The sequence below is a fragment of the Neoarius graeffei genome, chromosome 8, assembly GCF_027579695.1.
Source record: "Neoarius graeffei isolate fNeoGra1 chromosome 8, fNeoGra1.pri, whole genome shotgun sequence".
In the NCBI taxonomy this organism is placed as follows: domain Eukaryota; kingdom Metazoa; phylum Chordata; class Actinopteri; order Siluriformes; family Ariidae; genus Neoarius; species Neoarius graeffei.
The window spans coordinates 4,626,639-4,770,817 of record NC_083576.1 but is presented as its reverse complement, the minus strand read 5'-3'; the positions used below and the strand labels follow the sequence as shown (position 1 = coordinate 4,770,817).

The following is a 144,179-nucleotide window of genomic DNA, read 5'->3' as shown; positions in this document are numbered from 1 at the left end:
AAGCAACTCCGTCGCATTCTGAATAATAAAATAATTGATGCTCACAAAGCAGGAGAAGGCGACAAGAATGTAGCAAAGTGTTTTGAGGTAGCTGTTTCCTCAGATTGTAATGTTATTAAGAAATGGCAGTTAACAGAAACAGTGGAGATCAAGGTGAGGTCTGGAAGATGAAGAAAACTTTCTGAAAGAACTGCTTGTTGGATTGCTAGAAAGACAAATAAAACCCCTGTTTGACTGCAAAAGACCTTCAGAAAGATTGAGCAGACCCTGGAGTGGTGGTGCACTGTTCTACTATGCAGCGACACCTGAATAAATATGACCTTCATGGGAGAGTCATCAGAAGAAAACCATTCCTGCATCCGAGCCACAAAATTCAGCATCTGAAGTTTGCAAATGAACATCTAAATAAGCCTGATGCATTTTGGAAACAAGTCCTGTGGACTGATGAAATCAAAATAGAACTTTTTGGCCACAATGTGTAACGGCATGTTTGGAGAAAAAAGGGTGCCAAACTCCAGGAAAATAACACCTCTCCAACGCTGAAGCATGGGTGTGGATCGATCATGCTTTGGGGTTGTGTTGCAGCCAGTGGCACAGGGCACATTTCATTGGTCGAGGGAAACATGGATTCAAATAAATACCAGCAAATTCTGGAAGCAGACAGAGGGAACCTGCCCAAAGGGATCAATAAAGTTCTATCTAATCTAATCTAATCTAATCTAATCTAATCACACCATCTGTAAAAAAGTTGAAGTTAAAAAGAGGACGGGTCCTACAATAAGACGATGATCCAAAACACACCTCAAAATCTACAATGGAATACCTCAAGAGGCCCAAGCTGAAGGTTTTGCCCGGGCCCTCACAGTCCCCTGACCTAAACATCATCGAAAATCTGTGGATAGATCTCAAAAGAGCAGTGTGTGCAAGACAGCCCAAGAAACTTGTAGAACTGGAAGCCTTTTGCAAGGACGAATGTGTGAAAATCCCCCAGGTAAGAACTGAAAGATTATTAGCTGGCTATAAAAAGTGTTTACAAGCTGTGATACTTGCCGAAGGGGGTGTTACTAGGTACTAACCATGCAGGGTGCCCAAACTTTTGCTTCGGGCCCTTTTCCTTTTTTGTCATTTTGAAAATGCAAAAGATGAAAATAAAAAATTGTTTTTGCTTAAAATATAAAGGGAATGAGTCGTCTTTAACTTTACGCCTTTTGGAGATCATTTCATCTTCAACTTGCTTAACTGTTCACAGTAACAGCAATTTTGACCAGGGGTGCCCAAACTTTTGCATACCAATTATTCTACAAAATCAAGTCGTACATGAGCTGATAGCTGACGAATCACATAGCACCAAGTTGTCTATAATCCATGTACGATGAGATTGAGTGGGATAACGGTTTTATTCTCTCCACATTCACTGGATTTTAAGAAACAGAGCATTTTTATTTTTAGCAAATTCAATAAAAATAAAAACTTTATACAAAACGTCCGACAAAATCATTTCCGCTTAGAATGTAAACAAACCGGCGAAATGACAGGAGCAATTTGTGAAAAATGTGAAAACAATAATTCTTGAAAAATAAAAAATATATAAATTCTTACCATCAAATACTTTTATTCTATATTTTGTTGCTTTTTTTGTATTTTTTGAGAGTTTCTTCTTTTTTAGGGTTTTTTGGTGGTTGGGCAACCACCTTAAAGATGCATTACTGCCACCGACTGGGCTGGAGAGTGGACCAGGCGATATTGGGGGTGACAAACCAAAAACAATGTTCTTTCAGTTATTTCTGTTTCTTTTAAATACTTTATAACAAGTTTTTAAATTTTGTCATCGAGCGGAGTTTTTATTTCGTCCTCAGTTGGTTCAGCAAGATGCTCTGCCATTTTGTTTTTCTCTGCTCACAGTATATGAGCTGATATCCTTGTTGTAGAGTAGCAAATCATATATGCAGTATACAATACTGCTATGTAAAAGTCTTAGGCACATGTAAAGAAATGTTGTCAACCAATAATGGCTTAAAAATAATGAAATTAAATGTTTCAATGTTAAAAATAAATTATAAACAGGAATCAGTAAGGCATAATAAATGAAGCAAATCATTATTTGGTGTGAGACAACCCTTTGCTTTAAAAAAAAAATAGTAAAAACTGCACACCCCACCGATTTAAACAGATATAGACCAGTGGCGCTGACCTCTCACCTGATGAATGTTCTGGAAACACTTGTTCTGGCATATCTCCGCACACTGGTGGGGCCAGCGATGGATCCCCTGCAGTTTGCCTGCCAGCCAGGCATCGGGGTGGAAGACGCAGTCATCTACCTGCTTCACAGATCTCTCTCTCATCTTGAAAAGACAGGAAGCACTGTTATAATCATGTTCTTTGATCTATCTAGTGCCTTCAACAGCATCCAGCTGACTCTTCTGAGGAGTAAGATGGAGAGTGCAGGGGTGGACCATAATCTGACCTCATGGCTATGGACTATCTCACAAACAGACCACAATATGTGAGACTAAAGGACTGTGTGTCAGACACCATTCTCTGCAGTACAGGGGCTCCACAGGAGACAGTCCTGGCCCCATTTCTGTTCACACTTTATACTGCGGACTTTCAATATGATACAGCTACCTGTTATCTACAGAAGTTCTCTGATGACTCTGCCATTGTGGGCTATATCTCAGATGGCGATGATGGCAAGTACAGAGAACTGACAAGGAACTTTGTGGACCGGTGCCAACGGAACTCCCTACAGATCAATACAAGTAAAACCAAGGAACTGGTGGTGGATTTCCGCAGGACGAGGTTCTCTTCACCTACCCCAGTGAACATTCAGGGAAAGGATATTGAGATGGTTAGGAGCTACAAGTACCTGGGTGTTCATCTGAACAATAAACTGGACTGGACTGATCACACACACACCCTGTACAAGAAAGGCCAGAGCAGACTCCACCTGCTGAGAAGGCTCAGGGCCTTTGGAGTTCAGCGTCCACTTCTGAACTCTTTTTATGACCCTGTGGTGACATCAGCCATATTCCATGGAGTTGTCTGTTGGGGAAGCAGTATCACAACAGCAGAGAGGAAAAAACTTAACAAACTGTTGAGGAAAGCAGGATCTGTCCTGGGCTGTGCACTGGACTCAATGGACATAGTGGTGGAGAGGAGGATGTTGGCCAAGTTGTCATCCTTCATGGAGAACACCTCCCATCCACTGCAGGAGACAATAGCAGCACTGGGCAGCTCCTTCAGTGACCGGCTCCTCCATCTGCGGTGTGTTAAGGAGAAATGCAACAGCTCCTTCCTCCCTACTGCTGTGAGACTGTACAACCGGCACCTCACCAAGCACAGCACCAGACGCTCCTCACAATAATCAACAATACTGTCCAGATCACTTCTACATCCATAGAAACCCCTCTGAATGTATACTGTGTTCACTGACTATCAGCATCAGTACTTTACAGCGAACTGCTATCCATACACTGTTAAAATGGCTCTTGTGCAATATACCGACTTACTTGTGCAATACTACCTGTGTAATACACTTATCACTCACTCACTCACTATCCGTTTTGAGTCAGTTGACACGTCAGATGTGTGTATGACTAGCAGTCTTTAGCAGAGCTCTCCATTCAGCACGGTCTTGAGTTGTCTTCTCTGTGATATTCCATAGCTTCAAGTCAGCACGGACAGATTCTTTCCAGCTTTTTCGAGGTCGGCCACGGTTGTTCTCTCCTTCAACTTCCAAGGTAGTACATCTGTTGATCCAAGAATTACTGCACTGGATGTGTCCAAACCAACGGAGACGATTGCATCTGAGGACAGTGTCAAGACGACGGAGGTTCAGCATCCGCAGAAGAGAAGGCGTGCTAATTCGTGTTCCTCTTTTGACATTGCACATCCATAAAAGCATGGCTCTTTCATTACGCTCAAGCTGTTTTTGGTCATCTCTTTGGAGTGCCCAACATTCAGAACTGTATAACATGGTGCTCCGCACACAACTGCTGTATAGTTGACCACGGGTATGAAGTGAGACAGCTTTGCAGGTTAACAATGGCAGCAGCTCTCTAAACTTTCCCCAAGCAGAACGAGTTCTGATAATCGTTGCCAGTTCACAACCACTTCCTGGGCAGATACCATCACCAAGGTATATAAAGCTATCGACAAACCCTAGTTTGCTACCTGCCAACATTACCTCACTGCATGGTCTTGCATCAATCGGCCGAGCTCCTCCGAGACAACGCTGACACTTGTAATCTGGGTTTTCAACTAGCCTCCCCTGCACACCAGAACATCTTTTGTGTACCCACTTATGGTATGTTAGTTGTATATCTGCAAACGTTAATTTATGCAAATTTGTTTAAATTTGTAGTTTGTTTCTTTTTATATATACCCTTGTATAATTAGGACTTTTGCACTACTCCTTCACTGCCTTATCTTTTTCTCCTTCTATATTTTGCTGCTGTAACAATGTAAATTTCCTCTTGTGGGATAATAAAAGGCTATCTTATCTTATCTTATCTTATCTTATCTTATCTTATCTTTTATGTGGAAATGATCTGTAAGTTTTCCTGAGCATCTTCCAGAACCGGGGCAGCATGGTGGTGTAGTGGTTAGCACTGTCGCCTCACAGCAAGAAGGTCCGGGTTCGAGCCCCGTGGCCGGCGAGGGCCTTTCTGTGCGGAGTTTGCATGTTCTCCCCGTGTCCGCATGGGTTTCCTCCGCGTGCTCCGGTTTCCCCCACAGTCCAAAGACATGCAGGTTAGGTTAACTGATGACTCTAAATTGAGCGTAGGTGTGAATGTGAGTGTGAATGGTTGTCTGTGTCTATGTGTCAGCCCTGTGATGACCTGGCGACTTGTCCAGGGTGTACCCCGCCTTTCGCCCGTAGTCAGCTGGGATAGGATCCAGCTTGCCTGCGACCCTGTAGAACAGGATAAAGCGGCTACAGATAATGAGATGAGGTGAGATGAGATCTTCCAGAACCAGCCACAGTTCTTCTGGACACTTTGACTGTCACACTCACTTCTTCATTTCACACCAAAACTTTTGCAGTAGCCTTCATTTTGTTTTCTTTTTTGATTTGAAAAGTGGTCTCTTATGGAATATGCTGCTCAGACATACAAACATTATTTTTTTCCAGTAACATTTAATTTTGTGCTGGAAAACGAGCGTTTGGAACTCTAAAATGTTTTGTAATGTTTTAACCTGATAATGTAGAAGTCATAAAATAGAAATCTATAAAAAAGTTTGGATAAAAAAAATAAGGGGCCTAAGACTCTTGTACAGTACTGTATATAATCAGGCTCTTCCAAATAATCAGCGAAAAGGAAAGCACATGGAGCACATTTGAAAAATAAGAACATAATAGTTGTTCTATGTGATACTGTGATGTTTTAGTGGGTTTAAAGGTGCAGTATGTAATGTTTGGAGCCCTCTCATGCCAGCTATGAGAATTGCCATTACAACTTTCTCTTCACCTCTGCACCAGCGTATCATTAAAGGTGTGATTGGTAAGATTTGTCTAAATTTGACAAGATTAAGTCTTTCACAGTTAAATATCTCATCTTATCTCATTATCTGTAGCCGCTTTATCCTGTTCTACAGGGTCGCAGGCAAGCTGGAGCCTATCCCAGCTGACTACGGGCGAAAGGCGGGGTACACCCTGGACAAGTCGCCAGGTCATCACAGGGCTGACACATAGACACAGACAACCATTCACACTCACATTCACACCTACGCTCAATTTAGAGTCACCAGTTAACCTAACCTGCATGTCTTTGGACTGTGGGGGAAACCGGAGCACCCGGAGGAAACCCACGCGGACACGGGGAGAACATGCAAACTCCACACAGAAAGGCCCTCGCCGGCCACGGGGCTCAAACCCGGACCTTCTTGCTGTGAGGCGACAGCGCTAACCACTACACCACTGTGCCACCCACAGTTAAATATATGAAGCTGAATAAGATTTGAATTTTTTTTAATTGTTGTTGTTGTTGTTTTACTCCTTGAGCCTGCATCCCAGTTGTGCACAAAGCATATAGATAAAGCTCCACCCCTAGAACCTACAGTGCTTTAACTCGAGTTAGCATGATAGCTATAATTAGCATTAGCAAGGACTGTCATGGCATGACTTTGAAACACACACTGATATTCAACAAAGATGCAAAATTCAACTTGTACTGATTCATGAGGACGATAATGACAATTAAACCACTATTTAATCATGTTCCAGATATTTTATGTTATTCTATCCACATTCACTGGATATGAGCAATCACGTGTTCTGATTGGCTACTCTACTACTAGGCTATCAGCTCATATACCGTGAGTAGAGAAAAACAAAATGGCAGAGCGCATCAAGTCAGTTATTTCAAAGTGATATATCTAAAAGAATATAGTCAGGCCAATCCCCCCGTATCTCCTGTTCCACACTCCAGCCCAGTTGATGGCGGTAATGCACCTTTAAGTTGATTTGACAACCACCAAAAAACCCGAAAGAAGAAGCAGAAGAAAATGGCGGAGCGTGTTGCTAAACCAACCGAGGACAAAATAAAAACTCTACTCGGAAACAAAACCGCAAAAAAAATGGAATAAAGTATTTGATGGTAAGAATGTGTATATATATTTTTTTATTTTTTAAGAATTATTATTATCGCATTTTTCACAAATTACTCCTGTCGTTTCGATGGTTTGTTACATTCTGAACAGAAATGAGTTTGTTGGACGTTTTGTATAAAGTTTTTATTGATCAAATTTGCTAAATAAATAAAAATAAAAATGCTCTGTTTCTCAAAATCCAGTGAATCTGGATAGAATAAAACAGTTATTCCACTCAATCTCGTTGTACACGGCTTACAGACAACTCGGTGCTACGTGACTCGTCAGCTATCAGCTCATGTACGACTCGATTTCATGGAATAACTGTTAAATATTACATCTGTTAGCAAGAAATAAAAAATTAATCATAATATTGTATCTTTAAAGTAGTCTGCGGTATTGACACAAAAATGATGATGATTGGGTGACTGCACAGTCATGTGACTTCCTGTCCTGTCACAGAAATTCACGTTTTGGGGAGGGGGGGTTCTGTTTTGGACATTCAAGTGTGCACTCACTGTCCTTTTTTCTTTGCCCTAAGGTCTTATGAGTCGAGTTATAACTCTATAAACACACAAAATTCAACTCCTAATGATTTATGAGTGTTCAAGAGTGCCGTTGCAGTCCTTTTCTCTTAGTAATTAAAATAAATGATGTATTATGTAAAGCCAGCCAGATAAAAAAATACAAAGCTTTATACAGATTGGGTTTCTAGAACTCATCTCATCTCATTATCTCTAGCTGCTTTATCCTGTTCTACAGGGTCGCAGGCGAGCTGGAGCCTATCCCAGCTGACTACGGGCGAAAGGCGGGGTTCACCCTGGACAAGTCGCCAGGTCATCACAGGGCTGACACATAGACACAGACAACCATTCACACTCACATTCACATCTACGCTCAATTTAGAGTCACCAGTTAACCTAACCTGCATGTCTTTGGACTGTGGGGGAAACCGGAGCACCCGGAGGAAACCCACGCGGACACGGGGAGAACATGCAAACTCCACACAGAAAGGCCCTCGCCGGCCACGGGGCTCGAACCCGGATCTTCTTGCTGTGAGGCGACAGCGCTAACCACTACACCACTACGCCACCCGGTTTCTAGAGCTGTCTCAGAGAAACGTCACTCATTCTGCATCCAGCTTCGTCCCCTTCATGAGTAATAAAGTACTCCATCTTGGAAAAATACTGCCAGAGTTTATTCTCGTTTACTGCAGTTTTATGTAGTGTGCTGTATAGTATTGATATGAGAATACTGATTGGGTGATAACAGTCATGTGACTGCCTATCTTGTCACTCAGATTCACACTTGGATTTTTCTTTTTTTTTTTTTTTACTTCATTGCATCAGTAAGTGTTCACGCCATCTTAACCTGGAATTACAAATGGACTTAACTGGGATCTCACTTCTGAATCTGGACAAAATGGCCCATAAAATTCAAGTGGGATGAAAAATCAGTGACGGTAATGACACAAATAAGGATGATAGATATTGTGATTGCATACATTGCTGAAGAAGTTAGTTCTGGTGCAATTTGGTCACCATCAGAAGTGGCATAATTAGTTGGATGGAGTTCATCTGTGTGCAATTAGAGAGTTGCCAGTTCAGTATAAATTCACCTGTTAATAAACAAACTCAGAATTTCTTTGAGAGCATACCTAAATTAGAAGAGCACTTGGTAGACTTCATAGTCCTGCCAAGCCACATATCATCAACATCTAAATCTAATCACTTGAAGCTGAGATGATACTAAAGCTGTCCACCAAATTTCATCCAAATCCATTCACTACTTTTTGAGTTACACTGGAGGTAAAAACATGACCTCTTCCAACAAAGATGGTGGAGATAACTAACAGCACCATGTACACCAAGGAGCTATCACAACTAGGTTATATATAGCAAAGAAATGCTGGAGATCAAAGATGCCTTCAAAAATAATGAAATTAAGTTCTACATTTTAAAAATTACTTTAAACAGTTATGAATGAATCAAAGTCAATATTTGGTGTGAGACAATCCTTTGCTTTAAAAAAATAAAATAAAAATAATAGTCGTCTCCAGTCCAGTGAGTGCAGTTTTATGCGGAAATGATCTGTAGGTTTTCCTGAGCATCTTACAGAACCAGCCATAGTTCTTCTGGACACTTTGACAGTCACACTCACTTCTTCATTTTACACCAAAACCCAGCAGCCTTCATTATGGGTTTTTGTTTGTTTGGTCTGAAAAGTGGTCTTTTATGAAATGTGCTGCTTTTCTTTCTTTACTTTTAATATAAATATAATAAAATAAAAATGTATAACAAAGTCTAAAACCAAGACTAAACATTTTGCACAGAAAAGGAGAAAAAAATGCAAGACAGCCATGACATGGCCAAGAGGACACCATCCACCAAAAGTCAGTGACCGGGTAAAAGGGTAAAAAAAAAAGAGGGGATGAGTATGAGACATACTTCTTCCAGGCTGAGAAAAAAAATGAAAACTTTGAAGAAAACACTAGTGCATCTCAAAAAATTAGAATACCATGAAAAAGTTCCTTTTTTTTCATAATTTAATTCAAAAAGGTAAACTTTCATATATTCTATATTAATTACATGTAACGTGAACTATTTAAAGCCTTTTTTTGTTTTAATTTTGATGATTATGGCTTATAGCTCATGAAAATCAGAAATCCAGTATCTCAAATTATTAGAATATTCCCTAAGATCAATCAAAAAAAGGATTTACAATACAGAAATCTCCAACTTCTGAAAAGTATATTCATTTATACACTCAATACTTGGTTGGGGCTCCTTTACCATGAATTACTGTATCAGTGCGGTGTGGCATGGAGGTGATCAGTCTGTGGCACTGCTGAGGTGTTATTGAAGCCCAGGTTGCTTTGATAGCGGCCTTCAGCGTATCTGTATTTTTGGGTTGGATGTTTCTCATCTTCCTCTTGACAATACCCCATAGATTCTCTATGGGGTTCAGGTCAGGCAAGTTGGCTGGCCAATCAAACACAGTAATATCATGGTCAGCAAACCATTTGGTAGTAGTTTTGGCACTGTGGGTAGGTGCTAAGTCCTGCTGGAAAAGGAAATCAGCATCTCCAAAAAGCTCGTCAGCAGATGGAAGCATGATGTGCTCTAAAGTCTCCTGGTAGATGGCTGTGTTGACTTTGGACTTGATAAAATACAGTGGACCAACACCAGCAGATGACATGGCACCCCAAATCATCACAGACTGTGGAAACTTCACACTGGGCTTCAAACACCTTGGATTCTGTGCCTCTCCACTCTTCCTCCAGACTCTAGAACCGTGATTTCCAAATCAAATGCAAAATGTACTTTCATCTGAAAAGAGGACTTTGGACCACTGAGCAACAGTCCATTTCTTTCTCTCCTTAGCCCAGATAAGACACTTCTGACATTGTCTCTGGCTCAGGAGTAGCTTGATATTAGGAATGTGAAAGTTGTATCCCCTTTCCTGAAGATTTCTGTTCGTGATGGGTCTTGATACACTGACACCAGCCTCAGTCCACTCTTTGTGAAGCTCTCCCAAGTTCTTGAATCAACTTTTCTTGACAATCCTCTCAAGACTGCAGCCATCCCTGTTGCTTGTGCACCTTTTCCAGCCACCCTTTTCAGCAATGACCTTTTGTGGCTTACCCTCCTTGTGGAGGGCATCAGTGATCATCTTCTGGACAACAGTCAAGTCAGCAGTCTTCCCCATGATTGTGGTTGTGTGTACTGAACTAGACCGAGAGATACACTGTGTTCATATTGTTTTACTCAAACTTGAAATGAAATATTCTGATATTTTGAGATGGGTTTTTTATGTTTTTGTACTGTATGCCATACTGATTAAAATTAAAATAGAAAAATGCTTGAAACATTTTAGTTTATGTGTAATGAGTCTATAATATATAACATTTTCACTTTCTTAAATAACTGATGGGAAATATTGAACTTTTTCACAATATTCTAATTTTTTGAGATGCACTAGTATATATCCACACACTTTAGGAGCAGTGCATTTCCAGACAATGCCTGATGGCCACCACCAGAGGGCGTGTTGTGTTTAGGTCTTATAACCATTTCCTGAATCTGTCACTAAGATGAAAAGCCTCTAAAACATAATACAATAGAATAATAAAGCCACCAAGGCCAGTGTACTTTTTCTTGACATTTTAGTTGATAACATTTTGTGTGGTTAATAAATGTTATGCTCTTAATAATAAGAATGAGTCAATATTCTGGAGATCTGACTTCCTGTGGAATTTCACTCGAACACGTCAAAGCATGAAGAACATGGAGGGAATTGTTCCCTAACCAGTCTCTCTTTTCTCTCTCAAAGTTAACAAGACATAAAGAAAAAAAAACACTCCTGCAGCTTGTCATGTCACCAAGAAACCACAAAGATGTTGAAAAAGTTACAGCTTTACTTCTGATTGTTACAACGCGCTGACACTGGAGACTCCTTCCATCAATGTGAAATAATGTTAAACATCGACATATCAATAATCGCACACATTTTTAATGTTTATGTCTCGTGTCTCCTGGACCTGTAAATAATGCTGTGACTTTACTGGAGGAATGATTGCTGCTGTTGTGAGAGAAAGTGAATCAACAGCTTCTGACCAATCAGATTTGAGGATTCGCCAGAGTTGTGGCATATGATCGTGTGATTTGAATCATCCTAATGTGATTCAGCTGATTCCTTAAATAATTCCTCAAATCGAAGAAGAAAAATAATTTGTAAAATAAAGAATTGTGAGCTTTATATTAGAAAAATGTACTTTAAATTTAGGGGCGGCACGGTGGTGTAGTGGTTAGCGCTGTCGCCTCACAGCAAGAAGGTCCTGGGTTCGAGCCCCGTGGCCGGCGAGGGCCTTTCTGTGCGGAGTTTGCATGTTCTCCCCGTGTCCGCATGGGTTTCCTCCGGGTGCTCCGGTTTCCCCCACAGTCCAAAGACATGCAGGTTAGGTTAACTGGTGACTCTAAATTGAGCGTAGGTGTGAATGTGAGTGTGAATGGTTGTCTGTGTCTATGTGTCAGCCCTGTGATGACCTGGCGACTTGTCCAGGGTGTACCCCGCCTTTCACCCGTAGTCAGCTGGGATAGGCTCCAGCCTGCCTGCGACCCTGTAGAACAGGATAAAGCGGCTACAGATAATGAGATGAGATGAGAGACTTTAAATTTATAAGACCTTGTTCGAAATATACCAGAGTATCAACCACAAACATGGCAAATCAACTGAATCAACTGAAATGAATCCCAAATTCAGAAATGTATGAATAAAACCTTTTTTAAAAAAATGGGGAAAGCAGCATATTTTTCCAATTAATCGCCAGTACAATGTGAAGCTTTGTGAAGATCTGCTTCCTAAAAATCATACCATGACATCAGTAACGCATTGATTGTGTGTGTGTGTGTGTGTGTGTGTGTGTGTGTGTGTGTGTGTGTGTGTGCTGTTTGTTTAGGGAAAGCAAAGAAAAGCTTATGCTGTCCTGATGTGCATGAGAGCTTTCAGAATAACATTTTAGCATTTCTCAGGATGAAAATATCTCACCCGCCCCTTCACGTTCACATCTTGGCACACACAGATATCAGGAGAGCTATCTCCACGTCTTTTATTTTTTGGATGTTTAGAAATGTTCCATAAATGTTTGCCCGGTTGTTGTCTTCTCCCACAATGTTTAAGGATCGGCCTGAGAGGATGTCATACATTCCATGAAACACGGAACACGCAGAGATCATAAAGATAAAATAAGCCACTGAAATACTCCTGGGTCCTCATCAGAGATGGCTCTCAGCATGATTTATAAACTGTGGAAGCATTGGCTGCATTGCCCTGTCTATGCATTTGGGAAATATTGGATATGGGGGGGTAAAAAACAGTGTTTTGGAGCTGTGAGAGAACATGACTCATTTTATAATCTGCTCTTGAGCAATGTTAACAAACTCATCTGTCACCGTTCAAGCCTCGGTGTGTGTCGTGGTTCCCATAGCGATTAGCACCATGTGCCTTTGTTTTGATTTTGGTCCTATCACTGCCTTTATCGTGTTGAGAATTTTTCCCTTGTTAGCCTATTAGTCACCTGTTTTTAGTTTCTCCTTATTGGCCCCTGTGTTTATTCCCACAATGTTTGCTTTGTGTTTTCATCAATTTTTCTTTCGTGCATTACGAAGACTCATTTTCCAAGTACACATTCTCCATTCATTGTTTACAGTGCTAGCCTAGATTTGGGACAATAACAAGAATAATTCAGGGCTTTTCTGGGATTTGAACCCAGGACCTCTCCCACTGGGATGGCATGTTTTAGATACTGTAAGTCCTAAGAAACGTTCAGTTTGTGCACTTTAAGACAAGAAAATAAGAAGCCTTTATTTGTCACACCCATCTGAACCCATCTGAAGCAGTGAACACACACATGCACACACAAGTGAGCAATGAGCACACGCACATACCCAGAGCAGTGGGCAGCCATGCTAACAGCGCCCGGGGGGCAGTTGAGGGTTCGGTGCCTTACTTGAAAGCACTTCAGCCCAACCTTCAACCCAAAGTGCTCTCTTATGGAATATTCTACTCAGATGCAAACATCTTTTTCCTGGAACATTTAAGTTTGTGCTGGAAAACAAACATTCGGAAGTCTAAAAAACAGGGTGCCAAAGAGTTTTGTACAGTACTGTATATCAAATTAAAAATCAGGCTCTTAGAAGTAATCAGCGAAAAAGGAAAGCACATGGAGCACACTTGGAAATTAAGAACAAACAAACTGATATTGTGATGTTTTTGTGTGTTTAAAGGTGCAGTGTGTAGTGTTTGGAGCCCTCTAGTGCCAGCCATGAGAACTGCCATTTCAACTTGCGCTTCACCTCTCCACCAGTGTATCATTAAAACCTTTCAGTTTCATAAAATCGGTGAAGTTTAGTTCCGTCTGAAATGTAGTGATTGTGATATCTGTTTATTTCTGTAATATCTCACAAAATATCAGGCCATTCTGTGGCTGGGAAGTTATTTAATTTGAGGGGATTAAAGCAAATAATGTGCATGAAATCGCTCGCTTGGCGCAGTCAAGCAGACAGAGGAAGTCCGTGTGTGCATGCGCAGGTTTACCTTCTTCTTCTTCTTTTGGGTTTTACGGCAGCTGGCATCCACAGTGTTCCATTACTGCCATCTACAGGTTTCCCTTTGAGCGTGCACTGACAGTTCCATCATTCTGTCGCTAAACGAACAGCTGATCACACCGAGGTGCTCGCTGAGCGCCCATATTTATTAGTTTGGTCCTGCGTTTCCTTTCCTTCGTATATAACATAACGTCTTTTCTTCTCGCTTTCTTTCCGTTACTGTCGTCGCTCTTTCACGTTTCATTCGCACACTCACGTCCTCCATTTTTCTCTCCTGTTTCAAATTTGTATCCCACAATGCCTTGCGTGAACAGGGAAAGCCCACCACGTGATGCATGACATAGCATCTTGTATTGGGACATGGTGAAGCAGGAAAAAATAGCAGAGAATTTCAGGCCACATGGAAATAAATTCATTAATTGTTCTATTTTTTAAAAAAGAATAAAATTGGAAGTCTGTGATTCAAATTCAGTAGTTTTCGGGCCACTAAACAAAAATAATTAGGTGTTGGGAAAGTTATTTTTTTTATGACATAAAATTGAAAAATCTGAAAGGCGGTCTACCTTTTAAAAGGTGTGATTCATAAAAATAAAGTCTAAATTTGACAAAATTAGGTCTCTAACAGTTAATATATAAAGCTGAGACAGGGAGAACACACAAACTCCACACAGAAAGGCCCCCGCCAGCCACTGGGCTCAAACCCAGAACCTTCTTGCTGTGAGGCAACAGTGCTAACCACTACACCACCTTAGGGCTTTCTTTCTCTGGTATAAATGATCAGTTATACAGTATTTGTTTTTAACTACACGTACGTAAAATGGCTGCCACACCCATCCTGCTGTCATTCGGTGTGTCTCTTGTGTACGTCCTCAAAACTCGTAAATACTGCACCATGTGTCAGTCTGTCTTAAAAAGTCTGTCTTGAGTACTAGTCTTCTGCTTTTTTCCTTCTTGACTCGTAAATACTGTTAAATATATGTTCAGAGTTTTCAATTTGAGACGCAGCTCATGACAACAGCGGCGGAAAGTTTTAAAGAGAAACAGAGCTGAGCGTATTCAACTCTTGAAGCTGTTAAATATTGCAGTTCTACTTGGAAACTGGGCAGACAGGGATTTGACTCTGATGTGCCAAACGTTTCATGGTTGTGTGGGCATTTTAATCCTCCAAATGCCCGTAAGATACACAGGCGAGTCAGTGAACAATGTGGCCCAGTCATTCTGCTGCCTAAGAAAGCTGCAAGATGGAGATCACATTGGGAAAACAGCACTGTAACTTCACCTGCTCCAAAAGCCACCAAAACGCAAAGAGTTCCCCCAGGCCTGAGTGAGTTTCCAGGACTTCTCTCTCTCTCTCTCTCTTTCTTAAGGGACGTTCACACAGCAACTTTTACTCCGGTGTAGCACCGGGGCTGCCCCGGTAGAGCGTTCACACGGTACAAGGTTATACCGGTGTCGCCCCTGAAAGCTGCTTAAACCGGTGCAAATCTAACCCTGATCAGGAGGTGGTTTAAGAAATTTACTCCGGAGTAAATGCTAGTTTGCGGGGCAGCACCGATATAAAATGGGACGTCTGAATGCTACAGGGGTAGACTCACTATGCATGAGGAGAGTTGATTACATACGGGCATTGCATAATTTGCATCCTGATATTTTGCGCTCCAAAATGGCGAATATCAACAACAACAGAACTGCGTGTCTTCCAGTGTTGCCAGATTGGGCGGTTTTAAGTGCATTTTGGCGGATTTGAACATATTTTGGGCTGGAAAACGTCAGCAGTATCTGGCAACACTGGTGTCTTCATCCACGTTGTTTTCCCGGCGCTTGGTGATGCCATGACAACCGGGAAAAGGAAGTACATTTTCACGCATGCGCATATTTCATTTCCGCATTATTACTATCGTATAGCACGGTCGCAAAAACTGCCATGTGAATGCAAGCACGGGCGCAGATAGAGGGGGGGACGGGGGGGATTCGTCCCACCCAGATTTAAATTCACCTCGTTCGGTCCCCCCCACTTATAGGGAGGAAAAAATGTCTATGCTGTCTTTCTTTGCATAAGGCAAACCTCACGGAAAAATCAAAAGACTAATTACCATTCAGTTTATCGAGGTGCACAGCAGTACATACATAGCTGCAACTGCGCAGATTGCACAGGTTGCGAGCTCGAGCTTGGTTGCTATGGTTACCCACAAGTTTGACAGGCATATCGGGGACAGCTCCTAGTTCAGGACCCCAACACGGCATGATGAAGGGTGCCAAAAGGCAGAAAACGATTGCATCGTTTTTTCAAAAAAAAAAACAACGACTGTAAGTAAACTGTGCCTTACTTTATCATATCACCTTGCAATTTTTTGATAGTCTGTTCAAAGTAATGTCGTAGTGAAAGTAAAATCGTACGGAGTAGAGAAGCCTTTCTGGTAGCCTCCTTCTTTCGGTGGTAGCCTGTAGATACAGTGCTCAGAAGGCAGTTTAAATGTTTAATCTGGCGTTCCCTGCCATAATTTCAGCGAGCATATTGTTTCATAAGGAAACTTTGCGAAGCGTTGTTGACTGACTGCCGCTCACGCAACACACAGGCATAGTTAGAAAGTCAGGATGCACTGGTTTACACTTTACACACACACACGTAGCCCAGCCTCTCGCTATGTTTAACAGTTGGAACTTAGCGGTTTTAAAACTAGTTTTGCAATTTCTGTGCATGATGATAATGTGCAAACTTTGGATTTCCATAGGCTATGTTAAAATGTTATGTCACACTTTTATTTACCACCATAAGCTGTAAAATGAATAGAAAATATAGTCAAGACATTTTTCTGGCCATTTTGAGCATTTAATCGACCCCACAAATGTGATGCTCCAGAAACTCAATCTGCTCAAAGGAAGGTCAGTTTTATAGCTTCTCTAAAGAGCTCAACTGTTTTCAGCTGTGCTAACATGATTGTACAAGGGTTTTCTAATCATCCATTAGCCTTCTGAGGCAATGAGCAAACACATTGTACCATTAGAACACTGGAGTGAGAGTTGCTGGAAATGGGCCTCTATACACCTATGGAGATATTGCACCAAAAACCACACATTTGCAGCTAGAATAGTCATTTAGCACATTAGCAATGTATAGAGTGGATTTCTGATTAGTTTAAAGTGATCTTCATTGAAAAGAACAGTGCTTTTCTTTCAAAAATAAGGGCATTTCAAAGTGACCCCAAACTTTTGAATGGTAGTGTGTGTATATATATATATATATATATATATATATATATATATATATATATATATATATATATATATACACACACAAAATGGAATCATTTGCTGACAGCTCAGTCCCCCCCAGTTCAAAATTCCTATCTGCGCCCCTGAATGCAAGTGCGGCTGCACCGGTGCTAACATGCTTCTCTCTAGTAAGCAGGTTTGTGATGTATGAACGCGCCACAAAATTTACACCGGTGTAAGATATATCGCAACAAAATACATCGGTGCAGCATCGATGCAAATATGTGCCGTGTGAACACCCCTATAGTCAGCCTTCTACTTGTTTGACATTCCACCGTCGTGCTCTCTGGATATTCCAGCACCCTGAATAGTCCCCTGTCAACCTGATCCTTTAATGTGAGCTGTACTTTATTTATTTATCTGTCTGAACTCAAGTGTGACAAGAGAGAGCGACAAAGATTCATGCAATCCCAACTGACACGAAGAGTTCAAAAGTTGGCCGAGAACATCATCATCTAAGGTCTGTTGATAAAGAGAAACCCTGACATCAAACACCTGAGCAGCAAGATGATGAAAGCTGATTAATTCGACCATTATAATGACAGCTACAACTCCATGATTGTAGTTTTCAATAAGTTCATGCTCCATCACGATATCATCATGATGCATGATGCAAACATTTGGGTTTGTAAAAAAAAAGTAAAGAAAATAAACAAGCTTTAAGACACCAGCATTGATTAAGAGTTGTCCAAATGTTACACTGAACGTGACTTTGGAAAGTCCGTTATTTCAGTGTTATGTATCTGACAAGATCAATATTACTCTGAAAACCAAGCAGTCAGAGATACAGTTTGCCCAAGGCTTTAAACTCGCCATCAATCACATAAAGGGAACAAAGCCTCCTCTGGAAATGTGGACACTTCCTTCAAGCCCTACGTTCCTGAAATATTGGACCAAATGTTGGATAAACAGTGTGTACGGAATGTGTTATCCATTAGAAACCTCATCATGTGTTTTGTATTTCTGTCACTAAAAGGACAGAAATACAAATAAATAGAAATAGATCCAGGGTACAGACAGGGTGACCGCTCCAGAGTTCCGGGTTCAATCCGTATGTTCTCAGATGTTCTTCCCAAAAACATGCAGTGGGCTGGTGACACTTAATTACCCCGAGGTAAACATACCAGGCAAATCTGTTAATCTTATTCATGATTATTTATGGTCAGATGTGGTATAAACACAGTGCTGATTTTTTAAACTCCATATTTGACTGAAATTTAACAGTGCAATGTTTTAATTTAAATTAAAGGATAGCACAGGTCTGCACACAATTACTCCTTACTGCAGAAACAAAAGTCCAGGTGTGAAGTCATACATGATCCAGCTCCTTCTACCTGGGTGGAGTCGAACCAAAGGTCCAAGTGTGGAGTTGGACCTGATGCAGCTCCTTCTACCTGAGCAGAGTGGGTGGAGTTGGACCTGACACTGATACAGCTTCTCCTCCCTGGCCAGGGTTAAACCAGAAGTCCAGGGGGTGGAGTCAGACCTGATATAGCTCCTCCTACCTGGCTGGGGTCAAATCACAAGTCCGGGGGTGAAGACGGATGTGATACAGCTGCTCTGACCTGAGTGGGGTAAAATCCAGGGGGTGGAATTGGAACTGATACAGCTCCTCCTACCTGGCCGGGGTCAAATCACAAGTCAAGGGGGTGGAATCGGAACTAATACAGCTCCTCCTACCTGGCCAGGGTTAAACCAGAAGTCCAGAGGGTGGAGTCAGGCTGATACAGCTCCTCCTACCTGGCCAGTGTCAAATCACAAGTCCAGGGCATGGAGTCAGAACTGATACAGATGATCCGATCTGAGTAGTATCAAACCACAAGCTTAGGGGGTGGTGTTGGACCTGATACAGCTCCTCCTACCTGGGTTGGGATCAAACAACAAGTCCAGGGGGTGGAGTCAGACCAGATACAGCTCCTCCTACAAGGGTGGGGTCAAACCACAATTTCAGGAGGTGGAGTCAGACCTGATACTGCTGCTCTTATCTGGTTGGGGTCAAACAACAAGTCCAGGGGTGGAATTGGACCTGATACAGCTCCTCCTACCTGGCCAGGGTCAAACCACAAATTCAGGAGGTGGAGATGAAACTGATCCAGCTCATACTACTCGCATCACGTTAAAAAATAAATCCAGGTGGTGGAGTTTGACCCAATCCAGCTCCACTTATCAGGGTGGAGTCAGAAGTAAACCAGCTCCTCCTCCTTGCTCATAGTGGAGTCAACTCATTGTGGTTCAGGCTGAATCAGTGTGTTTGTTGTCTTGGGGATTAGGGGTAAGGGTTTTAGGGATTAGGGGTAAGGGATTAGGGGAGGAGTCTAGCTCCACCCCCTGGACTTTTGGTTCTGTAGTGAAGTCTATCTCAGCCTGTATTCATCCAGCTTCTCAGAATTATTCTTAATAACTGAGCTACAGTAGCATACATGTCAACCTATATGGAGTGTCCAGAGATTATACAGATTTTAGCTCATTTCAAGGGCGTACGGGTGTATAAACAAAGTCTTACGGATTTTCAGTATTTTCTGACCTAAATTTATTTTGTGTATCTTACTTGAACATCGTCAGCTGATCGTCGCAAAAACATACAAAAGCTCGATTTATAGACAAAGAACAGCGTGTATGCAGGGGCAGATAACCCAGACTATGTGAAACCGGATGTTTATTCCTCAAGCCTCGTGCAGTATCGCGACTGCGAGACTTCGCTCGTTCCGGTCATGCGCACGATCTGCATTTAAATGTGCCAAACGGTCATTGTTCGAACGATTTTCTCATTGTGCAGAGCGACATTGTTTACACCTGAGAGATTTTGAATAGCGTCTGCTGAGTGAAAGAATGGGAACACCTTGCCAACAAGTTCACTCCCTTGGTGAACCAGGAGGAACTCAAAGAGGAGTTTGAGGAATACCAGCTCCTGGAGGATACAGATATAAAGCTCCTGGATGCAGATGAGAAGCCCATCAGGACTGATGTGGTGTGGAGCTCCATCTTGAAGATGGTTACACCCATGGGTCAGGAGAGATTTCCAAACCTGAGAAAAACTATGGAGGCATTGCTGTGTCTACCTCGCAGCAATGCTGACTGTGAGAGGGTATTCTCACAGGTCAGGAAAATCCACACTGACTGCAGAAAAAACCTGGGCACAGACACCCTTACTGCACTACTGCAATGCAAACTGAACAGACTTCTGTTGTGACGTCACCCCCACAGAAAGGCAGTTACAGCGGGCAAAGAAGACTGCCAGTGATTATAATCAAGATCATATGTACGGTAAACATGACTGACTGGGGACAAAAATGGTCTCTGTGAAAAGTATCCCATTGAAATGGGAGCAGCCTACACTTTGACTGACAGTGCACAGACAGTGGAGTTTGAGTGTTTTCCCTGAGTCTGTAAAAAGTATTTTCCTTTGGAGTGGGAGCAGCCTACCCTATGAACAATAGGATAGCAGTAAACATAGACATATAAACATAGACGCCGCCTTCTGCGTAGAATCATACCGGTACGTCATCCTCGCCGCCATATTGGATGTGGCAAAGTGGAGATTCTTCAACCGTCTCTGGTATAGACCCTTCCCACGTGACGTCACGACAAATGCGGCTGCCATTTTGGACATGAACTACCAGTAGTCTACCACAGCCAACAACGAGGAACGACGGCGAAGCATCGAAAGAAATATAGCCATCAAAGAAAGTTTTTACTTTCAGCAAGACTTCCATCATGCCATTATATTGTTGTGCACCTGGATGTAGTAACCATCAACACACAAGGCAAGATTTATCATTTTATCGGATCCCAACAGATGCTGACCGACGGAGAAGATGGATAGCAGCCATTAACAGGAAAGATTGGCAGCCCTCGGCATACCAACGCTTGTGTAGTGACCACTTTGTTGGATAAGACGAATAAAATTAGCCAGAAAAGGCATTACATTGCTGTTAACATTTTGTGGCGGCGAGTGTGTAACCAAATAGGTTAAAATAACCCATTGTAACCTCTTTGTTCTTCTGTAGTAGCTATTAGCTAACGACATTAGCTAACGTTGTGTTCCTTTGCTGTTGGTAGACTGTAGGACAGATCAGAGGTAATGTCCTACAAATAAGTGTTCAAAACAAGAGGAACATGTATTTGTCTCTTAAATCCAGGCCGTTCCCTGTAATCTGTAACAACGGTTGGAGAAAGTAATGGCAAATAGTGAGTGCACAAACCATAGAAGGTAAACTGTACACAGCGCCAGGGCAGTGTGATGGTATGTCTACTTTTAGATTGTGTTAGCTTATCAATGAACACACTCGTCACTCAACGAGTTTCACATCTTTACGACGGATACTTAAATGTGTGTTAGGTATTATTGTTGCAGTCTAAGCAGTCATTGTAGCAGCTAGATGAGCGAGAACTCAATTTTTGCAAATACCTCTCCCTCTGCTCGCCCTGTAAATGCCCTACGTCGCTGGAAAGTGAAGGTGTTTTCTGCATCTCGCTCCTTTTTCTTTTATGTTTTTCGTTTGTCGTCTTCCTCGCATTCAAACCGATTCAAACCGAAGTCCACTTCATGTCCAAAATGGCGGTCGCATTTACGAAGGTCACGTGAGTGGGAAGGGTCAATAGCGTCTAGACAGTAGCCGAGAATAAAGATGCCTCATTCATGTGCTGCGTTTAACTGTACCAACAGGTTTACCGTCCAAACGAGATCACATGGGATTACCTTTCACAGCTGAGACTGGAAAAATACTTTTCATTGTATTTGGTCATTATAACGTAATTTTACGAACAGATTTTCCTGACTTTGTGGCTAATATGAAGTCTCGCGCATAATAGCTGCTCGGTGAAACCTGTCTCCAAACAACGAAGTATTTCCTTCGTAACTACGCTGATTGTTGTTAGTTGCTTAGCTAACTTTTCACATACTATGTAGGTTTCCCAAAAATAAAGAGATGAAAAAGCAGTGGGAGACAGCTGTGCGACGGGAAGGGTTTTCTGCTACTCCGTCATCCATGCTGTGCAGTGAACACTTCAGAACGGAGGATTTGGACAGAACAGGTCAGACAGTCAGGATCAGAGAGGGAGCTGTTCCTTCAGTTTCCCAGCTCATCTCCACCGGGGGGGTGTAGAGTTATAAGCAGTGAGAATTAGAGAATACAGTGCCACATTATGATGAACGTTTTTGAACGTATGATGAATGTGTTTAACCTTTCTGAATGTGAAGGAATCAGTGATGTATTTTGTTTTGGTATGGCGTTAGAACCTGGCCGAACTCAGTTTGGCGCTCATTCAGCTCACTTTATTCAACGAGAGTAGGTCTGTGTGGTGACTCAATAAATAAAACAGTAAATTTTTATTTTCGTTCACTATTTCCAGTTTTTCCACTATTTCCCTCATTTATCATATTCAGTCTTGTAGGTTGGTTATTGTGGCCTCAGGCTTTGGTAGCTTGCTACGGTATGCTGACTGATTAGCTTACCTGAGCTATCTATCGCATATCTGTCGCTAGTTTGCAGTGTACAGGGTATTTCGCACACTATTTACAGTGGTGCTTGAAAGTTTGTGAACCCTTTAGAATTTCCTATATTTCTGCATAATATGACCTAAAACATCATCATATTTTCACACAAGTCCTTAAAGTAGATAAAGAGAAGCCAGTTAAACAAATGAGACAAAAATATTATACTTGGTCATTTATTTATTGAGGAAAATGATCCAATATTACATATCTGTGAGTGGCAAAAGTATGTGAACCTCTAGGATTAGCAGTTAATTTGAAGGTGAAATTAGAGTCAGGTGTTTTCATTCAATGGGATGACAATCAGGTGTGAGTGGGCACCCTGTTTTATTTAAAGAACAGGGATCTATCAAAGTCTGATCTTCACAACACATGTTTGTGGAAGTGTATCATGGCACAAACAAAGGAGATTTCTGAGGACGTCAGAAAAAGCGTTGTTGATGCTCATCAGGCTGGAAAAGGTTACAAAACCATCTCTAAAGAGTTTGGACTCCACCAATCCACAGTCAGACAGATTGTGTACAAATGGAGGAAATTCAAGACCATTGTTACCCTCCCCAGGAGTGGTCGACCAACAAAGATCACTCCATGAGCAAGGTGTGTAATAGTTGGCGAGGTAACAAGGGACCCCAAGGTAACTTCTAAGCAACTGAAGACCTCTCTCACATTAACATTAGCCAATGTTCATGAGTCCACCATCAGGAGAACACTGAACAACAATGGTGTGCCTGGCAGGGTTGCAAGGAGAAAGCCACTGCTCTCCAAAAAGAACATTGCTGCTCATCTGCAGTTTGCTAAAGATCACGTGGACAAGCCAGAAGGCTATTGGAAAAAGGTTTTGTGGACGATGAGACCAAAATAGAATTTTTTGGTTTCAATGAGAAGCGTTATGTTTGGAGAAAGGAAAGCACTGCATTCCAACATAAGAACCTTATCTCTTCTGTGAAACATGGTGGTGGTAGTATCATGGTTTGGGCCTGTTTTGCTGCATCTGGGCCAGGATGGCTTGCCATCATTGTTGGAACAAGGAATTCTGAATTATACCAGTGAATTCTAAAGGAAAATGTCAGGACATCTGTACATGAACTAAATCTCAAGAGAAGGTGAGTCATGCAGCAAGACAGCAACCCTAAGCATACAAGTCGTTCTACCAAAGAATGGTTAAAGAAGAATAAAGTTAATGTTCTGGAATGGCCAAGTCAAAGTCCTGACCTTAATCCAATCAAAATGTTGTGGAAGGACCTGAAGCGAGCAGTTCATGTGAGGAAACCCACCAACATCCCAGAGTTGAAGCTGTTCTGTACGGAGGAACGGGCTAAAATTCCTCCAAGCCGGTGTGCAGGACTGATCAACAGTTACCGCAAACGTTTAGTTGCAGTTATTGCTGCACAAGGGGGTCACACCAGATACTGAAAGCAAAGGTTCACATACTTTTGCCACTCACAGATATGTAATATTGGATCATTTTCCTCAATAAATAAATGACCAAGTATAATATTTTTGTCTCATTTGTTTAACTGGGTTCTCTTTATCTACTTTTAGGACTTGTGTGAAAATCCGATGATGTTTTAGGTCATATTTATGCAGAAATATAGAAAATTCTAAAGGGTTCACAAACTTTCAAGCACCACTGTATAACCATCACATTAAAAGTTATACATGTTGTTTTGATGCCTGTTTGTTTCCCAAATATATACGTGTGTGTCTTAATGGGTGAATAAAAGGCATCGAGTTAAATATTATTGTAGAAAGGGGCTTTATGAAGTTCAGTCCATTTACTTGCATTGGTTTACGGGGAAGATTTGCCACATCCAATATGGCGGACGCTCTGATGTATCCCAGCAACGGGGCCACCAGCTCAATGCGGCGTCTATGTTTATATCTCTATGGCAGTAAATATGTATTGTACAAATGTACATCAAAATAAAAGTTTGGTGCGATTCGAAGGCTATAAGGATTTTATGTTGATTTTATGGATTTCTTCCTCTGATACTACAGGTGGACGCCCAAAGGGGTTGACATGTATGCGGTAGAAGTGTAGTTAAAACTACAATGGCTGACAGATCTGAACAGAACCCAGCAGGTATACAATCAAACTGCTGAGTCTACGTTCAGACTCCAGGTCCTTAATTCCGAATTTACTGCCCAAATGAGGATTTTGTGAGTCACATTTATCTCCAAGCAAGTAAAACTTTATTGTCATACCATATAAAGTAGAAAGGAAAAAGAAACGATTTAATGAAAGTAAAGATAATGAGTTTTAAATTTTAAAAAAACTTTAAAAGTTAATCAGTGGACATATCCAAACAGTTGCTGCTTTTAAATCTTCTCGAGTATTAAATAGTAAAAACTCTCGGCTGTTTTTCATCACCGCAGCTACTTCACACCATGTGATTCATTACCGAGAAACACCAAAGCCAAGATGTTCTCAACTGTCCTCATTATCTACCAGTCTGCTCTGGTTAGCCTTGAGCTTGCTGCTTTTGTTTTTTTTTCCTTATTTTTATCTCCGATGAGATGAGAAAACAGCGGGGATTAAGTTGGGTTTTGTAAGGAGAAGGAGCGTATTACTTCTTTATCCATTACTGTCGATGGTTAACATCTTTCAAATCATCTTACTGTGAAAAGAGCCAGGAAATACTTGTGAATTATGGTCACACCGTGTGGAACTTGGAATTATCTTTGTTCATTTTGGTACATTTCATCTGATGACACCAATTTCTGTCATGTCTCGGACAACTGGATTTGTACAGTTTGTACTAAAAGATGCAGTTCGAGCAGACATACAGTGGAGCACAGATAACCAACAGAGAGAACACAATGGCATTAAATAAACATGTTTTTTATGATAAATTATTTATTCTAGAAACCCAAAATCAGAAAAAGTTGGGACAGTGTGGAAAATGCAAATAAAAAGAAAACAGTGATTTCTAAATGTGCTTTGACTTGCATTTCATTACAGACAGAATAAACCCTTGTTTTACTTGTTAAAGGGGAACTGAAGGCAAATTTTTTATGATCAAAATTCTATTTATCTCATTTTATTAAATATCGGAATGCATGTTTGATCGCTATTTTGTCACTGCTATAGCAAGTTATGAGTGTTTGAAATCTGCTCTGTAATATATCAGTCCATATGTCAAAGCAATGGCTATAAACAAGATTTGTTGAGACCTGTGCGAGACATCGTAGGACGGAAGTAAAACGTACAGCGGAAATCAAAGCGACCGACATCTGCCAACGTTCTCAAAAGACGTGCGCCCTCTTTCGAATGCTGACGTAATCAAGCCAGAAGTTTTGTTTGTTTTGATAGCAATCAGGAAAGTTTGAAAAAAGTAGGCAGTAATCATCATTTAAACTCGTTTTTGTGCAATACTTCATTTGGAAAACAGTTTTCAAAATGGCAGCACTGACGCCTGGCTGACACTTCTTCACGTTTCAAAGTCTCGCACAAGTCTCGTGAAGATCACGCGGATAAGCGACGCCTGCCGTCGACCAAACGAACTAAATTCAACATGGCTAAACACCGAATAGGCCGATAAGTATCATATTTAATTGCAATTAGTTGCCAATACGAGTCACAATATAAGGTTACTAAAACCCAAAACATAATTGAATAACACGTTCATTAAGAAATAAAGCAAGTTTAAAAATGACTTCAGTTCCCCTTTAAAATACATCCATTCCTGCATTTCAGTTCTGCAACACATTCCAAAAAAACTTGTGACGGAGGCAATTTAGGGCAAGTAATGAGGTAAAACAATTAAACAATGACATGATGTCAACAGGTGATTGTAATCATGCTGGGTGCGATTTGCTGGGGGGGATGGTGGGGATCATCCCCCCCTCTGGTTTTTATCTCTGCTGAAAAAAAATCCTCGGGGACAACCCCGTCAATAAAACAAACAAACCAAAAAAAAAGTTGACATGACAGGCATGTTGTGACACAGTTTTCTATGGTCTACATTGCACTCACTTTCAAAATGACCCGAAGTGGCAGCTTTGATGTTCACGAATGTCCCCAGCAAATAGATACATTGTAGATAATAACAATATCTTTGCGTTCTATCGCAGGGATGCAAACAGCGCGCCTTTTGGCGGATGCCGCCTTTTTCACGGCAGATTTTTTTTTTTTTTAGGGGGGACGTTGGAGTGTCTGATTATAATTTCAAAGTAAATTCTGTATTAAAATTACTAAATAAGCAAATCCGTTACAGTCCATGAAACAGGAAGTATAAGGATGAGAAAAAAACAGTTTAAATCGGAAAGCTGCACACAATGTGAACTGCGCCATCAGAGCAAACTGTTCATTTAGTATTCATGTATTTTAGTGATTTTCGAGTCACTGTCCATTTAATCCGGAGGGAGAGAAACATCACAGCAACGCGACAAGCAATGCGAACTTTGTTGTGTGTTAGTGTTCGTGTATTTAGTCAGAGAGATAGGAAGATGAATTTACTATCTCTGGTTTAGTGTTATTCATTTGATATCATCGGATGTTATTGAGCTGTTAGCCTATTGTTACCTTAATTTTGTGACGTTTCATGATTAAAAAAAAAAAACCATCCCCCCTTCTGTTTTTTTGACAAATCGCACCCTGTAATTATGATTTAGTACAAAATCAGTTTCCAGGAAAGGCCGAGTCTTTGAGGAGTAAAGAAGGGCCGAGGATCTCCAGCATGTCAACAAGTGCATGAGAAAATTCTTGAAATTTTTAAAAACAATGTTCCTCAATACGTCATGTAATTCTGTATGGAGTTTGAGTGTTCTCCCTGTATCTACTCCGGTTTCCTCCCACAGTTCAAAGACATGCGATGAGGTTAACTGGTTACTCTAAATTGCCCGTGTGAATGCATGGTTGGGTGGGAAGTGCTCTCTGTCCTCGACGTCCACCCGGGGTAACTCTCTTGAGCTAGCTAACAAATCTGCAGTAAACAATCTGATCTACAAGAAACAGAAGAAGATCTGCAGTGGTTATAAAAATAAATTCACATAGAAAAATACGTATCTGATTTACATGAACATGACGCATTGTTCGGGAATGTACAGTGTCTTGCAAAAGTATTCATCCCCTTGGTGTTTGTCCTGTTTTGTCGCATAACAAGCTGGAATTAAAATGGATTTTTGGAGGGTTAGCACCATCTGATTTACACAACATGCCGACCACTTTAAAGGTGCAAATTGTTGTTTTATTGTGACACAAACAATAAGATGAACAAAACAGAAATCTGGAGTGTGCATACTGTAAGTATTCACCCCCTTTCGTATGAAACCCCTAAATAAGAGCTGGTCCAACCAAATTCACTTCATAAGTCACATAATTAGTTGATTAAGATCCACCTGTGTGCAATTAAAGTGTCACATGATCTGTCACATGATGTCTGTATAAATCAACCTGTTCTGGAAGGACCCTGACTCTGCAGCACTACTAACCAAGCAACATGAAAACCAAGGAGCCTCCAAACAGGTCAGAGACAAAATTGTGGAAAAGTATAGATCAGGGTTGGGTTATAAAAAATATCCCAAACTTTGAATATCACACGGAGCACCATTAAATCCATTATAGCAAAATAGAAAGAATATGGCACCACTCCAAACCTGACCAGAGAAGGCCCCGCCCACCAAAACTCACAGACCGGGCAAGGAGGGCATTAATCAGAGATGCAACAAAGACACCAAAGATAACACTGAAGGAGTTGCAAAGATCCACAGCGGAGCTGGGAGTATCTGTCCATAGGACCACTTTATGCCATACACTCCACAGGGTGGGTGGGGCTTTATGGAAGAGTGGCCAGAAAAAAGCCATTGTTTAAAAAAACACATTTGGAGTTTGCCCAACAGCATGTGGCAGACTCCCCAAACACATGGAAGAAGATTCTCTGGTCAGATGAGAGTAAAATTGATCTCTTTGGCCATCATGGGAAACGCCATGTGTGGCGCAAACCCATCACCCTGAGAACACCATTCCAACAGTGAACCATGGTGGTGGCAGCATTGTGCTGTGGGGATATTTTTCATCTGCAGGGACAGGAAAGCTGGTCAGGACTGAAGGAAAGATGGACGGTGTTCTGTAAAGTTATCCTACCTCTTGGATTTGTCCTACCAAGCCTACTGCGCTTGCGCAGAACACATGACGTCATATCTTGGAATTTGGACCGAGTTTTGTCCTACCGATCAGCTGGGCTGATAGAAAATCGGTATTTCACGCATTTGTAATGCGTAATGTAGGCATATTTGCAATTCAGAAACGTATAAAATACAGTATTTATAAACAAACGAAACGATGCCCCGTCATAACTTTGACTGCACAGAGCCCACAGCGTGACAGAATTAGCAAGTTCTCATACAGACCATTTTATTATTCAAAACAAGTCATTACAAATTATTTGACTCGGCCAAAGACTCGACTAATACGCACAAAACATAAAAATCGGCAAATGCGTGAAATACTCACCGATTTTCTATCAGCCCAGCTGATCGGTAGGACAAAACTCGGTCCAAATTCCAAGATATGACGTCATGTGTTCTGCGCATGCACAGTAGGCTTGGTAGGACAAATCCAAGAGGTAGGATAACTTTACAGAACAACGGCACTAAATACAGGGCGATTCTGGAGGAAAACCTGTTTGAGTCGGCCAGAGGTTTGAGACTGGGTTGAAGATTCACGTTCCAGCAGGACAATGACCCTGAACATACTGCTAAAGCTACACCAGAGTGGTTTAAAGGGAAACATTTAAATGTCTTGGAATGGCTGAGTCAAAGCCCAGACCTCAATCCAATTAAGAATCTGTGGCATAACTTGAAGATCGCTGTACACCAATGCAACCCATCTAACCTGAAGGAGTTGGAGCAGTTTTGCCTTGAGGAATGGGCAACAATCCCAGTGGCTAGATGTGCTAAGCTAATAAAGACACACCCCAAGAGACTTGCAGCTGGAATTGTAGCAAAAGGTGGCTCAACAAAGGATTGACTTTTTTTTTTTTTTGGGGGGGGGGTGAATACCTATGCACACTCCAGATTTCTGGTTTATTTTTTCATCTTATTATGTCACAATAAAACAACAATTTTCACCTTTAAAGTGGTCGGCATGTTGTGTAAATCAAGTGGTGCTAACCCTCTAAAAATCTGGTTTAATTCCAGCTTGTAATGCGACAAAACAGGGCAAACACCAAGGGGGATGAATACTTTTGCAAGATACTGTATACACAAAAAAATAAAAGACAATCACCAGTCACACTCCTGAACTGACCTGCAGGTTCACAGTGGCTCAGATATTCAATCATCCATTGTGTGTTTCTATAGTAACCTATAAATTGTTTACCTGCCCAAAGGTAAGCTGCAGGTGGAAATGATTATGATGTAGCGAATTCCGGGGTAAAGCATATTTTCCCGTATGATTTTTTTTGGACATGGTCTTGGATAAATAAACTCCCACACAGTATTTATTTTCAGTCTCATGAGATCTGACACACAAGAACAGCAGTTCTGCTAAAATCAGGATGAATTTATCGTTGAACTGATGTCAAATTTGCAGGAAGTTTGATCTGCCTGTTGAGACTGAGGTCACGCTGTAACGTTCTGAGATTTATCAGATTTTTGCACTGACTCGTGAAGGGGTTTCAGGGAAGAAGAGAAAGAAATGACGTTCTACAAGGATAGATAGATGGAGAGATAGAGAGACTATTCTGCTCATTCGACTCATGAACTAAAAAGTCTTGTTATTCACACACGCTTGCTTATTTTCTTTTCATTCTTTTAGGTTCCATCAGTTACTCTGACTTGCCCACAGAAATGATTTATTTTATTATTCACACATTTATTATTTCCTGCTGAAGTAAACGTGCGAATGCTGTGACGTGTTTGTTGGAAATCCTAAGTGTTTTTGATTATCCACATTGCCACTACTGCACTGTTTTTCATCTTCCCTGTTTTTATGAAATGTTGTAGACAGCATGTCCAGTCACGTCCCGCACCAGAACTGTAAAAACAATAATATCACCGTGACGATCTCATTATTATTCAGAAACGTTTCATCGAACATCAGTGATGAAAATTCACATTTGTGAAATGGTGGGCTGGAGTGTGATCATGACGTCCAGGCAATGTCTGGAAAACAGATTAGCTTGAGTTTCATCCTGATGCAGTATTCTTGAGAAAATTCAACAAATATTTTATGCCATTGACCCTTGATTGATGTGAACAAAGAAAGATAATGCATGTGACCAGTACGGAGCCTGGAACATGGAAATCACACAAGAAGCATGAACCTGGAAAACAAAACGCACACGTGTGTGGAAACGCAGTCCACCTCCAGTCTATGGTGTAATGTACATCCATCCATCCATCCATTATCTGTAGCCGCTTTATCCTGTTCTACAGGGTCGCAGGCAAGCTGGAGCCTATCCCAGCTGACTACGGGCGAAAGGCGGGGTTCACCCTGGACAAGTCGCCAGGTCATCACAGGGCTGACACATAGACACAGACAACCATTCACACTCACATTCACACCTACGCTCAATTTAGAGTCACCAGTTAACCTAACCTGCATGTCTTTGGACTGTGGGGGAAACCGGAGCACCCGGAGGAAACCCACGCGGACACGGGGAGAACATGCAAACTCCACACAGAAAGGCCTTCGCCGGCCACGGGGCTCGAACCTGGACCTTCTTGCTGTGAGACGACAGCGCTAACCACTACATCACCATGCCGCCCTGCGTTGAGTGGTATATCAGATATATTCCATTCACCGAGCCTGATATTGAACGAGTCGAAGACGGGTAGCTGAATGGAATATATCTGATATACCATGAAAAAAAACAGCCAATATTATTATTATTCTACATACACATTCCGTTTGGGTGTTCAATGCGTCTTTCTTTTTCAAAATTCTCTCAAAATCTTCTGCATTTAATGATGCAAACCTGGCGGCCATGTTTGTTTTACAAATTGTCCCAGTCGCCCTCTAGCGCAGAAGTTTTACGTCTCCGATGTGTGACGTCATGTTATCTTGACAGCCATGCAATATCATAAACCATATTCAACGCTCATTCTCCATTGGGTAGAGAGATGTAATACATGTAGGATAAGCGATATGCTAACAATATTGTACGCTATCAAACCAAATGAATGGAACCTGCTAGAAAGGAATAGAACGCATGTTTTTATTCCATCGATAAAGTGTCCTGTATGGATAATAATTCTTGATATTTCACTCCGGTGATGTCACTCCCAGTGTTTTTTCACTGATTAGATGGCAAACTAGTTTGAAATTTAAATTCTTTTGCTTAACTTGCTTTTTTTTTTTGTGGATGTGTCCATATAATATAAAGAATATTACATGGTGGTGCAAAGTTATGAATATATTCACCACTTGAAGATAAACTCTCTGTAATAAAATAATTTCTGGAGCTTTGTGAATAGAAATGATTCCTAATCCTGACAGGTTGGATGTTACTTACTTACTTACTTACGCCTACCGCCCAATTTTGGGCATAGGCCACGAACAAGTGCTCTCCAGTCATCACGATCCTGGGCGATCTTTTCCAGTTGTCCCCATGTATAGCCAGACCTCTTCACATCTGCATCTAGTTCACGGCGCCAGCTGTTTCTTGGCCTGCCCCTCTTCCTTCTCCCTTGTGGGTTCCAGAAGAGGGCCTGTCTTGCGGTGTTTGATGCAGGTTTGCGAAGGGTATGGCCAACCCACTTCCATCTTCTTTGGAGGATCTCTTCTTCTACAGGCTGTTGTCCTGTTTGGCACCACAGCTGGTGGCCCGTAAATTGAACTTGGGGTGCAACAGAGGTTTAAAAAATAAAAAAAAAAATCACTAACCCCAACTTTAACCGCTGAAGTGCCACTGCCCAAACCATCACTGCTTTTTTGTTTCCTTCATGAGTTAGTGAGTGATTAGATCCGACGAATAAAAGTGCCTTGCAAAAACACAGCTGTACTTTATTGACCAAAAATGCTTTTGTAACCCGCTGTGTTGCATGTTTAAGTGATTAGAGCAATCAGCCTTAAAAGGAATTGTGCACAGTTTTTTCTTCAAATCAGCCAAGATGTATTTGAGGTCTTAAATTTTCTTGCTTTTATTTTTCAGTTGTTGTTCTGGAGATACTGCACGAAGTTCACTAATGAGTATGCTGTATAACATGCAAAGCTCCATGTTGAAGCCGAATCACACCGTTCCTTCAGGATATCAGACGAATGCAGGAGATGTGGTCCAGAATTTGGAAGGAGAATTCTATTTTTGAGCCAAATGGCATGTTTTGAGATATGTGTGATATGTGTCATGTATAAACACTCGCTCCTTTACTAACTTCTCCAGAGTTTTTTTTTTCTCTTGAAGTTAATTAAAAAAAATAGAAAAAAAAACACAGCTTGTCTTGTCATGTTGCCAAGAAGTCTTTCCTATATAAGAAGTTAATAGTTCCAGGTTCACCTCTGACTGTTCCAAAGCACTGGCACTGGAGACTCCTTCCATAAATACAGTGGTGCTTGAAAGTTTGTGAACCCTTTAGAATTTTCTAGATTTCTGCATAAATATGACCTAAAGCATCTTTAGATTTTCACACAAGGCCTAAAAGTAGATCAAGAGAACCCAGTTAAACAAATGAGACAAAAATATTATACTTGGTCATTTATTTATTGAGGAAAATAATCAATATTACATATCTGTGAGTGGCAAAAGTATGTGAACCTTTGCTTTCAGTATCTGGTGTGACCCCCTTGTGCAGAAATAACTGCAACTAAACGTTTGCGGTAACTGTTGATCAGTCCTGCACACCGGCTTGGAGGAATTTTAGCCCGTTCCTCCGTACAGAACAGCTTCAACTCTGGGATGTTGGTGGGTTTCCTCACATGAACTGCTCGCTTCAGGTCCTTCCACAACATTTCCATTGGATTAAGGTCAGGACTTTGACTTGGCCATTCTAAAACATTAACTTTATTCTTCTTTATACATTCTTTGGTAGAACGACTTGTGTGCTTAGGGTCGTTGTCTTACTGCATGACCTACCTTCTCTTGAGATTCAGTTCATGGACAGATGTCCTGACATTTTCCTTTAGAATTTGCTGGTATAATTCAAAATTCATTGTTCCATCAATGGTGGCAAGCCGTCCTGGCCCAGATGCAGCAAAACAGGCCCAAACCATGATACTACTGCCACCATGTTTCACAGATGGGATAAGGTTCTTATGCTGAAATGCAGTGTTTTCCTTTCTCCAAACATAACGCTTCTCATTTAAACCAAAAAAATTCTATTTTGGTCTCATCGTCCACAAAACCTTTTTCCAATAGCCTTCTGGCTTGTCCACATGATCTTTAGCAAACTGCAGATGAGCAGCAATGTTCTTTTTGGAGAGCAGTGGCTTTCTCCTTACAACCCTGCCATGCACACCATTGTTGTTCAGTGTTCTCCTGATGATGGACTCATGAACATTAACATTAGCCAATGTGAGAGAGGCCTTCAGTTGCTTACAATTTACGCTGGGGTCTTTTGTGACCTCGCTGACTATTACACGCCTTGCTCTTGGAGTGATCTTTGTTGGTCGACCACTCCTGGGGAGGGTAACAATGGTCTTGAATTTCCTCCATTTCTACACAATCTGTCTGACTGTGGATTGGTGGAGTCCAAACACTTTAGAGATGGTTTTGTAACCTTTTCCAGCCTGATGAGCATCAACAACGCTTTTTCTGAGGTCCTCAGAAATCTCCTTTGTTCGTGCCATGATTCACTTCCACAAACATGTGTTGTGAAGATCAGACTTTGATAGACCCCTGTTCTTTAAATAAAACAGGGTGCCCACTCACACCTGATTGTCATCCCATTGATTGAAAACACCTGACTCTAATTTCACCTTCAAATGAACTGCTCATCCTAGAGGTTCACATACTTTTGCCACTCACAGATATGTAATATTGATTATTTTCCTTAATGAATAAATGACCAAGTATAATATTTTTGTCTCATTTGTTTAACTGGGTTCTCTTTATCTACTTTTAGGACTTGTGTGAAAATCTGATGATATTTTAGTTCATATTTATGCAGAAATCTAGAAAATTCTAAAGGGTTCACAAACTTTCAAGCACCACTGTATTAAACAAACATCTCCTTATAGGAAACACCACCGTGTCAATAACTATAAATAATTTAATCGAGTGCATTAATATTGTATAAGCCTGTGATTTGTTGCTGCACGACTGTCAAGCTGCAGTTATAGAAAATTCAACACTTTCCGACCAATCAGAATCCAGAATTTACCAACACTGTGGTGTAAAGCGCAATAACAACGTACATCTTGTACATCAGCTCAGATGCACCACTTGTTCATCAGATGAACAGAGAATATACAAATTATTCAGATATTTGGACTCAAATTCCACTCGTACAAAACTATAATGCTGGAATCACATTAGTATAGATGAACATATCATCAGTGACTCTGTAGTAGCAGGACAAGTGGGTTAATTTCAGGTGATCCACACTGAATTATCAACTTTTTGATCGATTTTTTTCTCAAATTATTCCTGAAACTTTTCCTTGTTTACCCAAAATACAAATATTAAATGTACAAAACATGAGAAAATTGTAAGATGTTTCTTAAATAAACAGAAAACAGATATCACCTATTATTCTATCCACATTCACTGGATATGAGCAATCGCACGCTCTGATTGGCTACTCTACTACCAGGCTATCAGCTCATACACCGTGAGTAGAGAAAAACAAAATGGCGGAGCGTGTTGCTGAACCAACCGAGGACGAAATAAAAACTACTCAAAAACAACCACCAAACAATTTTTAAAAAATGGAATAAAAGTATTTGATAGTAAGAACTTTTTTTTTTCGAGAATTATTATTATCATCGCATTTTTCACAAATTGCTCCTGTCATTTTGCCGGTTTGTTTACACTCTAAGCAGAAATGATTTTGTCGGACGTCTTGTGTTAAGTTTTTATTGATCGAGTTTGCAAAAAAATTAAAATAAAAATGCTCTGTTTCTCAAAATTCTCAAAAGCCTGCCTCACCGACCTGTCAACATGGATGAAGGAACACCACCTACAATTGAACCTGTCCAAGACCGAACTCCTTGTGATCCCAGCTAAAGAGTCAATTCGTCACAACATCAACCTCCAGATGGGCTCTACCACTGTGGCCCCAAACAAAGTCGCTAAAAACCTTGGTGTTATGATCGATGACCATCTGTCATTCTCCAACCATATTGCATCAGTCGCCCGGACCTGCCGATTTGTGCTGTACAACATACAGAAAATCAGACCTTACCTGACCCAACATTCAGCGCAACTATTGGTTCAGGCCATGGTCATCTCTCGCCTGGACTACTGCAACTCCCTCCTAGCTGGTCTACCTGCTTGTGCAATAAAACCACTGTAGATGGTTCAGAATGCTGCAGCACGTTTGGTATTCACTCAACCCAAAAGGGCTCATGTTACTCCTCTATTTATCCAGTTGCATTGGCTGCCAGTGGCGGCCCGGATCAAGTACAAGGCCCTGACCCTTGCCTACAAAACCATCTCAGGAACAGCCCCAGCTTATCTGAAGGAAATGCTAAGGCCGTATGTCCCTGCCAGAGAGCTGCGTTCCTCCAACACAAACCGACTAGCAGTTAAACTGTTCTCAGTAATAGTCCCTCAGTGTTGGAACAAACTTCCAGAAGCAACTAGACTAGCATCATCTCTTTTAACCTTCAAGAAGCATGTAAAGACTCTCCTCTTTCATGACTATTTACTGCACTGATGCCTGAGCTGGCCCAGACCCGGGGTAGACTCTTAGGCACGTTGTGCAGTGTGTTTGTGTAAGTGTCTGTCTTTCTGTCTTGTCTTACTTGACCCTGCGCTAAAGTACTTAAAAAAAAAAAAACTACTAACCCCAGTTGGCAATTACACTTATTGTTCTGTATATTCATGTGCACATTGTATCTGCAAGTGTTATATGCTATGTTTATGTCCTCTATTGTAAGTCGCTTTGGATAAAAGCGTCTGCCAAATGTAAATGTAATGTAATGTAAAATCCAGTGAACATGGATAGAATAAAACAGTTATTCCACTCAATCACGGTGCGACACGCCTCACTTACTCGACATTTTTTGTTTTTCGCACCATTCTGTGTTGTGTGTGTGAAAACCCCAGGAGGAGATCAGCAGTTTCTGAAATACTCAAACCAAAAACGCATTGGATCAAACCAACACCCATACCAACACACAGTGAAAGAAAGAAAGAAAGAAAGAAAGAAAGAAAGAAAGAAAGAAAGAAAGAAAGAAAGAAAAGCCAGTATCTCACTGGGCTGCAACAGACTGCGACTAGTTGGAGACACAACAATTGCGATAGAATATGCGAATTAGCAACAATTTTCACTTGGAATCACACTGAATTGATATTCGCATATTTTATCGCAATTGTTGTGTCTCCAACTAGTCGCAGGCTGTCGCAGCCCAGTGAGATACACTCGCACTTCCTGTCTCACGGAAACTGACTTGAGAAGGGTTCGTGACGGCTTTGCGACACCAGCGACGCATTTGCGGCTATTTTGAGAGAAATTTTGTCGCACGAAGTTTTTGAACATGTTCAAAATTTCAGCGACGAAGGAGCGACACTTTGCGACTCATGCGAGGAAATTGAGAAGCCCCGCGAATGTTTCAAGACACTTTTGAAACTCTTTCGCAAATGATGTTCGCAATTTGTCGCAAGCAAGCTGTCGCAGCCCAGTGAGATACTGGCTAAAGTCACACTTCACTGTGAGATCACAGTTTTTCCCATTCTGATGTTTGAACATTGTGAACATTAACTGAAGCGCTTGATTTGGATTGGCTGATTAGAGAACCGCGTCAAAACAGAACAGCAGGTGGATGTATGGCTGGGTGTTCCTATAAAGTGACCGGTGAGTGTGTATTATTATTATTATTATTATTATTAGTAGTAGTAGTAGTAGTAGTAGTCATCATCATCATCATATCTTGTCCTGCCAGTACTGCAGCCAGTTCAGGGCTTCTTGGTTAGCTTCGTATAGGTCTTGATTGGTGACATTTGGACCCAGTTCGCACTCACGGAGAATGTGTCCCATAGTTTGGTTAGGATGACCACATCGACACTCGGCTGAGTTCACCTGTCCCAATTTCAATAGGTTGTCTTTAGTTCTACCTACTCCGCTCCTGGCTCTGTTCAGGGCAACCCATGAGGTACCCTGAGTACCATGAGGTAGGGACTTGCAAGGACTCTGAAGAGCTTCATTTGGTGGTAGAGTGTCGGGAGCTTTCCAACGGTCTAGTCGGTATTTGGCAGAGTCCTTCGGGTTTAGATTCTGTACAGCCATGAAGCTCTTTCTGGACTTGAGTCTTCTCCTTATATCTTGATAATGGTGTAGAGGATGTCTTGCTCTTGTAAAAACTTCTGGGTTCTGGAGTGAGCTTCTCGTCGGATGGAAGGTGGTGCAATACCTGCTAGCCGGTATAGTGCTGATAGGGGTGTACGTTTCAGCACTCCTGTTATGATACGGCAAGAGGTATTAAGCTCAGCATCCACTTTTCCAGCATGGCATGACCTTTCCCAGACCAGTATTCTGCTGTAGAGTAGCATAACACCAGAGCAGTAGGTCGCAAGGTGTTGGCGTCAGCTCCACAGTTAAGAGTTGTTAGGTTGTTAAGAAGATTGTTTCTAGAAGCGATCTTCTCCTTGAGTTTTCTTATATGCTCTCTGTAAGATAGAGTTCTGTCTAAGGTTACTCCAAGGTAAACCGGGAATTTGTCGTTGACCAGTTTCTTGCCATTCCAGGCGATGTTCAGCTGTCGTTGGGCCTGATGGTTGTTCAGATGGAACGTGCAGACTTGAGTCTTGCCAGGGTTTGCATTATTATTAGTAGAAGTAGTAGGCGACTCTTTTTTGTTTTTAGATGGTTGAGGGAGGGCGGCACGGTGGTGTAGTGGTTAGCACTGTCGCCTCACAGCAAGAAGGTCCGGGTTCGAGCCCCGTGGCCGGCGAGGGCCTTTCTGTGCGGAGTTTGCATGTTCTCCCCGTGTCCGTGTGGGTTTCCTCCGGGTGCTCCGGTTTCCCCCACAGTCCAAAGACATGCAGGTTAGGTTAACTGGTGACTCTAAATTGACCGTAGGTGTGAATGTGAGTGTGAATGGTTGTCTGTGTCTATGTGTCAGCCCTGTGATGACCTGGCGACTTGTCCAGGGTGTACCCCGCCTTTCGCCCGTAGTCAGCTGGGATAGGCTCCAGCTCACCTGCGACCCTGTAGAACAGGATAAAGCGGCTAGAGATAATGAGATGAGATGGTTGATGGAACTCGTTCATTTGGAGATAATCCAATATTTCCAACTAGGAAGGTTTGGATGCCTTTCAGTTTTCCTTCCCCGTGAAAATGAAATCAAACTGAGTTCAATCAGAGCAGAAGCGCGGGGTTTCAACTGCAGAAAAGTTGGGAAACGTGTAAATCGTGGGTGGAGAGAGTCGTGTAAAGTGTTCACGTGTACTTCCTCTCCAGCTCGCTCTCCTGCACGCGCCTCGGGTGATGGTGCAGCCGGAAAGCGCCTCACTTCCCCCCGGGATGTCGGTGCAGAGGAAAGAGGAAACGGAGGAGTGACGCGCGCGCATCAGGGATCAGGAGTCGCGAGCACTTTAGCTCAGACGCGCCGAGTCTTTTGGCTGCTCCTCAGCGGGAAGGAGAGATGATCATGCTGTCTTGCCACCATGACTCCCGACAATGACTCGTGCGCGCTCTTTAACGGCACCAGGTGGAACGGGACCGGAGCGCACCACCCGCCCGTGCGCCTGTCTCGCGCGCTGCCGTTGGGACTCGTCCTGGGCGCGTTCATCGTGTTCGCGGCGCTCGGTAACGCGCTGGTCGTGGCGTCGGTGCTGCGCGACAGGCGCCTGCGCGCGCCCACTCACTGGCTGATCCTGAACCTGGCGGCGGCGGATCTGCTGCTGAGCGCCGCCGTGCTGCCGGTGTCGGCGGCGCATGAGATCCTCGGCCGCTGGGCTTTCGGGAGCGTCTTCTGCGACGTGTGGGCCGCGCTGGACGTGCTGTGCTGCACGGCGTCCATCCTGAGCCTGTGCGTCATCTCTGTGGATCGGTACGTCGGTGTGAGCCGCCCGCTGGCCTACTCGAGCATCGTGACGCGCCGCCGCGCTGTGCTGGCCGCGCTGTCGGTGTGGCTCGCCTCCGTGCTCATCTCCGTCGGGCCGCTGCTGGGATGGAAGCAGGCGCGCTCACCGGACGACAGCGCGTGCGACATCACCGAGGAGCCCTACTACGCGCTCTTCTCCTCACTCACGTCCTTCTACATCCCGCTGGCCGTCATCCTCGTCATGTACTGCCGCGTGTACACTGTGGCCAAACGGACGAGTCGCAGTCTGGAGCTGGGCGTCCGGAAGGAGAGAATCAACTCGGCGCAGGTCACGCTGAGGATCCATCAGGGCTCCAGGACGCGCGAGGACCCGGCGCACCATCAGAGGAGCGCGCTCACCCTGCTGAGATTCTCTCGGGAAAAGAAAGCGGCCAAAACGGTCGGAGTTCTGGTCGGAGCCTTCACCGCGTGCTGGCTGCCCTTCTTCATCACCTTACCCATCGGTATGTAGCATCATCATCATCATCATCATCATCACAGGCATAACAAGTTTATTTACAGAGGACAATTCATGCACAAAGTTCTTCTTCTTCATCATCATCATCATCATAGGCATGAAAAGTTTTACAGAACACAGTTCATACGCAAAGTTCTTCATCATCATCATCATCATCAACAACATCATCAAAGGCATGACAAGTTTATTTACAGAGAACAATTCATACACAAAGTTTTTCTTCATCATCATCATCATCATCATAGGCATGAAAAGTTTTACAGAACACAATTAATACACAAAGTTCTTCTTCTTCTTCTTCTTCTTCTTCTTCTTCTTCATCATCATCATAGACATGACAAGTTTATTTACAGAACACAATTCATACACAGAGTTCTTCATCATCATCATCATCATCATCATCATCACAGGCATGACAAGTTTATTTACAGAGAACAATTCATACACAAAGTTCTTCTTCTTCATCATCATCATCATCGTCATCGTCATCATAGGCATGAAAAGTTTTACAGAACACAATTCATACACAAAGTTCTTCTTCTTCTTCTTCTTCTTCATCATCATCATCATCATCATCATAGGCATAAAAAGTTTATTTACAGAACACAATTCATATGCAAAGTTCTTCATCATCATCATCATCATCATCATCATCATCACAGGCATGACAAGTTTATTTACAGAGAACAATTCATACACAAAATTCTTCTTCTTCCTCTTCTTTTCTTCCTCTTCTTCTTCTTCTTCCTCTTCTTCTTCTTCTTCATCATCATCATAGGCATGATAGGTTTATTTACAGAACACAATTCATATGCAAAGTTCTTCTTCTTCTTCTTCATCATCATCATCATAGGCATGATAGGTTTATTTACAGAACACAATTCATACGCAACGTTCTTCATCATCATCATCATCACAGGCATGACAAGCTTATTTACAGAGAACAATTCATACACAAAGTTCATTATCATCATCATCATCATCGTCATCATCATAGGCATGAAAAGTTTTACAGAACACAATTCATACACAAAGTTCTTCTTCTTCTTCTTCTTCTTCATCATCATAGACATGAAAAGTTTTACAGAACACAATTCATAGGCAAAGTTCTTCATCATCATCATCATCATCATCATCATCATCATCACAGGCATGACAAGTTTATTTACAGAGCACAATTCATACACAAAGTTCTTCATCATCATCATCATCATCATCATCGTCGTTGTCGTCATCATAGGCATGAAAAGTTTTGCAGAACACAATTCATACACAAAGTTCTTCTTCTTCATCATCATCATCATCATAGGCATAAAAAGTTTATTTACAGAACACAATTCATATGCAAAGTTCTTCATCATCATCATCACAGGCATGACAAGTTTATTTACAGAGAACAATTCATACACAAAGTTCTTCTTCTTCTTCTTCTTCTTCATCATCATCATCATCATAGGCATGATAGATTTATTTACAGAACACAATTCATACGCAAAGTTCTTCTTCATCATCATCATCATCATCATCATCATCACAGGCATGAAAGTTTATTTACAGAACACAATTCATACGTAAAGTTTTCTTCTTCGTTTTCATCATCATCATAGTAGGCATGACAAGTTTATTTACAGAGAACAATTCAGACACAAAGTTCTTCTACTTCTTCGTTATCTTCATCATCATCGGCATGAAAAGTTTTATTTACAGAACACAGTTCATACACAAAGTTTATCATCATCATCATCATCATCGGCATGACAAGTTTTTTTTACAGAACACAATTCATACACAAAGTCGTCTTCTTCATTTTCATCATCATTGTCATCATCATAGGCATGAAAAGTTTATTTTTAGGGCACAATTCATACAGAATTATTATTATTATTATTATTATTATTATTATTATTATACTATATTCCAGTTCTTCACAGGTTCATTTGCAGGTTCTTGGCTTCCAAAAATGATTCTCCATGGAGCTCTGTTTGATAGGGAAACACTGCTAAGGGTTCTATCGAGAATCTTTAAAGGTTCCCCCAGAATTAGAACCAATGCATCTTAGATTCAATTTTTTTAGCGTATATAAACTCTCCACAAATCCATAGAGTAAGAGTGCGGTGTATTTCAGGAATATTTCTATATGTGGTGTGTGTGTGTGTGTGTGAGCAAAAATCTTCATCAGGGGTTCTGTGTATTGTTCAGGGTTCTTATCGTATCTTCACTTTTCCTGATAAGGCACAGGTTCCCAGCTCTGGCCCTTGTCTGAGATATGTGAGCGTTTTTTTCTGCATCAAAACACCAAGTTCAACCAGGAAGAGAGGTTTATTAGAGTGATTTAAAGGACTCTGCTGTGTTATAGCAGGAAACTGTGGAAGACTGGGGTTCGTTAGGAAAAGGGCTGAGAACCTGGATGATAAGGCAACACCCAGTTGTAGAGGTTAACCTTTAAGAGTTCCCCAAATATATAAACAAACAAAGAAATAAACAAATTAATTATAATTTTCTTAAATTCACCTCTTTGTACACTGAATTCCTGGATTAATTACACTCTTGGCAAGAAGAGATTAAATCTAGAACAATTAAGGGTTCTTCTGTTTGTCCACGTGGGAACAGACGACATTAGGACCCTGAAGAAATCCAGTGACTTGCATATTATTCTTTATAATTGACCTGTTTCCTCAACAACCTCCACTGGAGTTGACTTTTTCAGTCTGCCATAACTTAGCATTATATACAGTCTGGAACTTTGAGTCCATCGTTTCCACCAACACCATCTCCACCATCTCCACTGTTTCTGTGATGGATTTCTCAGTGAACGGTGATGGAAAAGAAAATGAATTCTTGCTTTTTTTGTTTTCATGAGTGAACAGTGAAACCTGACTGTTATCCTTGATGTCTGAGATTGCTTAAACTTTTTACTGCAAGAGCAAGAATAACGTCCATCTGTTATATTTGCGTGAGAAAAGCACTCACTGACAGTCTTAATTAACAAGAACCATAATCACTAAACATACTGCAAATATTTCAGTATAAACTTGTTTAATGTGTTTCAGGAGGGACTTTGCTTGAACTGTCCAAAGATCTTTTGAAGGGTGGGTTTTCCTAAAACTAGGCAGATACCCAGCCACTGGGGTTGCACAAGACAGTGCATACTGAGTGCCGGTCCCAAGCCTGGATAGACTGGGGAGGATTGGGTAAGGAACGGCATCTGGTGTAAAAACCAATGCCAAATCAAATGTGTGGAACAGATCCACTGTGCCGGACCCCGGAAGAAGAAGATACAACAGTTAGTTCCAGCCAACTAATTTGATTGGCCGAGTGGTATTCCATGAATGACAGTGTTTAGTATAACAGCACTGCAGTGTTTCACTGTGTGTATCACTCTGCTTGTCTGTGTTTGCCACATAAAATTTCACTTCCTAGTTTGAAACCGTTACTACAGTAGTGATAGCGATATTATTTCCCAGAGGCACCTTTAATGGGAATGGAGTACTCCATAGAGTCCATACCTCCACTAAGCCACATATTCAGATTTGCATCAAAATCTAATCAATTGTTCCTTGGCTCATGGCTCATCTTTGCTCAAAATTTCATCAAAATCCATTCAGTACTTTTTGAGTTACATTAGGAAAAGATAAAACTAGAAGGGCACTCAGTAGAGAGCATACCTCCACCAAGATGCATATTATCAACATCAAAATCAAGTGACTTGAACCTCCAATAATACTAATGCTGTCCACCCAATTTCATCCAAATCCGTTCACTACTTTTTGTGTTATGTTGGGAAGAGTCAAAAAAAAATTCCTGGATCCACATACAACCCCGATTCCAAAAAAGTTGGGACAAAGTACAAATTGTAAATAAAAACGGAATGCAATGATGTAGAAGTTTCAAAATTCCATATTTTATTCAGAATAGAACATAGATGACATATCAAATGTTTAAACTGAGAAAATGTATCATTTAAAGAGAAAAATTAGGTGATTTTAAATTTCATGACAACAACACATCTCAAAAAAGTTGGGACAAGGCCATGTTTCCCACTGTGAGACATCCCCTTTTCTCTTTACAACAGTCTGTAAACGTCTGGGGACTGAGGAGACAAGTTGCTCAAGTTTAGGGATAGGAATGTTAACCCATTCTTGTCTAATGTAGGATTCTAGTTGCTCAACTGTCTTAGGTCTTTTTTGTCGTATCTTCCGTTTTATGATGCACCAAATGTTTTCTATGGGTGAAAGATCTGGACTGCAGGCTGGCCAGTTCAGTACCCGGACCCTTCTTCTACGCAGCCATGATGCTGTAATTGATGCAGTATGTGGTTTGGCATTGTCATGTTGGAAAATGCAAGGTCTTCCCTGAAAGAGACGTCGTCTGGATGGGAGCATATGTTGCTCTAGAACCTGGATATCCCTTTCAGCATTGATGGTGTCTTTCCAGATGTGTAAGCTGCCCATGCCACACGCACTAATGCAACCCCATACCATCAGAGATGGAGGCTTCTGAACCGAGCGCTGATAACAACTTGGGTCGTCCTTCTCCTCTTTAGTGCGAATGACATGGCGTCCCTGATTTCCATAAAGAACTTCAAATTTTGATTCGTCTGACCACAGAACAGTTTTCCACTTTGCCACAGTCCATTTTAAATGAGCCTTGGCCCAGAGAAGACATCTGCGCTTCTGGATCGTTTTTAGATACGGCTTTTTCTTTGAACTATAGAGTTTTAGCTGGCAACGGCGGATGGCACGGTGAATTGTGTTCACAGATAATGTTCTCTGGAAATATTCCTGAGCCCATTTTGTGATTTCCAATACAGAAGCATGCCTGTATGCGATGCAGTGCCGTCTAAGGGCCCGAAGATCACGGGCACCCAGTATGGTTTTCCGGCCTTGACCCTTACGCACAGAGATTCTTCCAGATTCTCTGAATCTTTTGATGATATTGTGCACTGTAGATGATGATATGTTCAAACTCTTTGCAATTTTACACTGTCGAACTCTTTTCTGATATTGCTCCACTATTTGTCGGCGCAGAATTAGGGGGACTGGTGATCCTCTTCCCATCTTTACTTCTGAGAGCCGCTGCCACTCCAAGATACTTTTTATACCCAGTCATGTTAATGACCTATTGTCAATTGGCCTAATGAGTTGCAATTTTGTCCTCCAGTTGTTCCTTTTTTGTACCTTTAACTTTTCCAGCCTCTTATTGCCCCTGTCCCAACTTTTTTGAGATGTGTTGCTGTCATGAAATTTCAAATGAGCCAATATTTGGCATGAAATTTCAAAATGTCTCACTTTCAACATTTGATATGTTGTCTATGTTCTATTGTGAATACAATATCAGTTTTTTGAGATTTGTAAATTATTGCATTCCGTTTTTATTTACAATTTGTACTTTGTCCCAACTTTTTTGGAATCGGGGTGTTACATATCCAGATTTGCATCAAAATCTAATCACTTGTTCCTTGGCCCATGGTTCACCTTTCCTCCTAATTTCATCAAAATCTGTTTGCTACTTTTTGAGTTATGTTGGGAACAAACAAAACTAGAAGGACACTTGGTCGACTCCATACCTACGCCAAGCCACATTTTATCAACATCAAAATCCTATCACTTGGCCTGAGGATAATACTAAAGCCGTCCACCAAATTTCATCCAAATCCATTAACTACTTTTTGAGTTACATTGGGAACAGTCAAAAAAATTCCTGGATCAAAATCTAATGAATTGTTCCTCAGCCCATGGCCTAGCTTTCCTCCAAATTTCATCAAAATCCATTTGCTCCTTTTTGAGTTACAACAACAGTTAAACAAAAAAACTAAGGTGAAAACATACCCACCTCCAACAAAGCTGGTGGAGGTAATCAATGTGAGTTCGCGAGCCAGCTAGCTGACAGGCTATAAAGTGAGTGTGGCTTCTTTGGGATCCATTTCCAATAGTGGAGCAAAAATAAACGGCACATTCTGCCAAATTGTGCCTGAAATGTCACTTCCTCCATACCGTATTAATTTCTTGTTCATAGAACTGTTGTATAAAAGCAATATCACACTTGAGGGCGTGACATTGTACTGAATATCAGAACAGCTGTGATTAGCTATGGCAGCCTATGACTGAATCATAGTTGTGCAGATATTCAGTACAACAGCACACCCTTGAGTGTCAAAGGTCAAAGTTAAAGTTCCTCCCATGCCAGGACCTGGTCTTCCCAGGCAGTTTCCTGTCCCAGTACTAATCAGGCCCTTAAGGTGCATTGGGCAGCGTCAATCTCTGTTACTATAACCTTCAGCCTCTCGCCTGTTATACAGCTAGGGTTACAGTGTGTGTGGGGGGGGGGTCAGTCCTCTGGTACCCACGAGAGTTTGACTCCCTACTCACATCTGTATTGTAGCATGCCTTGCCGGATGGCAGTAGGTACCATTTTATGATGGTCTTTGGTATGACCTGACTGTGAGTAGAACTCGCGATCTCCCAGTCGAAAGGTGGACATGCTAAGCTCTAGGCCAGCTCACGGTACCTTTGAGTGTGATATTGCTTAAATGGTGGCGTGAGCATCACACTCTCTCTCCAAATTGAGATGCCGTGAACTTCATGATGCATTTTTGGAAACTTGCCCTAGGTTTGAACCCTCATGTTCAGACCATCCTTTCTAAATATTGTGGAAATTCTGTGGATAACCAACATGTGCTTTAACCCTTTTAAGTGACTAGACACACACTGAGCACGATCATGGACTTCATTACACCGTTCGTGGGGTTTCTCTTTTGAACATTTTTTTGTTGTTGTTCCTGGTTTGTGCTCAAACTGGGCCGGAAATCCGGTTCCAGATCACGCAGAGAATAATTGAGTTCCAGATCACGCAGAGACTTACAGACGCTTCATAGCATCGAACTTCTGTTGTGGTCGTGAGGAAGGTCATGGAAGAAGACTGAAAAAGAGCAGGAGAGAGTTTTTATTTTTCCCTCCGCTTCCTTTTCTCCCTGCAGGGCCACTGCTCTGTGTGCTGTGCTGATCCAGCTGTGCTCTGGGGGGAAGCAGTGTGTGAGAATGGAGATGTTTAGGATCGCCTGGTTATTATAAACACATTAACATCAGTCATTCCTCTGCAGGCCAAGGTCACAGCCCTGAGGCCACAGTGCAGCTGGATTGGCTCTTAATTAGACAAGATTTCTCAGAGTAATGAGCAGACCTCTGCACCGGGTCCTGGGATTTCCGTCATATGGAAGTCGTAGCATGATGCTTTATCTTTCTGTAGATTAGGATTGGAATGATGGCGTGATGATCGTCCAATGGATTTGCTCACGAGTTCCCGTTTTCAAACAGGATCACACGAACAGCACAGCAGCGCTTCAGTTTTTCAATTTGGGAAACCAGAACACTGTTTTAAAAGATAACCTCAAATATGTAATGCTTAAACTGGCAGTTCTTTTCTCGATTTATAGTTATGTTGTTAATCATCTATTCATCCATTACCTGTAGCCACTTATCCTGTGCCTATCCCAGCTGACTATGGGCGAGAGGCGGGGTACACCCTGGACAAGTCGCCAGGTCATCACAGGGCTGACACATAGACACAGACAACCATTCACACTCACATTCAATTTAGAGTCACCAGTTAACCTAACCTGCATGTCTTTGGACTGTGGGGGAAACCGGAGCACCCGGAGGAAACCCACGCGGACACGGGGAGAACATGCAAACTCCACACAGAAAGGCTCTCGTCAGCCACTGGGCTCGAACCCACAACCTTCTTGCTGTGAGGCGACAGTGCTAACCACTACACCACCGTGCCGCCCTGTTGTTGATCATCTACTAATTAAATTAGATTCTTTGCTATAGCAGCTAAAACACAAAAACGCAAGTCACCAAGAAACCACAACAGTTAAACTCACTGTTTTCGACTGTTGGAAATAGGGGTAGGAAATGGACTCCTATAGTCAGAGTCCATTTTGGTCCCCAAAGGTACAGTCTAAACTTATATCCCCTATAGGGCTCATTATTTGAACTTAAGATAACTAGATGTATCTTTTAAGGGCCAAAAAGGTACTTATATGTTCCCAAGCAGTATATGAAGGGTAAAAATAAATACCTTAGATGGTGCTGCGCCAGTGACAAGCTATTGTACTGCTAAAGGTACAATAACATACTTTATCATATAACCCCTACGGACCCGCACGCATGCTCTTCATAAAACCACTGGGAAATGTCATGTGAATGGGCAGATACGGATTTTTGAATCCAGTCTGGAAAAAGCCATATGTGGCCCCAGACCCGTTTCCCTTGCTTCCTTCTGCCGTTTTCATCTCATCTCATCTCATTATCTGTAGCCGCTTTATCCTTCTACAGGGTCGCAGGCAAGCTGGAGCCTATCCCAGCTGACTACAGGCGAAAGGCGGGGTACACCCTGGACAAGTCGCCAGGTCATCACAGGGCTGACACATAGACACAGACAACCATTCACACTCACATTCACACCTACGCTCAATTTAGAGTCACCAGTTAACCTAACGTTTTGTTTGTTGGAAATCCTAAGTGTTTTTGACTATCCTCATTGCCACTACTGCACTGTTTTTCATCTTCCCTGTTTTTATGAAATGTTGTAGACAGCATGTCCAGTCACGTCCCGCACCAGAACCGTAACAACAATAATATCACCATGACGATCTCATTATTATTCAGAAACGTTTCATCGAACATCAGTGATGAAAATTCACATTTGTGAAACAGTGGGCTGGAGTGTGATCATGACGTCCAGGCAATGTCTGGAAAACAGATTAGCTTGAGTTTCATCCTGATGCAGTATTCTTGAGAAAATTCAACAAATATTTTATACCATTGACCCTTGATTGATGTGAACAAAGAAAGATAATGCATGTGACCAGTACGGAGCCTGGAACATGGAAATCACACAAGAAGCATGAACCTGGAAAACAAAACGCACACGTGTGTGGAAACGCAGTCCACCTCCAGTCTATGGTGTAATGTACATCCATCCATCCATCCATTATCTGTAGCCGCTTTATCCTGTTCTACAGGGTCGCAGGCAAGCTGGAGCCTATCCCAGCTGACTACGGGCGAAAGGCGGGGTTCACCCTGGACAAGTCGCCAGGTCATCACAGGGCTGACACATAGACACAGACAACCATTCACACTCACATTCACACCTACACTCAATTTAGAGTCACCAGTTAACCTAACCTGCATGTCTTTGGACTGTGGGGGAAACCGGAGCACCCGGAGGAAACCCACGCGGACACGGGGAGAACATGCAAACTCCGCACAGAAAGGCCCTCGCCGGCCACGGGGCTCGAACCCGGACCTTCTTGCTGTGAGGCGACAGCGCTAACACTACACCACCGTGCCGCCTCCGTCTTACTGCTGTTGTAGAAAATTAATAAACATCTCCTGACCAATCAGATAAAATTAACTTTATTAAAAAAGTCCTGAGCGTTTATTATTCTGAGTAAATATTTCAAATATTTTGGAAAAAAATGAATAAAATGATTGACAGTTGAAGTTCGACCAGACCAGAAGCGTCCCTCATGGTCTCTTGGTTCACACCGATCCAAACAAACCAGGTTTAAAAAAAAAACAATCATCGGTTTTATTGCTGAATTTTTCAGAGTGACCCTTAAAGGAAGCAAACAAGTGAACAGGTATGCAGTCTGTACAATAACATCCTGTTTTTCTTCTCAGTTAGCGGCCAGCGCGGCTCGGACCTATTGTCTTTTTGGACAGCGTGGAGAGAGTGTTAGCGGGACACGTTTCATATGCCTGAGATAGTAAGAGCATAAATACTTTAAGAACTCGACCCTGTGTGTTCCTGTCTCTACCTTCTCTTCACACTTGGCATGCTAATTTCTCTTCTCCTCCATCTTACATCTATGTTTTGTCTCAAAATGGTTTTACACACACACACACACACACACACACAACTCCAGACTGTAAAAAAAAAAAAAAAAAATATATATATATATATATATATATATATATATATATATATATATAATGTAAGAAATAAATAAGCACAGAGTGCTGTGTGTATTGCACAACATGAGTCGCCCAACTGTGTGATTGATTGCCTAATTGTGGATTCCATCAAGGCTCAGAAGCATCTGAAGTTCATTATTCTTACACAACACATCTCTAAGCATTGTTACATTCCAAACTACGAGCTGGAAAAATGACAAAATCATTTAAATCCGTAAAAAAAGGATCCTTAATCTATGAATCCAAGTTTGCACTCGGGTTGGGGCGATATGGCAACAAATATCAAATCACGTTAATCAGATTAGAATTACTACGATACACAATATCTATCACGATATACTGTATGTTTGTTGGGAAAAAAAAAACTGCCAGCAAAACTTGTTGCATTTTAAAAATAACATTAAAATTAGTTTGATCATAGTTTTAACATTTTGCACCATTCGCAATACGTTCCAGTCCGTTTGGAACTGTTGTGAACTAGAAGGACTCTCGGAGAGCGCAGACCTCCATCAAGGACAACAGTCGACTCTTCTATGATCTGCAAATCTGCAACCTCAGCGAATTTCTGTGTCTGGATAGAGTTTATTTCCAAAACTATGAGAATCACATGCCTCCATGTGAATCGCAGAGGATTACTCGTCACCGTGAATGTGATTTGTTTATATGGAGTCATCGTATTTCTACATTGGTTATGTTTTGCCACTACAGACCTGCCATCTACTGGATTTTATGATGTATGGCATTGTTGAGCGCAGACGTCCGCCAAGGCTAAATGCTGTATCTTGCAACATTTGTGAAAGTGAAACTAATGGCCCTTTTCCACTACCCTTTTTCAGCTCACTTCAGCCTGACACGGCTCGCGTTTCGACTATCTAAGAGCAGCACGACTCAGCTCGCTTCAGCCTTACTCAGCACCCAAAACTCGCACGGTTTTGGAGTGGGGCTGAAGCGAGCCAAACTGAGCTGAGTGGGGCTAGGGGCGTGAGCAGACACTCCCCTGTGCACTGATTGGTGAGGAGGAGTGTCCTCACATGCCCACACACGCCCCGCGAGCACGCTGGGCTCTGTAAACACCGCAAACCCGGAAGAAGGAGAATTACGAGAATTTCTGAAGCCTTATGTGCTTCGCCTCATCTATACGCTCTTGCCAGTATCTGTTGGCGTTGTCGGTGACAACAAGCCACAGCACCAAGACCAGCAACACTAACGACTCCATGTCCTCCATGTTTATTGTTTACTCTCCGGGTTGTGAGACTACCGCTTAAAAGGTCACTGATGTCACTGTTTGCGCCGCCTAACGACATCACCTGACGTCCATCCACTTTCGCTAACTCCACCCAATGTGTCCACCCATTTCCAGCCAGCACGGTTCAGCGCGGTTGTAGTCGAAATGCAACTCCAACAGCCCCGCTCAGCTCGACTCAGCACCGCACGGCTCAGCCCAACTCAGCCGCGTTGGCAGTGGAAAAGCGGCATAAGACCCCGTCCACACGTAGCCGGGTATCTGCTAAATCGAAGATATTTTTCTACGTTTTGGCCTGTCATCCACATGAAAACACATCAAAAACGAATATTTAAAAAAACTCCGGGCAAAGTGAAGATTTTTGAAAACTCCGTGTATGCCTTTTCGTGTAGACAGAGATAACCGGAGTTTTGCGTTTTAGAACGTCACAATCTGCACCCAAAAAATGACGACAAATCTGCCCTGACGTCATACGTGCGACCTTTGTTTACTGCAGAAGCCAGATTAAGCATGGACAGATAGGGTGTTCACACGGCACATATTTGCATCGATGCTGCACCGATGTATTTTGTTGCGATATATCTTACACCGGTGTAAATTTTGCGCAGCGTTCACACGTCACAACCCTGCTTACTAGAGAGAAGCGTGTTAGCACCGGTGCAGCCCCACTTGCGGTCACACGGCAGTTTCTGCGACCGTGTTATAGTAGCAAAAACTTTATTACTATCATTTCCTTTGATAGTAATAAAGTTTTGATATTTCCTTTTATTACTATCATTTCCTATCATTATTACTATCATTTCCGATAGTAATAATGCGGAAATGAAATATGCGCATGCGTGAAAATGTACTTCTTTTTCCCGGTTGTCATGGCATCACCAAGCGCCGGGAAAACAACGTGGATGAAGACACCAGTGTTGCCAGATATTGCTGACGTTTTCCATCCCAAAATATGTTCAAATCCGCCAAAATGCACTTAAAACTGCCAAATCTGGCAACACTGGAAGACACGCAGTTCTGTTGTTGTTGATATTCGCCATTTTGGAAGCGCAAAATACCAGGATGCAAATTATGCAATGCCCGTATGTAATCAACTCTCCTCACGCGTAGCGAGTCTACACCTGTAGCGTTCAGACGGCCCATTTTATATCGGTGCTGCCCCGCAAACTAGCATTTACTCCGGAGTAAATTTCTTAAACCACCTCCCGAGCAGGGTTAGATTTGCACCGGTTTAAGCAGCTTTCAGGGGCTGCACCGGTATAACCTTGTACCGTGTGAACGCTCTACCGGGGCAGCCCCGGTGCTACACCGGAGTAAAAGTTGCCGTGTGAACACCCCTAAAGAGTAATGGATCGGAGTAGTGCCTTGAAAGCGTTAATTATTGTGCAGGTGCTATTCTGATGTGATTAGGGGGTAGGATTTGGGGAAATACTGCCATCTACAGGTTTGGAATGCTTATGAATGTGATTGAAAACGCAGATGTTCGGTTATGTGTGGAAGGGATTTTTTTCGAAGACGAGGTGGTGTGGATAAAACATTTTTATAAATGGGGGGGGGGGGAATGTTCGGTTTTAAAAATACCCGGCTACGTGTGTACATGGCCTGAATCTGTGGATCCGCCCCGTAACTCGGATACGCTCCAAAATTTAATGGCTTCTTCTGTCGCCCAAAACTTCACCCTTTCACCAAGTTTCGTTGAAATCGAGTGGGTAGGTTTTGCTTCCTGCAATCCTGCTTACACATAGATAAACAAACCAAACCACAAACATAACCTCCTTGGCAGAGGTAACAATTTTCTTTAAAATGGTATTGATATTGCAAAGCCTAGATTACCTCAGAATAATTTATCGCCACACAGTTTATCACAATATATTGATATTCTATAACCATATAGACCCAAAATCCTTGCGTGTGCATCAGGCAGAGCAGCTGTTTAACCACTGAGCTAGCATGTCCGTTTATTCTTTGACCCAGAAGTCAATTTTGGAAGGAAATTGAGGTTCGTGTTTTTTTTTTTTTCCTCCTCGCAAATTTATGACTATAATATTGCCTGAGATTATAGTCATAAATTTGGAGGGGGAAAAAAAAAAAACTAAGAACAAATTGTGTGTTCTTCATTTGAGCCGATATCAATATAAGACAAGAAACTTTCACTTACATTCAAGGTCCAAATTATCCAGAACTCTGCTACAGCCTTGGATGAGGATTTGGTCTTTACACAACAGGAGCAGTGCTGGGATTCGAACTCTTAATCTTTTAACCAAGTAGCAGAGAATCTCAAAGAAACAGCTCATGCAAAAAGAATAAAACAATATCCTGAATTATTATACATACGGGACACTATTTCGATGGAATAAAAACATGTGTTCTATTCCTTTCTAACGGATTCCATTCATTTGGTTTGATAGCATGCAATATTGTTCGCATATCGCTTATCCGATGTGTATTACATCACTCTACCCAATGGAGAATGAGCATTGAATATGGTTTACGATATTGCATGGTTGTCAAGACAACATGACGTCGGATGTTGGAGATGTAAAACTTCCACGCTAGCGAGCAACTGGGAGAATTTGGAAACAAACATGGCCGCCAGGTTTGCTTTGTTAACCCTTTGATGCAAAACATATGCACACCCCTTCTAATGCACAACATGGGTCAAAAATGACCCGCATTCATTTTCCGGGTTATTTCATGCTGACTGAGTTTTTATTTGCTCTATCTTTTGAAATCAATTTATTTTATGATTGAATATTCCAAGTATTCTTTAAATATCTTGTTTTTAATTACCACAAATCACTAATTAAATTTTTTCTTTCCTACTTTGTGAACAAAAATACTTTTTATATTACTACACATGGGTCATCCAAGTGTGATTTAAAATCAAATGTCTTAATACTATAATAATAATTTGTTTCAAGTAATTACTTTGGCAGTGAATGGGGCCAGTTATTTATTTATTAACTATGTCGTTAGCTAAGCCAACTACAATAAAATTAGCTAACTAAAGTAGAATATGTCGACAGCTCGGTAGCTAATAGTAACTTTCTGACAAGTAATCTACTCACTCTCAAGGGAACCTAAACATCATCAATTTTTTTCTAAGGTAATGTTAGAACAATTGAAAAACGTTACTTGCATGTATGAGATGGGCAAAGGGCGCTGTGCTGAGCTGTGAAATGTCCGACACAAGCACAATTCACAGTTCCCACCAAACGCTGGAGTAAATGCATGCGGGTCGGTTCTGACCCATGTGTGTAAACTTGATGTAGAATTACAAAAGCTGTGCTTGTTCATAACTTAAGAAAGGAAAAATAAAAATGATGATTTGTGCTCAACAAAAACAAGATATTTACTGCATATTTGGAAAAGTAAATGACAAAATGAATTTATTTCAAAAGTAGATCATAGAAACACTCAGCCGTACATGAAATAACCTGGAAAATGAATGCAGGTCGTTTTTGACCCATGTTGTGCATTAGAAGGGTAGTGATACAAAAAGGGTTTTTATTCAAAAAGTCAGAAAGGAAAAAATAAAATAAGGATGTATGATGATCAAAAACAAGTTAATTGAGGAATACCGTGAATACTGAATGATGGAATTAATTTATTGCAAAGATATAGAAGATAAAAACTCAGCCGGGTCACTTTTGACCCATGTTTTGCATCAAAGGGTTAAATATGGAAGATTTTGAAAGAGAAAGATGCGTTGAACACCCGAAAGGAATGTGTATGTATAATAATAATAATAATAATAATAATATTGTCTGGCTTTTTTTCGTGGTATATCAGATATATTCCATTCAGCTACTCGTCTTCGATTCATTCAGTATCATGCTCGCTGAATGGAATATAACTGATATACCACAAAAAAAGCCAGCTAATGTTATTTAAATATTGCTAAACCTGGGAGATAAGACTGTATGATATCAGGCTTGTAGTAAAGTAGCATTGTGTTACACGTTACCTTATTTGTTCCTGATTGGGTGTTAATGCTTGTCAATTTTTTGGACCAAACATTGAGATTTAATTCCTTTATCTGATTAGATATTTTGATTCTGATTATTTAAATCACCTCTGTGTCATTCACACTCCCAAATTTCCACATTTTTCTTGAGTACAAGTAGATAGATAGATAGATAGATAGATAGATAGATAGATAGATAGATAGATAGATAGACCGACCGACCGACCGACCGACCGACCGACCTTTATTGTCATTGTAATGCACAGGTTACAGTCAGTGCGTTTACATGCACATAGAGAAAATCGAATTTCTGCCGTAGCTCGACTGAAATCGAAGTTCTAAATGCCATGGAAACACCTTAGCTCGGCTGAAATCGAACCGAACTGGATTTCTCGTAATCGAGCTACGCGACCTAGATTATGCGATTGTAGCCGAGCTACTTGGTGCATGTAAACCCTATTGAGCTACGTAGTCGAGCTACTTACTTCAGCACTGCCCCTTCCAGAAGTGACGAGTGACGATTTCGCGTATAGTTCAAGTACAACGCGATGGTGTACAGAATGTTCAGCAAGTGCTGAGCTGCTTCGTTGTTGTCCATCTTCTCTCTCTCGATGTTGCTGTCCTCGTCGTTGTTCTTCTTGTGAACACGGAACTGATAACTTTGTTTATACTCTTGAATAGCTCTTCTTCATGACGACAACCGGAAGTGTACCAACACGATGGGGTTTGTAGCGCCATCTGTGGCTCGGGTGCACAATGTACCTCACACAATAGCTCGATTTCCTTGTGTGCATGTAGGATTGGATTTCTCTGGCACCCCTGCTGGGACCCTTAGCTCGATTACCAACAGTAGCTCGATTTGGATGTGCATGTAAATGCCCTGAGTGAGTTGGCCTAGTGGTTAGCGTGTCCACCTCTCGACTGGGAGATCACGAGTTCTACTCACAGTCGGGTCAATACCAAAGACCATCAGAAAAATGGTACCTACTACCGTCTGGCAAGGCACGCTGCAATACAGATGTGAGTGGGGAAGTCAAACTCTCATGGTTACCAAAGGACACACCCCTCCACTGTAACCCTAGCTGTATAAGCGAGAGGTCGAGGGCTCTTGAAACGGAGATCGGTGCCGCCCGGTGGTTCTTAAAGTGCATATCACGGGTAAATTCAGGAGCAAGATCAATGTAATTCTCCTATTTTATATTAAACTTTGGTCAAATATCTGTCACATTTTGCATTCTCTGCAATTTTTTACCTTGCGCAATACCAGAAACATTCTGTTGAAATCAAGCCATTTGAGGTGAATTGGTCCACCTCTGAAAAAACTTGGCATTTGGATTTCCTAGCAAATATTGATTTTCGTGACGTCGCGTGCAGGACGCCTCCTTCTGAATCCTACGTCAGCGCTGGTTTGTTTATGAGAAAACGACCTGGTGGTTTTCTGCAAATTTCTTCAACGTTATCGCGTAATTATGAAATGGTTAACAGATGTATCGTAGGAGGGTGTAGCAACACCAATCTTGATGGGATTAGTACTCATCGTTTCCCAAAAGACCGGACAATGAGAGAGAAATGGGAGCGCTTGGTCTACACAGGCTGTGCACTGAAACCGTGCAAAGCTCTCACAGCCTGCTGGCGCTTCCGCAGGTGACGTCACGAATCTGGCTCCAGACTCGCTTGGGATTTTTCCAGACGCGTTTTGTTATTTTATTTTTTTTCTGCCGTAGACAGACGGCCTTGTGCAAAATTACCCTTCTGGATGAGTGTGGCGGCACGGTGGTGTAGTGGTTAGCGCTGTCGCCTCACAGCAAGAAGGTCCTGGGTTCGAGCCCCGGGGCCGGCGAGGGCCTTTCTGTGTGGAGTTTGCATGTTCTCCCCGTGTCCGCGTGGGTTTCCTCCGGGTGCTCCGGTTTCCCCCACAGTCCAAAGACATGCAGGTTAGGTTAACTGGTGACTCTAAATTGAGCGTAGGTGTGAATGTGAGTGTGAATGGTTGTCTGTGTCTATGTGTCAGCCCTGTGATGACCTGGCGACTTGTCCAGGGTGTACCCCGCCTTTCGCCCGTAGTCAGCTGGGATAGGCTCCAGCTTGCCTGCGACCCTGTAGAAGGATAAAGCGGCTAGAGATAATGAGATGAGATGAGATGAGATGAGATGAGATGAGATGAGATGAGATGAGATGAGATGAGATGGATGAGTGTGTAAAGGGACATACTTTCAGATAAAAAAACACAAAATTGGTCCAGAATATGCCCTTTAAAGAGTTGGTTAGTACTGGGACAGGAGACTGCCTGGGAAGACCAGATTCTGGCATGAGAAGGACTTTGACTTTTTGAATGCGCAAGTACAGTACAACTAAATTGGTTGGCTGTCCTTTTCTGGTGCAAATAGCATAAAAGATAAATAGAAGATCAATCCTAAGACACATATATTTAAAAACAGTACACACATATTCAAAAGATATTGCACATTCCAATTCACACATATTCAAAGGACGTGGGTTTTTAATAGCATCTAAATGACCACCTTTAAAGACAAATGCTATAAACCTGACAAAAAAAAAATCAAGCATAAAAAATGCTGACTAAAGAAGAAAAGTGTTTTTTCTTTCCTTTTGCTGTCAAATCTAATGCAATGTAACATAACAGCAAGTAGAAGAGTCGAGTATCTTGCTAAAATATCGCTGCAAGAACGATCCTAGTTGTAATTATCACGTTAATCGTTGATTATTCAGCAGCACATAGAATAGCGCTCGATCCGGCACATTGTATTATGTTACATTTAGGCTACGTTCACACTGCAGGCTGAAGTGACTCAAATCCGATCTTTTCGCCCATATGTGACCTGTATCCGATCTTTTATTGACAATATGAACGACACAGATCCGATTTTTTCAAATCCGACCCAGGCCGTTTGGATATGTGGTCCTAATTCCGATTCCTATCCCCTCTTTTCATATGCGACTTCAGTCTGAACCGCCAGGTCGCATTCATCCGACTTACACGTCATCAACAAGCCACAAACGTCACTATTCTGCGCTGAAGTAGGCGGCGGGTCTCTCAAAAAAAGTTACAACAACATGGCACAAAATCACGGGCGCAGATAGAGGGTGGGACTCGTCCCACCCAGATTTAAATTCACCTCGCTCGGTCCCCCCCACTTATAGGGAGGAAAAAACGTCTATGCTGTCTTTCTTTGCATAAGGCAAACCTCACGGAAAAATCAAAAGACTAATTACCATTCGGTTTATTGAGGTGCACAGCAGTGTATACATAGTTGCAACAACTCACATAAAACAAAACAAAGACTGATATTCGGTTGGTTGAGCTGCGCAGACTGCACAGGTTGCGAGCTCGAGCTTGGTTGCTATGGTAACCCACAACAAGTTTGACAGGCATATCGGGGTTGGTTTGCTGGCAGCTTTGTCCCCCCCAGTTCAAAAAACGTATCTGCGCCCCTGCGCATGACATCAATGCGAGGGACGCTTCGGGCTGTGAAGGTTCTGAATCTTCTCAATGGAAGGACGCAGAGGTTAGGGAGCTGATTTCCATTTGGGGGGATGCAGCTATTCAAGCTAGATTGGATGGGTCATACCGCAACCGGGCGGTTTTACTTCCATAAACACTGGCCGTGCTCACTGCGTGTGACGTCGTCGTATCCTGCAATGCGCATGCGGAACACTTTTAGGTCGCTTTTCGTTCATACTGAGGATCACATACAAGTCGCATATATTTGTTAATGTGAACGACCTCACAAAAAAATCAGATTTCACAAAAAAATCGGAATTGAGCATTAAGCCTTGCAGTGTGAACGTAGCGTTACTTTATTTTTATCATGTTCCAACAGTTATTTGTGGACACGACTTAATGAAGCCATGAGATACTGAACCGAGGTCATGAAGCCGTAACATGCGCAGGATGTTTTGCTTCAAATTGATTTGTCAAGTTAATAAAATAATGCCGGCGTTTGCTTTAATGCATGGCATTGTCCTGTAAAGATTCTATTTTATTAGGTTGGATTTTATTCCCCCAACTATCTTCACTACTTACGGAGCGTTCCAATAAGCATTTCAGCACATGTTGTACGATGTACCATTGTGTATTAAGGTGCATCAGTTGCCCCCTAAAAATGAAAAGTTCCTCCGATCATGATGCATTTTTGTTTTTATGTTCCTTTTGGTAAGAAAACACACTGGGTGAAATATTTTGACAAAATTCAAAAGTTTAATGGTGGCACCAGGAGCTCAAAGTTACGGAAAAAGCTGCTATTTTATGACTTTTATGACAAAATTTCGATCACTTTTCATGAAACATTATGGCACCTTATAGAGTATACCAAATATCTTAGATACACATTTTTAGTCCATATTCTAAATATATTATCAAGCACAGTTTGAGTTTTAGCTGTTCATTGAATCATTCTTCAACTACTTTTAAACAATACAGATGTATTATGAATCACATTAATGCTTCTCAATCCCTTGCAAAGGTTCTTAACATGATCTCTGGCTCACAAGAAATCAACAAGATTGTGATTCAAACCTTACGCGAAAACATCAAATAAGCGTTTTTTGGCAAAAAATGAGCCACCATTAGACTTTTGAATACGGTCAAAAAATTTTACAGGATGTCTTTATTGGTGAAAAGGAACACCTGAACAAAAATGCATCAGATTTTATGAAAGTGAGGGCAACTGATGCACCCTATTGTGTATGCGATAAATAAAATTGAATTTGAATTTGAAAACATGTCTACAGTTTGAAGGATAATCTTACCAAGTGCTCATTTCCTTCACTTCCAGCTTATTCATATTTTTATTCATAAAAAAACCCTTTGCTCCTCAAGATAAGTCTAATCTCCAAGTCTGAAAACCTGCGTCTCCATCTGATGTTCTTCATACAGAAAAAAAAAAAAAAACTTTGTCACTTTAAAGCTTCAAAATGATTCATTAATTAATGGCCAATATTTCTGTATTTCATATTAGTCTTGAATGAAATTTTACGTCAAGCTGTCAGACAGCGGTGCTAGAATTAATCATGCTCCTCGCTTCAGCCGATATCGATATCGCGCAAGAACATTTCACTTACACGCAAGGTCAGAATTATACAGAACTCCGCGACAGCCTTGGATGAGGATTTAGTTCTATCAAGAAGCTTTTTTTGTCCTTAATTACAGTTGTGGAAGATGAGTGATGCTCTATTTCAGTGTTTCTCGCAGCTTGAGATAACAGTCTAAAAAAAAAAGCAGAAATATGTAACACAGTCGAGTGGCTTAGCACTGAGTCACAGTGAAGTTTATTTGACCTCTGAGCTAAATCCCACGCTTTTTCTCAAGCTTGTGAATCTTGAGAGTCCGTGTGCACTTTCTCCTCGTGCATTTTAAAAGCCCTTTTCTGAGAAACTGGGGTTCGCATCCAACATCTGTCCAAATAAGAGACAGGGAGAGACTGAAAAGAAGAGCATGGCACGCTTTCCAAATCCCTCAGGTCTCAGTTTAATTTTCAGTGACCGTAGTGCAGTCGGTCCACCGAAAGGTTTTGAGTTCTAATACATTACTGTTTCTATTGGAACAGCTCATTCACATGGACTTGTACGGCTAAATAATACACGAATTAAACAAAAAGCAAACGTATCATTGTTCTTTGAGAGAACTTTATCAAACGGAGGCATTTAGTTCACTTTTTACTCCGAGAGTCTCCAGTTTTTATGACGACACACGAGGGCCACTGGAGGTTAAAAAAATGGCGGTGAGGGAAGATATTCCAAGAATAATATTCCAAGAAGAAAACTCAAAATTCTGGGATCAAAAAGACACAAATTTACAAGGAAAAAACCCCTCCGATATCCTCTGAGACGACAATCACGTCCTTCCTGTCTGCGGTACATTCTCGGAAAGTTAGTTGAAAATCTCTTCGTGCTTTTATTATTTTATATTACATAGACACGAGTGTTTCACTGGGAAATACAGCACTCGTATTTTTCACACGAGCTCCATCCAGGACATGGAGAACCAAAACCGGGACATAAATCTCTATATGTCAGTCGTGAGGAAATTGATGAGTGAGTTGCTTTGATAAATTTGGGGACTTTTTGTTTGTGAATGTGTCGATATAATAAAAAGAAAATCACACGTTGGATTGAAGATATGAAGTTTATCTTCTCATGTTGAAAAACTCGCATTTTTCATACGAAATACATCACGGATCTGAGTGACATATTTAAATAATATTGTCTGGTGTTGAGTGGTCTATCAGATATATTCCATTCAGCGAGCACGATACTGAACGAGTCGAAGATGAGTAGCTGAATGGAATATATCTGATATACCACGAAAAAAAGCCAGACAATATTATTATTATTATTATAATACATACAAATTCGTTCCTGGTGTTCAACGTGTCTTTTTCTCTTTCAAAATTCTCTCAAAATCTTCCGTATTTAACAAAGCAAACCTGGCGGCCATGTTTGTTTCCAAATTGTCCCAGTCGTTCACTCACCAGCGTGGAAGTTTTACATCTCTGACGTGTGATGTCATGTTGTCTTGACAACCATGCAGTATCGTAAACCATATTCAACACTCATTCTTTATCAGATAGAGTGACGTAATACACATAGGATAAGCGATATGCGAACGATATTGCATGCTATCAAACCAAATAAATGAAACCTGCTAGAAGGGAATAGAACACGTTTTTATTCCATTGAAAAAGTGTCCTGTGTGTCTGATATTTCACTCCGGTGATGTCACTGCCAGTGTTTTCCTGCTGATTAGACACACGTTGTCAAAATGGCGAACTGGTTCTAAATTAAAATTCTTTGGATTAACGAGCTTTGTGTGTGTGTGTCACAGGCGATTGCTCTAAGACAGCGAGGGAGGCTCAGCCTCCTCTAAAAATGACGAACATCGTGTAGGATGAATTGTGCTAGGCTTATGTTATAGCCGACCTTATAGCATTGCTATTTCAGATCCAGAATCATAGAAATATATGTGCTCAACCCAACTACAGTGCGAAATCATTCCGTTATAATTTTCCCCAGTTCGCCTAATGTGTGCGCGAGTTTTTCCCCCTCGTGACAGCGCGATGCAGCCCAGCCTCAGTGCACTTCAATGGCATTTGGGAGCTATGCGCTTTTCAATCTCAAAATGCAAGACGGTTATTGGACAAATATTGCGAAAACGCCCGCCCACGGAGTCTCACGGACTCCCAGCCTCAGTGGACTTCAATGGCATTTGGGAGCTATGCGCTTTTCAATCTCAAAATGCAAGACGGTTATTGGACAAATACTGCGAAAACGCCCGCCTACGGACTCCCAGCCTCACAGTGGGAGGGACATGGCAGTTTCCGTGAGGAGACTGGTGATTGGTGAAAGCGGCCGGATATTTTCTTTGATTGACAGCTCGTTTCAAATATAGACAGGCAGCGGTGAATCTCAGTTCAGTCCCACGCGGATTCGCAAGTGCTGTGGTGTATTATAAGAGATCAGCTTACATTTCGATTTCATTCATTACATATGGTTTCTACCAGCTTTTTTAGTTTGTATATATTTTCATTGTAAATAAAGTGTAAATATAGTGTTGTCAAGTTTGCTATCTTAGTTCCAGAAATTTCGTTTATTTGAGTGACTGAACTTGAACTTGAGGGGGCTAGTCAGCTAGCAAGAAAGCTGCGCACGGATGCCAAGCATTGCTGATTTAATTTTGGCGAAGCCATTTGCCAGTCTTCCTTTCGAGGAAAAAATTAAAATTAAAGAGCAGGGTAGACCAACGCCTCAAACTGACTTGGTGAAAAAGGTAGGGAATAATACTCATTCCTTTCAGCTCTCCTGGTACGAGAAAGTGAATTGGCTAACAGCAAGTGACCCACATCAACAACAGTAAATAGGCTACTTTAGTAATATGTCATGGATGGACCAAAAATATAGAATCTATTTAAAATGTTTATGCTGAGTATATTATATTGGAATATATATTTCTCTGGATATGAATTAAACACAGCTGCAATTTGGAAAACATTTTTAAACAAAAACACAGCCGAGAACATTTCATACTACAGACCTGGATTAAAAGTGAAGGGTTATCAGAATTGTCACTAAAACATTTCTCAGTCAAAATAAGTAAAATATAGGGAAAGTGTCATTGAATGAAATGTGTGGCACCCAGCTCTATGTTTGGCTCCCCAAGGTCAGTGCTTGTGCCTATTCCAGAACACTCTGCTGTTACTGCTGAGGTTCCTGACAAAGAGCTGCTTTCAATAATGATCAGTTTTTAAACAACATGCCACAATTTTAAAATATAAAATGTTAAAATATACCCCTCCCCCCAACACCACCATCATGTATATTGGACAGTAGGCTAATGGGCCAAAAGAACCTGTTATTTCACAGTTTGTGACGCTGCCAACAATCAGCCAGATCAGAGGCAAGAGTATGGGCAAAATTGATGTTTTTTCTTTTTTCTTTTAAAATCTGGAAATATCGTAACCGACCAGCCTCCCCTGTTTGAAAGACTACCAGCCGCCACTGGTGTGCGTGTGTGTGTGTCTCGATATCATATAAAGAACATTACACGGTGGGATGAAGACAGGAAGTTTACCTTTTCATGTTGAAAATATTCACGACTTGAAGATAATCTTCATATCTCTGCGCCACCCTGTAATATCCTCTATATATTACAGTACGTGATCGAGGAGGAAAGACCATATTTCTTATAACTCTCGGCTCAGCCGTGGCGTCAGTGATATGATGCTTGCAAAGTGAAGCAATCTGGTTCCTTGACAAAAAAAACAACACAATTGTTCCTAGTTTTTTTTCCTTCAAATTTATGACTAGAATCTCAGATAATATTATAGTCATAAATTTGTGAGGGGGAAAAAAAAGGAACGAGGAACAATATAATGCTATTAATAACACAAGCCAGTGCCAGTCTCAAACCCGGATAGATTGGGCAGGGTTGTGTCAGAAAGAGAATCTGGTGTAAAACCTGTACCAAATCAAATATGCAGAACAGAGCCGCTGTGGCGACCCTGCAGCTGAAAGAAGAATCATCTCAGACAGTTTCGACTCACTGGTCACTTTATTAAGAATACCCATACACCTGCTGTTTTATCCAGTTCTCTAATCAGCCAGGTGGCACGGTGGTGTAGTGGTTAGTGCTGTCGCCTCACAGCAAGAAGGTCCGGGTTCGAGCCCCGGGGCCGGCGAGGGCCTTTCTGTGTGGAGTTTGCATGTTCTCCCCGTGTCCGCGTGGGTTTCCTCCGGGTGCTCCGGTTTCCCCCACAGTCCAAAGACATGCAGGTTAGGTTAACTGGTGACTCTAAATTGAGCGTAGGTGTGAATGTGAGTGTGAATGGTTGTCTGTGTCTATGTGTCAGCCCTGTGATGACCTGGCGACTTGTCCAGGGTGTACCCCGCCTTTCGCCCGTAGTCAGCTGGGATAGGCTCCAGCCCGCCTGCGACCCTGCACGGATGATGGATAGATGGATGGAATCAGCCGATCCCTCGACAGCAGCACGATGCATCAAATCACGCAGATACAAATCAAGAGCTTCGGTTAATGTTCACAATGTTCAAACATCAGAATGGGAAAAATCGTGATCTCACAGTGAAGTGTGACTTTCTTTCTTTCTTTCTTTCACTGTGGTATGGGTGTTGGTTTGAGCCAGATGAGTATTTTTGGTTTGAGTATTTCAGAACCCGCTGATCTCCTCCTGGGGTTTTCACACACAACAGTCTCTAGAGTTTACACAGAATGGTGCGGAAAACAAAAACCATTGAGTGAGTGACAGTTCTGCGTGTGGAAACAAAAGCCTTGTTGATAAGGGAGGGTCAGAGGGAAATGGACAGATTTGAGGTGGTTCAAGCTTTTTTTTTTTGCCAGGAAGGATATAGTAACTCATATAATCACTCTTTACAACCGTGGTGAGCAGAAAAGCATCTCAGCATGCAACAGAAAACAGAACAACACGTTGGGTTCCGCTCCTGCAGCCAAGAACAGGGATCTTAGAATCAAGAACTTTAAAGTGGCCGGTGAGTGTATGATTTTTGCGTGTAAATTTATGACATTAATCTGCGAGTTTTTTTCTCAGAATATCCCCCCACTCCCCACCCCCGCTCTGTATTTCTTTCTTTTTTTCCTACAGTGGTTCTAATACGCTGTCGTAAGTTTCAGCAGGGTGGCACGGTGGTGTAGTGGTTAGCGCTGTCGCCTCACAGCAAGAAGGTCCGGGTTCGAGCCCCGTGGCCGGCGAGGGCCTTTCTGTACGGAGTTTGCATGTTCTCCCCGTGTCCGCGTGGGTTTCCTCCGGGTGCTCCGGTTTCCCCCACAGTCCAAAGACATGCAGGTTAGGTTAACTGGTGACTCTAAATTGAGCGTAGGTGTGAATGTGAGTGTGAATGGTTGTATGTGTCTATGTGTCAGCCCTGTGATGACCTGGCGACTTGTCCAGGGTGTACCCCGCCTTTCGCCCGTAGTCAGCTGGGATAGGATCCAGCTCGCCTGCGACCCTGTAGAACAGGATAAAGTGGCTAGAGATGATGAGATGAGATGAGAAGTTTCAGCATCTTCAGGACAGAGGAGTTCACACTTTGGAATGACTGTTTTCAGCAGCTGTAACATGACCGAGAACCGGGATTCACTTTTGCAGATTTTCACAACACTAAATGCAACTATAAATGGATCAAAATCACGATGCGTTCATTCAGACATTTTCACTCGTTAGCAGATTGCTGTGGGATTGGAGCAGGAAAACCCTCCAGGATGTGCTGTTTGGGTAAAATGGTAACAGGAATTTGTGGATTATTTTCCTAAAATAGCATGGCATGGAGTGCTGTATTTTTTTAGGATGGTGATGTTTTCCGGAAGGAGATTGTGTGTGTGTGTGTGTGTGTGTGTGTGTGTGTGTGTGTGTGTGTGTGTGTAAACCTTTTCTTGTTTGTTTTAAGCCCCACCCTTTAAAGATTCAATCATCTCAATGCTGCATTGTAAACAAATGAGGTGGCATGACACACGACTCAGTATGTTTACATACAGCTAAGTGCAAAAGTTTGCACACCCTTGCATATGGTGTGTCCTTGAGGCTTTATATCGCAGCCTGTATTTTGTGAGAGAAAAAAAAAAAAGTAAAAAAGTGAGTATTGAAGTACTGAAGCTTTGATTCACATGGAGAGGAAATCGGGGTAATTAAAGAAAGGAGGAGTTTCCTGGCACATAGACCCTAAATCTCTCTCTCTCTTTCAAATAATATACTTCACACGACATAATTAAGTTTTGTAAGACTTTTTAAATAAGAATCTCAGTTCTGTTTAGGTTATACAGATTAGACAATAAATGCAGGTGATGTGGTTTTATATTTTGCAACAATGCATGCCTCTTGTACAGAAAGAGTACGACTATCATAGATTGCGTCCCTTATTTTCCAGCTACTTGAATCTAAGTGTTCTGGACGGTTATTATTTTCACCCTGTATTGGAATCCCTGGGGAGCCAAAGAACGAGGAACGAAAACACAATTTCAGCAAAATCTGGTGGTTGTGACTGCAGCCTGTCCAAGTTTCTCCTAAATTTCATCTTTGAACGATAACGCCATCTCCTGGAAATGACATGAAAGGCATCAATTTAAAAAAAAAAGATCATTTTAATATAAAGAGATAACGTTTTAATTCTCAACACGTACAGTTTCATGAAACAGAACCAATGCGTGCATGACGTTCAAATTTTAACGCTGCCTTGATCATCAGGGAATGGAAAGTATTTTATTTGTATCGGTTTACTGATTTAAAAACAACAACAAAATAATAATTTTAAAGAGTAAATCAGGATTGACCAAACTACAAATTGCCACCAGCTTTAAGTTTCTGGAATTTTATTTGTAAAGTATCTCAAATTTGTCACATTTACATTCAAAATGTTTTCCAGAACTTCCAGATAAATAGTATTTATTCTATCCACATTCACTGGATATAAGCAATCGCACGCTCTGATTGGCTATTCGACTACAAGGATATCAGCTCATATACCCTGAGTTGAGTAAAACAAAATGGTGGCGCGTGTTGCTGAAAGAACTGAGTATGAAATAAAAGTATTTGATAGTAAGAACATATTTTTTTCTTCAAGAATTATTACAGCATTTTTCATAAAGTTTTTATTGATCGAATTTGCAAATAAATAAATAAATAAATAATAACTTGGTGCTACGCGCCTCGTCAGCTATCAGCTCATGTACGACTCGATTTTGTGGAATAACTTAAATATATGAGCTCAGTTTGTGATGTCACTCAAACTTATTATTGGACCAATGACGTCAGAGATTTGATAATTGTTTGTCGTTATTGTTAATTGGTTTTGATTACAGCATTTTGTCACTGGAATGGAAAAGTGTGGAATGGTTGCAAATTATTCTTCACTGGCACCTTGCTTGGAGAAATGATCTTTGATTTGAACTTACCACCTTCTAAATGTTAGTATCGTCTCCCAAACGAATATGTTTCCCTTAGTCCTGATTGGTTGGTGTTCTCTTGACATGTTTCTTCCTCATATAGCATTCAAATGCTTTCATTTGTTTCTCTGGGATTGTCAACCTCAGGGATGCGATGTAGAACCCTGTGGCTGAAGACTTTCCTGACCGTTAGCCATCCAAAGAACCGTTCAGGAACCCTCTTGTGTTCTAAACATAACATTGTGTTCTTCTCTTCCAGTTTCCTTCAACGCTGATCTGCGTCCTCCAGAAATCATCTTCAAGTTCGTCTTCTGGCTCGGTTATTTCAACAGCTGCGTGAACCCCGTCATCTACCCGTCTTACAGCCGCGAGTTCCGCCGGGCGTTCGCTCAAATCCTGCGCTGCCGGAGGCGGCGGTCAGTGTGGAGGACGTTTCCCCCTCACGGTGCCTCCACCTGTCAGGCCAGAAAAGACTCCAGAGACTCCATGGACAACTTCAGTAGCTACGTGTACGACAGCCCGAGGACACTGTCCTTCTCCAGCCTGTGTCCTAGTCCTGGTTTCCACAGCAAGAGTCAGTTTCTGTTCTTGGAGCACGGACATGGTCACCCACGGAGCAGGAACAACTCTGTGTTGGTGGAGGGGATTACAGATCGGCCTCTGGAGCCTGTCAGAGAGGATACGCTGCAGGACAACAGACAAACGAATGGGAGAAATGCAGAAATGTTCTCGGACAGTCAGACAAAAGAGAATTCAAGTGATGAAGGAGATCGTTCTTAAACCTAGTGACTTATAAACTTTCAAATACATGTTTACTTATTAGTTTAAAGAAGCCAAGACTGGATACAATGCCTCATGTCCCCTAAATGTTGTCAATTATCCAAGATTTGTTCGCTGTCTAAGATTTGCTTCTTTACTTTTACAACCGCAATTCCAAAAAAGTTGGGACGCTGTGTAAACTGTAAATAAAAACAGAATGCGATAATTTGCAAATCATGGAAACCCAATAGTTCATTGAAAATTGTACAAAGACAACAAATCAAATGTTGAAACTGAGAAATTGTATTCATCTCATCTCATCTCATTATCTGTAGCTGCTTTATCCTGTTCTACAGGGTCGCAGGCAAGCTGGAGCCTATCCCAGCTGACTACGGGCGAAAGGCGGGGTGCACCCTGGACAAGTCGCCAGGTCATCACAGGGCTGACACATAGACACAGACAACCATTCACACTCACATTCACACCTACGCTCAATTTAGAGTCACCAGTTAACCTAACCTGCATGTCTTTGGACTGTGGGGGAAACCGGAGCACCCGGAGGAAACCCACGCGGACACGGGGAGAACATGCAAACTCCGCACAGAAAGGCCCTCGCCGGCCACGGGGCTCGAACCCGGACCTTCTTGCTGTGAGGCGACAGCGCTAACCACTACACCACCGTGCCGCCCAGAAATTGTATTGTTTTTTGAAAAATATATGCTCATTTTGAATTTGATGTCAGCAACACGTTTCAAAAAAGCTGGGATGGGGTGTGTTTACCACTGTGTTGCATCACCTCTACTTTTAACAACACTCTGTAAACGTTTGGGAACTGAGGAGACCAATTACTGTAGCTTTGAAAGAGAAGTGTTGTCCCATTCTCAGCTGATATACAATTTCAGTTGCTCAACAGTTCGGGGTCTCCTTTGTCATATTTTGCGCTTCATAATGTACCAAATGTTTTAAACGGAAGGCAGGTCTAGACTACAGGCAGACCAGTTTAGCACCCAGACTCTTTTCCTACGAAGCCATGCAGTTTTAACATTGTCAGGAAGCGGTTTGTCTCACTGAAAGAAGGAAGGCCTTCACTGAAAAAGATTTTGTCTGGATGGCAGCATATCGCTCTGAAGCGTGTTTATATCATTCAGCATTAATGATGCCTTCCCAGATGTACAAGCTACCTATGGCATGTGCACTAATGCACCTTCATACCATCACAGATGCTGAATGCTTTTGAATTGTGTGCTGATAGCAAGCCGGATGGTCCCTCTCCTCTTTAGCCTGGAGGACGTGGTGTCCGTGATTTTTAGAAAGAATTTCTAATTTTGATTCGTCAGACCTCGGGACAGTTTTCCACTTCGCCTCAGTCCATCGTAAAAGAGCTCGGGCCCAGAGAAGGTGGCGGGGTTTCTGGATATTGTTTATATCTGGTTATAACTTGCATTTGTGGATGCAGTAATGAAGTGTTTCCACAGACGATGGTTTTCTGAAGTGTTCCTGAGCCCATACAGTGATTTCCACTACAGACACGTGTCTGCTTTTAACGCAGTGTCTCCTGAGGGCCTGAAGATCACAGGCATCCAATGTCAGTTTTTAGTCTTGTCTCTTGCAGACAGAGATTTCTCCAGATTCTCTGAGTCTTTTAATGATATTATGTACCATAGATGATGTGATCCACAAATTCTTTGTAATTTTACATTGAGGAATGTTATTCTTAAATTGTTGCACTGTTTGCCCACGCGGTCTTTCACAGAGCGGTGAACCCCGCCCCATCTTTACTTCTGAGAGACTCCGCCTCTCCGGGATGCTCTTTTTATACCCAATCATGTTACTGACCTGATGCCAATTAACCAAACTTTTTTTTCAGCATTACACAACTTTTTTCAGTCTTTTGTTGCCCCTGTCCCAACTTTTCTGAAACATGTTGTTGACATCAAATTTAAACTGAGCATCTATTTTCCAAAAAACAGTAAAATTTCTCAGTTTCAACATTTGATATGTTGTTTTTGTACCATTTTCAGTGAAATCTCGGGTTTCCATGATTTGCATGTCTTCACATTCTGTTTTTGTTGATGTTTTATACGGTGTCCCAACTTTTTTGGAATTGAGGTTGTAGCACAGGACGCTAATATCCACCAGCTTAACTGTAACTCCTGTACATAGACTTTTTAATACACTCTTAATACTACAAACTTAACGTCCTTGCTGATTCTTTGTGATTACACACACACACACTGGGCCTCATTTATTAACCTGTTAGAAATACTGCAAATAAATGTTTCTGTGGCTAATCTCACCTCAAAATTACTGCCAGATTTACAAACGTTTCTAATTTCCGATCAGCAAGTCCCGAGCATTTACTTTGTTGTGCCACGCCTACAAAACTCCATAAAATATGATGCACTGTTCCTTGAGTAAGTGCGAACAAACGGTTGAGTTCTTTGGTTTAATCTGGTTCATGTACAAGCTTTCGTGAGCATCAAACCCATTTTATACCCAAAGTGTGCAGCATTCCTACGCAGATTACTCGAGCAGTCTGACGTGCGAATATGGAACTATTACTGGAACCTATAAACTCTCTAATCACTGTATTTCAATGGTACATTGTAGAACAGGAAGGAAAAGTTCCACACACACACACGATAAAAGACGACTAATAAAGGAAGGTTAAGACAATGCACTGTACAAATTTATTTACACTCCTCATATATAATGCTCATACAATAAATTTTCCTTTTTATGTTTCTGTAAATCACTCAAATATTTGAATCTGAGTCAGGAGTTTTCCCAACGCGCTTTTTATAAATCGTTCAGTCATCTTTAACAGTGAAACGCAGAACAAAAAAAAAAAAAAACACAAACACACAGATGGACAACACGGCAAAGAAAGGAAACAAAAATGCAATGCGTTATTTTTAACAAACTTAACACCCAAATTAATTACCAGCATCACTCTAAAAGGAACTAAAATGGAAATGAGAAAAAAAAACAAATAAATTAGCTTGAAAGTGTAACATTCAGCAAGAGTCAAAAGTGTAATGTTTTTGTTTAAAAAAAATTAACAAAAAGTTTTAAAAAAACAAAATGAAAAAACAGAACACTGAGATTACGCCTTGTTTCTCAATCAATTATACGTAATAATGACATTAAAAAGGGGAACTGGGGGATATAAAGAAAACAAAATCAAAATCACGTGGTCTCGTATTTATACACTGTACAGTTGTATAAGACACCATTTTTGATATAATGAATAAATGTCCGAGAAATTTTCCCACAACATCCTGTAAGAAATCTGGCAACAATAACGGTTCGATTCGCCAACTGTGTCGTTAGATGAAGGTTTAGTTTGTTCCTTTCCTTTAGTAGAACAAAACTGCTGCAGTTTCTGGAAGAAAAAAAAAAACGACACCATAAGACACATTACAGGAGAAGAGAACAAAAAAAAAATCCTTCCTTTAAAATTAAACTCTTAACGTTTCAGGCATTTTTAAAAAAAATATTGATTTCTTGACCAGCTTTTGTGCTGGAAATCCTCATCACTGATATTTTACCTCCCTATTCACGTCGTGTGCTCCCGACATCGGGTACGAGAGCCAACCAGGTGCATCGCAAGCCGAAACGGTAACGGTTTTAAATTCTATTGATCAAAATGATCACCAATAATGTCATACTTTTTATCCATTTATAGTTACACTGAACATTGTGGAATGCCCACGGAACAAGCGAGTTCCTGCTCTTACTTATGCGAATGAGCTGTTGCTATAGAAACGATAAAGTTCACGTTAATATAAACCTGCGCTACTGTCAGAGCTGCTGTTAAAGAAAATCAATCAACACCTTCCGACCAATCAGAATCCAGAATCGAACATCACTGTAGAAAAATGAAAGATGGTGGGGTGAGTGAGAGAGAGAGAGAAAGAACGAGGGAAAGGGAACAAGAGATAGAGAAAATGAATGAGGGGAGAGAAAACGAGAGAGAAAGAGAGAACACAAGAATGAGGGAGAACACGAGGGGAAGAGAAAAACAAGAACGAGGGATAGAAAATGAGTGAGGGGGAGAGAAAACAAGAACGAGGGAGAACACGAGAGAGAAAGAGAGAACACGAAGGGGAGAGAAAAAGAATGAGAGAGAGAACATGAGGGGGAGAGAAAAAACGAACGAGAGAGAGAAGGGAGAACGAGAGATAGAGAAAATGAATGAGGGGGAGAGAAAAGAATGAGGGAGAACACGAGAGAGAAAGAGAGAACACGAGGGGGAGAGAAAAAAGAAGAGAACACGAGAGGGAGAGAAAAAACAAGAACGAGGGAGAGAAGGGGAGAACAAGATAGAGAAAATGAATGAGGGCGAGAGAAAAGAACGAGGGAGAACACGAGAGAGAAAGAACACAAGGGGGAGAGAAAAAAGAATGAGAGAGAACATGAGGGGGAGAGAAAAAACAAGACCGAGAGAGAGAAGGGGAGAACGAGAGAGAGAAAAGAATGAGGGAGAACACGAGAGAGAAAGAGAACACGAGGGGGAGAGAAAAAACAAGAACGAGGGAGAGAAGGGGAGAACGAGAGGTAGAAAATGAATGAGGGGAGAGAAAACAAGAATGAGGGAGAACACGAGAGAGAAAGAGAGAACACGAGGGGGAGAGAAAAAACAAGAATGAGAGAGAGAAGGGGAGAATGAGATGGAGAAAATGAATGAGGGGAGAGAAAACAAGAACGAGGGAGAACACGAGAGAGAAAGAGAGCACAAGGGGGAGAGAAAAAACAAAAACGAGAGAGAGAAGGGGAGAACGAGAGATAGAGAAAATGAATGAGGGGGAGAGAAAAGAATGAGGGAGAACACGAGAGAGAAAGAGAACACGAGGGGGAGAGAAAGAACAAGAACGAGGGAGAGAAGGGGAGAACGAGAGAGAGAAAATGAATGAGGGGAGAGAAAACAAGAATGAGGGAGAACGAGAGAGAAAGAGAGAACACGAGGGGGAGAGAAAAAACAAGAACGAGGGAGAGAAGGGGAGAACGAGAGGTAGAAAATGAATGAGGGGAGAGAAAACAAGAATGAGGGAGAACGAGAGAGAAAGAGAACACGAGGGGGAGAGAAAAAAGAAGAGAGAACATGAGAGGGAGAGAAAAAACAAGAACGAGGGAGAGAAGGGGAGAACGAGAGGTAGAAAATGAATGAGGGGAGAGAAAACAAGAACGAGGGAGAACACGAGAGAGAAAGAGAGCACGAGGGGGAGAGAAAAAACAAGAACGAGAGAGAGAAGGGGAGAACGAGAGATAGAGAAAATGAATGAGGGGGAGAGAAAACAAGAACGAGGGAGAGAAGGGGAGAACGACAGTGAGAGAGACGTACTCAGACAACAAACTTGTTCTTGGTGGTGGAGCCGCTTTTCGTGGCCGTGTCTGCGTGAGACTGGTAGCCGATGATGACTTTAGGTGGAACTCCTAACCTGTCCTTATACACACGTCTGGGATCACACACACACACACACACACACACACACACACACACACAACCAGCATACAACATTAACCCTATAAATCCTGTTAAAATCCATGAAATGGTTCCTGAACCATAACTGGATGGAGAACACTCTGACTGATGATCGACACTCAGGTGCCGTTTTGTCCGTACCCTATGTGTACGATCGCGTCTTTGTTCTCGTAGTCCGTCGTCCAGATTGCGATTTTGTCTCCTTTCGTTCGGACGTTGACGACAGCACCGCACACGTCATCGCTGTGATCATCAAACGCTTCACCCACCAGACACAGGAGCTGAAACACACACCATTTTCATAAATATCTCCAGGTCAGTTACACTTTAAGGACCTCTGATTGATTAGCCAGCGCTCTCCATGATTACTGGGGTGCCAATAATAGTGGCACATGTCTATGTCTGTTAAATTATTTCATGGTGAGGGATTTGATTTTCCTCTAAAAGGTTGGATTTTACTCATTTCAGTCTGAGATGAAGCGACTTCACGAAAATGTGGATTTTTTTTTCCTCTAATCTTTACAAGGAGGTGCCAATAATTATGGAGGACACTGGAGATATATGTGAAGTAAAATTCACACAAGTATGTGAAAGTGAGGATACGGACTGTCTCGAGCCAGAAGCGATCCAAATCGGATCTGCGCTGCTGTTTGGACAGAGTAATGAGCCAGCGCCCTCCACGTTTATTCCGCTCATCCTCCCACATGGGCTCAATCCCGTCCTGCTCAACACACACACCAAACAAGAGTCCATCTTTAATGTGCTGGAGCCATGATGTTAACCAAGGAAACACACAGATGCTGCGTGTACAGCATGTCAACATCTGTACAATTATTTTAAATAACTGTCATTTTAACATTAAGTGTATAATAATAATAATAATAATAATAATGCTGCTTACCTTAAAAAGTGAGTAATCGCATCCGGACATTAAATTACTCGATAGCTGGATGTGATTGTAAAGTCTGAAGAGATGAGATGTACAATTATTTTTAATCAATATTAGTGCTGTCAAAAATGTCGCGTTATTAACGCGTTAACTTGACTCAATTTTAACGGCGATAATTTTTTTATCGCGAGATTAACGCTCTGTGACATGATGTAGGTTTTTCATAAGCTTTTGAAACAGCCAGGAACTTGGAACAGAGACTTTGCTTAGAAAACCGATAGCAGCTAGACTGTAATGCCACGCCCCGCACAGCCAGAGTCCTCTGCCCTCCCCCCCAAAGAACCAGCGCGGGCAGGACACACTAGTAGAGATGGGATTTATGGCTCTTTGATGGGATCCGCATCTTTGTGATCCGTTCTTTGAAAAGAGCCGTTCAAAAGACTGGCTCATTTGGCTCTTTTTAAATATTTATTCAGTTTTAAGAAGACAGCGTCTAAAGAAGCCAGATCCCTCTGAACTGTAAACTCAATGCTATCCCAGAAATCCTTCCTGTAATATGCAAATTTGGCCGCCTCTGATTGGACAGCGCGACGCATCAACAGGCAGAAAGTGTAAAAGTACAAAATGTGTTAAGTGAGCTGAAACAGTAAAGATCAGATTCAATGCAATATTTATCAACGAACAACTTAAAGTTAATATAATAGTGTACTTTATATTATAATCAAGCATGTCAAGCCTACCGTCACTGTGTAACCTGCCTCTCTGATTAGAGTTGTAGACTAACTCAAACAGTAGATCATTTCACTCATGGTTCTCTTGCTAGCCCCGCGCCGGTGCTCGGCTTAGGTTTCACGTTGCAGTGGCTGTGTCAAGACGTGTTATGCTTTGCAATAAAAAATAAAAAACACTGGTACAAAGCAAGCCCATTCACTTTTTTATGCTGATAAGAGAATTACAATGGTTTTTTATGTGACAAAAAAGTGCGATTAATCGCGAGTTAACTATGACTGTCGTGACATTAATCGCGATTAAATATTTTAATCGCTTGACAGCATTCATCAATATATAAGGTGTGTTCGTGTCCAAAATCGTTCCCTACTGAGTATATAGTGAGGACGCCATTTTGTAGTGCTGTCCGAAACCTTAGTGAGGATTATTACACCCTATATAGTGCACTCAAAAGTATCCCACAATGCATCACGAAAAGTAGTGTACAACGATGGTCACTAACCAAAGCGATATATCCCATCATGCATTGGGGTCACGCTGAAAGAAATCAAATTAAAAGTCTGAAATGTGATTTAATAAAAGGCAGCGGCAAAGAAGAAAGAAAGGATTCAGCCTTGATTTAAAAGAACTGAAAGCTGCAGGGACTTTGTATGGAGCACTTGCATGTGACGTCACAGCCGATCCAGATTGTGACAGACGCCATCTTGTCGGTCAAACGCCATATTTCCGCCTTCTACCTTTTCTTCTGGAAAACCCTACTATATACAATTCTACTACAACGGCTGCGGCTACAAGCTCTCCCTACCTGTACACGTTTATGTTTTTTGTGTGTATTTTTGCGTGTTGTTCGTCTGTACCGGACTTCAATATCCACTACAACCGTATGGACTTACTGGACATTGGTTTCCAGCAGAAAATGACGGTTTGTAGCGATTTCCATCGCATGCACAACATTCCGGACGAGATAGCGGGACCAGCGGGGTCTCCATGGATTGTTATCGGAAGCAAAGCGAAGGAGGCGGCGCCGGGAGCGGAAGCAAAAGCGAGGCTGCAGAGCCGGCCTGTTGACTAAGCTCAGAAAACAGCCACTCAAATCTCCACTGCTAAGCCTCTACCTCTCCAACGCCAGATCCATGTAAACAGGACGGATGACTTGGAATTACAGCTGGAATTACCTTATTCCAGAGATTCTCAAACTGTGGTACGCGTACCACTAGTGGTACGCGGGCTCCATTCTAGTGGTACGCCAAAGAATTACTTAATTAAATATAAATAAATAAATAAATAAATAAAACGTGAAATACTGTCCATAATATCCGAATGGATGAAAATATCTTATTTACCGATGACAAGAAAATGAAAGGAGATACAAATTAAGTTAATAATTTTAAAAAGTTTGCAAGTGCTTCTGAGTAGCCATACGTAGCGTACGTACGGATTCCCGCCGGTTCCGCTGACAGACGGTTATCCGCCATTGGTAGACTAGGCTGTGATGGGAAAAGGTGGAGGTGGCTTTGCTAATTATGACGGGTATGACAAAATTACTGTCGTGGCTTAAATCTGCGAATGGGAGCGTGGATCAGGAGAGAGGGAGAACTGAAGAGGACGTGTGTTAGCCGAGCGCAGACGCTAACGACAGTGGCAAAACCAGCCCCAGAACTGCTAGAAAACAGCAGAAACCAGTGAGGAGGAAGTCTGACGAAAAATACATAAAACTGGGATTCATTTGGAGCGGGACAGAGGAGCCGCCCAGGCCGCAGTGTGTTGTATGCGGGGACGTTCTGAGCAATGAGTCCATGAAACCGTCGCATCTCAAACGGCATCTTACAACCAAACACACAGCACTAAAGGACAAACCGATGGATTTTTTTTTTTTACGAAAACGTGATGAACTGAAGCAGTCCAAGTCCACCATTCTGTCCTATGGTACACCCGTAGCCAAAGCACAGGAAGCTTCATATCGTACCAGCCTCCTGATCGCCAGAGCCGGTGAGCCGCACACAATCGGGGAACTGCAGCTATGCATAGCCTGTTTTGATTTTTTTCAAGTACATCAAGTACAGTACTTTTTTTTTTACTTAACATTTAAGAACAGTACAGTTATTTAACTTTTAAGTACATTTTCATTTAATATTTAAGAACTCTTAATATTTATTTTAGTACAATGTTTATTTCACTTTTATGTGCAATTAATTTTATTTGCTTCATTATTTAAGTACAGTGTTTTATTTTCCTATATTTAAACACAGTGTTACTGTTCAAAGTACTGTGTGTAATGTTACAGTGGCCAACAATATTAAATATACTTGTTAAATAAAACCTCCGCCTTGTTTTTAATGAATACTTAGGCCGACTACGCTACTGTATTTTAATGTTGGTCATTATGGTGGTACTTGGAGAGCCAAGTATTTTCTGAGGTGGTACTTGGTGAAAAAAGTTTGAGAACCACTGCCTTATTCTATTCTATAATCGGCTGGTCAGTGCTATAGTCAATACTTAAGTGAATTACCCATCCAATGAGGATTGTTATTTTCTTGTTTACAAGATGCCACATCTGAGGGGGGCTGACAAATCCTGAATTTGTGTAAAGATAACTGTCCAGAGATTTATAAGCACGCAGTGCTTCACCACTGAACAGCGAGGGAAAGTTGATGAGGTAATTATACACGTCTGGGTATTCCACCTCTGACAGTTCAAAATCCACTGACACGGTCGTGAAAACTCCGTCCGGTAAGCAGCGGTCTCAAAAGTAGCCGGTCACCGGCGGCAAATCGCCGGCTATGGCTTGTTATGCCGCCGGCTATTGTCAGTCGAGTCACAAAATTTAATATTAAATATTTCTGACAGCAAAAAAAGTTGTGAACGTAAATTACATCCACTATGTCATGTATGTCTGTTGCCGTCAACTGTGTTTACATCCTCGACACGAGTGCAGCCATTACTGCCTTGTGTTGCCAGATTGCGCGTTTTCCCACCCAATTTGGGCAGTTTTAAGTGCATTTTGGCGGGTTTTGAACATATTTTGGGCTGTAAAACGTCAGCAGTATCTGGCAACATATTTTTTTACTTAATACAAGAAATTAATGGATGCCAACGTTTTTGCCAAAATGGTATTTTATTTTCCATTGTTTAGGCAGCTTCAGCATCATACTGTGAGATTCTGTTCAAATTGTTTTTTTCTTCTATGAAGCCTGAGCCATTTATTTTATTAGTTCATAATTATTGTGTAATTTAGTCTTCAGGAGAGACTGCCTGCACACAGTACTAGTATTAATAGTTTTTTTTTCTTACATGAAAGCTGAGGCATTTATATTATATTTTAAGGGAACTTCATGTTGTGCTGTGAGGTTCTCTGCACTTCAACTTTTGAACCAACAGGTGCATTTGGATAAGTAAAGCCGATTTTTCTGCATTTTTGTAGTCCTGGTAATCTTTTATATTGGTAAAGTTGTTTATAGGACCATTTCTCAGTGTCTGTTTTTTTAATCAATAGTTTTTCAGTAATAACTTAATATTTAACATATCACTCAATTTTAAACAACCCCCGCGCCTCCCCCATAGTCTCCAAAATTTCTGTGAGAAACACTGGCGTGCGTAACAACGCTAATCAAGCTTAAGCTAGACGACCCGCCTCAAATACCCGTCCCGGGTAAATGTTATCCCAATTTTAGATGGCCTGTTCCAAACCATCCCGCCCCATGAAAAATTCGTACTTGCATATCCTGCTATTCTGCCAAACTTTGAAGCCCCTGCCGGTAAGCCAAAAGGGTCACTAATCTGTAGATCGTTTATTTTAGACATATATCTAGTTATCTGTTCATTAGAAAAATGAGCCGTGTAGTCCGTCGGTTGAAATTGATCCATTCTGTACACGAGTGCAGCAGTATTCAGCGGTGTTTTTTTACCGACAAGATGGCGGCTGTTAAATTTCCGGTCACGTGACTGCAAGGTCTCTATTGATTAATGTATGAAATGCGCTCAGTATAATATGGATTTATCACAAAAATACATTCATGTATTTATTATTTTGAAAACCCACCAGCCGACTGATCCGGCACGTTTTAATTGTACGACAGTAATGACGTAAATACCAGCGCGACGGACGAGTGTCCGAAAGCGTTTTTACATTTTACCGATGAGCTCACTGTATAGTCCTCTACCTATATAGTAATTCCCTCTATAGGGAGTAGTGAACGAGTGAGCGATTTCAGACACAGGGTCTGTCTCAAAATGAGACGAGTTTAGGGATCTAATCAAAGCTCAAGTGTGCTGTTTTAATACACTGCCCCCTAGTGGCTCAACTCTAAATCATGATCAAGTGATCAGAGTTCGAGATTAACAACCCAGCGTGTCTGAATGTTGATTAATCTGCAAATAATAATAAAAAAATTATTTAAAAAGGTGCAGCTTCGGTTACTGTTGATGACACAAGCAGCCATTTTGATACCGAGGTTTAGCCGAACGCACCCTAACTGCATCTTAGCTGACTTTGTAAGGAAGGATTTCAATAATGAAGAAGATTTTTAATTCTCTGACAGTGTTCATGAATCTTCGGAATGACTCTCAGCCTCACTGAGCGATATACAGTATGGGCTTCATCTCCGGAGCAGAAACGCTGCCCAGTGACTAATCACAGGGTTAGTAATGATGAGATGATTGTTGGTACCGGTGTCGTAACTTACGCCCAAAAGTCTTCAACTGTGTCAAACTTGGAGATGAGTCGCAGGTTGGCTTGCCAGGTTTTGCTTTTGTCGTTTTTAAAGAACCACAGAGCCCATCTGGGAATAAAAAAAGAGCACAACACACAGTGACTCATCAAGTTTTTCAGTTTCGTTTTTTTCCCCCCCCGTCACTTATTTTATTATTTCTGTAGTTTCTTTTCCTGTTTTTCAACTTTGTATGAAGGCACTTCAATCTGCATTGCTGCTGTGATTATTATAATAATAATAATAATAATAAACTGGTCATTCAGTGCATAAACACACACCGGTTCTGTACCTGTTCTGTAGCGGATGTTTGATGTAATCTTCAGGACTCACAATTTCTCGGCCAGTCGCATCGCTCTGCTCTTCTTCTGAATTCGCTGTGTTCGGGGTCACTTCCTACAGTGAAAACAACCAACCAACCATGGAATACAGCAAGCGCTAAAAACACCTGTATGATTTATCATGAATAAAACCCTCCGTGTTGTGCTGTTGTAGGAAAACAATCAACACGTTTACGTACAAACTGATAGTGCTGCCGCGATTAGTCGACCATAAAAAATGGTTGACTGAAATTTTTTAGTCTGACTTTTTTTTTTTTGGTCGGCCTGTCAATCGGCTATTTATTTTTGGTCTTCAGTCTCATCTGAGTTCAGGTAATTCCGCTCCACACCACTAGTTTTGGTGTGCGCACCCCACCGGTCAAATTGGCTCTCTTTCCCTCTCCCATTATGATCTTCCTTTACCGTCGGTTCTGGTTTTGAGCACGCCTTGCCATGAAAATAGCAGCAGTGAGTGACTGATGAATCAAGGATGGCGACTTCTAACATTACAAAAAGACCAAAAGCATCGAAAGTATAGGAATACTTTAGGGCAGCTGGTGATAGAGTGGTTTGTACACTCTAAAGGCCTCTGCATGTTCTTGCGACAAGGCTTTCGCAGATAGCTTTTCGCAGACAGTTGTAATTTATCGTTGAGCGGGGAGTAATAGGCGTGCGCGATGTTATTCACCGCTACAACGCAAGGGGGCGCGAAGTCGCTAAGAGTAGTTGGTGGGTGTGGTTAGTGGAGTGTTTATCCTCCAGTTACTTATAATGACTAGAACTGGAGTCGTATAGATGTACGTACTTCCTCACTTCCTCGATCAACCGCTCTTCGTGCTGCTCCATCTTCGCTCGTGTTTTTAAAAATGCCGGTCGTGAAAACAAACCAAACCGGGAAAGTAGGGAAGCGGAAGTGCGTGTACAGCGGATGTAGAGTGGACCAATCAGAGCCCTCTTGTCTGCGAGGCTTCTGCGGTGGTCACAATTTTTGGGAGGTGCGTGCAGAGCGTCTGCGAAGGTGGTGGGGCTACGCAGACGCTATCTGCGACACCGTCTGCGAGGACTGCGTTGTCAGCATAAATTGGCCTTAAGACTTCGTTGGCTTATCACGGGAACACATCCACGATCACCTTAAAATGAAACACACAGGAGCTGTTGAGGATGCTTCAGAAAAGGAAAAGACAACGTGAAAAGCCGAGCTAGTGTGCGCTTTTTATAAATCTTGCGAAGTACGATGACTGACTGGATGTTAAGCAGGCCCCCTCGACTCTTTGTAATGTTTTAGTTGAACAACACTAGTATGCACGCGCATTTATAGTAATTTAAATGGTGTAACGCTTTCGAGACGGCACCAGACTGTAATGGAAGACATTCTCTCATTTTATTCTATTTATTCAATATTTAATTTATTTATTTATGTTACGCTTACTTTGGTACAAGTGACATTTTATGTTTTGGCCCTTGAGTTACATTCAAAATAAAAAGAACTCAAATGAAATAGCAATCGCTTGATTTTTTTGGGAAATTAGTCGTTAAGACTAATCGACAGATTAGTTGTGAGAAAATTAGTCGTTAGTGGCAGCACTACAAACTGATGAGTATAATATAAATGATGAGTTAATGAATACAAATACTGTTATCGAAAAGAGTGTTAACAGTAACTGCATGTGTTCTTCACACCAGCCTGCAGTTGATGATTTTCCTATCCGAGCACAACACGGGGAGTGTTACTCCTCACTCCATCAGCCAATCAGAGAGGAGCATTCAGCTCCCTGTCCCAGCCCTTGTTTTGATCTGATCGAACTGACACCGAGTCAACTTTCATTACAAAACTAACATCCAGATTAAAATCCAGACTGGGCTCAAACTTCAGCTCAGAAAGAACATTCCACTCAAACCATCTCTCTCATCATCTCCATTAGCTTCACAAGTTAGCAAACACTGCTTCACAGGTTAATTAAAAACAAAACGGCGCCATTATAGCGTGACTTTAAGGAAATAAAGACTTAAATATCAGGTTTATTTCTGTAAAGTCTAAATTAAGCAGATATTTACAGAAATAAACCACAATGTACTAATTGCAGCTGAACTCAGTTATCCGCCCACTAGCTGAAGCTAAAGCTAACCCTTGCCATTTACTGTAAACCTGCTAGCCGGTTTAACTCCGTGTTAATCAACACCAAGCTGATTATTTCACCCAAAACACTCAAAGATTAGACTTTCTGCTACATCACATCGCCTTTCTGTGAGCTGTTACTCCTTGAGACACTAAAAGCAGGCGGTGTAAAGGCGCACGCTGCTCCCTCACCGGCTCCGCAGCCGCCATCTTCCGACACTGGGATGGAGTAACCTGATCCGGGCCGTGTCTCAAATCAACAGCACAACAGCCTCAAGTGCACTTAATGGGCTGGAGACGCCATTTTGTAGGGTGCTGAGTTGAATATGGAACACTGCATTCATGGAAGATGGGACGCTAATAATAATAATTATATTTTTCACATCTAATTGTATTTTATTTATCTTTAATCGAATATTATTTAAATGAAAAATAAAATGAATAAAATTAAATGTAGTGAAAATTTAAATTATTAAATAAATTTAAAATAAATTAATGTCATTTATTTAAATGAATAAAATTAAATGTAGTGAAAATTATTAAATCAATTAAAAATAAATTAATAAAATAAAATGTCATTTATTTAAAACATAATTTAAATAAATTATTTAGATGAATAAAATGAAATGTAGTGAAAAATAAAATTTTATTAAATCAATTAAAAATAAATTAATAAAATGTCATTATTTAAATGACATGATTTAATTATTTAAATGAATAAAATGAAATGTAGTGAAAAATAAAATCATTTGTTAATCAATTAAAATTAATAAAATGTCATTTATTTAAATGATTTAATTATTTAAATTAATAAATTAAATTTAGTGAAAAATATAATTATTAAATCAATTAAAATAACTAAAATTAATAAAATAAAATGTCATAAAAAACATTTCAAATCGTATTAAACTGATTAAAATTAAACAAAAAGAAATGGATTCAAATAAAATATTTTAAATTAAATGCTCTGAGTGAATGGTCATTGATTGCTGAATTACACCATTTTTTTCCCGACCTTTACCTGCTTATTTCATTAACTTTGACTGAAATATTCCTCCAGATGAACATGCTTTTTTTTTTTTTTTGCTGCTGCTGTAATTTTTGTAATATTAACCACACAATGTTTAATTAATCTTCACCAATCACCAGAACATTAAACCCATGGACAGGTGAAGTAAATAATATTAATTCTCTCATTACAGCATTAAGGGGTGCGATATATTCGGCAGCAAGAAAGAGAACAGTCAGTTCTTGAAATTGATGTGCTGGAAGCAGGAAAAATGGGCAAGCGTAAGGATCTGAGAGACTTTGACAAATCGTGATGGCTAGATGACTGGGTCTGAGCATCTCCAAAATGGCACATCTCATAGGGTGTTCCTGGGATGCAGTGGTTAGTACCGAACAAAAGTGGCCCAAGGATCCAACGGACAACCGGTGACAGGGTCATGGGTGTCAGAGACTCATTGTTTTACAGAGGGCACAAAGACTAGCCCGGGTGGGCCGAAACCACAAACAAAATTAACGCTGGCTGTGATCGAAAGATGTCATATCTCAGTGCATCACGGCTTTTCCGCCCCATTTTCATGTTGTGTTTTCTTTCATTTTACCCGCACAGACGGCTTTTTAAACCCGGAGATGGATCAATAAAACACGACCTTTGCTTGAAGGTGTTCCCTATAAACTCTCACACAAGATTTGTTCTGAACTTTATTACATTTTAATAGCACTTGTGTTATGAATGAGTACTGACGTGTTACAATACCTGTGATTATCTGCTTATGAACAACAGTGTTAATTCCTTTAATAGTGAACAAAACCCAAATCAACAAGTGTGTGTTCCAGGCGTACTTAACGGTGTGTATGATTGTTTATTCAAATCAACCAAATCAGGATCAGAAGTTTAAGTACTCAGAAATTTCATTCATTCATGACTGAAGGAGGAACTCGAGCTGGTCTTCAGAACGTCAGGACGGCTCGGATGCTGTCGTGGACAACACAGAGGAGAAAACGGTGATGAGAAGATTTTCACAAAAACGTTTCGCAAAATTTGTTAAAAGAGTCAAGCTCTAACCTCTTTCCAGCATGCATGAGGTCAAAGGCTTCGTTGATCTTATCAAAAGGCAAAGTTTGGGTCACAAACTCATCCACCATCAGCTTCTTGTTCATGTAGTCTTCTACGAGTTTAGGGACGCTCTCAACACTCTTCCAACCTGGAAAGATTGAAAACAGACATTTTGGGAGATGAAAGAGAACTTGACACCAACAACAATGACAGCATTTGCACCGCCTTGTAGTGGAGGCTTTCTCCATTTTTTCACTTCATGTTCTTCCAATTTTATCATTAATAATTCCCACCCAGCAGCACATCTCCACTATCCCACGATTCATAGCACAGGGATGAGAATGAAAAATATTTAAAAAGTCTGAAAAACGCCAGGGGTTTGGGGGCCGCAGGCACCCAGTGGGGCCCAGGGGCAGAGCCCCGGTGGGGGCCCGGGGGCGGGAGCTAATGATTTTTGGCTATTTTTTTTTTTACCCCAAAACCATTAATTTTATCAGCAAAAAGTTTCAATTTATTTGGAAATAAATTCCCCTTCTTGGTGGACTCCCAGGTGAAAATGATTAATATGGTACAAGAAACTTGTTTTTAATCAATTCACATTTGACGCGGTACGCGGTGGTCCGGATCACCGTATTTTCCATACAAAACGAGGGCATTAATTAATTATTTTTCCTGGATTGTGGTCCGGTTCACCGTATGCTGTATTATATTACGATATAAATAAAAACTTACCAAAATCATACTGTGTTTGTCATTTAATACGAGTTTTTTTTACAAAGTCGTACATCATTTGTTATTTTTTCTCAAACCGGAAGAGAAATGCATGCGTAAAACACACGCGCAATAAAAGATACCAGTTCTAACGCATGTAAAAAAGCGGGAGCTGCCACGAGGGAAGTGAAAAATAATTTTACCAACTTTCGTCATTATGTCTCAGGGTGGTTATGAACAGCTTCTAAGGAATAAGAAAAAATGTGCTAGAGACTACAAAGCAACAGAAGAAAGGGCAAAGGAAAGAATTTATTCTAAATTAGGGGAAGAAGTAGCTGAAATTTTAAAATTTATTTGTCTTCTGAACTTGGTGGTCCGGACCACACCTGAAAACGGCGTGGTCCGGACCACAACGGTAGTCCGGACCACCGCGTACCGCGTCATTTGATGATTTAAAAAAAAAAAAAAAAAATGCACCTTTTAATATAAACGAGCTCTACAGTATTATATTTCTGCATTTTTGCTATTCATGTCTTTGAATACTCTAATCCTTTAAAATGAAGTGCAAACCAGAAAAAAGTTCTATCATAATTGTCTTAAGCCTAGGTCACAACCGGACGTACGATTTTTTGGCCGTGCAATTTTTGGCGTTTGCCCAAATCGCTGCGTTTTTTTTGTTCGTGGAGAAAGACGTACGTTGGCCGTAAATTTGTCTTGCAATCTGAAAAAAACCGTAAGCGCCCGTAGAGTTTGTTTGACGTGACAAAGAACCTCTGCAGCCGGTCTGCGGCTCGAAAATCAGCACGTCACACGCACGCCCTCCGTGCGTTTCTTGCGTTTTTTGCACGTAGACCGGCCGTAGGAGCACGTACGGCCGGTTGTGACCGAGGCATTAAGCTTTCTTCTGATGTTATCATGGTAGCAGGAGGTCTTGCATATTAAGCAGGCAACATTCAACATCACTCATCACTTCCCTTTCAACTGTTGTGTGTACTAACTAGGTTTTATCTGGACAGGATGTTGTGGAATGTAATACAGATACCATACGGCCAATTTGGAGATCGAGATGGTGATTTTGAATTAAAGAACAGGCATGTACAATGGGCATTACAGATTGGAAATTTTTTTCAAATCAAAAACTACAAGTTCATCTCGGCCTAAAAAATTTGGGCAGACGCTCCCGCGCGGCACATGCCAGCAACCCCCCCCCTGCCATGAAATGAGCAATAAGTAGGAGAGTTATACACGGTATCATACCTAAAATTTTATCAGAAATATAGATACGATACTATGATTCTCCCCAACATGCTACATTAGATAAGCTAACCTCATTTATAAAAGATACACACTTAAATGATTCGTGTGATATACATTATAAATAATATAATGAATCATTGAACAGGCAAAATAATTTTTGACCTGCCTTTGTGTTTTTTGGTGCGTATGTGAAGTTCGATAGTCCTCGCCCTTCTACTAGCGTAGTTCATCATGTCGGAACACAATGAGCAAAGCACTTTTCCTGGGACGTCTATTTTCCGTATGTGATCACCGAGTCTGCTTTCAGTGTTCTTTCTTTATTCCTGCACCTTTATCAATGTCCCTCGCTCGATCCTCTTCTTTCTTATCTCGGACTTCTGCCATTGTCGATATGCTAAAAATATCCCGCCTGAATGCATGGGTCTTTCCGATGTTACCAATGCGTATCGTCAAACAGCGTGTACGGTCGGTGGATGGCGATTGCAAGCCACGCGTGGAGAGCATGCGTACTTGTGTTTATACAGTACACTGCATGCGATGGGATTTCCCGAAAATTCTACTGCAAATAAGTTGAACATTGTCGCAAAAGTCAATGTTAATTATGACATGTCGAAAGACTCGAGTGTGTTAACCCGGAGCCCACCAAGAATCAACACGTTATAAGGTGACCACAGATCGTTAACCATACACACACACGAAAATTTCTCAACGGATTTACATCACTCTCAAAAACGATCATTTTGGTCTGAAAAAGTCGGAAATCCGCCGATCGGCAGAAAATTCTCATCCCTGACAGCAGAAGCTGGTTTTGTACTGCTGGTTATTTCCATCACGCCAACCTTGAAGCAGATCCCAACGCAGTCCCCAGCAGCATACAAACACTGTCCATACAGACCGAACAAAAATTCCTTGACTAAGGTAGAAATTGTAGGTTTGTTTTTTTTTTAAAATAAATTGCTAAAATTGTCAGATTTGACAGATCAGCTTTCGCTTTTGACCATTTTTGGCTGAGATTTTTTGGTAACAACTTTAGTAAATACGTCTCCCTGACGTCAAGTGTACACTTGAGTAATATTAACCAAGTTCAAAATACACTGACAGAATTAATTGCATGTTAATGAGCACAAAGCATTCTTCATGTCTTGGGACAGAAAGTCAAAAGGGGCGGGGCTTCGACAGCGCTATTTAATATTGACGCATTCAAAACACCTACACAAGCGTCCATCATTCCAGACTCACATCTCTATTATTTATTTTTTAAGAAAAACAGACTGATCTTGTCTTCTGATCACAAAACGTGGCGTTCTGACGCAAAACCCGTGAAGGCTCCTGTATGGCTCCAACACCACCAGGATGAAGTCCCACCTCCGAACGCGGTGCCTTTCCACGTGCGTCCTACGACGAGCTGGAACGGACGAGTGGAGATCTCCTGACCCGCTGCGGCCACGCCGATGATCACGCTCGTCCCCCAGCCCTTATGACACGCCTCCAGAGCGGCACGCTGTCAACACACACACACACACACACAGTGACAGAAGTACGCTGAAATATTCGGTTTATATCACAAATCACTGATGACGACATCAGGGTTGATGGAAAATCAACCTCATTTTAATTAATAATAAATTTAAATCTCTAAACTCGACTGGAGTGGATATTTTTGCGACATGGCCAAAAAGACTAAAGAGCTCATAAAAATCCTGAATAACCAAAATAATTCAGCTTTTTTTTTTTTTTTAAGTGATAACACATATTTCATCACTTTTCATTTATTTCTATCATGAGCGTTCCCAGACATTAATACAAGCACGCGCGCTTTACCATAATGGTGACGTTGCCGATGCACTCGAAGCTGTAGTCCACTCCTCCATCCGTCATCTCCATCAGCACTTCCTGGATCGGTTTGCTATGGTCTTTTGGGTTCACAGACTCGGTGGCGCCAAATTTCTTGGCGATTTCGAATTTCTCCGGGTTGATGTCCACGCCGATGATCCTGGAGGCTCCGGCAACTTTACAGCCCATAACAGCGGCGAGACCGACGGCTCCTAAACCGAATACCGCGCACACAGATCCGGGCTCGACCTGCGAGTAGAGAGAAATCACACACACGGCATGTGAAATATAACCAGGGCAACTTAGGCTACGTTCACACTGCAGGCTGAAGTGACTCAAATCCGATCTTTTCGCCCATATGTGACCTGTATCCGATCTTTTATTGACAATATGAACGACACAGATCCGATTTTTTCAAATCCGACCCAGGCCGTTTGGATATGTGGTTCTAATTCCGATTCCTATCCGCTCTTTTCATATGCGACTTGAGTCTGAACCGCCAGGTCGCATTCATCCGACTTACACGTCATCAACAACAATTCACAAACGTCACTATTCTGCACTGAAGTGGGGGGGTGTCATGGCTCAGATGGCTAAGGCACCATACCATAAATCCGGGGACCCGGGTTCGATTCCGACCCGAGGTCATTTCCCGATCCCTCCCCGTCTCTCTCTCCCGCTCATTTCCTGTCTCTCTACACTGTCCTATCTATAAAAAAAAAAAAAAAAATTCTGCACTGAAGTAGGCGGCGGGTCTCTCAAAAAAGTTACAACAACATGGCGCATAATCACGGGCGCAGATAGAGGGTGGGACTCATCCCACCCAGATTTAAATTCACCTCATTCGGTCCCCCCCACTTATAGGGAGGAAAAAACGTCTATGCTGTCTTTCTTTGCATAAGGCAAACCTCACGGAAAAATCAAAAGACTAATTACTCTTCGGTTTATTGAGGTGCACAGCAGTACATACATAGTTGCAACAATTCACATAAAACAAAGACTGATATTCGGTTGGTTGAGCTGTGCAGACTGCACAGGTTGCGAGCTCGAGCTTGGTTGCTATAGTAACCCACAACAAGTTTGACAGGCATATCGGGGTTGGGGTTGGTTTGCTGGCAGCTTTGTCCCCCCCAGTTTTTTGTCCCCCCCAGTTCAAAAAACGTATCTGCGCCCCTGCGCATGACATCAATGCGAGGGACGCTTCGGGCTGTGAAGGTTCTGAATCTTCTCAATGGAAGGACGCAGAGGTTAGGGAGCTGATTTCCATTTGGGGGGATGCAGCTATTCAAGCTAGATTGGATGGGTCATACCACAACCGGGTGGTTTTACTTCCGTAAACACTGGCCATGCTCACTGCGTGTGACGTCTTCGTATCCTGCAATGCGCATGCGGAACACTTTTAGGTCGCTTTTCGTTCATACTGAGGATCACATACAAGTCGCATATATTTGTTAATGTGAACGACCTCACAAAAAAATCGGATTTCACAAAAAAATCGGAATTGAGCATTAAGCCTTGCAGTGTGAACGTAGCGTTAGTTGTATACTATGTCTCTCTCTCTCTGTGTGTGTGTGTTCAGTACCTTCGCCGTATTCAGTGCAGCTCCGTATCCTGTCGAGATCCCACAGCCGAGCAGACACACTTTATCCAGCGGTGCACGTTCGTCCACTTTGGCCAGCGAGATATCAGCCACCACCGTGTACTCGCTGAATGTGCTGGTGCCCATGAAATGGAAGACGGGTTTACCTTTACAGGTGAATCTGGTCGTCTTATCAGGCATCAGACCCTGACCCTGGGTCACCCTGAAGTCAGAAAGAATAAGAGATTATTTTTTTCGCGGTCCTGTTTCCATCAAATCCTGCGCTCTGATTGGCTGGCAAGCAGGTCCAGACCCCGGTTATGGACCTCTGGCAACTCGCTTGTTCACAACATACATAGGAGCATTTTTTGTCAACATTTATCATTTTTTAATAAGATTATCAAAAATCTTATATATTTTTGCCAGCATTTCTCAGGGCAACAGCATTAATTTTACAGCATGGATAGCGATAACGACAGTGTTCACAGCGAAGCATGTTTTACTACCCTGAGGAAGAAGAAATAAAATAAAAGAAAACATTTCAGGAGAAAGCTAAAAACCTGTAACTGTTGCTAACGCCGAGCAAAAACATGGCTGAATCCTGAATGACTCAATTTTGTATAAATAGGGGACTACATAGGCGGCAAAATGTTTTTTTTCCTGCCATGGAAGTGCACTTGTATACCGAGGAGGAAGCAATTTGCATTACAGCTGTGAATGAGGATTCAAAATGGCGGCTCGGTTCGGTTTCCCCTTTCGGGCGCTCTCGTTTTCTGTTAGAATTTGGTAAAGAAAAAAATAAATATATTATTTACCAGCTTAAAGTCGGTCCGTATGGTGAAATACCGTGACCTTGGCCAGTACTTTCAAGACCTCGGTCGCGGTATTTCACCATACGGACCGACCTTAAGCTGGTAAATAACATTTACGTATGGAAGCATGCGCGAGTGTGTGCAGGAAGGCTAACAAGCAAGTACAAGGACACGAGAGGAAAGTCCGACATATGGGTCATTCCGTGCCAACTCACCTAAATTTCAGGAACTCCCCCACATCACCGTCTCAGATTTTACTCAAAAAATTCTCTAATCAAGAATCATATGTTTGTACCACACATGCAAAATATTAGCCCCCAATTATGTTGTAGTTTTGGAACTACAGGCCTTTGAAATATTGATGTCAAAACACCACATGTCGAAATTGGCTCTTTCCCCAACTTCAGAGACCCATAACTTTTTATTGCAGCTATCTAGAAAGTTGTGTGTGCAGATTCTTACTGAATGATACCCACTCTTTTCAAATCTGTTGCCAGAAAGCCTCTGAAGGACATACTTTTTGCATAATAGGAAGCCAAAAATGGCATTTTGGCCAAAATCGCTTAAAATTCATTAAAACTCAAAGGGGCCTAGTAGAAATATGAAACTAGTTAGATTTTTTTCCTCATTACATAGTAATTGTAGGGTTGTTATCTGTTCACAGAAACATATTTTGCGATGAAAATTATATTCCTGAATTTTTAAAAAAATTTTTAACATCTTACGTCCTTTCCGAGGGGGCTAAAATAGGGCATTTTTGCCATCTTATTTGTTAATGTGGCTAGGGGTTTAGGATCTTCTAGTTTTTTGTGAAGATGCTCTCATATAAGATGTAACTACTCCCTGATTTTTTTTAACAAATGCCCCTTGCTTCATATTTTAATAATTTTTTTTGTACATGGACAGTTTCATCATTTTTCACTTTTTTCCACATTCAGAACTCTGTAACTCTACATTGGAAAATTCCTACTAGCAGCTATTTCAGATTTACATACACTGACATACAAATTTTCATATTTTAGTAGTAGTCTGCCCAAGAAATTCATATTTTTCTTTCTATTGGGACCTAAAAACAGCTATTTGGCCAAAAATGACAAAAATGTTGACTTGATATTTTTCAAGTTCTGGAGGGAATGGGCTATTTTCCTCATAAATTAAAGATGTGGTGACTTTTTCTATCCTGGAACAAGATCTCATCACAGCTTCTGCCCAATTGCACCCACTCAGCTGGAGATGAGAAGGGTTTCTTCTGATGTGGTACCATCATCGGTAGTGGACATAGGACCTGAAACCACACCAGTTTTACAGTCCCAGTTACAGGCCCCAAGCCAAATGTCCTAATCTGCACCAAATATGTACCAGCCAGGCAAATATATTGCCTGTGTTTATGACAGAAAATGGTACATTGGAAATATTGTCACCAGAAATGAAGAAGAAAATGATGTGTATGTCAATTTCATGAGACAAGGACGAGGCAACACATTCTCATGGCCACCACAAAGCAGGAAAGATGAATGTTGGGTGCCTTTGCTTCATGTCCTTTGTGTGGTAGAGGCCCCAAACATAAAAAGTGGGGGACGCCATTACCAACTAACAGAGGATGACTTCAAACTTGTGAAAGACTTAAGTTTTAACTTATGTACTACTAGATGACAGTTTATGAGTGTCTTAGCACATCACATGAAACTGTACTGCCTGTGAATGAATTACCCATTATCACGGATGCCCATATTTGACTTTAAATTATGTACAAATCTTGTGATGTTTTTCAACATCATGATCATGGATCATTGAATGTGTTAATATGTAAATAAAACCTCATTGCTAAATGTTTTGTGCTTACACAACCTTGAAGTATATAAAAAATACTACTCCAGAATTTTGTTATTTTTCTATATTTTCCAAGGATATTCAACAAAAATTGCAATTATACCTAAAATTTTCTAATTGCAAAAAATAATATACAATACAGAAAAAGTTGTTCAGGAAATGTGTATGCCTAGATTAGGTTCTTATAAGCCTTAATTTGTGTGCAAAACACCCCTTTATTATTCCCTTGTTTATTAAAAGCTGCCCAGCGTTTTTGTCATTTTTGGCCAAATAGCTGTTTTTAGGTCCCAATAGAAAGAAAAATATGAATTTCTTGGGCATACAACTACTAAAATATGAAAATTTGTGTGTCAGTGTATGTAAATCTGAAATAGCTGCTAGTAGGAATCTTCCAATTTAGAGTTACAGAGTTCTGAATGTGGAAAAAAGTGAAAAATGATGAAACTGTCCATGTACAAAAAAAATTATTAAAATATGAAGCAAGGGGCGTTTGTTAAAAAAAATCAGGGAGTAGTTACATCTTATATGAGAGCATCTTCACAAAAAATTTGAAGATCCTAAACCCCTAGCCACATGACCAAATAAGATGGCGAAAATGCCCTATTTTAGCCCCCTCGGAAAGGACGTAAGATGTTAAAATTTTTTTTGTAAATTCAGGAATTGAAATTTCATGGCAAAATATGTTTCTGTGAACAGATAACAACCCTACAAATACTATGTAGTGAGGAAAAAAATCTAACTAGCTTCATATTTCTACTATGCCCCCTAGAGTTTTAATGAATTTTATGTGATTTTGGCCAAAACGTCATTTTTGGCTTCCCATTATGCAAAACGTATGTCCTTCAGAGGCTTTCTGACAACAGATTTGAAAAGAGTGGGTATCATTCAGTAAGAATCTGCAAACACAACTGTCTAGATAGCTGCAATAAAAAGTTATGGGTCTCTGAAGTTGGGGAAAGAGCCATTTCGTCATGTGGTATTTTGACATCAAAATTTCAAAGGCCAGTAGTTCCAAAACTACAATGAATTGGGAGCTAATATTTTGCATGTGTGGTACAAACATATGATTCTTGATTATAGAATTTTTTGAGCAAAATCTGAGACGGTGATGTGGGGACCCTTAGGTGAGTTGGCACGGAATGACCCATATGCATGCAACTATGCAGGTGCATAAGTCGATAAGTGAACATGTACACAAGTATACATGCAACTCAGGAACGTATGCATAAATATACACGACCGTTCAAAAGTTTGGGGTCACTTTGAAATGTCCTTATTTTTGAAAGAAAAGCACTGTTCTTTTCAATGAAGATCACTTTAAACTAATCAGAAATCCACTCTATACATTGCTAATGTGGTAAATGACTATTCTAGCTGCAAATGTGTGGTTTTTGGTGCAATATCTCCATAGGTGTATAGAGGCCCATTTCCAGCAACTCTCACTCCAGTGTTCTCATCAGGGCTTTGAACCGGTTCAAGGAACGAAAACGAAAACCGGGAACTTTTTCTATTTCACATGGAACAGAAACCAGAAACTTTTATTTTTTATGTTCCGGAACAGAAACGCTTATTAAAAATAATGGTAACCGGTTAATACCGGTTTTTATTTCATTCCTCAAAGTTTCCGTAGCCTACAAATAAAAAAGTCATTCTTCTCCTGCGCAAGTTTCTATGACCCGCTGGGGTTCACTTCCTGTGTGACGTTCGCTGACTGAATGGAGAGAGCGGGAGGGTGGACTACTATCACGTCTCCACATCTTAAATAAGAGGTAAATATCGCAGTCTATCGTTATTCAAAAACGTCAATTTCAAACACGATATCAATGTATTTGCCCACGTTAATGAGAGGCTCGCGAACATTAAATGACGTTAACCTCTGTTAGCCTATCAATGCATAGGGCCTGACTAGCCTTTGGTAACACACTAAACGAAGTATCATTCATTTTTGGCACTTTTTCTGTTTGTGCAGATGGGAAGACATACTGAGAATCCAAATCGCCAACATTTGAAATAATAATTGTTTTGAATGATTTCTTGTCTTATTTAATGAAGGTTGTAACAGAATTAGCCTACATTTGGCTTAAGCTGGATGAGACAGACATAATTTTATAGCCATTTGTTAAACAGCTGACAGGGAACGTAATTAACCGTTCCGGGAACGAAATTTTTTTGTTCTAACCGGTTCGGGAACGTCTCTTTAATGGTGGAACCCAAAACCAGAAACGTTAAAATTCCGTTTCTGTTCGGAACGAACCAACAGGAAAAAAATTCTGGTTCAAAGCCCTGGTTCTAATGGTACAATGTGTTTGCTCATTGCCTCAGAAGGCCAATGGATGATTAGAAAACCCTTGTACAATCATGTTAACACAGCTGAAAACAGTTGAACCCTGGGTGCCCACTACGTCGATCGCGATCGACCGGTCGATCTCGAAGGCAGGGATGGTAGATCTCATGATTGATATGTAAATATTAATATATTTGTTATGAAATAAAAAAAAAAAAAAAAACGTCGTGGTCATTTTTACATGTAAACAAATTCGCTTTTTCCCTGAAGCGAAATGTCAGCCAAGCGCTGCATCAAAAAAAAAAAAGTTACATTAGGTTACCATGACAACCAGTAAAATGAAACTGCTGGTTTCAAAGATGCAGCGCCGTGATTTAGGAAACTTCCGAAACCTCGCCTCGGAGCTGGAGATGCAAGGGAGGGCGTTTGTGCAACTTAACAGTGCGCGCTACACTGAGCAGATTGAAATTCTCCAGTCAGAGTTTGAGAAGCGATTTCAAGGCTTTGCTTTGCTCGAGCCACTAGCTACATTCATGTGCCACCCATTCGGGGAAGATACTGAGGTGGATTCCCTCGCCTCAAAAGTTGCGGCACTGTTTCAGCTGAACACGTCTGCCGTGGAAGACGAGATGCTGATGCTGCAGTCTGACATCGAGTCGAAGTCCAGGGCGCATGGGCCGTTTTGGAATTTACTCACGGAGGCGAAGTACCCGAACATGCGGCAATGTGCCACCTCCTTAACCGCATTGTTCGGCTCCACTTATTTGTGCGAGTCGGCCTTTTCGCATATGAAGATCATTAAGTCCAAATACCGCTCCAGTATGTCCGACGATCATCTCGAGGCCTGCTTGAGGCTCGCTACCAGCAGCTACTGTCCGGACTATGCAGCCCTCTCTGACTCCCTCCAGTGCCGATCATCATCGGATTAAGATCTGATTTAGGCCCTACATCAGTATGCTATGTATTAATGTTGTGTTGTTGCTAAGTTCCACGGTTAAAAAAAAAAAAAATTAAAAAAATATAAAAGAAGGAAAAATGTTTTTATATAAAATTGTTGTAAATGTCAAATCTCTGTCTAGCAGGCTATACAAAAGTCAATTGATGTGAACAAAAATGTTTTGGGGTTTACAATGCCTGTCTGGATGCATTTAACTTTTTTTTCTAAACACAGCCCTTTTTTTTTTTTTTTTTTTTACACTGGGCTTGTTTCATGTTTACTTATTAGTAGTTTGCGGTTTATAAAAGTTAACAGTGATTTGAACAAAAATATGTTTAGGAGTACAAAGCTTATGCATTTAACATAATTTGAATGTAAATTTCAGTCACCTTTTTGTATGCATGTTTGCATATTATTAAACAAATTGCATATGAATGTTTATAAATCAAAACAAGTGTCATTATTGTTATTATTATTATTATTAGTAGTAGTAGTAGTAGTAGTAGTAGTAGCAGTACTAGTAGTCATAGTAGGCCTAGTAGTGGTAACAGCCTAGTCCGAGTAGATCATATTAACATGGTCATTTTAAAAGTAGCTCGCGAATCAAAATATTGTGGGCACCCCTGAGTTGAGCTCTTTAGAGAAGCTATAAAACTGACCTTCCTTTGAGCAGATTGAGTTTCTGGAGCATCACATTTGTGGGGTCGATTAAATGCTCAAAATGGCCAGAAAAATGTCTCGACTATATTTTCTATTCATTTTACAACTTATGGTGGGAAATAAAAGTGTGACTTTTCATGGAAAACATGGAAAATTGTCTGGGTGACCCCAAACTTTTGAACGGTAGTGTACAAGTAGGAAATCTGTCATGGAAGTAAGCAAGTATACAAGGATGGATGGATGACTGAATGAATAAATGAACATACGGAAAGTAAATATGCACGCAATTAAACAATTACACACAATTTCACTCAAATAAGCATGCACATGTGAGTAGCGTGCGAATGAGTCAGTAAGGTGAGGATTTACTGAAGTTTGAGCACGTGGTTTCAGGATATATTCATAATTATTAAACAAAACACATCCATGACAAACCTGATTTTCTGGCACAGGTTGGTCTTGGGGTTTTTGCAGAACTTGCAGTCTCCACATTGCGGGACGTATAAGGGAATCACCGTGTCTCCTAAATGACGACGACAAACACAAGACATCACTATTACTGTCTCAATGCTGTTAAATCTTTAAACAGGAGTTGCATCCAGATACATTTTTACAGCCACAAGTGTTACTGCACATACAGTAGCTCTTTATTCACCACCTGAGAACAGGATTCGTTCACGCATCAGACTGATTTAGGTTTCCGAGACACGTCTGTCTCGTTTGCATAACGACGTCCGTCTTCTAACCTTCCTTACGGCACTTTCACACGTTTATCCAACCTGAAACGCACCTGATGGGAGACGCTGCTCATTCGGCATGCACACTGTAACCATGACAACACTGTTCCAACCTTCCACCTCCTGACCAATCAGGTCACAAGTTAAAAAAGCGTATTCGGTATGACAGATTAGTCTTGTTAGTGGGTTACAACAATCGAAAATAATTCATTGTTGAACAAACTCTATTTCATCTCTATTACTGATACGAATAAATCTAAGCTTGACAGTTTGCGAGGTAGCTGATACTCGCTAGGACTGGTTAAAAAAAAAAAAGTGTTACTATGGTTACGGTGTATCTGAAGTCTAAAGAACTGTGCATCCTTTCTGAAAACTGGCCATCCCGTCATCCTGTTCACATGACAGCACTGAGTTGAGCTGATGATCAGCGTACCTGGTTTGAACTTGGTCACGCCCTCTCCGACGCTTTCCACTGTTCCTGCGCCCTCATGACCCAGAATGACAGGAAACAGGCCCTCGGGGTCGTTGCCGCTCAGAGTGTAAGCGTCAGTGTGACACACGGCCGTCGCGTGAATCTGAAACGCGTACAAATGATTAAATTTTACTTGCGAAGCCTTTTTGGTTAATTAACGTTTGATTGGTTATAAGGTGTTGATTTTGTTCAACATCAGCACAGGTTCATATTAAAGCGTTTGCTCTAAAACATTATCGTTTCCATAGTAACAGCTCACTCACAGGGATTCATAAAGCCCACTGAAACGGAGAAGGTTTTCTGTTTAACAATAACAAGGCTGATGATGAACCTCATGCTGTCAAACAGGCCGTCAATCAAGCATGCTCATTAGAATATTCGACCACGCCCACTCGGACAGGTTTCAAAATGTGTCTTTTCATCAAATTAACTTCTCACGGTACTTATTCAAACTTTTCATTTAAATGGGAGCCACAGTCACACGACAGGGCCGGTTTAACAATCAAATAAATAAATAAATAAATAAATAAACCCACAAACTTTCTCCAAAGACATAAACAAGTTGAGAATTTTGCGTTGCTCTCTTTTAATGCCTGAAATTATGATCCAAGCTCATGTCAGTTCGTGCCAGTCGATCTGATCTGATTCACAATTCTCTGTTTTAAAGCTCAAGCAACAAAGCTCAGTACATTATTTAAATTTTTTTTAATTAAAAAATTAAAAATAAACCACCCACCCACACAACATCCCCTGTTCTCATATCTCATCCCATCATCTGTAGCCGCTTTATCCTGTTCTACAGGGTCGCAGGCAAGCTGGAGCCTATCCCAGCTGACTACGGGCGAAAGGCGGGGTACACCCTGGACAAGTTGCCAGGTCATCACAGGGCTGACACATAGACACAGACAACCATTCACACTCACATTCACACCTACGGTCAATTTAGAGTCACCAGTTAACCTAACCTGCATGTCTTTGGACTGTGGGGGAAACCGGAGCACCCGGAGGAAACCCACGTGGACACGGGGAGAACATGCAAACTCCACACAGAAAGGCCCTCGCCGGCCACGGGGCTCGAACCCGGTCCTTCTTGCTGTGAGGCGACAGCGCTAACCACTACACCACCATGCCGCCCAGCTCAGTACATTATTTAATTTTTTTTTTAATTAAAAATAAACCACCCACCCACACATGCCCTGTTCTAATATTTGTAGTTTAATTTTATTTTTAATGTAGAAAATTATATATCTATATAAAAAAAAAGTTATATTACATTTATTAGTACTGACATTTATTTATTTATTTATTTATTAGCATTTTCAGTTACTTTTTATTCCATCACTTTACATTTGACCTTATGGCATTTACTCCGAGATTAGATTAGATAAAAAACTTTACTGATCCCTTTGGAAGGGTTCCTTCAGGGAAATTAAGATTCCAGCATCATCATTAGAGATAAACAGAGAAAATAAATAGAGGAAAACTTCTAGATAAATTAAAATAAATTATTTACATATACAAATATAAAAAGAATAAGATATGGGGAAGAGAGGAAGGGGGAGAAGGGGGGTGGCAGGAGATATATTGCACTTTAAATTGTAAATTATTTTTTTATTCGTCGGAGTAGGAATAACTGTTCACTCCTTTATTCCTTGGCATTTTATTCTATATACTTGTGTACTCCATCTGATGATTTTTTTTTTTTGGACTTTCGAACTTTGTGCACCACATTTACAATCAAGTTTATTATCATAATCAACATCTTTTTTCCCCAATGCACGCACATGCAGCTATGATTATGTGTGATCACAACTCAGCCTAAGGTGTGGGAAAGTGCGCAAGTCACGAAAAACTTTTTGTGGTTAGCGCTGTCGCCTCACAGCAAGAAGGTCCGGGTTCGAGCCCCGTGGCCGGCGAGGGCCTTTCTGTGCGGAGTTTGCATGTTCTCCCCGTGTCCGCGTGGGTTTCCTCCGGGTGCTCCGGTTTCCCCCACAGTCCAAAGACATGCAGGTTAGGTTAACTGGTGACTCTAAATTGAGCGTAGGTGTGAATGTGAGTGTGAATGGTTGTCTGTGTCTATGTGTCAGCCCTGTGATGACCTGGCGACTTGTCCAGGGTGAACCCCGCCTTTCGCCCGTAGTCAGCTGGGATAGGCTCCAGCTTGCCTGCGACCCTGTAGAACAGGATAAAGCGGCTAGAGATAATGAGATGAGATGAGCTTCTGACTGCAGGTCCTGAGCATTAGTTACCTTCACTCTCACTTCATGGGCTTTGGGTGGTGCCACCTCAACCTCCTCCACTGATAAAGGCTTTCCAGCTTCCCAGGCTACTGCAGCCTTACACTTGATCACCTGAAATAAAGAAATAATAATAATAATAATAATAATGCATCCATGCAACAGCCAGGACATTTATGAAAATTATGCACATGTTAAATTCTGCCTGCATGTGATCTGAGTGGTAAAATCCAGCATGCAGTCTGCAGGGAGTCACTCAGTGTTCACAGCCAGTCTCTCTCTCTCTGCAACTCACAGCTGCACGCGAGAGCTCAAAGCGTCAAAAATCACACTCGACCGGACATTCCAGTCAATTAATGAACGCATATGTCGTATAATAAAGCTTTATCAACACGCTAAACCTGAAAACTCTGCACTAAACCGTGCTTTTAATCGTAAATTCGTGTTTGAAACCAAACTTACTTTCCCAGCAGTCTCCATCTTGGGATTTTGACCAAAAAAGAGGGCGTGTCTTAAGAAAACTGAGCCCTTCCCAGGACAACCAATCACAAACGAGGCGAGTCTGTTTTCCACCAATCACAGACGAGTTTCTTTTCTCATCGCTACAGCAGCGCAGTGATTTATGATTGGGTGACAAACAGGAAGTGATACCCGGAAACGGTTTCCAGTCAGTAAATTTTAGAGTAGAGTTGAATTTAATCATTTTCTAAGTAATAAAACTGAAAGTGAATGAATAAAAACACATAATAATGATTTATTTATGAAAAAATGCATTTTGGGTTTTTTTTTGTTAAACTTGGTAAATTGCTCTAAGATTATTTATCAAACATAACTGGTTCTCAGCTGATCCCAACACCTAAACAAGAAGCTTTATTTCTTTTTTATTTTATTTCTCAAAAAAATGATTTATCTGTAATACATCAATCTTTCATATAGTAAAAGTAGGATGTAAGTGACAAATCTAAGTGCATCCATCCATCAATCAGTGCAATCTAGTTCCATCAAAAACTTTTTTTTTTTTAATTAAAGCTAAATATTTTCCCTAAATGAAGTTTATATTAAAGTCCAAACTCGATAACATGTCAGATTCTCAAACAAACCTGCTTATTTGAATATTAGGCCACGCCGATTTGGACTGTCTGATGAAGGAGTTCATCTGGTGTTGAAATGTTTTTACCAAATTTACATCTTGTGCCTAATATTCAGTTTCCATTCAAATGGATGTGCAGTGATCCAACAGGACTGGTTTTGAGCAGACAAGACCATTTCTCACGATAATGTTAGAAGAAACATTTCCAAACTCTTTGTTGAAATAAACAGGTCTTTGTCTAAACTTTAAAAAGATGTAATGAGTCATAGTGTGTTTCTTCGTAAACACAATGTTAGGAGGAAAATGTGGACTTTTTCTGGATTCGTTGGATAATTAACTGTTCATGGGCACCGAAAATGGTTCTATACTTGGTACCTTTTCTGATTAGGAAACACTTGATTGTCGTGTACAGACTGTTTAGGTGCTAAAGTAGGGTGACCAGTCCCGATCTGGGGTTGTGTGTCCCGAGTCCCGACAAAAGTCTGTCGGGACATGGATATGTCCCGGTTTTCGCCACTCGCGACGTTTGCGACTGAGCAGCGTAGGAATCATTAGCGGAGAAATGTCTGCATTTACTATTTTGATGAATTGACAGGAATCACAAACTTTCCTGGTTACTGCCCCCTGGCCCTGTGGCATGGGTGTTTATTTAGCCACATTATTCCAGACAACAGAACGTGTTGCCATGCAACATTAAAATAAACATTAACTGGCGCGAATGTTCTTTGTCTAGCAGCTAGCAGCAGTAACGCCGCAGCAATTATGCCGAAAAGAAAATGTACCTTTTCCAAAGATTTACAGGGCACCTACCCCTTCCTCCGAGAGGTGCAGAACAATGCGCACGAAGCCAACTGCACACACTGTAAGTGCTTTGTTCTTGTACTGAGTTGGGTAGCCTATGCTGCAAATGCTGTGCGCTCCTGTGGGGGCTTTCCTCGGGCTGTCGCCCCTCTCCTCCTTTACTGCTGTTTTGTTTGAGTGTATATTTTACGGAAGCCGCGAGAGGCCCTTCATATAATCTTTTTTTATTCACCTTGTTATCCCGAGATAATGACATAATTAATTCAGGATCTCGAGAAAACAACACTACTAGTTCGAGATCTCGAGAAAACAAAACAATTATTTCATGATCTCAGCTGGATCACTGTATCTCCGTCGGTAGAGACGAAGCCGGGCCAGTCTTCTGCGGAGGTGCCGCGGACTAATTTTGAAATTATCCCTTATTAAAAGACTTAATGCAATCTCTCCCTGTGTCAACCCCTGATCAAAATATTGCCTTATTAGGTGATCGATTATTCCAGACATTCTAATGACCAAAGTTGCGTCTATACAGAATGAGAAATAGCCCCAAAGTCAGCATATCACAAGTCTCTTGGCGCACCTGAATGAACCATTTCTCAGCTGTTTACTCGAGATCATGAAATAATTTTGTTTTCTCGAGATCACGGAATAATTGTTTTGTTTTCTCAAGATCTCGGAATAACGGTTTTGTTTTCTCGAGATCTCGAATTAGTTGTGTTGTTTTCTCGAGATCCTGAATTAATTATGTGGTTATCTCGGGATAACAAGGTGAATTCAAAAAAATGATTATATGAAGGGCCTCTCTCGGCTTCCGTAGTATATATTCTCAAATCACTTGTCTCTTTTTTTGTTTCTGTTTAACACACCATTCTGACAGTTTGGCCATATTGCTGTGTTGAACAGCTTGTTGCACCTTCCATTAAAGTGTTCACTTTTGTCCACATCTTCTTGCTTTATTCATTCAGTTGTGGGGAATGGTTAGTAAGGTTGATTCTGACCGAGGCTATGTTGAGGTCACATATCTACTTTTTAAGTTCATGCTATAGTGCATACAATTTTAGAGATATAGCCTACATGTGCATATGCATTCTTCTTGGTGTTCTCACAAACAGGTGAAATAAATCAGTGTAAATTTGGCCTATGGACATAGCCTGGCCTATTCTCAGCCATTACAAAATCTGTTGTCTGACCATAATGTAACTGATCTGTATACCACTATGCTACTAGATAACAAAATGCCTGTTTGTTTTATTTCATGTGAGATGTTGATAAATGTGAGCTTCAACAAAATGATAAGAGCACCTCTCTGAGTATCACGTTTATGTAAAAAAAAAAGGTGTGCGTGCACGAGCATGGTCGCGTGCAAAAGTGTCCCTGTTTCAGACTCGGGAAATCTGGTCACCCTATGCTAAAGGTAAATAAAAATGATATCTTGGGGATTTGTATGTGTCCTTTTGTGAAGTTTTATTATCTCATCTCATTATCTGTAGCCGTTTTATCCTGTTCTACAGGGTCGCAGGCAAGCTGGAGCCTATCCCAGCTGACTACGGGCGAAAGGCGGGGTACACCCTGGACAAGTCGCCAGGTCATCACAGGGCTGACATTGAATTTAGAGTCACCAGTTAACCTAACCTGCATGTCTTTGGACTGTGGGGGAAACCGGAGCACCCGGAGGAAACCCACGCGGACACGGGGAGAACATGCAAACTCCACACAGAAAGGCCCTCGCCGGCCACGGGGCTCGAACCCAGGACCTTCTTGCTGTGAGGCGACAGTGCTAACCACTACACCACCGTGCCGGCCCAGGTATATTATATAAGGAATAAAACACTCAGTGCTGTGCTGTTACAGGGAAATAATCAGTGATGGAGTGTTGGGATGAAGCGGAGTCACTGGTACCTCAGTGAAGTTGACTGTTTTCTTATAACAGCACATCTGGAAGTGTTTTATTTGATGAACATCCATTAAACAAGTTAGTTATTGTTATTGCTTACATTACACATATATTATACCTATCCTCTGTCATGAAGACGTCAGAAAACTAAAAGTTACTTCTTGATCCTGACTGCTTCAGCACACTGACACTGGAGACTCCTTCCATCAATTCTAAATAAACATTTCTTTCCAGAAAATGTCACAATATCAATGTTTTTAGTCATTTACTGTATATGAAATACAAGTTTCTGTTTAAGCTGTTACTACTGAAACATATTATAACAATTGCATTAATATAAACATGCAATTTACAGCTGAACTACTGTCAGAGCTGCTGCTAGAGAAAATTAACAACCTATTTATCCTAATGGCACATGGCAATATTTATAATACACTCAACCAGCCACTTTATTAGGAGCCCCGATACAGTACATCCACCTGCTGTTTTATGCAGTTCTCTAATCAGCCAATCTCTCGATAGCAGCACAGTGCATAAAATCATGCCGATACAAATCAAGAGCTTCAGTTAATGTTCACTTCAAACATTAGAATGGGGAAAATTGTGATCTCACAGTGAAGTGTGACTTTCTTTCTTTCACTGTGGTATGGGTGTTGGTTTGAGCCAGATGAGTATTTTTGGTTTGAGTATTTCAGAACCTGCTGATCTCCTCCTGGGGTTTTCACACACAGCAGTCTCTAGAGTTTACACAGAATGATACGAAAAGAAAAAAAAAACATTGAGTGAGCGACAGTTCTGTGGGTGGAAACAAACACCTTGTTGATAAGAGAGGGTCAGAGGAAATTGGCCAGATTGGTTTGAGCTTTTTTGCCAGGAAGGATATAGTAACTCATATAATCACGCTTTATAACCATGGTGAGCAGAAAAGCATCTCAGCATGCAACAGCAGAGGAGCACATTGAGTTCCACTCCTGCAGCCAAGGACAGGGATCTTAGAATCAACAACAAATTCCTGTTAAAGTGGCCAGTGAGTATACAAGACTTTTAAGGATTTTTTTTTTTTTTTTTTGCCAATGCTTGAAAAAAACCCAGCTACAAACAGTATATCTTTAAAATGCACACACAGCATGTAGTCTCTAAAAGCAGCATGTGTTCAGAGACGGAGAGCTTTTCCTGAAGTCCACAAGGTCATTTGGTCTCACAGATTTGGGTGAAAGGTGACCCTCTGAATTTCTTTCTTGTCCGTTAATGATTTCTCAACGCTGAGCAGTCCATAGAGAAGGATCTGCTGGAGGATTTTTATTGGCGTTTTGAGTTCAGAGGTCCTGTTGGCTAACACTCCTTCTGATTAGAAATGCTGGTTTTTGCAGAGCTCATGTTGACTGGCGGTTACATATGCGATGACCCGTGAGCTTGTGAAACTAATCCTTGCGTACCATATGAGACCACGGGCGGGGCAATGTGTCAAAAATATCACACCGTGATACTTGATATGATTTGTATCAGGATATTTAAAGCTTTGCTGTTGTGTCGACAAAATTGGAGAGCCAAGTTATAAAAGATACAATTTTAATATCGCAATTTACCCAAAGTTCATCTCATCTCATTATTTCTAGCCCCTTTATCCTGTTCTACAGGGTCGCAGACAAGCTGGATCCTATCCCAGCTGACTACGGGCGAAAGGCGGGGTACACCCTGGACAAGTCGCCAGGTCATCACAGGGCTGACACATAGACACAGACAACCATTCACACTCACATTCACACCTACGGTCAATTTAGAGTCACCAGTTAACCTAACCTGCATGTCTTTGGACTGTGGGGGAAACCGGAGCACCCGGAGGAAACCCACGCGGACACGGGGAGAACATGCAAACTCCACACAGAAAGGCCCTCGCCGGCCACGGGGCTCGAACCCGGACCTTCTTGCTGTGAGGAGACAGCGCTAACTACTACACTACCGTGCCGCCCCGCAATTTACCCAAAGTTAAACATTCTAATTCGCTTAAAGAAAGAAAAGATAGAAAGCACAACTTTATTCATCACACATGTGAAATTTCCTCTCTGCATTTAATCCATCTGAAGCAGCACACACACACATACCCAGAGCAGTGGGCAGACATGCTAACAGCACCCAGGGAGCAGTTGGGAGTTCGGTGCCTCGCTCAAGGCCGTCCCGTATTAACCTAACCGCATGTCTTTGGACTGTGGGGGAAACCGGAGCACCCGGAGGAAACCCACGCAGACACGGGGAGAACATGCAAACTCCACACAGAAAGGCCTTCGCCGGCCGCTGGGCTCGAACCCAGAACCTTCTTGCTGTGAGGCGACCGTGCTAACCACTACACCACCGTGCCGCCAACTTAATGTTGCTTTATCACTTGTATAATAAATAAAGCGATTTTCCATTTGCATCTCGATTGGTTTTTCAAATGAACAGCTGGATATCTTCCCATAACTATCATACCTACCGTAAAAACTGAACGAGTTAACACCTTACGCAAAAACGTACAAACATCTAGCTTTAGCCCATTAGAAGTTTCTATTGCTTCGATTTGTGTGCAAATCTTTAAGTCCAGTGGTAAACTTGAAAACACGTCCTTAAAAAAATTAACCTAGCAATAAAGATTAAACATGAATGCTGAATACAACTTGAAATTCTCTCAGAAATCCTGACAGCTCATGTAGGCTATCTGGCTAGCTTTAGCACTGAACATCATTTATGAACATGACTTAGAAATCCTCTCAGAAATTGTGTCAGGTTAGCTCATTTTAGGTAGCTGAAAATATTAATGTTTATTGATGACAAAATTATTTCATAATCCTGTCAGTTGATGTTAGCGAGTTGGCTAGCTTTATCATTGGAAATTTACTGCACAGCATTGAGTAGCATCAATATAGGATTGAATATCATTCATACATGAAAAATTTCCAGACATCCTGTCAAGTTAGTACATGTTGCTAACTGGCTAAAACTACCAGGAAAGATTACAAACATTTAGTAAGGAGTCAAAATCCTCTCAGAAATAGGTTAGATCTTGTGAGCTAAATAGAACGCTTTAGCACCAACAAATTATTTATGAATATATTTAAAAATCCTCTCAGGTTAGCTCATATTAGCATGATTTCACAATGACAAATATATTCTATGAATATATTTAAAAAAAAAAAAACCTCTCAGAATTCCAGTCAGGTTAGCTGACATAAGCTAGGTAGCGAACATTAAGATAAAAATTGTGAACATTTATTAATATGCCTTAAATCTTCTCAGAATTCCTGTTATGTTAGCACAATAGCAGGCTTTAACAATGACAATCTATGAATATATATAAAAAAAAATCTCTCAGAATTCCTGTTAGGTTAGCATATGTTCGCTAAATAGAAAGCTTTCTGGCACTGACAAATATAACTTATGAATATATTTTAAATCAGAAATCCTGTCAGGATAGCACGTTAGCAGGCTTTAACAATTACATAATCAATGAACATAATAATAAAAAAACATAGAATTCCTGTCAGGTTAGCGGACATAAGAGGAGAATAAAGATCATGAACATTTATTAAAGACTTAAAATCCTCTCCGCTCAAATTAACTCAGTAGCTAGCTTCAGCTTTGATTACTATTCATTTATTCATGCACCAAAATCCCCTCAGAAATCCTGTCAGGTTAGCATATTTTAGCTCGTCAGCCGACAATCATAATTTCTGTTTGATTTTTGAGAAAACCTTCTCCGAGATCCTGTCAGTTAGCTGATGTAAACTAGCTGGCTAATATTAGAAGTAAAGATTCTAAACATTTATCATTGTTTAAAAATCCCCTCAGAAATCCTGTCAAGTTATTTTGTCAGCGAGTTGGCTAACATTATCAGTAAAGACTATGAACATTTATTAATATTAATATAATTTCGGAAATCCTGCCTGCTTGTGTGAATTGAATATAAACAATCCTCTCTATATATCCTGTCCCTTTAGCTAACATAAGCTAGCTTCTTAACATTATCACTAAAAAGTATGAACAAAATCCTGTGAGAAATTCAGTTTGCTAGCTTGCTCAGAAAATCTGTGAAAATCTACAATTATACTGGAATTCCACGTCTTCTTTATACCACACGGATTACTCAAAGCCACAAAATACTAAAAGTTATGAAGAGAGAAAAGACGACAAAACATGTACAAACATAATCGGTTTAATTTAGCACCAGCAAGCTAGCACTGCTATTGTACAATTCCGATCCATTCATATTTCTGTGGTAACAAAATTATGAACGTTTTCAAGTTACATATAAAAATTGTGCTGATTTATGGTCACTGAATCCTGATTCAACCAGCACAAGCGAAACATATCGAGGTCAAAGTATTCAACCACGGTTATGGACATTTAGCATCAATTGCACCCCTGAAAATATACACATTAAAACAGAAATGATTAAAAAAAATAATAAAAATCTTGGTTGCACTGGATTGAAGAGGCAGTCGGTGGAACAATGAGGAAACCAAGTGTCTCTGCGTCAAGTCAGTGCACTGTTCTCCATCATCATCTTCCACCTAGAGAAAGAAAAAAAAAAAAAACATATATTTCGTCACTGTCTAAAAGCGGAGCTCCTGACGAGTTGATGAGCAAAATATTTCCAAGGGCACAAAATCAACCTAAATGGAATCATAATATTACAGCACCATGAGTGAACCATCGAATTGTGTCGTCATGTGTATTTCACATCAATAAAATCACTGCATTGTCTTGTGACAGTGAGACCAATCACGAGATACGCACCGCAGTTACGAAACACATTTATTCCTTTCTTTGACATTACATGCCATGAGCCAGAAACAACACACCATGACATTTATTATGGTGTGACTCTGCTGGGTGCCTGGTGGACAGCAGTGAACCAGCGCCTTCACTTTACATCACTACTGTAGAGTTACCGTCCAATATCACACCTGTGTCAAACAGGTGCCTGGTTACATCCGTCACGTCCACATGAGCAGCGCCATTAGGACTAATTCCCTATGCACCTGTTCCTGATTAGAGTGCAATCACAGCGCAGACATTTATATAAGGACTCTGAGTAACACACAGACTTTGTGAAAGCCTTCTCTTCTGTGTCACTTTTCTAGTTTTGATCCAAAACCAGAAACAGGGTCAAAACCAGAAAAGTGACACAGAATACAAGGCTTTCGCAAAGTCCGTGTGTTACTCAGAGCCCTTATATAAATGTCTGCGCTGTGATTGTGCTCTAATCAGAAACAGGTGCATAGGGAATTAGTCCTAAATGGCGCTGCTCATGCGTCACTTTCTTGGTTTTGACCCTGTTTGTGTTTTTGGACTGTGAGTATTGTATTCCCTCGGATATCCTGTCTGTGCCTCACTCCACCACTGCCTGTTTTTTTCCAGCTCTGCCTTTGTCTACGTTTTGGATCTGTTTGCTTGCATGTTTTCATTAAAACTCTTCCTGCACTCGCATCAGTCTATGGCCCTTATGTGACAGAAACTGTCAACTGTCCAAGTGAGTGGATGAATAAAACTGTTTCATACTAAGCAAGTTAAAACAGTCAGTCATGAATATTTTCCATGAAATGTGTTAGTAAATAATCCCTAAATAAAATAAAAGAAAAATTAAAAATAAGTGCTGGATAAAAACCCACCTCTCTTATGTAAGTAAAGATACAAATTTCATTATCTATTGGTCAAATATTTAAAAGAGCTTTTTGGTCACAGTAATGTACGGCGACAATCACAATCTGATTATAATACGTCTAAACTAGAGACCAAGCTCAGCGAAGCTGATACTAGCTCGGACTAATAAGATTGTTGCTATGGTTACAGTATGAGCACCACATGATCCTCGCACCAGAAGAGTTAATATTTACGTACGGAACAGAGTTCAGCCTTAATAAAATATTTAATAATGTCGATGTTCAACAAACATTTACACATGATGTGAAACATTTATCTCACATGTGAAACGCATATAATATGCAGAATAATATGTTGAACTGGAGTAAACAATTCTACTTTAAAAAACTAAGCAATTTATCTTCATGTGTCCAACTTTACTATAACATCCAATCACAATCTATTTCTGGTGCATTACGGCTGGGCAACGTGATAAAAAAATATCACGATCCTCAAAGACATTTCACGATACACAGTACGACATGTCTCATGATATTTCTCTTGTTCACAAACTGACGTGAAAACAGCAGGGTGGCATTTAAAAAAGAAAAAAACGACAACTGTTTGATGATACGTTATTTTATGACTTTAAAAAAAATAAAAGAAATAAATGTTTAACACTGCAAACAAAGTTACATTTTTATAATTTTTGAGATTAAGTACAAACAACACAGGCACGACTTCCTGGTTGTTTTATTATTATTATTTTATACTATAAAAATTAACACGTCAATCACAATGTCTCTGTAATTTATCAGAAATGCATATCATTACATAATTTATCAAGATCTCAATATTAAATGGTCACTTCGCCCAGCCTTATCCACTGAACATAACTCACCTCTGAATCCACGACTTCCTCCTCTTCCTCCTCTGAACCCTCCTCCTCTACCTCCTCCGAACCCTCCTCCTCCTCTACCTCCTCCGAATCCACCACCGCGACCACCACCACCTCGGCCACCTCGGAACCCACCTATACACACACACAGTCATCATCCTTTCACACACTCCTGCACAATGTCAGTTCTCAATATTTCTAAATTCCCAGGACCCTGTGTGTGTGTGTTCATACCTCCTCGTCCTCCCCCTCTGCCCCCTCCTCTGCCTCCTCGAGGGGGTCCTTTCTCACCCGGCGGTCTCGGGAGGAACCTCTGGAGGGGCAACAGCTTCGCCGGATCAATGTAGAACTGATAAAAGCATGAACATGAAGCTGAACTCAAACATCACGTAAAAGTAAAGCGAAATACACAAACATCAGCTACAGAACGTGCAGACTTGTAATGGACTAAAGTATCAGTACAAAAAGTGGCTTTGTTTTATATACCTAATCTGCAAACAAAATTATTGGCACCCCAGGTAAAAGTGGACAGGAAAAGGTTTAACTTTTTTTTTTTTAAAGTTAATTATGAGAGACAATTATATGCAGATTTGCACAACCCTGAACATTACTGTTTTTTCCCCCTCAAGACTTTAGTTTTCATCCATTTTAAAAAGGGTGCCAATAATTCTTGAGGTAACTGTACAGAATCCTTATTCAGTCCCTAAAATGTCTTGAGCAGCCTTCATAATTGCCTCCTCTTCCATACTCCAGTGGTGATACCACACACAGCCAGGCGCATGCATATATTAGTGATTAATAAAGGTCTAAATTGAGGTGATGATTCAGGTGTGTTAACTTTTGAAAGTTTTAATTGTTTAATATTCAGGGAAACATGTGGTCAATTCAAACAAAAATCCAAAATTTTAGGTTATTATTCTGCGTAAAGGGCTCAAGTCGTTTGTGTATTCAAAGTAAAGCAAAAAACAAAACCCTCAAAAGAATTCTAATCTGAAACAAAAAAAAAAGTTAAACTCAATTCATGATCATGTTAAAATGGACTTTTTGGTAGAAAATTATGACGTCACATGCCCCTTTTCCACCAAAGCAGTTCCAGGGCTGGTTCAGGGCCAGTGCTTAGTTTGGAACCGGGTTTTCTGTTTCCACTGACAAAGAACTGGCTCTAGGGCCAGAAAAAACGGTTCCAGGCTAGCACCAACTCTCTGCTGGGCCAGAGGAAAGAACCGCTTACGTTAGCGGTGGGCGTGGAGTTGTTAAGACCAACAACAATAACAAGACCGCGAAAGATCGCCATTTTTAAGCGACGAGAAGCCGCAGCTGTACAAACGCGAAGTCATCCATTATCATTATTGTTGCTGCTTCTTCCGTGTTGTTTTTGCTTCGATATTTGCGCCAAGGTTTATGCAAATGTAGCGACGTAATGACGTATACAGCGACGTAATGACGTGGCTTCCCTTAGCACCGCGAGCTATGGAAAAGCAAACTGGTTCTCAGCTGGCTCGCAAGTTGAACGAGTTGTGAACCAGTTGTGAACCAGCACCAGCACCGGCCCCGAACCAGCCCTGGAACTGATTTGGTGGAAAAGAGGCAATTGTGAACTCAAATTCCTGGTGAACACTTGTATTTCGTTATTTCTGGTATTTCATCTCATCTCATCTCATTATCTGTAGTCACTTTATCCTTCTACAGGGTCGCAGGCAAGCTGGAGCCTATCCCAGCTGACTACGGGCGAAAGGCGGGGTACACCCTGGACAAGTCGCCAGGTCATCACAGGGCTGACACATAGACACAGACAACCATTCACACTCACATTCACACCTACGGTCAATTTAGAGTCACCAGTTAACCTAACCTGCATGTCTTTGGACTGTGGGGGAAACCGGAGCACCCGGAGGAAACACACGCGGACACGGGGAGAACATGCAAACTCCACACAGAAAGGCCCTCGCCGGCCCCGGGGCTCGAACCCAGAACCTTTTTGCTGTGAGGCGACAGCGCTAACCACTACACCACCGTGCCGCCTCTGGTATTTCATTCCATATGAAAATGTAAAAATAAACAGGGAGATGAAAACGACTGTAGATTTCACACTGTAGTGTGCTAGAAATTGTTCTGTTGTCTCTTCCTCTAGATTTCCAACTGAAACGGATTGTAGAAAGATGATTTTTGGTTCAGCAGTCTAGAAGTGGCTTTGCCATCTTCAGAAACACTTCGAGACCCAGTGTAATGAATCCACTCGACACATTCCAGAAACCCTCAACACTCACCTTCTGTAATTTCTTGAACGATGATGCCTTCATGTTTTCTGACAGTTTGACTGAAAAATACTGCAGCGATAATTAAGGACTACACCGTGATAAACATCACAATACTACAGGAACCTTTTTCAGGATTTTAAGCAGCTCAGGTGCAGATGAACTCGAACGAGAAACTGAAAAATACAAAAGGATACAAAATCTCTGAGCTGGCCGAAGATCTCGTCCACTTTGCCGATCTGTTCTTTGTTCTCCAGGTACACAGGCGCGTTGAAGTAGGGCACTTTGTTTTCCTCCGTCACACACTTACACACGATGTCATCCTCACACGGGTGCATGAACTCTCCCAGTGCTAAACACACACACACGTGTATATACAGTGCTGAGCATAAATGAGTGCACCCCCTTTGAAAAGTAACATTTTAAACAATATCTCAATGAACACTAACAATTTCCAAAATATTGACAAGACAAAATTTAATAACACATCCGTTTAACTTATAACATGAAAGTAAGGTTAATAATATAAACTTAGATTACACATTTTTTCTCAGTTTTACTCAAATCAGGGTGGTGCAAAAATGAGTACACCCCACAACAAAAACTACTACATCTAGTACTTTGTATGGCCTCCATGATTTTTAATGACAGCACCAAGTCTTCTAGGCATGGAATGAACAAGTTGGCGACATTTTGCAACATCAATCTTTTTCCATTCTTCAACAACGACCTCTTTTAGTGACTGGATGTTGGATGGAGAGTGATGCTCAACTGGTCTCTTCAGAATTCCCCATAGGTGTTCGATTGGGTTCAGATCAGGAGACATACTTGGCCACTGAATCACTTTCACCCTGTTCTTCTTCAGAAATCCAACAGTGGCCTTAGATGTGTGTTTAGTCATGTTGGAAAAGTGCACGACGACCAAGGGCACGGAGTGATGGTAGCATCTTCTCTTTCAGTATAGAGCAATACGTCTGTAAATTCATGATGCCATCAATGAAATGCAGTTCCCCGACACCAGCAGCACTCATGCAGCCCCACATAAGGACACTGCCACCACCATGTTTCACTGTAGGCACCAGGCAGTTTTCTTTGTATTCCTCACCTTTGCGACGCCATACAGTTTTGAAGCCATCAGTTCCAAAAACATTTATCTTGGTCTCATCCCTCCAGAGTATAGAGTCCCAGTAGTCTTCATCGTTGTCAGCATGGGCCCTGGCAAACTCTAGGCGGGCTTTATTGTGCCTGGGCTTTAGGAGAGGCTTCTTTCGTGGATGGCATCCATGCATGCCATTCCTCTTCAGTGTACGCCGTATTGTGTCACGGGAAATAGTCACCCCAGTTTGGCTTTCTACTTCTTTAGATAACTGCAGTGAACTTGCATGCTGATTTTCTTCAACCCTTCTCATCAGAAGACACTCCTGTCGAGGTGTTAACTTCCGTGGACGTCTCTGTGAGATGGCTGCAGTTCCATCTATCTTAAATTTTTGTACCACTTTTGCTACAGTATTCTGACTGATAAGTAAAGCTTTGCTGATATTCTTGTAGCCTTCACCTTTGTGGTGTAAAGAAATTGTTTTCTTTGGGGAATTCTGAAGAGACAAGTTGAGCGTCACTCTCCATCCAGCATCCAGTCACTAAAAGAGGTCGTTGTTGAAGAATGGAAAAAGATTGATGTTGCAAAATGTCACCAACTTGTTCATCCCATGCCTAGAAGACTTGGTGCCGTCATTAAAAATCATTGAGGCCATACAAAGTCCTCGATGTAGTAGTTTTTGTTGTGGGGTGTACTCATTTTTGCACCACCCTAATTTGAGTAAAACTGAAAAATGTGTAATCTAAGTTTATATTATTAACCTTACTTTCATGTTATAAAAACAGATGTTATATTAAACTTTGTCTTGTCAATATTTTGGAAATTGTTTGTGTTCATTGAGATACATGTTGAACAACATGGATGGGAAACTTGTGAAGTGAAATGAAACCTCAGCCTCCATACCAACAACATATTCCGGAGGACCAAAATCCTGCTGTCTGTTAAATCCTCCTCTGCCGCCTCCTCTTCCTCCAAATCCTCCTCTACCTCCAAATCCTCCTCTTCCTCTACTGAATCCTCCTCGGCCTCCTCTTCCTCCTCCTCCACGGAAAGACATCTTCAAACAACAGATCTGACCAACAGAAACATGAGAAGAGAGGAAATGAAGGTATTTGGTGCCCAGATGTTGTCCTGTTTGGTGTAACACACCTGAGCAGATCCTTCAGAGATAGTAACATGTCCATCACCAGTAACAACACTTAAAGTAAGTAAAGCCAACCATGATCAGATAATAATCAAACTATATATATAAAGACAACATCACTAGACAACCTCATGCTCTCATGTTGGTTAGTTAGCCTGCTAGCATTTCACAATAATTTCACTCCTACTTTACACATTCTTAAAACTTTAACACAATCTATCAAAAGAATATCAACATTTAAAAAAGATAAATCCAAGAACGCGGAAAATTATACAATGCAAACCTAAAAAATAAACTTCTTTTGGATTTGCGGCGCAGTTTTGAGTTTCCACACAGTGGCTGCTGCTAGTGAACCCACGCGGCCATAGGTGCCGGAAATGAGTAGCTGTCGTAAAACGAACCAACTGCCGTAAAGACCGCTGATACAGTGTCGTCAAAGCAAACGTTATTTCTTTCTTTATTTTTCATTATTTAAAAAAAAATCATGCAACAGGTAATGGTTATACAATCACAGTAGTAGTAAATATAAGCATATTATATGAAATTGTTCGACAAAATAAGTATAAAACAACACAAATAAACATTACAACAACAAATAAAATATACAGAATCTGGGAATGTGATATCATGACAGTTGGACAAGAGAATTAAACAAACAAACAAAAAGTTATGATGGATGTTTGAGGCCTCATAGATAGGAAAGTTCAAGTTATAATTGGAAATACATTTACACAAGGGCGGCATGGTGTCGCCTCACAGCAAGAAGGTCCGGGTTCGAGTCCCGTGGCCGGCGAGGGCCTTTCTGTGCGGAGTTTGCATGTTCTCCCCGTGTCCGCGTGGGTTTCCTCCGGGTGCTCCAGTTTCCCCCACAGTCCAAAGACATGCAGGTTAGGTTAACTGGTGACTCTAAATTGAGCGTAGGTGTGAATGTGAGTGTGAATGGTTGTCTGTGTCTATGTGTCAGCCCTGTGATGACCTGGCGACTTGTCCAAGGTGTACCCCGCCTTTCGCCCGTAGTCAGCTGGGATAGGATCCAGCTTGCCTGCGACCCTGTAGAACAGGATAAAGCGGCTAGAGATAATGAGATGAGACATTTACACAATATTATAAGGTTAAAAAGAAGTGCTGTTAGACACCTATTGTTTATAATCAAAGTGCACTGTATTTACGACAATTATACCGTGGATCATTATGAGGGTTTGAAATGTTAAATAAAATATTCATTCACAAAAGCACAAGGGTAGCATGGTGGTGTAGTGGTTAGCGCTGTCGCCTCACAGCAAGAAGGTCTGGGTTTGAGCCCCGTGGCCGGCGAGGGCCTTTCTGTGTGGAGTTTGCATGTTCTCCCCGTGTCCGCGTGGGTTTCCTCCGGGTGCTCCGGTTTCCCCCACAGTCCAAAGACATGCAGGTTAGGTTAACTGGTGACTCTAAATTGAGCGTAGGTGTGAATGTGAGTGTGAATGGTTGTCTGTGTCTATGTGTCAGCCCTGTGATGACCTGCCGATTTGTCCAGGGTGTACCCCGCCTTTCGCCCGTAGTCAGCTGGGATAGGCTCCAGCTTGCCTGCGACCCTGTAGAACAGGATAAAGCGGCTAGAGATAATGAGATGAGATGAGACAAAAGCACAAGTTCCCAGACCTGGTCCTGGGTTGTTTCTGGGCAGCCATGGCCTAAAGTTTGGAGGCCCAAAGGTGCAGGAAAATCCACGGTTGAAGTGCCCTTGAGCAAGGCACCAAACCCTCAAGTACTCCCCAAGTGCTACTCTGCGTAAGGGCATCTGCTAAATGCCTGTCATGTAACGTATATTAGATACACTTTATGGCAAAAAGTTTGTAGGTACATGAAGTTAGTGGCCTTCCATAAACTGGGACCACAAAGTTGGAAGAACACAATCGGCTTTTCGCTATCCTGCATACTGTTGGCAGTATATGATTATATTGCTTATCCTGCCCATTGTTAGTGTTTTCCTCTGCTCTACCACACCTGCTCCAACGAGTCAGGTAATAGAGGGAATGTACCGGCGTCACTTTCCTGCTTGGACACGCCCCCTCAGTCGGACTGTGTGGCAAAACATACTGCAACATGGCTGGTGGTGTGGCATGGTATTAGGAAGGAAACAGCAAAACTAGGAGTAAAAAAGATGATCACTTGGTTAAATTAACAGCAGTTTGACTCAACAGCGATCCTTACACTTCCTGCACTAAAGTGGGTGTGGTAAAGCAAGAAAACACGAACGTGCACAAAAGACGGTTCTCTAGCACCAGGTGAGGGAATCTGTGACATATAGAGAAATGGTTCAAATCGAGAATCCAATTCTAGAAAAATCTAACGTTCAATTATTTAATAAAGGAAGAGATAGTACGTGATGGGGCGGCACGGTGGTGTAGTGGTTAGCGCTGTCGCCTCACAGCAAGAAGGTCCGGGTTCGAGCCCCGTGGCCGGCGAGGGCCTTTCTGTGTGGAGTTTGCATGTTCTCCCCGTGTCCGTGTGGGTTTCCTCCAGGTGCTCCGGTTTCCCCCACAGTCCAAAGACATGCAGGTTAGGTTAACTGGTGACTCTAAATTGAGCGTAGGTGTGAATGTGAGTGTGAATGGTTGTCTGTGTCTATGTGTCAGCCCTGTGATGACCTGGCGACTTGTCCAGGGTGAACCCCGCCTTTCGCCCGTAGTCAGCTGGGATAGGCTCCAGCTCGCCTGCGACCCTGTAGGACAGGATAAAGCCGCTACAGATAATGAGATGAGATGAGATAGTACGTGATCTTGTTCTGTGGGAACCATCAGACGGATGCACCAACAGGGGAAGAAGAAAAAGAAACAACATGTATGATTTGCTGGAAGATACTGAAATGGACAGTAGGCTACAGGAGAACTCAGAACGTTAACGAGGGATAAAGAGCAATGGATGGCACATGCAAAGACATGGGCGACCTGGCGTTCGGTGTTGACAGAAATAGATAGATTACTAAAAAGAAATGCATAAAAATAACTTAAAATATATGTGGAAAACTACAATGAGTTCTCTCATTCCTTCATCTTCAATAAGAGTCAAATCCTGGTCAGGGTGGCAGTGGATCCAGAGGCAGGAATTTCACTCAATGAAGTTTGCAAGTTGTCCTGTTCAAGATGGAGGCCTCAGTGACGTTCCTAGCTTACGCTAATCATGCTTTAAGCTGTTTTTTTTTGAAGAACCAGCAGGGGGCAGTAAATATCCATGCCACTGGAAAGCTGGACATGAACTCTTCATTTGCTTGTTCTCAGGAGACGAAGCAGCTGCTGGAGCTGCATTTGGATTCTGATCAGGGGATGCTCAGTTCAGGGGGGTCCGCACGTGGGGGAGGCCGTATCTGTAAATAGCAGCAGAGTTTGTTCCTCTTCTTCTGATCTTCCTCTTCTTCTACTACTGCTCCTCTATTTTTTTCTCCAGCTTTCTCTTAGTGCCTTGGGCAACTGTCAGGATAGTGCGTGGGAACACGAGAGCAGGAGTGTGTCGAGCACACAGACACAAAAGTACAGAGGGAGAGATGAACACACAGTGTACTAGCAGTGTCTGCTCCAGGATATTACCCCACGTTATGTTATAGGCTATAGGCTATATCCTGCACTACAGATATCTTCATATGCCTTCATTGTTCCCCTTCAGCCTTTTAGAGGATAAATTCACACTCCATGACTAAGGCTAAATGGAGTTCACTAAATCCTAGCTGCGGAAGTCAGACTGAAAATATCGCTTTCTTTGAGGGAAAGTTGTCGGCTGTGGGTGGCCTGCTGTTTACTGATTACTCTCAGAAATATCCAGCCTTAAAAAGTAAAAGTCGGCAGTAAAATTAGATTAAAATGGACCAAATACACACTTTCAGTGCTCTGTTCTGGCACAAAAAATTCTATGGAGGATCAAAGTGTGTAAAAAACCAAAACAGAATTATATTGATTATATCCAGCAGATTATTTATTATTCTATCCACATTCATTGGATATGAGCAATCATGTGCTCTGATTGGCTACTCTACTACTAGGCTATCAGCTTAGATACCGTGAGTAGAGAAAAACAAAATGGCGGAACGTTTTGCTGAACCGACCGAGGACGAAATAAAAACTCAACTCCAAAACAAAAGCAACAAAATATGGAATGAAAGTCTCATCTCATTATCTGTAGCCGCTTTATCCTGTCCTACAGGGTCGCAGGCGAGCTGGATCCTATCCCAGCTGACTACGGGCGAAAGGCGGGGTTCACCCTGGACAAGTCGCCAGGTCATCACAGGGCTGACACATAGACACAGACAACCATTCACACTCACATTCACACCTACGCTCAATTTAGAGTCACCAGTTAACCTAACCTGCATGTCTTTGGACTGTGGGGGAAACCGGAGCACCCGGAGGAAACCCACGCGGACACGGGGAGAACATGCAAACTCCGCACAGAAAGGCCCTCGCCGGCCACGGGGCTCGAACCCGGACCTTCTTGCTGTGAGGCGACAGCACTAACCACTACAGCACCGTGGAATGAAAGTGTTTGATGGTAAGAACAAATCTTTTTTTTATTTTTCAAGAATTATTATTATCACATTTTTCACAAATTGCTCCTGTCATTTCGCTGGTTTGTTTACATTCTTCACCTCTAAGCATGAAAATTTGTTGAATTTTTTTAGACTGGTTCAAAAGCTCAAAGAAGTTTGAAAATTACAGAGCTGAAATGTCCAAAGAAGAATGAAATAAATGTCTGAAACTGTTCTATACCTTGGCACGACAGCAAGACGGCACTTTCTACAAAAAAACAACAACACTAAAGTCAATTCATGCAGCCATCGGTTTGAAGAAGTCCAACGAAGCGGAAATGATTTTGTTGGACATTTCGTATCAAGTTTTTATTTAACGAATTTGCAAAAAATAACAATAAAAATGCTCTGTTTCTCAAAATCCAGTGAATGTGTTTATAATAAAACAGTTATTCCAATCAATCAATCTCGTTGTACACGGCTTATAGACAACCTGGTGCTATGCGCCTCGTCAGCTATCAGCTCATGTATGACTTGATTTTGTGGAATAATTTCTATCTATCTATCTATCTATCTATCTATCTATCTATCTATCTATCTATCTATCTATCTATTTCAGTATATTTTATTATACTTTACCCATAATTGGCAGTTAAAAATCTTCAACTAGCTATTTGAGTTTAATTTAAGCTTAGTTAATCATTTTATACATTAGTTAATCAGGCTAAATTACAAATTATTCAGGATAAATGGGTGTCAGTTACCGTAAGCTGAGCTAATGTTGTTTAATTTTAGCTTAGTTATTCAGATAACACAGGACTGGCTTCTATACAGTGCCGTGCAAAAGTCTTAGGCAGATGTAAAGAAGTGCTGTAGACCAAAAATGGCTGAAAAATAATGAAATGAAATGTTTCAGTGTTAAAAAAATACTATAAACAGTAATCAGTGAGCCATAATAAATTAAACAAAGTCAGTATTTGGTGTGAGATGAAATTTTCTTTGCTTTAAAAAAAAAAAAAAAACAGTAGTCTGAGGTCCAGTGAGGTCAGTTTTATGCGGAAATGATCTGTAGGTTTTCCTGAGCATCTTCCAGAACCAGCCACAGTTCTTCTGGACACTTTGACTGTCACACTCACTTCTTCATTTTACACCAAAACCCAGCAGCCTTCATTATGCTTTCTTTTTAATCTGAAAAGTGCTCTCTTATGGAATATGCTGCTCAGACATATTACAAAGATTTTTTTTTTTACTGTAACATTTAATTTTGTGCTGGGAAACTGACGTTTGGACTCTAAAATGTTTTTGTAATATTTTGACTTGATAATGTCGAAGTCTCATCTCATTATCTCTAGCCGCTTTATCCTGTTCTACAGGGTCGCAGGCAAGCTGGATCCTATCCCAGCTGACTACGGGCGAAAGGCGGGGTTCACCCTGGACAAGTCGCCAGGTCATCACAGGGCTGACACATAGACACAGACAACCATTCACACTCACATTCACACCTACGCTCAATTTAGAGTCACCAGTTAACCTAACCTGCATGTCTTTGGACTGTGGGGGAAACCGGAGCACCCGGAGGAAACCCACGTGGACACGGGGAGAACATGCAAACTCCACACAGAAAGGCCCTCGCCGGCCACGGGGCTTGAACCCAGGACCTTCTTGCTGTGAGGCGACAGCGCTAACCACTACACCACCGTGCCGCCAATGTTGAAGTCTCTCTCTCTCATTATCTCTAGCCGCTTTATCCTTCTACAGGGTCGCAGGCAAGCTGGAGCCTATCCCAGCTGACTATGGGCGAAAGGCGGGGTACACCCTGGACAAGTCGCCAGGTCATCACAGGGCTGACACATAGACACAGACAACCATTCACACTCACATTCACACCTACGCTCAATTTAGAGTCACCAGTTAACCTAACCTGCATGTCTTTGGACTGTGGGGGAAACCGGAGCACCCGGAGGAAACCCACGCGGACACGGGGAGAACATGCAAACTCCACACAGAAAGGCCCTCGCCGGCCACGGGGCTCGAATCCAGGACCTTCTTGCTGTGAGGCGACAGCGCTAACCACTACACCACCGTGCCGCCCCAATGTCGAAGTCATAAAATAGAAATCAATAAAGTTTGTATGAAAAAAAATCAGGTGCCAAAGACTTTTGCACAGAACTGAATATCAGCGATTTCACTATACAGTATCTTCATAGGGGCGGCACGGTGGTGTAGTGGTTAGCGCTGTCGCCTCACAGCAAGAAGGTCCGGGTTCGAGCCCCGTGGCTGGCGAGGGCCTTTCTGTGTGGAGTTTGCATGTTCTCCCCGTGTCCGCGTGGGTTTCCTCCGGGTGCTCCGGTTTCCCCCACAGTCCAAAGACATGCAGGTTAGGTTAACTGGTGACTCTAAATTGACCGTAGGTGTGAATGTGAGTGTGAATGGTTGTCTGTGTCTATGTGTCAGCCCTGTGATGACCTGGCGACTTGTCCAGGGTGTACCCCGCCTTTCGCCCGTAGTCAGCTGGGATAGGATCCAGCTTGCCTGCGACCCTGTAGAACAGGATAAAGCGGCTAGAGATGATGAGATGAGATGAGATGAGATGAGATGAGATGAGGTGAAAAATTAAAATCACATGATTAAAAGTAGAAAATTACAACCAAGAGATTTTAAAATGACACATGTTGGAGTTTATGATTGTTGTCCTATGTGAAGCTCTGAAATGAATGATAATCAGTGTGTATGGTTTCAGGTTGGTGTTGTATCATCTGCATGTTTTACCACTTCAGGTAACGAACCCTGATGATTTCCCAGCGCTCCAGTCAGAGCCATGGCCCGTGTGATTCCTGAGCCACTCCTACATCACACCACATTGATTTCCATGTTCACTAATCCATGATTGTCACAACGGTCAGTCAGATTAGGGCTAAAAGAAACAGCGTGGCCTCTGAAGATGCTAATGGAGGAAAAGGCCTGTTAATTGCTGCTGACTGTGGAAAGTAAATGAATTATCGATTGGGTTCTAACACTCACACTTCTGTACTTCCACTGCATTACAAATCCGTATAGCGTTAAAAATTCCCCACTGGTGTAAGTACATTTCCTGTCACGTAATTACACACACACACACACACACACACACACACACACCGCTAAGCAGCTCATTAGCCAGAAAAGTCCTGTTTATTTGCTTGTTTCTTTGCCAACAGGAGAAAAGAGGATTTTTGTATCTTGGGCACTATGTAGTGAACTAAAGTCTTTATATTATTTGTAGTGCATTATATAGGGAGCTTAATGTTTTATCACTACAGCTAGTGGGCTATACAGGGAGCATAAAGCTTTAATATAAGATCTAGTGCACTATATATGGAGCATAAACATTTGATATTGGTTCTTGTGCCCTAGAGAGGTAGCTTTAAGCTTTAATATTAGATCTAGTGCAGTATATAGGGGGCATAAAGCTTGAACATTATATCAATTGCACTATATAGGGAGCTTAAAGATTTAATATTAGGTCTAGTGCACTCTATAGGGAGTTTAAAGCTTTATTATGAGATCTAGTGCACTATATATGGAGCATAAAGCTTTGATATTAGATCGAGTGCCCTTGAGAGGGTGCTGAAAGCTGTAATATTTGATCTAATGCCCTATAGAGGAAGCATAAAGCTTTAATATTTTATCAAGTGTCCTATATAGGGAGCTTAAAGCTTTAATATTAGGCCGAGTGCACTCTATAGGGAGTTTAAAGCTTGATTATTAGATCTAGTGCACTATAGAAGGAGCTTAAAGCTTTAATATTAGATCTAGTGCACTAGGGAGCATAACATTTTGATATTAGATTTAGTGCACCACAGAGGGAGCATTAAGCTTAAATATTCGATCAAATGCCCTTGAAAGGGGGCTTAAAGCTTTAATATTAGATCTAGTGCACTCAAGAGGGAGCTTAAAGCTTTAACCTTAGGTCTAATGCATGACAGAGGGCACTTAAAGCTTTAATATTACATCTAGTGCACTAGAAAGGGTGAATAACACTTTAAGATTAGTTCTAGTTCCAGAGAGAGCATAAAGCTTTAATGTTAGATCTAGTGTACTATATAGGGAGCTTAAAACTTTGCTATTAGATCTAGTGCCCCAGAGAGGGTGCTTAAAGCTTTACTATTTTATCTAGTGCCCTATAGAGGAAGCATAAAGCTTTAATATCTTATCAAGTGTACTATATAGGGAGCTTAAAGCTTTAATATTGGTCTCGTGCACTCTATAGGGAGTTCTAGTACACTATATATGGAGCATAAAGCTTTGATATTAGATCTAGTGCCCTAGAGAGGGAGCTTAAAGCTTTAATAATAGATCTAGTGCCCTACAGAAGGAGCATAACGCTTTAATATTAGGTCTGCTGCCCTCGAGAAGGAGCTTAAAGCTTTAATATTAGATCTAGTGCACTAGAGAGGGAGCATAAAGCTTTGATATTAGATTTAGTGCACCATAGAGAGAACATTAAGCTTTAATATTAGATCTAGTGCCATAGAGAGGGAGCTTAAAGCTTTAATATTAGATCTAGTGCACTCGAGAGGGAGCAAAAAGCTTTAATCTTAGGTCTAATGCATGACAGAGGGCACTTAAAGCTTTAATATTACATCTAGTGCACTAGAAAGGGTGCATAACCCTTTAAGATTAGTTCTAGTTCCAGAGAGGGGGAGCATAAAGCTTAATTTTAGATCTAGTGTACTATATAGGGAGCTTAAATCTTTTATATTAGATCTAGTGCCCGAGAGAGGGTGCTTAAAGCTTTACTATTTGATCTAGTGCCCTATAGAGGAAGCATAAAGCTTTAATATTTTATCAAGTGTACTATTATAGGGAGCTTAAAGCTTTAATATTGGTCTAGTGCACCCTATAGGGAGTTCTAGTACACTATATATGGAGCATAAAGCTTTGATATTAGATCTAGTGCCCTACAGAAGGAGCACAATGCTTTAATATTAGGTCTGCTGCCCTAGAGAGGGAGCTTAAAGCTTTAATATTGATCTAGTGCACTAGAGGGGGTGTTTAAAGCTTTAATGTTAGATCTAGTGCACTAGAGAAAGAGCTTAAAGCTTTAATATTAGATCTAGTGCACTAGAGAGGGTGCTTAAAGCTGTAATATTAGATCTAGTGCGCTAGAGAGAGAGCTTAAAGCTTTAATATTAGATCTAGTGCCCTCGAGAAGGAGCATAACGCTTTAAAATTAGATCTAGTGCACTAGAGAGGGCACATAAAGCTTTAATATTAGATCTGGTGCACTAGAGAGGATGCTTTAAACTTTAATATTAAATCTAGTGCCCTTGAGAGGGTGCTTAAAGCTTTAATATTAGATCTAGTGCACTAGAGAAAGAGCTTAAAGCTTTAATATTAGATCTAGTGCACTAGAGAGGGTGCTTAAAGCTTTAATATTAGATCTAGTGCACTAGAGAGAGAGCTTAAAGCTTTAATATTAGATCTAGTGCACTAGAGAGGGTGCTTAAAGCTTTAATATTAGATCTAGTGCACTAGAGAGGGTGCTTAAAGCTTTAATATTAGATCTAGTGCACTAGAGAGAGAGCTTAAAGCTTTAATATTAGATCTAGTGCACTAGAGAGGGTGCTTAAAGCTTTAATATTAGATCTAGTGCACTAGAGTGGGTACTTAAAGCTTTAATATTAGATCTAGTGCACTAGAGAGAGAGCTTAAAGCTTTAATATTAGATCTAGTGCACTAGAGAGGGTGCTTAAAGCTTTAATATTAGATCTAGTGCACTAGAGAGGGTGCTTAAAGCTTTAATATTAGATCTAGTGCACTAGAGAGAGAGCTTAAAGCTTTAATATTAGATCTAGTGCACTAGAGAGGGTGCTTAAAGCTTTAATATTAGATCTAGTGCACTAGAGTGGGTACTTAAAGCTTTAATATTAGATCTAGTGCACTAGAGAGAGAGCTTAAAGCTTTAATATTAGATCTAGTGCACTAGAGAGGGTGCTTAAAGCTTTAATATTAGATCTAGTGCACTAGAGAGGGTGCTTAAAGCTTTAATATTAGATCTAGTGCCCTCGAGAAGGAGCATAACGCTTTAATAATAGATCTAGTGCCCTAGAGAAGGAGCATAATACTTTAATATTAGATCTAGTGCACTAGAGAGGGCACATAAAGCTTTAATATTAGCTCTAGTGCACTACAGAGGGTGCGTAAAGCTTTAATATTAAATCTAGTGCCCTTGAGAGGGTGCTTAAAGCTTTAATATTAGATCTAGTGCACTACAGAGGGTGCTTAAAGCTTTAATATTAAATCTAGTGCCCTTGAGAGGGTGCTTAAAGCTTTAATATTAGGTGTAGTGCACTAGAGAGAGCTTAAAGCTTTAATATTAGGTCTAGTACACTACAGAGGGTGCTTTAAACATTACTATTAAATCTAGTGCCTTTGAGAGGGTGCTTAAAGCTTTAATATTAGGTCTAGTTCACGACAGAGGGCACTTAAAGCTTTAAAATTACATCTAGCGCTCTAGAAAGGGTGCATAACGCTTTAAAATTAGATGCTCTAGTTCCAGAGAGAGGGAGCATAAAACTTTAATGTTAGAGCTAGTGTACTATATAGGGAGCTTAAATCTTTGATATTAGATCTAGTGCCCTAGAGAGAGAGCTTAGAGCTTTAATATTAGATCTAGTACACTGTACTGTGAACGAAGCAGTAACCTGGTGACCTCGGAGACGTGAACTACATGCAGGTCGTTTGTGTAATCTGAACAGGAATTTGCATAACACGACTCTGAATCCCTGAAACTTTCCGGATGTAAATTCTGATGCTCAGCTCTCTGTAAGTTCATCTTCTGTCTGATTTAATGATGTACAGATGACACTTCAGCTCTCCGGCCATAAAAGTTTGATGCTGTGTGAATATTTTTGGTATATTTGCATGTTTTCTGTCTCTTTTTCTTGTCTGTAGGAATAAACGAAAGGGCGCGGTCATGAGCAGCGTGTTGAATTCTGAGTCGAGACGTCCCGCTCTGCCCTCATTATTCTGAACATTGATCTTTCCAGCCGGCACCAGTCTGAAATGATCTATAAACTAAACACAACACCACATAACAATGTTCCTCTTCACACACAGCAGGAGACGAGGCCTACAGATTGGTGTGTGTGTGTGTGTGTGTGTGTGTGTTGAAGACACTGCCTGACGGGTTGAGGGAATTCACATCAGCAGGACTTCTGATGGTTAGAAGGAGTCACATTGCGTGTCGTCTGTGTCTGAACCATTTCAGTAAATGACGAGGGAAATAAAAGGGCGAGGAAGAGAAGGAGTCCTGTTTGCCTTCCTTTGATGGCACAGATGCAATTTAGTCAAAATCACTGCAGCATCTGGAGTGTGACTTCACGTCTGCTCAGTCTCAGGATCCAAAAGAGAACCACATCTCTACAAACATGGAGTGAAATAAACGCTTTTAGACAACAAAATATAAAGTGAACTAAATACAGAGCTACGTGCTTTTATATTAGGAGTGATGAAGAAGGCGTGGCCTCTGTAAGTATCAATTTCAGTGAAGTAGGTGTGGCCTCTATGCGTGTGATTTTCAGTGAAGGAGGTGTGGCCACTGTGTATATCAGTCTCAGTGAAGGAGGCGTGGCCTCTGAACCGGTTAATTTCAGTGAAGGAGGTGTGGCCACTGTGCATATCAGTTTCAGTAAAGGAGGTGTGGCCTCTGAACCGGTTAATTTCAGTAAAGGAGGTGTGGCCGCTGTGTATATCAGTTTCAGTAAAGGAGGTGTGGCCACTATGTATATCAGTTTCAGTAAAGGAGGTGTGGCCACTGTGTGTATCAGTTTCAGTGGAGGAGGTGTGGCCACTGTGTATATCAGTTTCAGTAAAGGAGGTGTGGCCACTATGTATATCAGTTTCAGTGAAGGAGGTGTGGCTACTGTGTATATCAGTCTCAGTGAGGGAGGTGTGGCCTCTGAACCTGTTAGTCTCAGTGAAGGAGGTGTGGCCACTGTGTATATCAGTTTCAGTAAAGGAGGTGTGGCCACTGTGTATATCAGTTTCAGTGGAGGAGGTGTGGCCACTGTGTATATCAGTTTCAGTAAAGGAGGTGTGGCCACTATGTATATCAGTTTCAGTAAAGGAGGTGTGGCCACTGTGTATATCAGTTTCAGTGGAGGAGGTGTGGCCACTGTGTATAATAGTTTCAGTAAAGGAGGTGTGGCCACTATGTATATCAGTTTCAGTGAAGGAGGTGTGGCCACTGTGTATATCAGTCTCACTGAAGGAGGTGTGGCCTCTGAACCTGTTAGTCTCAGTGAGGGAGGTGTGGCCTCTGAACCTGTTAGTCTCAGTGAAGGAGGTGTGGCCACTGTGTATATCAGTCTCAGTGAAGGAGGCGTGACCTCTGAACCAGTTAATCTCAGTGAAGGTGTGGCCACTGTGTATATCAGCTTCAGTGAAGGAGGTGTGGCCTCTGAACCAGTTAATTTCAGTGAAGATGTGGCCACTATGTATATCAGTCTCAGTGAAGGAGGCGTGGCCTCTGAACCGGTTAATCTCCGTGAAGGAGGTGTGGCCACTGTGTATATCAGTTTCAGTAAAGGAGGTGTGGCCACTGTGTATATCAGTTTCAGTGAAGGAGGTGTGGCCACTGTGTATATCAGTTTCAGTGAAGGAGGTGTGGCCTCTGAACCTGTTAGTCTCAGTGAAGGAGGTGTGGCCACTGTGTATATCAGTCTCAGTGAAGGAGGTGTGGCCACTGTATATATCAGTTTCAGTGGAGGAGGTGTGGCCACTGAACCGGTTAATCTCAGTGAAGGAGGCGTGGCCTCTGAACAGGTTAATCTCAGTGAAGGAGGTGTGGCCACTGTTTATATCAGTTTCAGTAAAAGAGGTGTGGCCACTGTGTATATCAGTTTCAGTGAAGGAGGTGTGGCCTCTGAACCTGTTAGTCTCAGTGAAGGAGGCGTGGCCTCTGAACCAGTTAATCTCAGTGAAGGTGTGGCCACTGTGTATATCAGTTTCAGTAAAGGAGGTGTGGCCACTGTGTATATCAGTTTCAGTGAAGGAGGTGTGGCTTCTGAACCTGTTAGTCTCAGTGAAGGAGGTGTGGCCTCTGAACCTGTTAGTCTCAGTGAAGGAGGTGTGGCCAACGTGCATATCAGTTTCAGTGAAGGAAGTGTGGCCTCTGAACATGTTAGTCTCTGTGAAGGAGGCGTTGCCTTTGTACCTGTCAGTCTCAGTGAAGGAGGTGTGGCCTTTGTACCTGTCAGTCTCAGTGAAGGAGGTGTGTCCTCTGAACCTGTTAGTCTCAGTGAAGGAGGCGTGGCCTTTGTACCTGTCAGTTTCAGTGAAGAAGGTGTGGCCTTTGAACATGTTTGTCACAGCGAAGGAGGTGTGGCCTCTGTGCCTGTCAGTTCCAGTGAAGGAGGCGTGGCCTCTGGGACTGTCTTTCACTTGACAGTATTTATGAACTGCATACACTGTTTTTTCTTTGAGTCAGCTGTTAAATTTCTTTTGTGTGTAGCATTAGACTCATGTTTGCCGAATAAACTTATGTAAGCAGTCTGTAATTGGATGAAACAGATAGAATTTTATTTTATAAATTCTAACCATTTCTTTGTTCATGCTCTATAAGTAAAGAACATTGATGACAAACATTTTCTTGACTTTTAGATAAAACCTTGCTGAGCTAAAATTACACTACCGTTCAGAAGTTTGGGGTCACTTTGAAATGTCCTTATTTTTGAAAGAAAAGCACTGTTCTTTTCAATGAAGATCACTTTAAACTAATCAGAAATCCACTCTATACATTGCTAATGTGGTAAATGACTATTCTAGCTGCAAATGTCTGGTTTTTGGTGCAATATCTCCATAGGTGTATAGAGGCCCATTTCCAGCAACTCTCACTCCAGTGTTCTAATGGTACAATGTGTTTGCTCATTGCCTCAGAAGGCTAATGGATGATTAGAAAACCCTTGTACAATCATGTTAGCACAGCTGAAAACAGTTGAGCTCTTTAGAGAAGCTATAAAACTGACCTTCCTTTGAGCAGATTGAGTTTCTGGAGCATCACATTTGTGGGGTCGATTAAATGCTCAAAATGGCCAGAAAAATGTCTCGACTATATTTTCTATTCATTTTACAACTTATGGTGGGAAATAAAAGTGTGACTTTTCATGGAACACACAAAATTGTCTGGGTGACCCCAAACTTTTGAACGGTAGTGTATTTGAGCACCATCATGACCACATTTGGACCGAGCTGGACCTCTGGACAGCCCCCACACAGATAACGTGGAAATTATTGTATTGTCCTTTTTGTAGTTCAAACAGGACGCGTTCCTTTGAGTTGTTTATGCGTGAGTGTGAGCACAGATGGCCATTTCTTTAACTCTCCTCTTCTAGCCTTCTCTCATTTGTCCTGGTTGGAGTGTGTGCTTTCTGCACTGCAGAGGATGAAACAGACTCTTCAGACACCCACTGCTTTTCTACAGGTCAATCTGGATAATAGCGCCTCTCTTCTGCTCTCATTTCTCTCCCTCAGTCCGCCTTTTACACACCACATCAAACTTTCAGCACTCACCTTGTTTTGGTCCAAATAGGGCTTCGTTCATTTTTAATGGTCGCTCTGTGTTTCACCGAATCAGACGTGGTGGTCACCGCTACAGTACACTATGAAGTTTTAATGATGAAGTGATGTCGCTATTGATTACTGGAGCATGGGCATCTCCAACAGAGGACACAGCCTCCTGAGTGCGCTTAGATAAAGTAATACAATAAGGAAATGATTTCCAGATTCTGTTTGTGATTAACTTTTGAAATGTGCCATGCTCTAAACAACTGAGAGATTAAACCTTTCTTCTAGCATTGTGGCATGACACATGATTTCTTGGATTTATGGAGTCAATGTCAGAGAAAAATCCTATTTTGTTCTTTCATAACGGGTGCAAATATTTCTGGAATTTAATTTTACTAAGTTAAAGGTAGACTGCCTTTCAGATTTTTCAAGTGTCGGTCATAAAAAGAATTTTCTCCGACACCCAGTTATTTTTGTTCAGTGGACCGAAAGCGACTGAATTTGAATCACAGACTTCCAATTTTATTACTTTAAAAAAAAATAGAACAATGAACGAATTTGGACCGCATGGCCCTAAATTCGCCGCTATTTTTTCCTGCTTCACCATGACCCAATACAAGATACTACATCATGCATCATATGGTTGGCTTTCCTCGTTCACGCAAGGCATTGTGGGATACAAATTTGAAACAGGAGAGAAAAATGGAGGACGTGAGTGTGCGAATGAAACATGAAAGACTGACTACAGTAACGGAAACAAAGTGAGAAGAAAAGATGTTATGTTATATACAAAGGAAAGGAAACGCAGGACCAAACTAATAAATATGGGCGCTCAGCGAGCACCTCGGTGTGATCAGCTGTTCGTTTAGCGACAGAATGATGGAACTGTCAGTGCACGCTCAAAGGGAAACCTGTAGATGGCAGTAATGCAACACTGTGGATGCCAGCTGCCATAAAACCCAAAAGAAGAAGAAGGTGGTAAACCTGCGCATGCGCACACGGACTTCCTCTGTCTGCTTGACTGCGCCAAGCGAGCGATTTCATGCACATTATTTGCTTTAATCCCCTCAAATTAAATAACTTCCCAGCCACAGAATGGCCTGATATTTTGTGAGATATTACAGAAATAAACAGATATCACAATCACCACATTTCAGACGGAACTAAATTTCACCGATTTTATGAAATCAAAAGGCCGTCTAGCTTTAATTCTGGATTTAATATACACAAAAATATCCAGATGTTCATTTTTTGTTCTTGTATGGTGTCAATATTTCTGAAGGTGACTGATATTAATTTGCATCATGAATATTCCTGAAAATATTCTCTCAAACATCCTTTTATTCCCACAAAAGGGTGCTGATATTTCTGGAGTTGCCTGATATAATCTTTAATACGTATAATCTCATCTCATCTCATTATCTCTAGCCGCTTTATCCTGTTCTACAGGGTCGCAGGCAAGCTGGAGTCTGTCCCAGCTGACTACGGGCGAAAGGCAGGGTTCACCCTGGACAAGTCGCCAGGTCATCACAGGGCTGACACATAGACACAGACAACCATTCACACTCACATTCACACCTACGCTCAATTTAGAGTCACCAGTTAACCTAACCTGCATGTCTTTGGACTGTGGGGGAAACCGGAGCACCCGGAGGAAACCCACGCGGACACGGGGAGAACATGCAAACTCCGCACAGAAAGGCCCTCGCCGGCCATGGGGCTCGAACCCGGACCTTCTTGCTGTGAGGCGACAGCGCTAACCACTACACCACCGTGCCGCCCACGTATAATCTTGAAGTCTTAATTTCCAGAGTTCCTATCGTCCAGAATACAGTATCCTTATTTTTTTCCTCCATAATGGGCGCCAATATTTCTGGAGCTAATTTATATAAAAGCCTATAATTTACTCTTCCAGGTAATATCTTCTAAAATAAAGGAAAAGATGAAAAGCCATCACGTTCATGTGGTATAAGTGGAATAAAACGCTTCAGGATGTGCTGTTACAGTCGGAATATAATCCCCTTCATGCTGGTAACGGTAACTCTGCTTCATCACTGATTATTTTCCTGTAACAGCATGGCCCCAAGTGTTTTATTCCAGATATATTCAGTCGCAGTTGTTTTTGCAGGACGGTTGAACAAAACAAAATGGAGGTGAGCGAGCTGTCAATCACAAAAATCTGCTGAGAAGAGAATTGAATCTGTATGATGTTTCTTTAAAAAATTAAAAAAGGTCAAAGAGATGCGAGTGAGATTCGTGATCGTGGTTCTGAGGTAAAATATCATGGTTACTCTTTCATCAAGAAGACTCGTGTGAATAACCGGTAACATCCAGCCAATCAGAAACGAGTATTTTCTGCAGCAGTGCTTTGAGTAGCTCCACTTCAGGTGGTACTGGGTTTTGTGAAGTTCAGTGGTGGGTGTGGGTGTCGTAAGCTCACACTGTGAATCAGGGTGAATTGAAGGTTGTGGTGGTGTGTGTGTGTGTGTGTGTGTGTGTGTGTGCGCTGAAACATGAAGCTGGGAGTCACTTGAGTGTATAAAGAGCCTCCCACGCTACGGCAGTCAGAGCTAGTCAGATGTTTATGACCCTTAATTCCCGTATGCACGGTCATAATCGACCCAGAGTCCTCTTCATCTCTTTTTATCCTCCCTCTTTCATGGTCCTTTAGTTTCTCTATCACTTCAGCGCTGTCGCTGCTTTGTGCCGTCGGTTCCCTGCGTTTCATCTTCATGCTCTGAGCTCTCATCACAGGATCGAGAGTCCAGCGGAGACGTTAGCATCAGCAAAGTCTGGCTATAAATCACCTTCCTTCTTCGCTTTCAGTTCGTCTTCATGAACTGCAGTGAACTCTATCTGAATCTATAGACTGATCTGCTAATTACAGACCAAAGTGCTTATTTGGAGTTTGTTCATTTCAGTCGTGCCTGGAGCCTTTGTGTTCCCTAATTTACCTCAACGCGTGCGTACCTTAGCTTATCTCCGCTAACCTCATTTACTCTGCTGTCATCAGATAGAGCTGCATGTACTATTTGGTAGCAACTTAATTATCTTGGCATTGTGTCAGGAAATTGTTATGTTCCAAGCAGATGAACTCGTAGTTCTTGAATTTGAACTCAGCTTAGTTTTCGCTGTGAGTTACACTGGAGCTCTCGACAAACCCTGAATAAAATTAGGAAAATATAAACCACAAATTATCTCTCTTATGCATAAAGCACACTATTGTCTCTGATTATGGAGATGATTATGCCAAGAACAAGCTGTTATAGGAAAAAAAAAATCAATGACAGTGTTGATGAACTGTGTGATACTTTTACTTTTATTTCTGTAATGTTATTTATTTATTTATTTATAACAGTGTTTATACAGGAGGCGCTCATCACCATGATGTTTTTCAGAGAGGTCCTGTACATACAGAATCATATCTGTAAAAAAAAAAATTAAGTTCATCTCAGAAACAAAAATAAAAACTTTACACTCGTTTCAAAGTCAATAATTTGAGCATTTTGGAAAATAGGTTTGAAATAACGATTGTATTCAATTATCTTGTCATTAAAGATGCTATAGGATACAGATCATGTTTGTCATGGAATCGGTTCCACCGGAAATGCGACGACAATGTCCGTGATCAAAAACTGTGAGTCACAACTTAATGAAATCATGTCAATATCGGGTGTGTCCTCCATGGGCGTTCACAACTGCGATACAACGTCTCCTCATGGATTGGATGATGCGTCTGAACACAGCTTGGGGAATGCGCCGCCATATTTGTACCAACATGGCACCAAGCTCCTGCAAGTTCTGTGAAGGGTTCCAGTGGTTCCTGTGGTGCCAGTTTGATGGAGACGTGTCTGGAGATTATGGATGGTCTGTCGACTGCATCCCATAACCCTCGCAACGTCAGTGACGGATGTTCCCGTATTCAGCATGCCAATGGCACGTTCACGCTGAATGTTTGACAGTCGTGGCATTGCAAATTAACGAATAATTAACCATAAAACCTTGTTTTTCTGAGATGACACTCTACTCTGCTACCGTGAGATCAATTGCACGTGTATCAATAGGTCACGTCATTTGTGTCACGTGGAAACGTGATTTTAGCGTGCAGTGCTCTCGCACGTGCTACGTAGGCCCGACCAGTAGAATGAATGTGTGACGTAATGCCCTTGACAATGCATTTAACCATAATCACAACAAGAACTCTTTCAAGAAAAGTTTCTAAACACTATTTGAAAAATAATGAGTGTCAAGTTTTTATTTTTGCTGAGTATATTTGAAATCATGAAGGCTAGACGCCTGTCTTACCACGCCTGTTTGCTCGTCCTAAATTGTTTTATTCCTCTAGAGCACAACAATTGCCAAAGCTTGCAATTTTAATACATTAATGAATGATGTGTCATGCTTTTTAATCATTTATTTTTACGTCACGTTAACGTCACGTAACATCCAAGACACCGGTTAGTTTCTGTTCTCATTGACGTTAAAGCAGCTATAAACAATCATTCTGTCACCAACCACTCTTTATTTTTCTCAAAAAAAAATGCAAAAAGCAACCACAAAGCATCAGCTCTTCTGTTCTGAAGATGACACACTCTCCTGACGGGAAACGTCTCCAAATCAACAATGACACTTTTTTTTCTTTGTCAGACAACAACAGGTTTTCTTAATCAGTGCGTGAACATGCACATAGAGAAAATCGAATTTCTGCCGTAGCTCGACTGAAATCGAAGTTCTAAATGCCATGGAAACACCTTAGCTCGGCTGAAATCGAACCGAACTGGATTTCTCGTAATCGAGCTACGCGACCTAGATTATGCGATTGTAGCCGAGCTACTTAGTGCATGTAAACCCTATCGAGCTACGTAGTCGAGCTACTTACTTCAGCACTGCCCCTTCCGGAAGTGATGAGACCACAAGCGGGAAACACAACAGCCTCGGTCGGCATGACAACAGTAGTAGTAGCAAGCAGCAGAAGAGGTCAGGAGGAACAAGGAGAATGAACGAACGAAGAAGAGAAAATGGCGAGCAGAAACGTGCACTTCTGGAGCAATGAGGAGACAGAGTTCATGCTCATTCAGCTTAAGGAGTTGAATATATTAAAATGCATGAACACGGAACTGATAACTTTGTTTATACTCTTGAATAGCTCTTCTTCATGACGACAACCGGAAGTGTACCAACACGATGGGGCGTGTAGCGCCACCTGTGGCTCGGGTGCACAATGTACCTCACACAATAGCTCGATTTCCTTGTGTGCATGTAGGATTGGATTTCTCTGGCACCCCTGCTGGGACCCTTAGCTCGATTACCGACAGCAGCTCGATTTGGATGTGCATGTAAACGTACTGAGTGTTTTTTAGGTGTAGATTATGTGCAGCGTCGACCATCCATGTCCCTGCGAATGAGTTGTTACTATAGAAACCATAATGAATTAGAACCAGTGTTACAATATTGAAATCTCTTTTAACCAAAACCATCAAGTTGGTATTATAAACCAGGGATTCGTAAATGGAACATAAAAGTGGCCACTCTGATTATTGAATAAAATTAACAAGTCTGTCAGTGACGGCGTAGCTCACTCCGGCCCCGTCTTGTCCAGAAGGAATGATCTAAAGTGGGACCTTGCGTAATAAATGTTGCGAGCTATATACACTACATACAAGCTCTATATATAAGCGATATCCACCCTAGGAACACCAAGAAAGAATCCAAAACAGCGAGGAATTGACTGAGAAGAAGTGAGTTTTTTGTTCAACTGCTCATTAAGGTTTAATTAGTCCATAACTTCATTAATAATTGTAATTAAGCAAATCTGGGTAGAAGTTCTATGCACCCTAGGTACCCCTACCTTCATGCCAGAAAGAATCAAAATTGGTGAAGAATTAATGGAGAAGAAGCGATTTGTGTAGAAACTGCTCATTAGGGATTGATTAATTACTCCATATCTTCATTATAAATTGCAATTATGCAAATTTGGGTAGAAGCTCTATGCACCCCAGGCAGATCTACCTTCCTGCCAAATGCCCGATCACAGAATCCAGGGACACATGCCGGCCGAAACGAATCTGAGAAAATTGCAAAAGAAGCATTATTTTTTTCAAAATTTGTGATTTTCATTTTTTTCCATCATGTGCAAGTTGAGATCTTGAAGAATGCAATCAGTATTTCAGATAATAGATTGTTTTGTTGGAAAAGCATACATTTTTTGTTGCAAATTGTCTCGTTTTTGTCAGGACTGTAGCCTGCTGGGGGGTGTGGGTAAATTACCATATGGGCCATTCACGTGACGATTTAAGTCTTTTTTTTTTTTCGCCAATCAGCTGTATGATCCGAGCTGAGCTCGTGGCTACTTAAGCTGCATACAGGCATGTAATTTCACTATTGAATGAATAAGGAGCAAGCTAAACAGAGCGCAGAGGAGCTGAAACACCGCGAAGCAAACAGACGCACGGTAGTTACAGTACATCGGAGATGACCATTTCTAGCAAAAAAACCCTAACCAAAAGGAAGTGTTCTAGGACTACATATTCCATTGGAGGCATTGATGTGTGCAAGGCGACGTTTCTCTTTCTGATGGGGTAAGTTTATTAATCTAAGGTTGTGTGGTTATTTTTGCATGTAACGGAGAGTGTTGTGGTTTGGTTACATGAAACTAGCGTTGTGTTAGTTGTGTTATCATTGTGCTATCTTTCTTTCTTACGGTGTGAGTAATTTTTCAACCACAAAACGTTAAAGTATACTTTAGGACTTATTTTTGTACTTCATAATTGTTTTGGGAATACTTTGCATGGAAGGAAAATTGACGTGGTGATCTTTGTTTATATGAAAGTAGCATCGTGCTAGCTAGTAGGGGGTAGGGCTTTCCTTAATGTCATGCAGATGAGCTAGCCTGGGCCCGCCCATCCTAAGCGTGACGCAACACGAGGGCCTGTTGCGAACTTAGTCTGGCCAGGCAAGCTATCTACAGCTCTTCCAAGCTTCCGAAAAATCGGGAACCAATCAACTTTGAGCATCTCCAACGGCCCTGGGTAGAGGCGTGTTCAAGGCAGTGATGTAGTAGAACTGCGACCGGAAGCCATAGATTGTTTACAGAATCTATGCCGGAAGCGCTTCATTCACGCTTCCGCATCTATTACGCATAGATGCTGTATTGAAAGCATTCAACGGGAAGTTCTCATTGAAAACGGAGCAAAGAGCAGCCCTGGAGGTATTTATTGAAAGGAAGGACGTTTTCGCCTTGCTCCCGACCGGCTTCAGTAAGAGTTTAATCTACCAGTTAGCCCCGTCGCGTTGCATACGTCAGAGGAAAGAGTGATGTGATTGGTTTAAGCTTCGTCACAGCCTTTTCTGGCTTCGACCAGTAGCAAACTGAGGCATTTCAGGGAGGCGGGTCAACCACGGGCTCTGGGAAACGGTTGGGCTTAATATCTTGGCCAGACCAATAGCTCGGAGAGCTTTGAAGTCGCGTTAGCCAGGCTACAGATGAGCACCATTATGTGCCTGCCCTGCACCCAGAGTAACTGAGAAGGAAAACTTTGAGGACGATTTTCTCCCTTTTCTGTTTTAAGAGGTATACACTTTCAAAAGGCCACACATTCTTCAAATATTGCAAGATCTCCACATGGAAGGCATCATTGGAAAGCTTAGAAACTGTACTTTCTGAATCTGTCAATAACTCAAAATGCCCCCGGGCAGACATGTGTCCCTGGATGTGTCTGTGATCGGGCACGGGGAGAAGAAGCGATTTTTGTGAAATGTGAACGACACCAGACGGTTGGACGATGGACGACACATGACGGCATAAACTCATCGCCTGTCGGCCGGATGAGCGAATAATTAATTCATTTTTTACGTTTATTTTATTGATACAGTTACTTCTGACAGATTAATACACCTACTGTATAGAAGTCTAAAATCCTCTGCTGCCTGCGAAGTGAATTGCAATTTCGATAAAAAAAACAGTTTTTAAAAATCCTTTTAAGAAAAGGGGCGGGGCCTAGCCACTATATTCTGACGAGGGGTGGAGCTAATTTCATGACATAAAAATGTAACCAGAAACCTGAAATGAAATAATAATAATAATAATAATAATAATTTAAAAAAACCCTGCGTGACATGAGAGTATTGAAATTTGCACAAGTAAAATATCTGCAAACTTTTTTCATTGACAACTGATATTCATTTATTACCCACAATGCATCACCAGGGGTCACTGTTTCTTCATGTTCCTTTTATAAAACCTGTTTTTAACATTCTGGGTCTTTGATGCTGAAAACACAGCCCTTACATCGTCTGTTATGTTTTATTAATTCGCATTGCTGATGAAAATATTGAGCCCGCTATATAGCCCAAACTAATCATGTTTACTCAGCGTCCCGATGCCATGTAAATAATCCCAAATCAGCTTTAATGAGTGAGAGCTGAGAGTTTACATTGCCTGCAAGCATTGAGAAAAATCTGGGGTTAGCTCAAGAGCCTTGTTTTTTACCACAATGGCTGCAAAATGTGTTTGGACAAGATCACAGAGCAGGTGAGGGAGGCCACAGGGGTTTGAGAAACACAGAGTGGTGTAAAAGCATGTGTGTGAGAGACAGAGAACCTTTCGGAGAGAACTGGTGAGTGTGTTAATCTTTGAGGAACCAGAGTTGCAAGAAGCACCCATAATAATGCGCTGGAGCCTTATTAGGACCGGGTATTAACATCTGTGATGCAGTCACAAGTGGACAGCGTTAACTTGAGGCAGTGTTGTAGTCGAGTCACTAAACCTCGAGTCCGAGTCCAGTCTTGAGTCCCCAGTGTTCAAGTCCAAGTCATTCAAGACAATTTTGAGTCGAGTCCACTATTGATCCGAGTCGAGTCCGAGAACAAGACTCAGTGGCACCATGTGACGGTGGCTATCGCTGCCTTTATGTAAAACCGTCTCTGCTACTGTGTCGGACTAACGTTCCTGCTCGACTGCGCCATTTTAGCTAACAGGCTACAGATAAAAAGCTTGTTCATCGCTCAGCAAGCCCCACCCACTATCAACAGGGCAAATAACACAAAAGAGGGTTAACACTAGCTAGTTCATCGCTCAGCAAGCCCCACCCACTATCAACAGGGCAAATAACACAAAAGAGGGTTAACACTAGCTAGTTCATTGCTCAGCAAGCCCCGCCCACTATCAACAGAGCAATGAACATAGCGTGTCACTTCCTTCTCTGGGTGGAGTCTTACCAAATGACGATTGAAGTTCGAGGTCGTCCCCGTCGTCTCCTCGATAGTTCTTCTACATATGGAACACACAGCAGTGCATTTTTCCCACTGCACGAGAAGTCTGTATAAGCAAGGCGGACAATCCTAGCGGCGTCTCTCCAGGCATTTTAGTGCCATTAACGTGAGTTTGTTCCTGAACATGACGTATGAACAGGTGACTGCGCATTCTCTTGGACAAAATTAGTATAAAAATTAACGTAAATATAAATATCGCATGCCAAATTATTATGGCATGTTCCAAAAAAAAAAATACGAGTCCTCGTTTCCGATTTACAAGTCCGAATGCAGTTAATGCACGAGTCTGAGTCCAAGTCCGAGTCATCAGTGCTCAAGTCCAAGTCCTTAAAATTAGGGCATGAGTCGGACTCGAGTCGAGTACTACAAACCTGACTAGAGGTATGAACAGGGTCAAATTCATCATTGAGACACACCGTGATTCGATCAGTCAGGGACACATACAGTCAGATAACATTTGTAGTGTGAATGTTAATGCGCCCTGAAAACAGGAGACGAGTAAAGGAGGAACAAATTTGCTCTCAAGTGCAGTTATTTCAAAAATAGTTGAGCCGGGATGCATTAATACTGACACTGATTTTGTATAATACTGATAGGAAATGACTGGATCTGGATGTATGCCATGTGTAGATCAGATTGTGCTCATCCTACGGCTTTTAAACTCTTTAAAAAGAGAGCGCAAGGATGGCTGGCCTGAATGTGCCAAGGAGTCTAAGCCGGTGCGGTCTTTAAAAGTGAGTACTATGAGGGTACTTCAAAAAGTTCTCATCCTTACCTGGAAGCAAGGGGCGTAACTCCCATTTTGGGACATAACTGTATACTATAAAGTCTTATATCACTGTCCAGAAAAAACTCAAATGAAAGAAGCAATCAAAGAAGAAAGGAGAGGAAAGAAAGCTTCGAGCTGGTGTGCTGTTGCTCCAGACAATGCTCCCATCCACACAGCACAGGTGGCAGGGGCAGAAGCAGCCAAATGTGGCTTTGAACTGTTTCTCCATGCACCTTACTCACCCGACCTGGCACTGCCTGAAAGTTATCGCGAGCTATGTGTTCAGTTTTGTTCCAGAAGTGATGCTTATTTGAGTGAAATAAAGGCTGAAGCCAAGACAAAAGTGACAGCTGCAAATGTTTCAGTGTCCATCTTTGCGGTGTCTGTCTCCTTGGCAATAGATTTGCTCTTATCTGATTGGTCGTTAGGGCGGCACGGTGGTGTAGTGGTTAGCACTGTCGCCTCACAGCAAGAAGGTCCGGGTTCGAGCCCCGTGGCCGGCGAGGGCCTTTCTGTGCGGAGTTTGCATGTTCTCCCCGTGTCCGCGTGGGTTTCCTCCGGGTGCTCCGGTTTCCCCCACAGTCCAAAGACATGCAGGTTAGGTTAACTGGTGACTCTAAATTGGCCGTAGGTGTGAATGTGAGTGTGAATGGTTGTCTGTGTCTATGTGTCAGCCCTGTGATGACCTGGCGACTTGTCCAGGGTGTACCCCGCCTTTCGCCCGTAGTCAGCTGGGATAGGCTCCAGCTTGCCTGCGACCCTGTAGAACAGGATAAAGCGGCTACAGATAATGAGATGAGATGAGATGATTGGTTGTTACCAATTGTCTGTTAGTTAAAGGGGAACTGAAGTCATTTTTAAACTTGATTTATTTCTTAATTAACGTGTTATTCAATTACGTTTTCGGTTTTAGTAACCTTATATCGTGACTCGTATTGGCAACTAATTGGCATTAAATATTATACTTCTCGGCCTATTCAGTTTTTAGCCGTGTTGAATTTAGTTCGTTTGGTCCACGGCAGGCGTCGCTTATCCGCGCGATCTTCACGAGACTTGTGCGAGACTTTGAAACGTGACGTGTCAGCCAGGTGTCAGTGCCGCCATTTTGAAAACTGTTTTCCAAACGAAGTATTGCACAAAAACGTGCATTCGAAAGAGGGCGCGTGCGTCTTTTGACAATATTGGCAGATGTTGCCCTGTGTCTGAAATCGCTCCCTACTGACTATATAGTGGGTACGCCATTTTGTAGTGCTGTCCGAAACCTCAGTGAGGATTATTTACACCCTATATAGTGCACTCAAAGTATCCCACAATGCATCACGAAAAGTAGTGTACAACGATGGTCATTAACCAAAGTAATATATCCCAGCATGCATTGCGGTCGCGCTGAAAGAAATCAAATTAAAATTCTGAAATGTGATTTAATAAAAGGCAGCGGCAAAGAAGAAAGAAAGTATTCAGCCTTGATTTAAAAGAACTGAAAGCTGCAGGTACTTTGTTTTGATTAATGTGTGAAATGCGCTCAGTATAATATGGATTTATCACAAAAACATACGCATGTATTTATTATTGTGAAACCCACCAGCTGACTGATCTGGCACGTTTTAATTGTGCGACAGTAATGACGTAAATACCAACGTGACGGAGGAGTGTCCGCAAGCGTTTTTACATTTTACCAATGAGCTCACTGTATAGTCCTCTATATAGTAATTCCCTATAGGGAGTAGGGAGTCGTGAACAAGTGAGCGATTTCAGACACAGGGAACGTTGGCAGATGTCGGTCACTTTGATTTCCGCTGTACGTTTTACTTCCGTCCTACGATGTCTCGCACAGGTCTCAACGAATCTCGTTTACGGCCATTGCTTTGACATATGGACTGATATATTACAGAGCATATTTCAAACACTCATAACTTGGTATAGCAGCGACAAAATAGCAATCAAACATGCATTCTGATATTTAATAAAATGAGTGTGGCAGCGGGGGCGTGGTCTAGCATCGGTCTGTGACAGGAGGGCGGAGTCAGGGAAGGTAAGTGGCAGAATCACTACACCTGTCGTTAATTAATGTGTTTGTGTCTTCCCAGTGACCGCGCCCTATTTAAGGAGAGAGAGCGAGAGCAGAGGGAGCTCTCTCCACAACCAGACGGCTGATGTGTGTGCGTGTGTCTGAGTGTGTGGGAATAGAGATAAAAGCTGAAAAGCTGAATAAAAGAGAGTTTTGTGAAAGCAGTTCTGTCCTGCCGTCCTTCTGTGCTCCAGCCACCTACACGAACTGCTACAGTGGTGCTGAAACCCGGGACGAGCACAGAAGACAACAGCCCCATGGAGTCCTCCACCTTCGCCGACCTGATCCACGCCCTCACCACGGCCCAACAGAGCCAGCACCAGGCGCTGCTCGCCCTCCGAAAGGAGCAAGAACAACGGTTCGAGGCCCTGGTGCTGGCGCAACAGGAAGATCGTTGGGCGTTCCGGCACCTCCTCGCGTCGGCGGGGTCCACCATCTCCACCGCCGCGGGCCCTTCCCCCCTCACCCTCACGAAGATGGGCCCGCAGGACGACCCGAGGCATTCTTCATGCTCTTTGAGCAGGTAGCAGTGACCTCGGGGTGGCCAGTGGAACAGCGCGCGGCGCGCCTCCTCCCCCTGCTAACGGGAGAGGCGCAGCTGGCCGTGCTACAGCTCCCCGCCGACTGCCGGCTGGCCTATGCGGACCTTCGCTGGGCCATCCTCCAGCGGGTGGGATGCACCCCGGAGCAACAACATCAGCGTTTCCGCACTCTGCGCTTGGAGGAAGTCGGCCGGCCGTTCGCGTTTGGCCAGCAACTCCGGGACGCCTGCTGGCGGTGGTTGAGGACCGACAGCTGCGACGCCGAGGGACTCATCGACCAGGTGGTACTGGAACAGTTCGTCGCGCGTTTACCAGTGGGAACCGCAGAGTGGATCCAGTGCCACCGCCCCGCGTCGCTGGATCAGGCAATCGAGCTGGCGGAGGATCATCTGGCGGCTGTCCCGATGGCAGGACAGCAGACGACCTCTTCTCTTCTCTCCTCTCTCTCTCCTCCTCCTGTGCCTTCTCCTCGCCCCATTCCCCCACCGCGGAGGCGGGGGCCGGCGCCACCTCAGCCGGCCCGCCGCACCCGCGGTGCCCTTCCATGTCTCCCTTCTGTGTCTATCTCTCCCCCCCCTCAGGTGAGTGAGCCGCAGAGCACTAGTGCAGAGAGGAAGCCCGGGCCGGTTTGCTGGCGCTGCGGGTAACCGGGCCACCTCCAACAGCAGTGCTCGGTAATGGAGGTGGGCGCGGTGGTTCGGATCCCCAATGCGCCAGGAGCCGCCCTCGATCGGGCCGGAGCGTATCTCATACCGGTGAGTATCCAAGGGGATACATATCAGGCGTTGGTGGATTCTGGCTGTAATCAGACCTCAATCCACCAAAGCCTGGTGCAAGACGAAGCATTGGGGGGAGCACAATTGGTGAAGGTGTTGTGTGTGCACGGGGATGTTCACAACTACCCTTTAGTGTCAGTCCACATTTTTTTCCGAGGGGAAAAATTTATAGTGAAGGCGGCGGTTAATCCTCGCCTTACCCACTCTTTAATTTTGGGGACTGATTGGCCGGGATTTCGGGATTTAATGACACACTTAGTAAAGAGTGGGTCCTGCCATTTGACAGGGGGAGGTCCCGGTGTTGCTTTGGTGGGAGCAGCTGTCACAGAGCCATCTACGTCATCTCCGTGTCAGGGTGAGGAGCCGCCGGCTCCTCCTCTCTCTATTGGGGAATCCCTCACGGACTTCCCGTTAGAGCAGTTGCGAGACGATACTCTGCGACATGCGTTTGACCAAGTGAGAGTAATCGATGGTCAAACGCTCCAGCCGAACGCCACCCCGTCCTTCCCCTACTTCGCGATTATGAAGGATAGATTATACCGAGTGACGCAGGACACTCAAACTAAAGAGCGAGTCACACAGCTTTTAATTCTGAAGAGCCGCCGGGAATTGGTATTCCAGGTGGCTCACTTTAATCCCATGGCTGGACACTTAGGGCAGGATAAAACACTAGCCCGAATAATGGCCCGATTCTATTGGCTGGGGATTCGCGGCGATGTCCGTAGGTGGTGTACGGTGTGCCGCGAATGCCAGTTAGTAAATCCAGTGGCCATTCCAAAAGTGCCTTTGCGCCCTCTACCGTTAATCGAGACCCC

At 41.8% G+C, this 144,179-nt stretch overlaps 4 protein-coding genes across 4 annotated transcripts; 1 reads left to right on the top strand and 3 right to left on the bottom strand.

Moving 5' to 3' along the window:
• The first annotated feature begins 38,917 nt into the window (after positions 1 to 38,917).
• Positions 38,918 to 68,686, top strand: adra1bb (adrenoceptor alpha 1Bb). Its single transcript, XM_060927226.1, has 2 exons — positions 38,918 to 40,056; positions 67,947 to 68,686. Exons 1-2 carry the CDS (start codon positions 39,174 to 39,176, stop codon positions 68,465 to 68,467), a joined length of 1,404 nt encoding a protein of 467 aa, XP_060783209.1. The 5' UTR covers positions 38,918 to 39,173; the 3' UTR covers positions 68,468 to 68,686.
• A 2,427-nt stretch (positions 68,687 to 71,113) lies between these two features.
• Positions 71,114 to 82,961, bottom strand: eif4ea (eukaryotic translation initiation factor 4ea). The gene is made up of 8 exons (XM_060927225.1): positions 82,884 to 82,961; positions 80,548 to 80,651; positions 80,232 to 80,327; positions 74,833 to 74,896; positions 74,539 to 74,652; positions 74,073 to 74,212; positions 73,791 to 73,905; positions 71,114 to 71,831 (listed from the first exon to the last, which is right to left on the bottom strand). The coding sequence occupies exons 1-7, from the start codon at positions 82,899 to 82,901 to the stop codon at positions 73,791 to 73,793; spliced, it is 651 nt and encodes a 216-aa protein (XP_060783208.1). The 5' UTR covers positions 82,902 to 82,961; the 3' UTR covers positions 71,114 to 71,831.
• Positions 82,962 to 84,385: 1,424 nt separating this feature from the next.
• Positions 84,386 to 100,604, bottom strand: adh5 (alcohol dehydrogenase 5). Its single transcript, XM_060927224.1, has 9 exons — positions 100,565 to 100,604; positions 100,115 to 100,216; positions 97,827 to 97,968; positions 97,092 to 97,179; positions 90,137 to 90,356; positions 88,543 to 88,803; positions 88,087 to 88,222; positions 84,763 to 84,901; positions 84,386 to 84,672 (listed from the first exon to the last, which is right to left on the bottom strand). Exons 1-9 carry the CDS (start codon positions 100,580 to 100,582, stop codon positions 84,648 to 84,650), a joined length of 1,131 nt encoding a protein of 376 aa, XP_060783207.1. The 5' UTR covers positions 100,583 to 100,604; the 3' UTR covers positions 84,386 to 84,647.
• Positions 100,605 to 108,057: 7,453 nt separating this feature from the next.
• Positions 108,058 to 115,270, bottom strand: gar1 (GAR1 homolog, ribonucleoprotein). The gene is made up of 7 exons (XM_060926792.1): positions 115,180 to 115,270; positions 114,656 to 114,824; positions 112,854 to 113,008; positions 112,669 to 112,728; positions 110,636 to 110,750; positions 110,405 to 110,536; positions 108,058 to 108,431 (listed from the first exon to the last, which is right to left on the bottom strand). The coding sequence occupies exons 2-7, from the start codon at positions 114,807 to 114,809 to the stop codon at positions 108,421 to 108,423; spliced, it is 627 nt and encodes a 208-aa protein (XP_060782775.1). The 5' UTR covers positions 114,810 to 114,824; positions 115,180 to 115,270; the 3' UTR covers positions 108,058 to 108,420.
• Positions 115,271 to 144,179: the final 28,909 nt, after the last annotated feature.

Coding starts and splice junctions, on each gene's coding strand:
- adra1bb (XM_060927226.1), top strand. CDS start 39,174: ATGACTCCCGACAATGACTCGTGCGCGCTCTTTAACGGCACCAGGTGG. Junction 40,057..67,946: donor CTTCATCACCTTACCCATCG/GTATGTAGCATC, acceptor CTTCTCTTCCAG/TTTCCTTCAACGCTGATCTG.
- eif4ea (XM_060927225.1), bottom strand. Junction 74,897..80,231: donor ACAGTTGAAGACTTTTGGGC/GTAAGTTACGAC, acceptor TCATCTCTTCAG/ACTTTACAATCACATCCAGC. Junction 74,653..74,832: donor GCGATTACTCACTTTTTAAG/GTAAGCAGCATT, acceptor TGTGTTGAGCAG/GACGGGATTGAGCCCATGTG.
- adh5 (XM_060927224.1), bottom strand. Junction 84,902..88,086: donor GAAAGGCACCGCGTTCGGAG/GTGGGACTTCAT, acceptor CAATCTTTCCAG/GTTGGAAGAGTGTTGAGAGC. Junction 84,673..84,762: donor CTCATGCATGCTGGAAAGAG/GTTAGAGCTTGA, acceptor TGTCCACGACAG/CATCCGAGCCGTCCTGACGT.
- gar1 (XM_060926792.1), bottom strand. CDS start 114,809: ATGTCTTTCCGTGGAGGAGGAGGAAGAGGAGGCCGAGGAGGATTCAGT. Junction 112,729..112,853: donor TCGGCCAGCTCAGAGATTTT/GTATCCTTTTGT, acceptor TTATCGCTGCAG/TATTTTTCAGTCAAACTGTC. Junction 110,751..112,668: donor CGTTCAAGAAATTACAGAAG/GTGAGTGTTGAG, acceptor TGCTTTTATCAG/TTCTACATTGATCCGGCGAA.